The sequence below is a fragment of the Rattus norvegicus genome, chromosome 9 (genome assembly GCF_036323735.1).
Source record: "Rattus norvegicus strain BN/NHsdMcwi chromosome 9, GRCr8, whole genome shotgun sequence".
Classification (NCBI taxonomy): Eukaryota; Metazoa; Chordata; class Mammalia; order Rodentia; family Muridae; genus Rattus; species Rattus norvegicus.
The window spans coordinates 52,707,279-52,851,457 of NC_086027.1; the positions used below are offsets into that span (position 1 = coordinate 52,707,279).

The window sequence follows — 144,179 nt, forward strand, 5'->3', positions numbered from 1 at the left end:
CAAAGTCATCAAGAACTCAAATCTTTCTAGGTCAAAACTTTGTGCTCTACTACGGGAAGCTCACCATCCCCATGTCATCAACTAGGTCCCTTTCATTCTGTCTTCTGGATGAACTCATCTAATGGGGGCACCTTTAGGAGGGTAGAGGTCATCTACTCCACTGCTGTATCCCTTGGCTGAGTGTCCTGCCTGGCTGTCCTTAGCAGGAATGCTAGCGGTCTTCTCTCTTTGCCTCTTCATGTTTCCAAATGTGTCTTCCAAATTTCATGTGATGGGAACTTAATTTACATGTACAAGGTTTTTGGGGTGAGCCTTCAGGGAGTTTGGGCCATAAAGACGCTGGCTCCTTTCATAGCAATGGGTTATTGCAGAATGGCTTTGTTAGAGATGAGCTCTGTCACATCGTGTGATGTTTACTGCTGGGTTGCGACACGCATGAAGGCTTCATTAGATCTAACCAGAGGCCTGAACCATCCTGCAAGATGTCTCAGTCTCAGTACAACTGTAAGACATAACTGACATACATAACCATCCTGTCCGTGTAATGCAAGCTCCGGTCTTTTTCTATTCCTTTATAAAGTTACCTTTGAAGAGAAGGTCATTCTCTATCTCTGAAACCAAGGGGTAAAGGCAAGACTCCTCCTACTAAATTCTCATTTCATTGATACAGCAGCCCTAAGTATGGCTCCCAAACTGAGACCCAAATGGAGAGGCCCCTGAAAGAAGCTGCAACTACAGCTTATATTTCTCTTAAATTTCAATTCCCATTTTCTGTAGGGGGGAGGAGAGAGAGAGAGAGAGAGAGAGAGAGAGAGAGAGAGAGAGAGAGAGAACAGGAAAAAGACTCTGCAGTAAGCCCCCCTAGCAGATGCATGTTTGTTTCATGTGAGCAGAATGGTATGCTTGTTAATGGCCCTGGTTACAAAACATGCCGAGGGTCATTATTTATAATGGGCAGCAACAAAAGGCAGTAACAGTGCTGGCATGCGGCAATGGGCAGTGTAAAATTTTAATTGAGAGGCATTTTCTGGGTTTTGATTTTAAATGTCCTGGTGTTAAAAGGGAAAGAAAATTTCTAGAAGAAGAGCATAGGACAGAAGTGTGTCTGCTTGAGACACCAAAGAAAGAGATGCTTGTCAAATCCCTTCCCTCCAACACTTAAAGATTACATCACCATCAATGATAACACATTATTGATCACACGCACACACACACACACACAAAACACATTCACTACACACACACCTACCATACACACTATACATATACACACATACACACTACACACTTACTACACACAACACAACACATTCACCACACACACACCTACTGTACACACCACACATACACACACTACACACTACACACATTCACTACACACACACATACCTACCATACACACTACACACTTACACTACACACACACATACCTACCATACACACCACACATATACACACATACTACACACACTACACACAACACATTCACTACACACACACACACACACACACACACACACACACACACACACACACACACACACACTTTTTCCTTTAGGCTCTTCAAAATGGCACATAAGATGAACCACTTCAGAAACTATGTATAAAATATTTACTGCTTGCCTTTCAACTTGTACGTTTTGATCCATTAGCAGACTGTGAAATCAGCAGTAATATGCTTGGAAAAATAACCATCCAACAGACTAGAACGTGTCAGTGTGCAGTGTGTGTATCAGAGGCGTACTGTTTCATCAACCTCTGAATATGGCTTTACAGAGGTAGATGCTATGTGCCTGACTCACAATGTGTATTTCTTAGTAGGTGACAGTTCAAAGAAAAGTATAAAACTCTGACTTTAGGTGAACTCACTGTAAAAACACAGGGCCTCTTTAGCAAGTCCATTATGTGACTCTACTTTTGCCCAGATAGAACTCATCAAATGCTATGGTTGAGAAGCAGGAGCCGTCCCCACCCCCACCCCACCCCACCTCACCCCTGTGCTCCACCACCTGGTATATGATACTGTTAATAATGATCAACATTTATGGACAGTCCTTGCTCTAACTCCCCTAATAAGGAGATCACATTGTTTTATTTTATAAAATTATTTTATAATGTAGGCAAGAAGCCACCATTTTCCCAGCCCCGCGGAGCTGTACATGGTACAGTACTCTGATATTCATCAGGACCCCTACCTCCTACTTCAGCTTTTTCCCCATGGGGACTGGCTAGGACTGAACTTTGTGGTGTAAATTCCCCTTTGGCATATGTCTATATATAGTTCAGTATTCCTGTCATCTCTCACTTCAACTACTCCAGCTTCATGACATTTAAGCAATCTTACTTCACTGAGCTACACCGTCGGGGCATCAGAAATTTGGTCATGTTCTCAAGGGGGTGGCAGTTCTCTCTCTGACGCTTACAGTCTCACTTGGAAGCAATCAACTGGAGGGTACTTGAGGGTTGGGCATAGCAATCATCTGGAGACATCTTCATTCCCCATTTTGTGCCAAAGCTGAGACACCTGCAAGGCTGAAACTGTTGACCTCAGCACACCTTCATGAGTTCTTCATAAGTATGGCCTTGGCGCTGGGACTTCCTTTAGAGGGAACATGAGGGCCACCCCTTCCCAGTGGCCCTGATGGATTCCCTGCAATAACTAACCAGCCTCAGACTGTCACTTAGCAATACTTCTGTCATTTTCTCTTGGCTGGCAAGTCCACCCACTTCGCCTCTTGATAAAAACCACTCTCTGAGATTTTCTGTATTTTCTTAGTCTCCAACCAGTGTGTGCAAGCATCCTTGATTTGGGGACGACTGGATTTCCCTTGCTGTGGGAGAGTAAGTGGCTCAAATTCTTCATGATGCATAGGGCACTTTGTGGTTAATAATCTACTGTTCATTATAATGATCTGTAGTCCCTATAAGAGTAAATGAGCTGGAACCACAGATATATTTACTGCCTTAATTTAGTCGCTAGCATTAGGTTTATTTTAAAGTATTTTCCCTCCATTTGGATGGAATTTCTTTTATCTGAGCTTATCTTCAATGTCAATAAGTCTAGCACTCCCCAACAGCTGGAAGCCCAGATATTATACATCTCCCCTCCTATTAATCTTATGTAAGTTGATCTTTATAGCTATCGAGCCCATTCATCACTGAAAGCTGTCCGCTTACATTTGTACGGTCTTCCATTTAGCTAACTGAACTCTATTTCTTTATCTAGACTAAAGTTCTTTGTCATTTTAATAGTTTATAAAGTTCTCCCTGAGAGTGTCAGATTGCCCACAAAGAACAAATGGATGCTAATAAACGTCCCTCTTTCTGTTTCATCGTAACCCATTCCTGAGGCTCTCCGGCAAAGTTATCTCCGAGAATCACAAGACATTCCACATTCTGTAAGAACACTTAAAATCCGGCAGCTTTTCCATGAAGAGAACCAGACACCATGCTTCATGTATCTATCTCATCCTGTAAAACCAATACTTGACTTTATTTGCCTACATTTTCCTGAATTTGTATGAAAGGTTTTTAAACCCAGTGTGATGGGCTACTGTGACAAAGGGTTGGTGGGTCTAAGGAAAATGAAGGTCTGAGGGACACGAAACAGCAAAGACAGAGGAGGGGGGTGTTTGGTTCAGATCTTAAATGCCTACCAGAGGCCCACATGCCCAAGGATTGGTCTGCTGTAACTTAATGGAATTATTCCTGTCCTTGCTTTGCTTCCAAATAAATGAGACTCAGACTATGATTTATTTATTTAGCTTTTGCACAGTAACTGAGGGAGTATCCCAAATCTTATTTTTCTGATGGGTAGATGTGCTTCCCCAGATGTGTTCCCCAAGTACTTGCTGTTTGTGTCTTCCTGGGCTATTTCTATTCCACCACCTTGCCCTCAGGCTCCATTTTGCTCAGGCCCACGCTCCTGGTCCATCCTGGCTAACGGAGATCTCCTGTTCCCTCTGTCTTCCTCTTTCATTCTCTCTCCTTCTTCTTCCTCTATTCTTCTCATGGTCCTTACCCGTGACCACCAGCCAGACAATTGATAATCCACATCCTTCTTATCCCACCAGTCATTGGCTATGGCTACATTTATGTAACCAATAGTTTTCAATTGGGGTTGCGGGGGCGGGGATAAGGTTTGTACAATGAAAGCTAGTGTATGTGGGCATTCACTTGTCTTGGAGCAACCAGATCTTGGGGTACAGGATTTAGCATTTGAATGCACAGCAGCACCAGACCAACCCCCAACAGACTGCCCTATTCAGAGGTGACAGAGCCTGGTAAAGTGTGGGCTGTAATGGCAGAAAGGTAGGTTACTGGGGGTGTGCCCAAGAAGGACCATCTTCTATCTGCTTCCCAGACACCATGAGGTGAGCAGCTTTGCTTCATTGGGTCCCCACCATGATCTTCTGCCTCACTTCTTTGTTGCTCCAAAGCAACAGAAGTCAAGGGACCTCAGAGACCCTCCGAAACCTTTCTCTAAACTGGGTTTCTCTGGATCTCTTTCCACAGTGATGCAAAGATGACAGACCCAACACTGCTCTCATCAGAAAAGGTCAGTGAAGTCCTGAGCCCCATCAGGGCAGAAGGCTGTGCTTCTCCCTGCAGATGAGATCAGAAATCAACCAGGGGATGATCTATCCAAACCAGAAAGTCATTACCAAGGGGCTAGATACTCAGGGTCTAGGGCACACATGCTTTTCTAGGCCCTGCTCCACCTACCTCAGGTATGGGTGAGCACGTGGGCAATTTCAAGTCACCTGTGCCAGCTGCTGGGTTGACTAAGGATTGGAATTCACGGTCCAGGGCCAACCCTCTTGGCAGGACAGGTTTTGCTTGCTCATTCTAGAAGTAATTTGCACAGCATGGGGTTGGGCAAAGCTGAAACTATCACAAGGAACGCCAGGAGTGAGGGTAGACACCAGCTCAACCCATGCACAGTCTGGATGCCTGATGCTGCTACCACAAATGTGGGCTGGGGAGGCTGCTGGAGACAGCATACAGAATAAGGCTCTAGCAGGCAGACCAGGCATTTTCTAGTCACTGTGGCCAGAGTGGCTGAAAGTGTGGACAGAGAGTGGACATTCCCTTCAAAGACTGTGCCCTGGAGTCATGCTGTAAGAATCCAGGAGGGGTTCTGTAGAGGCCTGCTAGCAAGACTTGCACAAACCTCTGCAGGCCTCTGGGAAGAGAAGAGCGATCCTGCTCTCTGTACACTGAGCTTCTTCTGCAAAGGAAGTGAGGCTGGGCCTCTGTGCCCCTCTGAAAACAAGGCCACAAATTGTTCAGAACAGCAATCTCTCTGGACTCAAATCGTTCTGTGTTCCTATATGGAAGGTTAAGTGCTTACCACACCTTCTCAACTTTTCTAGGCCAAGCACTCTGCGAGCATAAATGCCTCTCAGCAGACCCAATAGACTCCATCCATACTCCTAGTTTCTCCCGTGAGAAAACAAGGCTCAGAGTTGTCAAGTTATTGGCCTGAGGGCACACAGCTAATAAAGAGGTGAAAGACCGAAAGCCAGATAGTCTGAGACCAGAGTCTTTCTCTTGATCTATTTACCTACCTACTGCATAGCACTGCTCCCCAAGACACTCACCAAAGGACACCCCTCTGCTTTGCCAACAGGAAGGATAAGGCACACTGTAAACCCTCGGATGGCTTGCCTGTCATTAGCATGTGCCTTCTGAGGAGCAGGCAGGAACCAATCCTCCATGGGTCTTATACTGTGTGTGGACCCCAGGGCTCCCACCAAACCATTGGGGAAGCAGCCCAGCTTCACCCTCAAGACTCCAAGAATCTGCAAGGAACACCTCAGCCTACCTCTATGGCTTGTAACCTGCACTTGGGCTCACTGAGGTAAGAACTGAAGCCCTTAGAATTTAAGTCGACATTCCGCTCATTTTTTTCTAGAGGGACAGGCTTCAGCCAGTCACATCTGGCAAGGAGTCTGGGACACAGCCAGGGCAGTTTGGCCCTTGCTGGATCAGTATTGATTAGCTCATGGTGTATCAGTTCCCACCTAAGCCAAGCAGCACAGGTGAAGCCTGGGGCCCAGGAAGCTGGGGGGGGGCACCATTAATTGGGATGACAATTAGGGATGGAATAGCCATATTTTCTACTAGAGAGGATAAAAGATTGGAAAATTCTGTCTTGTCTTGAACCTGAAGATGGTTTGTTTCACTATTCTCCTCCTCCTTTGACTTAACATAAAGAGAGAGAGAGAGAGAGAGAGAGAGAGAGAGAGAGAGAGAGAGAGAGAGAAGTTTTCAGAATATGAAAAAAAAATCAAAATCACTCTTGGCACCAAGATGCAAATGACTGAGTCAAGCCATGGAGTTACTTTTCCTAGAGAGACACCCATGGGAGACTCAAGATCTCACCCGCCCAATTGTCAACCTTAGTGGTCACCTAGGTGCTAGGGTCGGTGCTAGAGAGGAATAGGTGCCCCAACAAGGTGGTTCATAGAGGTCTCTGACCCTCCATCCCCCCTCAGATGGCTCTCCCTCACCAGAGCACTGGCACTTAACCTTCAGGTCTGTTCGCCTGTGGAGGTGGATAGGGTTGGCTGGTCTGGGGCAGAGGTGTGTCGGCACTGAGGGAGGTGGGCGCGGGCGGCTCGGAGCCAGGCAATTGAGGCGGAGAGTCTAGCAGGTTCCTAGGGTTGCGGGCCGACGCGGGGGTGGGTGGAGACGATCACGATTGAGGAGCAAGCAGCACACAGGCGCACTCACCGCCTTCCTCCTTCCCTTCCTCTTCCTCCTACCCCGCCCCCGGGGGGCGGTACCCTGGTCCCTTGCGGAGGTCTGCACCCCCCGAGGGTAGCGGCCAGGAAGGAGGGCTGGGGTTGGGACCGCTGCAGCGGTGGCGGACGCCGCGGGCCCCTCCCCCACGCTCCCTCGCTGCCTCCCCCTGCTCCCCGCCCCTCCTCCTCTCCATCCTCCCCATCTTCCTCCTAGTCCCCGGCAGCCGCAGCTAGGGGAGCAGCCGGCGGCACCCGGGCCGCTCAGCCTTTGTCTCGGGGCGCACCCCGGCCGCTCAACGCAGCGTAAGTGACGGGGGCTGGTGCCAGGCCACGGGGGGCTCGGTGGGGCGGGCCCTGGCGCGGTTGCAGCCTTGGGGGTGGAGTGCGGCGGAGGGGAGGCCGGGCCGGAGGAGCCTTGGTGGTGATGCTCGGGCGGCGCCGGCGCAGGGGCGCAGAGGGGCGCGTGGCCGACTCGCGGGGCGCCGCAGCCTCGCGCCCGCGGACGTAAGGCTTGGGTGCAAATCCTGTTTCTCTGGGCAGAGGCCACGCGGGGACGGCGGAGGCTGCGAGGACCTGCAGTCATGGAAAAACGGGAGAGGAGCCGGCCCAGCGTCACCACCGCCACTGTCACCAACTACCATCACCATCACCACCACCATCACTGACCGTCGCCCATCCCACTACCCCACCTCATCCCCCATCTCATCTCCTCGTGTACTGCCAACTTTGTCAGACCATTTCCTTTACATCGGGTAACACTTAGATCGAGAGTGAGTGCAGCTACTGCGGGACGTTCATCTAACAGGCCACTGAGCTGCCTCAGTTTTCCCCTTCAGAGAAAGGGGCCTATGACGCCTCCCCCATATAGCCACTGAGGTGGGCCAGGTGTCTGGCTGTTTAATCTGGGTGCTAGAAGGGACAGAGAGACATGTCACTTGTTAATGATGAAAGTGATATCAAAAAGTAATGTCTTCATCAGACCAGAGGTTCGCAGTTTAAGAGTTCAGCTCTTTTAAGTGTCGAAGTATTTGTAGCAAATGGAAACGTAAAGAAACGAAACTTTGACCGAACTATTCCGAAAAAGAAGCAGAAGCAAGTAATTTGTAGGAAAATCACTTCGGCTTGTTAAGGGCAGTTCATGTTGCTTAGAATGGACAGTGTCCTTTTTTTGCGCTGAGTTTCTGATGAAGCTCATTATTTTAGGGGCATATAGTATACCCCCAGTGCTTTCCACCACACCTGACGAGCGTCTTAATTCCTGGGTTTCAAAACAGCCTTTTGCCAACTCAGCCCAGAACACTGAGAATAAACACATTCCTAGACACATTCCTAAGTTCCACACATCTGCCTTCTGAAAGGACCCAGTAAGATCCTAAGCCCATTCTTTATTTCCCTGTTGTTCCTGGAAAATTGGGGTAGCCTCACCTGGGTTGCCAAATGTTTCCGGGAAGGCAGTAGAGATTCCTTTTAAGGATTCTTAGTCATTAATAAAGGAATTTAAGAATGGACTCAGAAGGAAACTCGAGGACAATTTTGAATTTATTTTATTTGAACCCCAGGGCAGGCCAGGTATAAATCCCAGCAGTTTCCAGGAGGGAAGATGGCAGAGGGGAAGGGACAGCTCCCGTATGTCGTGGACGTGGATACAAGTGAGTGTCATGGACAGCCTCAGAGAAAAAGCAAGAAAGTCCAGAACGTTCAGAGCAGCACACTCAAGCTTTTGGCAACTATCTGAAAAAATGGAAAAAGTTTTTTGTTTTTTTTAAAAAAAAGAACGGAAAAGGGAAAGTTATGTTTTTCTGGGTAATTTAGGAAATCGAGCACATGGTGGAAGAGGCACTCAGACAGGAGTTATGGGAAGGAAAGGTGCATTAGCTCAAGAAAGGGGTGATTATTTCCCCCATCTCTTTGGCATGACTTAAGGTGAATCTGCCTTTCTGAGGGCTGGCTCCTTTGTCCAGGAGACCAACGCGTTGGGCCTGCTGGATTAACTCTTTTGTGCTCTGGATATCTTGGAACCCTCAGTCTCTATCCAAGTCCAGAGGCAGATCCCATCTTTTGACCATGAGGAAACACGTTTTCCTTAGTGGCCTCAACAAATCTCTGACCCAGGCTTCTATAATAATCTGTCCTCTGAAGAGGTAGCCCTGTGTCCTGCATGGAGTAAGAAAAGCTGGGTTGTTAAAAATGATGTGCGAGTGAGCGTGGTCAGCATGCCTTGCGTGCGTCTGTGAAATTGTCCACGAACAGACTTTAACTCAAAAAGAAAAAAAAGAAAAATAATCTTAAATACAACATAATAACAATGATAAAGAAGACCTCACTAAGCAGTGCTTGTCATTACCATAGTCTGAAATATCTCAGATGCTGAAGTGTAGTTCCCTTTGTAGACTCATGTCTTCCCCAATTCATGAAATGGGGTTTCATGCAAATCTCCAAAAATTAGTAATTTTGTAGGGAAAACTTTGGAAACAATTTCTTTTCTTAAAAAATGTTTCAAGTCCCAAATTTATGTAAGGCATAGCCAGTCACACACAGTTACATTTCAGAGCAGAAACTAAAGAACTACCTGTGTTTTAAATTCTGAATCTTTGGGAAAGAATTCTCTATTTGCTTAACTTTGCCTTTGGTTGTACTTTAGCTGTTTCTGCTACAAATTAAAAATAACTCGTTTGTTTTATTTTGGAGTTTGGGGTACTGGGAATTGATCCCAAGATCTCATGTACACCAAACACACACTCTTATCACCGAGCTACAGCTCTGTCTTCTCACCTTTGGAAGTATTCACATACATAGACTGTGCAATCCCTCATATCACGTGTGCGTCTTTGCCTATGTAATCTTGCTTCGTGCCCCTTCTCAGGCAACCAATACTTGACTTTGACCAACACAGGAAAAACAATTCTTTAAAGAATAATTTCTAAACAAAAACTTACTCTGTTAAGTCTACTCGACCTACCACAGCCCTGGGCCCTGGAACCAGTGGTGTATAGACATGGGCCTTGCTTGGAGGGGTAATGTGGGCAACATCCACCAGATTGAGGATGTAGGACTGGGAGGGAGGCAGGCTCTAATCTAGTTTTGTTTGCAGAGGGAAATGGGAAGACTCCAGGAAGCTATGAACTTTTCAGTCGGAAACAGAGAAGTGAGCATTGATTAGCTATCACACACAGGAGGGAACGGAAGGCGTGTTCCATGAGGAGGGTGCACCTGAAGTCATTAGCTGGAAGAGCAGAGAGGCAGAGGACTGAAGTCAGTGGCAGACAGTTGGTATTTTGGGATTCTGGGACTATTAGGTGTTCAAAGGTCCACCCTTGGAGGCTTTCAGCACTGCTCCAAGGTCTGGGAACAATGGGAACGCCTGCACAGCAGGAAGAAAGCTGGAGGGGGGGTGGGGGGTGGGGGTGGGGGATTAAGACAACCTGGTGACTCTTGAGCTTCTGAGGTCTTGGGAAATGATTAAGTTTCTTTGTCAATGTACCAATGACAACAACAGTTACACACCTGCAAGGAGGGCTGTGTGCCTGCAATGATCAGTTACTTACTTACTAGATCCTGCAGTGAACAGTGACTTAGTTACTAGATCCTACAATGACCAGTTAGTAGATCCTGCAGTGATCATTTACTTACTAGATACAATTCCTTGTCGTTTCATTGTCTATAGCACTCCTGGTTCTTCATAAACACAAGGAGGGTACTTGGGCAGAATTCTACTCCTCTGTGCTGTATGACTACCCAGCTTCCCTTCCCCAATTCAGCCCCCAGCCCCCCCCTTTATTTTGGATACAGAGTGTTACTATGTAGTACCATTGGCTATCCTGAAACTCACTATATAAATAGACCTCATAAACCTGGAACTCAGAGATCCACCGCCTCAGCTTCTAAGTGCTAAAATCAAAGGCATGCACCACCGTACCCATCCCATGTTTGAGACAGTGTCTCACTTGTAATCTTGGCTGGCCTTGAACTCAGACCAAGCAAGCCTCTTGCCACAGTCTCACAAATACTGGGACTCCAGGCAAAAGCCATCATATCTGGCATTGACATCCCTTTCTGTGTGCATGTAGCTTTGACTGCCACTTAGCATGTAGTGCAGTTGGAAGTGATGTGTACTACCAAGCCCTCTGCAATGCAAAAGGATTGAACATATTCTCTTCTGGCTGGGCTCTGTCACTAGAGGGACGGGCAGGTAGGAGACACAGCTCTGGAACTACTGGGTACAAGTGATGAGTCACAGCCTTCCAGGGAAGCAGCAGCCCTTGGAGATGCCAGTGCAAGAGCAGCAGCGCCCTAAGGAAATCCGAGAAACTGCTCAGGGAGGAAAGAACTGTTAAAGCCTCATTTCTGTTTGAAAATTTCAAACATTTCACTTTCCTTGGCATGCTTGAGTTCTTTCCTTCTCTTTGGTATATGTCTTAACAATTGATTTCATGTTCTGTCTGCTGATTTTGGTGACTAACTGATGCCTTCCTTTATGGGGACTCGCTATCCTAAAGTACCCTCACCACTGCCACTGGTTCACTGCCTTCTGCCTGAAACTGAGGACTGAAAATCCCAAACAGAGCATGATCGTTCGGATTCATGGATCTTGGCTCTGAACTGCAACCTGAGAGAAAATGCCAGTTGCTTAAATGAGCAGATCCCAAAAGTTTGAAACTGTACTGGGGACGGATTTCTAAGTATCTGAACTTGTTTGTGTGGCACAGCTGGAAGTGTGCGTCCTTTGTGTCTCAAGTGCTCCAGTCCCGTAAGCGCGGTCACTATGGTTCTGAGAGACTTACCAAGGGAAGGGCTCTTAGAGGTGTCTGGGGTTTGTTTTCTTATCCTTTTGTCTTCCGTTTCCCAAGTTTCTTATCTCAGCTGTCAGAAAAAAGTAGAGCATATTTTCTTTGTTTTGCTGGGATCAGGGGAAATGCATAGTAACTGGGGAAAGACTTGCCAAGGCATCGTTCTTACTGCTATTTCTGCTCAAAAAAACGTAAGCTGCTTGTGAGGATGAAGTCTGTCAGGAAGGCCCAGGACCTTGGATGTGGAAAAGGCAATCAGATACTGAGTGGATGGATGGATTATGAGGGTAGGCAAGATGGATGGGTGAGTGAGTGGATGGGTGGTTGGTGGTGGTGGTGATGATGATGATGATGATGATAATGATGATGATGACGATGTGTGTGTGTGTGTGTGTGTGTGTGTGTGTGTGTGTGTGTGTGTGTGTACAAGTTCCCATGGACCTAAAGAAAGACAGTCAGACACATGCACAGAGTGGGGTGGGTAGATGTATAGACTGTCAGAAGTGGATGAATGAAAGGATTTGGATATAGGCATGCAGGACAGACAAATAGATAGGTGGATGGATAAATGGATGGATGGCCCAGGGGACAGACAGGCAGATGGGTGGATCAGCTAATGGATGGATATTCAGGCAAAGAACAAATAGAAAGATGGTGTGAGGGTTATGCCTAAGTAAGGGAAAACATATTTTCTTTAAAAATATAATACCCGGGGCTGGGGATTTAGCTCAGTGGTAGAGCGCTTACCTAGGAAGCGCAAGGCCCTGGGTTCGGTCCCCAGCTCCGAAAAAAAGAATCAAAAAAAAAAAAAATATAATACCCTTCCTCCAGAGCAGAGCTCAGTGAAGATGGGAAGTTGTAGAGACACCAAGCACTGTGCCTGCAGTGTTCTTGTGGGAATTCCCTCTTGTCCCGGGCTCCTCGTGGAAAATGACTGTATCACTTGCTGCTTCGCCTTTTGTTGGGACCATGCTGTCTACTGGCCATGGATGTGTTGAAACTGCGACTTGCTATAGGAACTCATGTTAAATGTGGTTAGGTGGTGAATTTTTGCTTGTGGTGGCCCTTAGCTCTCTCCTGACTGTACTTCTTCTCTACTGAGGAGCACCCCAGACACTCTGTGTATGTACAAGATACTGGCAGGCCCGTTTCTGAGGAAACGAACAACCCCTGTCTGCAGTAAGCAACTTGGTGGTCTTTGGCTTAATACTCCCGCATCAGTAGCGTGCGTAAGAAGCTCATCACCAGCATGTCAGACATGTCAAACCTGTGAATCATGGCAATATGAAGACTCACACAGAAATAACTTCCATTAGATACCAGGGGAGATATGATCAGTGTCACAGGTAAGATTCGGCTAGCTACGGCAGGAAACGCAAAGGTGGCGTGGCACATGAATGCTCAGCTCAGGGGAAACTCAAGCTTAATGTTCCTAAGTGTGGGGTGAAGAGAAGTGGTCTGAGGTTAAGAGTAACTCCTGAGTGAGTTGCTTTCTGGTTCCAGAGCCAGCCAGGGGCTCACTGGGACCTGCCTCTGCCGACATCTGCTGATGCTGACAGTGATTCCAGGCAAGCTTGTTTATCTGGTCACTGTTGGCAGTGCTGTTGCAGGTATGTTCTGCTTGTCCACATTCTGTTCGGTAGATTTTTGCTGTTGCTGCAACAGCAGATGGACAAGAAGCATGTTGAGATTCATTATGATTTACATGTGGTTTGTACTACAGGTCTCATGTGGCCCATCCCTGCCCTCTACCTGTGAGTCTTGCCATGGGTTGGTGAACTCTCTCTCTCTCTCTCTCTCTCTCTCTCTCTCTCCATCTCTTTCTGTCTCTTTCCATCTCTCTGTGTCTCTCTCTTTTGCTCACTCTCCCTCCCTCTCTCCCTCCCTCCTTGTAATGCCATTGGTCCTGAGTTCCTCACCAGAGTCAATCATAATCTCCTGACCATGAGTTATTTGAGCATTTCTTTTATTGTGGAAGCATCAGGCATTTTGTCATATCAACAGAAAAAGGGCTAACAGAAGACCACAGAGCCAAAACCAGCTCAGGCACACTGACAAGTCCAGCTTCCTCTTCACACGAGAACTCGGTGATGAAGGTTTTAGTAAAACGTACATCTTATCTCAGGGCTGTCAGCCTGCGAATCTTTCCTGCTTGCTTATTTGAAGAATCATCAAAAGAGCAGAAATAGGATCAGAGTGGGCACTTTGCCAGCAAATAGCACATAATGTACCCATTACCTCTGAGAAAGTCAGTGCTCGCTCTCTTCGCCAATCCTCACACTTTCTGTTGATCCTGACAGAAGCTTGGGGGCCTCCTACTCAAGCCTGAGTTGCATGTTTGCAACGCCAGTGTGAGCTATGACTGAGCCGGCACTCAGCCGTGTTCACAAGGTACTCTCGCATCAGGAACATCAAACATATAAAGGTGACTTTTAAGCAGAGAACGAGTGCACGGTCTCTGGGTGCGGTTTATCAGATACCTGTAAAACTGAGTCTTTAGAACAATCTGCAGGGGGACAATAGCTGCTGCATTCATTTCTAATAAATTCATCCTGTTCTTTTATAAGCATTTGTGATATGTCTGACATAATGCGAGGAGCCAAAGAGATAAAAACGTTTGTTTGCAATTATCTTTCGTTCCTCTGTGTCCACTTACCCTTTTACTCCCTCCCCTCCAAAAAAAAAAAAAAAAAAAAAAAAAACTGAGATGCAAATTATAAAGAAAAGTGATTTTTGAAATGGTAGTGTTTCTGGGAGCATCTTTTTTACTTTCATGTTAATTGCCAGCGCAGACTTGCAGAATTGCGTCTCTGCTCTGTGGACGTCTGTGAGATCTCAGTAATAACACACTAGTGCTCAAAGAGCCTGGTGCTCGGATTTGTCTAGGAAATGGCAAATCATTTCTATTCAAAATAGGTGACGATTCTCCCTAAAGGAGACATCCAGAGCAGGTGACTGGGGTGGGGGAGGGAAAGAGTGCCAGCATGCTAGAGAAATATGTTTATGAGTGGAAAGGGCTGGTTGACTCAGACTGAGATAGCTTCATCTTTCTTCATCTGCAAAATGGAGATTGTTTCCTATCTCAGCCATCTCCATGCTTAATTCCCCTGTGATTTGGGTTCTTCATGACTCTGGGAAGACAAAGGGAACTTTACACCATCGGATGGCAGGCTAGATATTCATGTTAAGCTTGGCTCTGGATGCCCTCTGAAGCGCCCGGCCCCTGGAGGGAGTCTTCACCTGTCGTGGACTGGTCTTAGCTCCATGCCTGAAGTTCGTATCCTTCACCTTCCGTTGCTGGAAGCTTAGAGTTAAGTTCTGACTGCATCCCAGATAAGGAGAGGAAAATTGGGCTGGGGAAGCCAAGGGCATGGAGGAGTGCTCTTCCTTATGGGACCGGTATCTCCATTTCTCTTTGACCTGCTATGTCTTGCCTAGTGACCACCTGTTGAGAGCTAGGCCTCATCAATCTTTGCAGACTGGCAGAAGTAGGTTCTGCCACGCGTGCCTTGGTCAGATTTGGATGGGTCTTCACAGTGAACAGGAAATGTGTTTTACTGACAGTTGTTGTCCAGAGTGAGTGGGAAGAGGAGGAGGAGGGGGCAGAGGAGCTGGAGTGAAGGAAAGAGGAAGGGCAGCTACATGACTTTGGCAGACTTTTGTTTAAGTTCAGCAGGTTAGGTTGAAAGTAGCATACCTCGATCTGGACTACACATTATGGGTGGAGTCTTGTTATGCGGTGAGGATACTGGCTCCTCTCCTCGGGGAGCCCTGTGGACCTTCATTCCGATGACCATCATCCATGCTATACAGAACCACAAACGTAAGCATTAGTAAGTTCTTTATCTGATGCTTTCAGTATCACTATAGAAATGAGAGGTATCAGACTTGAAGTTGGCTTTTTTTATTTGTAGGTACACAAATAGCTTAATGAACAGAAAACATTTTGTAATGCCAACTGTTCTCCTCTAGATATCACTGGCATGGAATGGCTGTGATGAAAAGTGTTTCTAGGGCTAAGGATGTAGCTCAGTGACAGAGCACTATCACACTTCCTGTGAGCCTCAGAGTCTAATCCTCAGTGGTGAAAATAATTCAAGCCTTTTGCAGATGACATTGGAGTGCTATGACTTGTATAGAAAGGCCCAACATCAGCTTGGGTTCAAAGATCCTGTGTTCTCTACTTAACCGATTTTGTAGACCAGCCAACTCAACATGCACAGAGCTTTCTAGAATATTCCGTCATAGGAAGTTTTCCAGAGGCAACATGGGAGGGTTGAAAGGAACACAGAGCAAGAAAGAGGGGCCTAGGTGCTGGCTTTGTGTGCGTGGCATCTACAAGTCACTTGCCCTGTCTGGGTCTTGGTGTCCTCTTTGGTGGAATGGGGCCTCTCAGCTTGGCCAGACTGACTTCCTGTGCTGTGTCCTTTCTTTTACATTCTGAGCTCTGAATCCATTAAGTGTGCACTGTCGGCCTAATTTCCCAATCACTGCGCACCACATGATGGAGGCGAAAAGTCATGACTATTTATATTAAGCTGTTTCATTATTTCAGAGGGAAGGCGGGAGAGAGCTGAACACATGAAGCTCTAATTACAGTAATACGGTACATTAGATTACAGCTCTCTTTTGCCTTATTTTATTGATGATCATAGTCCAAGAAAGCCAAGAGTTTTGTTCCTGTGCTTCCATTGCCCGTATTCCACAGATCCACCCAGAGCCCAGTACTCATGAATGAAAAGAACAAAACCAGACTGAGATCATGAGCCTTGCTCCATAGAGTATCAGTGAACAGCAGGACAGGGTCTTTCCCCACTTCAGACAGCACTCATCAGTTCATGTGCTAACCTGCTCACCCTTCCTCTGTGTTTGGGTTTCAATATCTATGGTGACTGCTCTACCCAAAAATCTAGGAATGTGTCACTAAGAGGCCCTACCATAGACCAAAGGAGCAAGGGAAAGCATCTTTATAGAGCAAAAATATTTCTTAAAGCCAGAGATTAAAAGAATTCCTAGTTCTCATAAAAGCTCAAGGACCTATATAAGTGATGGCCTACTTCCCGAAAACACTCTAGGGTATTACAGGGGGTAAATCTATATTTCTATTTCCCGCCTCTCTTTTTATGAAGCTGCAAGGATTGAATCTTGAGGCTCCACCCTGTTGACCTCATGCTAATCCTCATTACCTCAGGCCTTTCCTGTAAGCACCATGATTAAATGGAGCATCACCCTCCTAATAACACAATAGGGATTAAATTTCAGCCTCTGAAGCCTTGGGAGACTTATTCAGATGCCATAAACATAGGTTGCAGAGGTCTGCAGCACATTGAACAAGAAGATCCAAATACCAATCCCAACTGAAGGCTTCCTCTTCATAAAAGGGAGCAAAGAGCAAATAACACTGTGGTCTCTGCCAGTGCAGAGGATATAGATACAGTGCCACCATAGAACCCACTATGGTGCCACTAAACAGTGCTTCATTCACAGGAAAGGGGTGACATGTTGTAAGACCAGTATGGGTGGTTGGTGGGTGGCAGACTCTGATGGTCAAGTTTCTCCTGGCAGCTGGCACAAAGCATCACACAAAAAGAAAAATGAATGCATAGGAATTAAGAAAAACAAAGAAGAAACCCCGTGGGAGAGAGACCTCACCGCCTGATCAGGTGGGCACTCCTGAGGCTGCAGAGCAGAGGAGACCACCAACACTGCCCACCCCTGCCCACATCCCTGGCCCAAGAGGCAACTGTATAAGGCCTCTGGGTTCCCGTAGGGGAGGGCCCGGGAGCGGCAGGACCCCTGCGCCTGAGACACCGCCGGAACCTGAAGGAAACAGACCGGATAAACAGTTCTCTGCACCCAAATCCCGTGGGAGGGAGAGCTAAACCTTCAGAGAGGCGGACACGCCTGGGAAACCAGAAGAGACTGCACTCTGTGCACATCCAGACGCCAGAGGAAAACACCAAACGCCATCTGGAACCCTGGTGCATGGAGGCTCCCGGAAAGAGCGGCGCAGATCTTCCCGGTTGCTGCCACAGCGGAGCGGACTTAGGCAGTACCCCACGAGCAAACTTGAGCCTTGGAACCACAGGTAGGACCAACTTTTCCCCTGCAAGAAACCTGCCTGGTGAACTCAAGACACAGGCCCACAGGAACAGCTGAAGACCTGTACAGAGGAAAAACTACACGCCCGAAAGCAGAACACTCTGTCCCCATAACTGGCTGAAAGAAAACAGGAAAACAGGTCTACAGCACTCCTGACACACAGGCCTATAGGACGGTCTAGCCACTGTCAGAAATAGCAGAACAAAGTAACACTAGAGATAATCTGATGTCGAGAGGCAAGCGCAGGAACCCAAGCAACAGAAACCAAGACTACATGGCATCATCGGAGCCCAATTCTCCCACCAAAGCAAACACGGAATATCCAAACACACCAGAAAAGCAAGATCTAGTTTCAAAATCATATTTGATCATGATGCTGGAGGACTTGAAGAAAGACATAAAGAACTCCCTTAGAGAACAAGTAGAAGCCTACAGAGAGGAATCGCAAAAATCCCTGAAAGAATTCCAGGAAAACACAATCAAACAGTTGAAGGAATTAAAAATGGAAATAGAAGCAATCAAGAAAGAACACATGGAAACAACCCTGGACATAGAAAATCAAAAGAAAAGACAAGGAGCTGTAGATACAAGCTTCACCAACAGAATACAAGAGATGGAAGAGAGAATCTCGGGAGCAGAAGATTCCATAGAAATCATTGACTCAACTGTCAAAGATAATGTAAAGCAGAAAAAGCTACTGGTCCAAAACATACAGGAAATCCAGGACTCAATGAGAAGATCAAACCTAAGGATAATAGGTATAGAAGAGAGTGAAGACTCCCAGCTCAAAGGACCAGTAAATATCTTCAACAAAATCATAGAAGAAAACTTCCCTAACCTAAAAAAAGAGATATCCATAGGCATACAAGAAGCCTACAGAACTCCAAATAGATTGGACCAGAAAAGAAACACCTCCCGTCACATAATAGGCAAAACACCAAACGCACAAAATAAAGAAAGAATATTAAAAGCAGTAAGGGAAAAAGGTCAAGTAACATATAAAGGCAGACCTATCAGAATCACACCAGACTTTTCGCCAGAAACTATGAAGGCCAGAAGATCCTGGACAGATGTCATACAGACCCTAAGAGAACACAAATGCCAGCCCAGGTTACTGTATACTGCAAAACTCTCAATTAACATAGATGGAGAAACCAAGATATTCCATGACAAAACCAAATTTACACAATATCTGTCTACAAATCCAGCACTACAAAGGATAATAAAGGGTAAAGCCCAACATAAGGAGGCAAGCTATACCCTAGAAGAAGCAAGAAACTAATCGTCTTGGCAACAAAACAAAGAGAAGAAAAGCACACAAACATAACCTCACATCCAAATATGAATATAACAGGAAGCAATAATCACTATTCCTTAATATCTCTCAACATCAATGGCCTCAACTCCCCAATAAAAAGACATAGATTAACAAACTGGATACGCAATGAGGACCCTGTATTCTGCTGCCTACAGGAAACACACCTCAGAGACAAAGACAGACACTACCTCAGAGTGAAAGGCTGGAAAACAACTTTCCAAGCAAATGGTCAGAAGAAGCAAGCTGGAGTAGCCATTCTAATATCAAATAAAATCAATTTTCAATTAAAAGTCATCAAAAAAGATAAGGAAGGACACTTCATATTCATCAAAGGAAAAATCCACCAAGATGAACTCTCAATCCTCATCTTCGGTTGGTTTATATACAAGTGTGCAATTTCTAGGCTTGGAAGTAAAATGATGCTATCTGGTGCTGGATAGAGGAGCCTTATTTTTTATTATGGCAGCTTGCTATTTTTGTAACATGGTGATTTGGTTGAACACAATAGTACAATAGTAACTGAAAAAAAAAGTGGGGAAAATAATATCCATAGGAGGGAATATGGAAGCAAAGTTTAGAGCAGCTACTCAAGGAATGGCCATTCAGAGCCTGACCCACATGTGGCCCATATATATATACAGCCACCAAAACTAGATAAGATTGATGAAGCTAAAAAATGCATGCTGAAAGGGACCGGATATAGATCTCTCCTGAGAGACACATCCAGAGCATGTCAAATACAGAGGTCAATGCTAGAAGCAAACCACCGAACTGAGAACAGGACCCCCTTGGGGGGAATTAGAGGAAGTATTGAAAGAGTTGAAGGAGCTTGCAACCCCATAAAAACAACAATGCCAACCAACCAGAGCCTCCAGGGACTAAACCACTACCAAAAGACTATACATGGACTGACCCAGGGCTCCAACTGTATATGTAGTGAGGAGTAGCCTTGTTGGGGCACCAGTGGAAGGGGAAGCCCTTGGTCCTGCCAAGTTTGGAACCCCAGTGCAAGGGGTTGGGGATTTAGCTCAGTGGTAGAGCACTTGCCTAGCAAGCGCGAAGCCCTGGGTTCGGTCCTCAGCTCCCGGAAAAAAAAAAAGGAACCCCAGTGCAGGGGAATATGGGGTGGGGCAGTAAGGGGGATGCATGGGGGGAATACATGTGTGGGGGAGATGGAGGGGTTGGGATGGGGGCTTATGGACAGGAAACCAGGAAAGGGAATAACATTTGAAATGTAAGTAAAGAAATATATCTGATAAAATTTTTTTTTTAAAAAGGCAATTTACTGCAAACCAACAGCCAATATCAAATTAAATTGAGAGATACTTGAAGCAATCCCACTAAAATCATGGACAAGACAAGGATGCCCATTCTTCCGGTATCTATTCAATATAGGTTCTCTGCTTTTACATGGGCTCCATGATGCCAGGCTTGTGGTTCTAGATGCTTTGGGTGCTTTGACCTGCTGAGCCATCTCACCACCCCAACTGGTCTTGTTTCTGAAAACAAAACACCCAAATGCATAAAAATAAATGTTTTAAAAGAAAAATTTGGAATAATTTTCACCCATCTAACCCAAGAAACAACATAAGAAAAATCAGTGTTTTGAAAGACACATTATATCATAGGATAATATCACCAAAATGTCCACATTTGAGCAACTTCTGGGATCCCCCATACTTTGGTTTATATGTAATCTTAGCACAGAGTATAGCAGACATCCAAAGAACCAACTTTCAAATATAAGAAATGGGCTCATAATAGGTTAGCCTGTGCATATCAGTACTGGAAATAAAGAAGAAGCTGGCATAGTCCACTGCACCGAGGCTTACCCAGCCTCTGAGGGTATCAAGAATTCTCAGAAATGTTTTGAAAGTTGGAGATCAGGAGGGGTAAGTTCACTCAGTCTCTGAGCTCTTGGAAAGAATAGCTGAGCTTGCTCCACCACCCTTCGCTCACTTACAGAAGGACCTAGATGATAAATTGGTTTCTTTGCCTGCCATGAGGAGAAAATATCCCTCACTTATTGCTGGAACAGGAAGTTTCAGATAAAGCCACCTATTTGTCTCCTTTGAAATATTCACCTGACTCTGAGCTCTGGAGCAGCCAGGGCCTCTAGAACATTAGTAGAGGGGCATGGGGAATGAGCTGAGGTAACAGTGGCCTGTGTACAGGTGACTGGGAGTTAGTGGCTTTATGCAAACTGAGACAATTAATTTAATGAAGACAAGTACATTGCATATATTCATTATAATTTTATGCTCTCATTAATTTAATGGCACCTTGGGGCTAGATGTTCTAGCTGTGTATACCTAACACATTTTGCATATGTTGGGGAATGTGAAAAATCCAAATAAATGGTAAGATTCTTAAGTTTCAAAAAAAAAAGATACATGAGGGAAAAGTCTATTTTCAATAAAAAGGTAGGAAGGCATGTGTCATCGAAAAAAAAAAGAAAAACAAAGAAATAAAGAGAAAGAAAGCAGAAGAAAGGCTGATATGGTAGACTCCAGTCCCAATACCATTAAATGTAAATGACCTAAATATTGCAAATAAAAGATAGTTGACAGAATGGATTTTAAAACATCATTTAAGTATATGATGTCTATAGGAATTCTACTCCAAATATACTTATATAAAGTAAAATGATACAAAAATTGTACCATGCTAATATTGAATATAAAAGGAGAAATTAGTACAATTGCTAGTATCAAATGAAAGTAGCTCAGGTCAAACAAAATAAACAGATACAGAGATGGACATTACACCAAGAAGCATGTGCACATGCCAAAAATTGAGTGTACAATAATAAAAAAAAAGTAGACCTGAACAAAAACTTTTTTAAAACTTATATATCTATATGTGTGTCTGTGTTTGAGTTTTACACCTAAGTGCAGATACTCATGGAGTCCAGAAGAGACCACTGGATCTTCTAGACCTTGAGTGATAGGCATGCATGAGCTGCCTAAGGTGGGACTTGCCTACTCAGGTCCTCCACAAGAACTCCTAAAAAAGACATCTTCGTAGCCACCATAGTTGGAGACTTCAAAACTATCTCTTAGCAACAAAGTAAATAACTAGAGGAAAAACATATAAGAATGCAGGTCAGAGTAACAGCGCCCTGTCAATATTTATAAACTACTCTACCAACAGCAGAACACACATCCTGTTCAAGCACCCAGGGAACACGAGTAGAGATATGTTGTGCCTATGCCATAAACTAACCTCAGCAAACTTAAAAGAACAGAAAATGTAAATGTATTTCTTTGATTAAAAAAGGAGTCAAATTGAAAAGTTCATAATAAAATATTCAAAACCCTATAGGCCAAACCTCACACTTCTAAATAACTCCTGCATTAAAGAGGGTATCTCAATGGGAATAGAAATAAATTAAGATGAATCGAAATGAAAATATAGCACATCAAAATTTATGGAACAGAACCAAGTCAGTTCTGAAAGGGAAATTTGCACACAGACACCTCTCAAGTCAACATTCTAAATCTTTACCACAAGAAACTAAAGACAAACAAAACCTAAAGAACAGCCAAAGGAAGGAGGAAGAAGAAAACAATAAAGATACAATTAAAAATGTGTGGATTTCGGATGCTGGGCAGATGAGTCAGTGAATAAAACAATTGCTGCACAAGGATTGAAGCACATATCCCCAGGACCCAGGGGAAAACAAGAGTAGGTGTGGGAACCCACCAGTAACACAGCTGTTGGGAGACAGAAACTAGGGACATCATCTGCTGAATCATCTCTCCAATTCCTCCCCCAGACTTGCTTTAATTGTTTGAATTTGGAAGCAGGAAAAAAAATGAGAAAGACAATGAAATAAATTTTCAAACAAAACAATAAAAAGAAACTGACTGGTCAACCACAAGATAGACAAGGAAGGGTTGAAAATGCTAGTCTCATAGCAAAACAACATACTACGGCTTCTGCAAATGCCAAGTGAATAACAAGAGAATGTCAGGGGCTAACTAGTCAAGAAAAATGAAACCTAGATGAAGCAGACACGTTCATGAATGAAAAGAAAAGAAGAAAAAAAACAAAAAGAAAAAAGAAATATACAATCTACCACAACTCCCCTGTGCTGATTAGTTTTTGTCAACTTAAACTGTTGGGAACAACTTGTCCAAAGTACCACCATCTTGTTTTCAGACTATAATCATAGGGGGAACCTAAGTTCAAGGTCCCAGGCCCTAGGAGATCTGGGGACCTCCCAATAGCTGAACAGCTTCTGTTCTGTTATCTTCTATTTCAGAACATAATGGCTGTACCCATTTTTCATCTTTTGCTCCCCAAACCACAATGACTGCTCCTAACTACGAAAGAGCAAATGGATTTGACTGGTTGGACCGTACAAATCTACATTCTGTATCACTTCACATAGATAAACCACATAAGCAAAGTCCTTATCCCTAAATCCTGATAGGTTAAAAACATATAACAGTAACTTGGCACAGATGTTCGTGGTTTGCAAACTTAAATATTCTGGCTCAGGGTCACAGTTTATTTCCTGAGTGTGTTGTATGTCCCTGATTGATCAGTAGTGGCTTGATTACAATAGATTTTAAATCATCTGCAGGGACCTAGTGTTTGAGTTATGCTGGACCTAAGCAGGCTCCATAACAAAACAAACTACAGCCACCTGGGAAGAAGAAACCTCAATTGAGACATTCCAATCATCAAGTTGTCCTGTAGATGTTTCTTAATGATTGACGTGAGAGGGTCCATTCTACGATGGGCACTGCCACCTATGGATAGATGGCTCTGGTTTTATAAGAAAGCAAACTGGGCAAGCCATGAAAATTGTGCCAGCAAGCAGCTTTCCTCCACGATCCCTGTCTCTGTTTCTCCCTAACATCCTCCAGTAATGGACTGTAACCTGTAAGCCAAATAAATCCTTTTCTCCCCAGGTTGTTTTGGGGGTGGTGTTTCAGCACAGCAACAGAGAGTAACTAGAACCAAAATAATACAAATACTTCAAATAGCTCTGTGATTCTTATAATTGATTCCTAATTTAAGTCTATCAAGAAAGAAGTACCAAGTCAAGATGGTGTCATTGAAGAACACTGCTGAAATTTTAAAGGAAGATTGACACCAGTTCACTCAGTGACTTCCAGAAACTACAGGAAAGAACATTGTTATTTTTGTAACGGAGTCATTATTTCCTTGATACAAAAAACAGTCAAGAGAAATAAACAAGGAAAGCTAAATACCATTAAAACATGTCAACTACTGAATTCAGCTATATATGAAATCACACATCATGACTGACTGAATGAGGTTTATTCCAGGTTTGCAAGGCTGGTTCAATTTATTACATGTACATATACCACCATATTAATAGATAGAAAGGACTCATGTCACTTGATGAAGAAGAAAATGTCTGACACAACCCTCAATATCATTTTATATTTAAAATGATTAGAAAATAAGGAGTATAGCATGACTGTTCCCAACCAGTCCAGATATCCAGAGAGGCTTAGAAATAAAAAACACATTTCATGTTGAAAGACTAAATGATCACCCCTTGACCCAAGCTCTTTAGTTTTATGTCAACGTGACACAAACTAGAGTCATTTGGGAAGAGGAAACTTCAACTGAGAAAATACTGCCAGATTGGCCTGTGGGAAGCCCGTGGTGCATTCTTTTGGTTGATGATTGATGTGGAAGGACCCAGCTCACAGTAGGCAGAGCTGCCCTTGGGCTGGTAGTTCAGGGACCTACAAGAAGTCAAACTGAGCAAGCCACAAGGAACAAGCCAGTCACCCGCACTCCTCCACGGCCTCTGTATCAGTTTCTGTCTCCAGACTCCTACCTACTTTGAATTCCTACCTGACTTCCTTTGATAATGAACTGTGATGTGGAAATGCAAGGCAGAGAAACCCACTCCTCCCCAAGTTGCTTTGGTCATGGTGTTTTATCACTGCAATAGAAACCCTAACTAAGAGCCTCTAAGATCAGAAATAAGGAAGTATGTCCAACCTCCACTAAGGCATGTAATACAAGAAGTTCTTACCTCTGTACTAAGACAAGAAAATGAAATGCAAAGTTCAATAACCACAAAAAAGAATAAAAAGAATCCTTGTAGGTGGCATACCTGTATCAAAATGTTGTAAATATCTCAATAAAACTTTCCTAAAGATAGGAAATGACGTGAGACAAGATTAGTGCTGATGAGGTAGCATTTGCTGACAAGTCTGATGACTTGAGTTGGACTCACTTGGTGGAAGAAGAGAACTGACTCTTGGAGACATCACCATGACCTCCACATATATGCCCTAGTATTGATTTTCTCCAACATAAAAAAAGAAGAGCTTCCAGATACAAGATTAATGAAGAAAGATAACAAACACTTAGAAACTAAAATAAAAATGTAAAACCATTTGCTGTCATGTTAAACACTAAAATACTAGTTGTAATATTTTAAAACTGATATAAAATACTTCAGCAAACTACAGAACACCAGTGAGAGAAATCAAGGAAAACACACAAATCAGTGGAGACACTGTTTTCATAGATATGAATAATCAATATAGCAAAGCCATCAAGACTCAATATTATAAGTGTTTTAAAGTAGTTTCTACCATATTATCAAGATGGTCTTGTGAAAGAAGATAAGATTATGCTAAAATGAATCTAGAAAGGCAAAATAGAATATTTTAAACAAAGTGAATCTTGACTTAAATCTTCTATCTTGGACAAATGATTAACATGTGATCGATCACATGATACGTCACAATGTGATGTATAAACTTTTAGAAGAAAATGAAACAGAGATTGTTGGGACATGGGTTTCAGAACATGAGGGGCTTTTGTAGGATGAAGGGGAGAGTCTGTGAGGCAATGACCATGGTCTCCACACTCAGACAGTAGTCTTTCTCACCTATGAATGTGTCTTCTTTTTCTCTATGAGGAACATAACACTGGCTCCTACACCTAACCCCTTCCCCTGTTGCTCCTTAGCTAAAACCTAAAGAAATGCCCCTTCAGCAAATATGACTCAAGGTTCAGCAAAGAGGAAAGGAGAGAGCAAGACACCTGTTAGCTGAACTCGTTACAGTGCTTTATTGCACCCCGGGGTCCTGTATATCAATAAATATGGGGAAGTTGCATGGTTAGGGTTACTATTGCTGTGATGAATCACCATGACCAAAAGCAGCTTGGGAAGAAAAGGATTTATTTCACTCATATGTCCTTATCACAGTTTATCTTTGAAAGAAGTAGGACAGAAACTCAAGCAGCACCGGAACCTGGGAGCAGGAGTTGAAAAAGAAGGCCATTGAGGGGCTTATTGGCTTGCTCCTCCTGGTTTGCTCATCTTGTGTTCTTATAGAGCCCAGGACCATTGGCCTAAGGGTGGCACCACCCTAAGTGGGCTAGGCCCTATTGTTAGGGTTCTGAATCTTAGCCCGTGCTCAAACAGAACACACCAAACCACCATGGTTCCACGAGGAGAGGTTTAATGAGAGAGGAAGAGGAGAGGAGAGGAAAGGCTGGCCATGGGCAGGTGGAGGGGGGAGGGGATGGGAAGGGGGCAAGAGCAGAGAAGAACAAAGAATAAGATGGGGTAAGAGAGGAGGAAGAGGAAGAGGAGGGGGTAAGCAGCCCCTTATATACTCAGGCACAGCTGGCTGTTGCTAGGCAACAGGTAGCTGTGGGGGTGGAGCTTAGACAGAATACCAACACCTATCCCATCAATCATTAATTAAGAAAATTCCCTACAGGCCTGATCTTATGGAGGCATTTTCTCCTATGGTGCTCTTTCCTCTCTGTTGTTCTAGCCTGTGTCAAGTTGACATAATACCAGTCAGCATGGTAGTACAGGTATGTTTCTCATCTTTGCACCAGACCTAGTTATGGGGGATTATCTGTCACTAGCGAGATGGACTAGGTTTTTAAGTGTTACCTCTCTTCCATTATAGATTTTGCTTATATGGACTAACATGGTCTGCCTTCCCTTAACCATAATCTATTCAGCCCAGGAGACTGAGGTGGTGAGATGGACCAGAAGAATGCTGTGCAGTGCTGTGGAGCAACAACAACAACAACAAAGAACAAAAACAAACAAAAAACTGGTACCCTGGGTACTAGTTATTCTGTGGACTTAGGTGTGATGGGGTGGCAGGTCACCTGACAGCTTTGTCCCCATAACCGTGACGAAGTTAAGTAAGCGCAGTACCACCTATATATGGAATTCCAGTATTTGTTCTTTGGTGTTGGCTGGACTCACTTAGCATAATAAGGCCCTCAAGGTTCATCCATATTATACCATGTGATAATTTAAATCTAAATGCTTTTCCAAGACCATAGTTAAAGACATGGTTGTCAGGTGTGGTTCTATTGGGAGATCATAGAACATGTAGTAGTGTGGCTTAGGGGAAAGAATTACTGTCATCGTAAGGGTCAATGTGGTCAATATGACCTTGTAAAGAAGTATTGTCGCCCCTTGCCCAACTCTTTTTCTTCTGGCACTTCTGTGGTATTTTTCTCTGCTCCCTTCATGATGTTCTGCCCTCGCAATCATGGACAGAACCATGAGTCAAAATAAACTTTTCTTATAATGGATTTTCGCAGCTACTGCACCATGTCATAAGGGGCTGACACAGTCCAACGGTATAGAAGTTGATGTGACTATCGTAGATGATCAAGCCCAGAAGCTCTTGGAACTAGTTTGTGGGAGCAGTTTGGAAAAGTTGATATGATGGGTTAGAGAAAGCATGTTGCAAGTAGACTTTGGCCATTCTTGTAAGAACTCAAGCAGCCAGAAGGTTGTTGATAAGAATATGACAATAAAAGCTGTTCTGATGAAGAGTCCAATGGAAATGATAACTCTGTTCAGAACAGAGTAAGAGTCCCTGTATGTGCAAAGACCATGCATACACTTTGTCAGTACTCTGAAGCTTTATGGGCATGGACTATTAAGGTGATGGACTGCATTATCTGGTGAAAGAATTTGCTGCACCTGGTAGTGTGTGATTCAGTCAGTGGCATGGGATTTGTAGGGTGGTTCTAGCTAGATTTACATTGAGAATCAAGAGCAAACAGCAGAGCAGAAACATCCAAATCCATAGAGCGTGCTTTAAAGTTTTGCCCAAAGACTATATGGGGATTAACATTATTAAAAAGAAGGCAGCCATTCTTGACATAGTGGTGCATGTCTGTGATCCCAGCATTTGTGAGGCTTAGGTAGGAGGATTGCCATGAATTTGAGCTCATCCTGGAGTGCATAGCTAGTTTTAGTCCACTCAGTGCTACATAGCAAGACTCTGAAGCAACAAAACACAGGAAAACAAACCACAAACAAAGGCACTTTGTTTCAGAACAATGGGACAGATTCTTTTGAGGGCATCTTAGGAGATAGAGGACTGGGAAATGTAGAAACGTAAATTCATTTCAAAGACTGATTTGAGAAGAAAGAAGAGATGGGGACACCCAGTTCACAAATGGCAACCTAGGGAGATTTTCAACAAGATTTTTGTTGGCATTCAGCTACCCAGAAACTCTGAAGCTGTTCTGAGCAGGATTGACTACTTAGAGCTGGTGGCAGATTATCCACATAATGCTAGTTTCCAATCACATAGAGTATAAAAGTTGTAGGGCCATAGAGGCTTCCACTGAGATTTTGAAGGAGCAAGTCTGGAGGTCAGTAAGTATACAGTAGTTAGTTCTGACAGGGTGAAGAGAAAGCTTTTACTGCAACGGAGACCCCAGTAAAAAGCCAGTACTATGTAATAACTACAGAGGGAGCCAAAGGCAGTGAACGAACAGAGCTTGGGAGAGAACCATTTGATCTACGGCCAGCAGAAGGTTAGGGCTGTCCAAGCTTCCTAAGGTTTTAGAGCCCACCTCACACTGCCATGTGCTCTGACTGCTGGACACAGCACTACAGGATTTTATGTTCTATCATCAAAGCATTATTTCTAAACCTCTATTCTTCAGAATGAGAGAGTTTAGCCTCTTCTCACCATTGTATATGAGAGTCTATAATGTTTTCTTTGTTTCTTTCTTTGTTTTATTTTGTTTCATTTTTACCTAGGCCCAAGTTTTCCTTGAGTTCACAGAGTTTGGACTTGAACCTTTTAGCGGTGCAGGAATTTTTAAGGCTTTAGGAACACTAAGAGATGGATTAAATGCATGTTACTTTGAGACATGGAAGCAAATTTGGGGGACCAAGAAGTGAGCAGCTGTAGTGTGGATTTTAAATGTCTCCCAAAGACCACATGTTAAATGATTGGTTATGGCCTGTAGCTGTTGGAAGGAGGATAGAATCTTTAGGAGTTTGGGCTTAGTGGTAGGAAATTAGACTGTTGGAGGCATGCTCTTGAAGCATATATTAGACCCAGCCCCTTTCTTTTTCTCTCTGTGCTTCCTGGTTGACACGAGTGGGCAGATATGTTTCACTGCTTGCTCCCTGTGTAATGTTTTGCCTCAACTCAAGCCCAAAAGCAATGGCGCTAACCAACCACAGACTGTCAATAATCTTTCCTCCTCCCTTTTCTTCTTTTCTTGATTTGTTTGAGAAAGGGTATCTCTGTATATAGCCTTGGGTGTCCTACAATTCACTATGTTGACCAGGTTAGCTCAGAACTCACAGGTATCTGCTTGCTTCTGCGTCACATGTGCTGGAATTAAAACCATGTGCCACTACACATGGTTGTAATCTTTTCCCCTTGTATATTGATTTCCTCAGTTCAGTTATTTTGACAAAATACAAAGGTAAAAATGCAGCTCTTACCTCAAGACAATTAAGAGAGAATTTATTCTGTAGCCAAATATGAGTGCCCATAGCTAAGAACACGGAGTTTGGTCACTGTTAATCCCGAAGATTGGAGGAGAAAGACCACTGACCCAAATCATCATGGGCAAATTAATTAAATCAAGCAATTAATTAAAGCAAGAGCCTCCCGCTAAGGCAGGGTTTAAGATATCATCATTAGACACGGGGAAGACAAGGGTTTTATAACTCAGGGGGAGGGTGTTTCCAAATGGGGGATTTCCTAGGCAAAATAGGCAGCGTTACAGGAGTAGAATGCAAGCGTAACAAGTTATTCACAATGACCTCTTGAAACAAAGACACGGTTGCATAGTGGTTATAACAAGGTAGTTGGAACAATAGGTAACCATAACAACCTTTTGAAGCAAAGGTAGGGTTGCAAGATGGGTATAAGGAACTTTTTGAAACAAAGGCATGGTAGCTATTTTCTAGAACAGCCAGTACAGAACCATTTGTAGTTAAAATTATAGGCGGGGCATAACCCAATTTCTGAGAAAAAGATTTAGTCATAAACAGGAATAAGTCTAGTTAGTCTTTACTATAAGATGGTGGGATGGTTTATGCGACCCCAAATTCATTTTTAATGCGCAAGTAATTTCATGAAGGTTTTATTGTAACAAAACAAAGAAAGCCATAAATTTTATATATGTATGTGTGTGTGTGTGTGTGTGTGTGTGTGTGTGTGTGTTTCATTTGAAGGTAATCTTAGTGCTATTAAATTCACAAATGTTATTTTTTATTACTCAATCCTAATTATCTAAAACACACATCGCAAACCTACAAGTATCTATTCTCTCCACATCTCAGCGCCCGTTCGTCTTGGTTTTAGAAGTAGGAAGAACAGATTACCCTTAAACTGCAAGTCCTTAGGTGTTCTTTACAGTTAACTTTAGCAACATTCATACAAAATAGTGATTAGCAATGATCTTCTTTACTTGTTAGCTCACAGGGAAACACCTTCAAAACTGCATTTTGTTAAAGTTTCTGTACTAAAATGTAGAAAAACTGTAACTAACACAAAAATTGAAAAGTTAAAAATTCTTTAATCTTTTATTCCTTGAACCACTACCACAATTTACAGAGCAATATACCGGATGTAATGAAAAGAAAAAGACAAAGCTACAACAGGTAAAAGACCTCAGGAATGTGCATCTAATTGAACTACATTGCATTAATCGATAGCTGCACTTTTTGCAAACTGTGGCTGTGACAGTCCTGAACAAGAAGGGCTTCCTGTTTAAGCTGCAGTGACTTTTCTGACTATGGACCATCGTTCCTTCTGTGGCAGATTTTTACAGTTCCACTAATGCATTTAGGAGGACTGTCTCAAAATAACCTGCAGCTTTCCTGACAACTCCTTGCTCTCTCTCCTGCTAAGAAATGTAGCTGTTTGTTTCTGTTTTACTTTAAAACCTTCTGTCACCATGTCCACCACTTCCACCTCCAGATCCATAGCCAGCACCATAGGAACTGCCTGAGCTTCTTCCACCAAAACTGCCCCTTTCATGGGTCCATAATTAGATTGTTGCTGTCCACTATAACTTCCAAAGTCATTATAGTTCCCACCACCACCATAGTTACCTCCACCAAAATTTCCTCCTTCAGTGTAACCATCATATCCTCCTCCTCCTCCACCACCAGATCCACCACCTTGGTTTCCATATCCTGGCCCACCACCTCCGTAACCTCCTCTACTACTGTAACCAGGACCACCACCATAGTTGCCACCATCACCTCCAACTCCATTATATCCACCATCACCACCTCCAAAACTGCCTCTGCTGCCACCACCTCCACCACCATAGCCTCCTTTTCCACCAAAGTTTCCTCCACATCCCATAAAGTTGCCATATCCACCTCCACGACCTCTCTGTGATCCAGCAGAGTGCATCTCTAGTTTAGAAAGGGCCTTTTTCACTTCACAATTGTGCCCATTAATAGTGTGGTGTTTCTGAACAACAATTTTATCAACTGTTGTCATGATCACCAAAAATTGCAAAAGCAAATCCTCTCTCTCCCACTCTGCCTGTTTTCCATACCTTCTATGTTTCGATCTTGCCATACTTTTCAAAGTAGTCTTTCAGATTATACTCTTCTGTATCCTCTTTAATACCACCAACAAAAGTTTTCTTCACCATTAAATGGGCACCCAGCTTTACAGAATCCTCTCTAGAAACAGCTTTCTTTGGTTCCACCACACGTCCATCCACCTTGTGTAGCCAAGCACACATTGCAGCATCGACCTCTTCCACACAAGAGTAGGTCACAAAACCAAAGCCTCTGGAACATTTTGTTTGAGGATCTCTCATTACCACACAGTCTGTAAGTGTGCCCCGTTTCTTAAAATGTTCTCTTAAGCTATCATCTGCGGTTTCAAAGCTCAGACCACCAATAAACAGCTTCCTCAACTGCTCTGGTTCCTTTGGATCAGCCCCCCTTCCCGCCCCCTTCTCCCCTTCCAGCGGCGGTGACACCGATGGCCTGAGTCAGGCTGGGGTAACCCGGTGGCAGTTTTACCTCCATTTTGAGACCAGACTAACCTCTTCCAGCTCGAGTTCAATATTCATATATTATATTTTAAAAACATAACGGTATACACACATGGTATGCACTCATTGATAAGTGGCTATTAGTCCAAATGCTTGAATTGCCCTAGATGCACAGAACACATGAAACTCAAGAGGGATGACCAAAATGTGAATGCTTCACTCCTTCTTTAAAAGGGGAACAAGAATACCCTTGGGAGGGAATAGGGAGGCAAAGTTTAGAACAGAGACAAAAGGAACACCCATTCAGAGCCTGCCCCACATGTGGCCCATACATATACAGCCACCCAATTAGATAAGATGGATGAAGCAAAGAAGTGCAGGCCGACAGGAACCGGATGTAGATCGCTCCTGAGACACACAGACAGAATACAGCAAATACATAGGCGAATGCCAGCAGCAAACCACTGAACTGAGAATGGGATCCCCGTTAAAGGAGTCAGAGAAAGAACTGGAAGAGCTTGAAGGGTTCAAAACCACATATGAACAACAATGCCAAGAAACCAGAGCTTCCAGGGACAAAGCCACTACTCAAAGACTATACATGGACTAACCCTGAGCTCCAACTGCATAGGTGGCAATGAATAGCCTAGTAAGAGCACCAGTGGAAGGGGAAGCCCTTGGTCCTGCCAAGACTGAACCCCCAGTGAACGTGATTGTTGGGGGGCAGGCGGTAATGGGGGAGGATGGGGAGGGGAACACCTATATAGAAGCGGAGGGGAAGGGGTTAGGGGGATGTTGGCCCGGAAAACAGGAAAGGGAATAACAATAGAAATGTGAATAAGAAATACTCAAGTTAATAAAGATTAAAAAAAACTATATTGGTAGAAAAATCAGAGAGGTGAGTTACAGACAGGTGTAGAACACTCGGCTGTTGGTCTTAGATGCTGTCTGATACCATTCTTAAACTTTAGATTGGTAGAGAACAATAGGGTTTTATTTCAAATATTCCAAAGGCTTTTGTTCTCTTTGTCAGGATGTTAGGTCTGCTTCTATCTACTAGTTATAAAATATTAGATCCAACACAGGAGTAGATCAGCAGTGGCTTTTTAGGGGACTAATGATAGCCCAAGACTGATTGTCATTAGACTCAGGATCTGCAATAGTCCAACCTCTCCAAATTGCTGAAATTCTAATTGATCAGCCTTTGGAGAGACAGTATCTTTGCAGGAATATATATATATATATATATATATATATATATATATATATATATTTGAGAATTCTCAAGTCCCTTATATAAAACAGTACAGTATTTGCACAGAATCTATACTCATTTTCTTATATACTTTGAATCCTCTCTCCATTGATTAAAATACCCAAAACAATACAAATAAAGTCTAAATGTATTCGGTAGGGAAACAAGGCATTCAAGAATGCTTGCAGTCCGAGGTTCGGGATTTAGCTCAGTGGTAGAGCACTGGGTTCGGTCCCCAGCTCCGAAAAAAAGAAAAAAGAAAAAAAAAAAAAGAATGCTTGCAGTCTGTGATTGACCAGATGGCTGTGGAACCCAAGGATATAGAGGACTAACTGAATGTACAAATCTAGATTGTCTGTCCCCTCATTCATGAGCACATAGGTTGTATTAACCATTGTGACTATGTGAGATGGCCTATGAAATGTGAAAGCACAGATACTTGTTAGAAAGACATTCTTGCTTTTAATCCTTTTATGTTAATAGCCACAGTTGGATTTTTAGAACTACTTGATAATACTGCGTGGCTGTTTGAGGAACTTCCTATACTACTGACAGTGCACAACTTTGGGCACATCCTTGCCAACATTTTTGTTTTAAGGAATGATTTTCATGAGTGTGAAGTGGTGTCTCATGTGGTTTTGCCTTGCACGACCTAACGATCAGGGAAGTTGAGAGTCTCTCCATGTAAGCATTGGTCATTCGCACACATTTCTAAGCTTGAAATGCCTGAGTCCAATGGTCATTTTCTAACAGGAACGTGTTTGCTGTTGTTGAGTCTTGGAAATTCATCAAGTCTTGTAGATATTAATCCCTTGGTAGATATATACCTTGCAAACATTACTACAAATTTGTCTTCTTACTGTTTTGATAGTGTCCTTTGATGTTCAAAAGCTTTGAATTCTGATGAAGCATTCTCCATTCCTTTTTTCTGGTTGTGTCATACCTCGGTGATCTTTTGGGCATTGTGACAATGTAGATATTTAGTATCATTTCTCCCAAAGGCTCACAGTCCACTGTGGCTCCTATCCTACATCCTCTATGGGTCACACTTTAAATACAAATTCTCTTTAGCACTCTTGTGTCCCGAGAGACTGGCCACCTTATTACTCTGTTTATCCAGGAGCCTTGTAAATGCCTGGGAAGCAGAGAAGGGGGTTGTTTGTAGAAATGTGGGTAAGTTAGCAGAGGAGAGACTGAACAAAGATACCCGCAGGAAGAATTTGACCTCTCAGCAGGGCTATGCTGCCTCAAACCTGGCTGTTTACAGAGCTCTCTCTTCTTGTCTTTCTTTACTGTCCCAGGGGGTTGATTCTCAGTGGGACCCGGCTTTTATATAATTGTTTGCAACATAACAATTCTCTTCCATGGCTCTCAGGCAGTGACCTAATTTCACTCTTTCTTTAATGAAAGGGAGGTGTTTTCTGTGGGAAATCAGTGATCCACTGCATCATCCAGGACTGCTTCTGTTTCTCACAGATACCAGGATAGACAAGCTACTTATAAAGCAAAGAGACAACATGACCAGCTTCTTCTGAATAGGAAATTAATTTTAATCACCCCTGGTGTGCCCTGGCTAATCTAAAGGTGGGTTCACCTTGATGTTCTCTGATAGACAGACAGTCCACCTTAGGACACCCAGTCCCAAGCACTTTTAAAGTTGACCTTATATACGTGACTCCCTTGTGAGGCCCCAAGGCTCTCACTCGCAAGTGACATATGAAATCAACATTCGTAGCATTTATTTATTTATTTATTTATTTTTGGTTCTTTTTTTTCGGAGCTGGGGACCGAACCCAGGGCCTTGTGCTTCCTAGGTAAGCGCTCTACCACTGAGCTAAATCCCCAGCCCCCGTAGCATTTATTTTTAACACAAAAGCAGATGCACTGATTGGAGCATGGAAGGTTATTAATTATCCATCCCAAGTTTACAATTCATTTTTGGATGGCTGATTTTGATATCACTAACAGATAAGGGATTATATGCACCAAAGCTTAGGAAAAGTAAATAGGAGAAAAAGATAAAGTTCTTTCGATTAGCTTCTTGTACAAACTGGCAAAAAGCTATCATCAATCATTAACTTGAACTCCAGAATGTCCAAGTTAAACTTCCACTGCCTCATTCTAACCTGCTGAAAAAGATGAGAAGCTATGACGGTCTAGGAACAGAGGGCTTTGGATTCTGCCACACCCAGGCTCAGGTATGTACAGTGTCTCTCCTTTCCAGTTGGACCTTGCCCAAAGGTAGAACCTCTACTTGGTCATCTCAAAAGTCAGAGACTATGATGATCGCCTCACAGAATTGTTGCAAGAACATCTGTGAAGCATGCAGTCTGTGCTCAGTCAGAACAGCCCTACTACCTCTTCCACTTGGCTATGGACTCCGTAGCTACCTGAGATCTCATTACTGTTGTAGCTCTGGCTAGTCTGGAACTCACAGAGATCATCCTATCTCAGCTTCCTGTGTGCCGTAGCTAAAGGTGCCACCATGTCCAGCTTACCTCTCCATCAAACGTTCACATGGGTCTTGAGAACTAGACTGCTGGTAGTAAAGATTTTAAATCTGAGCCTGTCCCTGGAAGGTTGATCTACATTAAAGTTTCTTTTTCATCCATAATCGTTTCTAAATTTCCCTGGTCATTGGGTTGGTTTGGCACAACATGAAGGTTGCCTTGGTCAGTGTCTGGATTTTTCATATCAGGTAAGCTCCAAGGATGAGAACCATGGATATATCTCAGAGCAAACCAGTGAGAAAGAGACTTCAGTCACCACCATCAGCCACTGACCTTTGATATAGTTCATGTAATTTCACTTCTCCTTTCTTGAGATCCCACATCAGGAAGGAGGCTGAAGTAAGAAATGGACAGCAAGGCTACTACTAGGTGCCATTTCTGTGCGAAGAGCAGAAGAGATAGCTATGTATGCATAAAACCTGGTTGGTTCAAGATCTTTAAGGAGCCATAAATAGATGGCAGTCTAGTACCCCAGATAATCAAGGAGAGTTGGCTCCTGCTCACTGAGAAGCTACTGAATTGCTTCCCCCTATGTTATTACTAAGTTCTCCATTGTGGAGAAATCTGTCTCCATAGATGTCTGCAGTTCAGACTCCGTAAGGAAAGCAGTTCTAGTGTTGTGGCTTGGAAGCTTTCTTCTATAGACAGAAGAAGAGTGAGGTCTTGCCTTTCCACAGAGCTCAAGATAGGAAAGGCAGGCCAGTGAGACCTACCAGGGTTGGTTGTCAGTTTCTGCTTGGGGAAGACAAATTCTCAGCAGGGATATTTCTATCATCTGTTCTTTGAGATTGAGACAGGACTTATATATGTATTAGCTCATGAGGAGAAGTTTACTTTACTTGTGGGACCTAGAGGTAAAGGCTGACGTCAGGTGTCCCCGTTTTGGAAGTGCTCTAATGATAGTGTCACTGACTTCTGTTGTGACTTAACCGAGAAGCAGAATGAGACAGATTGGGTCCTGCCATCCCTTTCAATGATCAATGCTACTCAGAGGTCACAATATCTTCCCAAGGAATTTTTATATATATATGTATATATATGTGTGTGTGTATATATGTATATATGTATGTATATATGTATATGTATATATAATATGTACATATGTATATGTGTGTATGTATATGTATATGTTGTATATGTATATATAGAAATATGTATATATAGAGATGAAACTATATGTAGATATATATGAAGTTATATATGTATATAAATATCTATATATTGAACATATATAGATATGACTACATGTATGTGTGTGCATATATATATATATATATATATATATATATATATATATATATATATTGACCTCTCAGCAGGGCTATGGTGCCTCAAACCTGGCTGTTTACAGAGCTCTCTCTTGTCTTTCTTTACTGTCCCAGGGGGTTGATTCTCAGTGGGACCCAGCTTTTATATAATTGTTTGCAACATAACAATTCTCTTCCATGGCTCTCAGGCAGTGACCTAATTTCACTCTTTCTTTAATGAAAGGGAGGTGTTTTCTGTGGGAAATCGGTGGTCCATTGCATCATCCAGGACTGCTTCTGTTTCTCACAGATACCAGGATAGACAAGCTACATATATATATATATATATATATATATATATATATATATATATATATCACACATACATATGACTATCTACCACCAACATGAAGTCCAAGAGTCCAAGAATCCAGTAGTTGTTCAGTTCACGAGGCTGGATATCTCAGCTGGTCTTCAGTAAATGCTGGAATCATCAACCTTAGCATAGAAATACATATTCTTTCTTCAGGTCTTCATTTTCTTATGAAAGCTTCTGTGCTGTGAAATATTTGTTTTGAAGACATCATCATGCTTTTTCCCTCATGATCTGTCTTCTTTTACATTGGTATTAGCCATAAGCATAGCATAGGTGAAACAAAGATATTATTCTCTCCTGCAGTATTATGGGGTAGACATGTGTCAGGGAAAGGTGCACAGACCTGAAAAGGATCATGGGATAAACCTGCATGGGATCAGATGGGCAAAGAATATTCTGAGCAGATGTGAGGATGTCACAGAGTTCAGCACTGAAGGCAGTGCCTGACAGAGAAACAGAGTCAGGCCAGTCTGGAAATATATGTGGATAGAGAGGTGACAGCAGTTCTTGAGGGAGAAATCAGTGTGGGACATGGCGATGCATGATACCTCACTTGGAGGATCTGGTACTTGACCATGAAGGCAATGGGTTCGTTACACACTTGGGCAATGTTGTATTCTGCTTTGTTTTAAATTATACTATGGAAATGAGATAACATATACAAAAATAAGCTAGTATAACAAGTATCTTCTTACTTATTATCCAGATTCATTAATTATGAATGCTAACTTATTTCATTTAAATTTTTCCATTGCTTCCTTCTTACCTGTTGGATTATTTGAATTAAATCAGTCCTATCATTTAATTTGTCAGGGATTCAGGATGTATCTTTAAGAGAAAAACATGTTCTTTTTAAACGTATCACAATTTCATTCCTACATCTTCAAAATGTACAATTACTTCATAATGGGATCTGTTCTAGTTTCATTTCTGTTGTTGTCATTGAAGTGACCTGGACTAATAGTGCCATTCAGGGGGAAAGAGTTTGTTCAATTTATAATTGCAGATCCCAGTCCATTATTGCAGGAAGTCAAGGCAAGAACTTGAAGCAGCTACATCCATAGTCAAAAGCAACAATAAATGCATCCATGCTCTAAAGAAAATAAGGCAGAGAAGCAGACCGACTCAATCTCAAGAGGATGAAGCTGCTTTATTGGATCAGTGAGGAGCCCCAACCTTTCTTCAGGATGTAGGCTGAGCACCCTTAGAGGGGCTAGGATGGACACACATGCTAGTGTCTTGCCCGGCAGTCAGGTTCTGGGTGAAGGCAGCAAAAGATATGGCCTCCGTGATCAGGGCAAAAGTTGATGACTTCTGGCAATTAACTCCTTAAGAAACTTAGTTACTTGGGCTTTTTTTCTCTTAGATATAAGGACCTCTTGCTAGCCAGATGAGAGGCTCAGTGTTCATTAACTCTTCATGGGTCAGAAAGAAGAGAAAAGAAAAAAAAAAGAAAGTAAGAAAGAATCAAGCACACATAGACATATGCACACTGGATTAAGCAGAAAAACGCTACACTGCTACTTTGTTGTTATTAGTTTTTAAACCTTCTCAAGATTATTGATCACACTGTGTCTTAGTCAGGGTTTCTATTCTTGCACAAAACATCATAACAAAGAAGCAAGTTGTGGGGAAAGGGTTTATTCAGATTACACTTCCACATTGCTGTTCATCACCAGAGGGAGTTAGGACTGGAACTCAATCAGGTCAGGAAGCAGGAGCTGATGCAGAGGCCATGAAGGCTTGTTATTTACTGGCTTGTTAATCTTGCTCTCTTATACAACTCAGGACCACCAGCCTAGGGATGGCACTACCCACAATGGGCACTCCCACCTTTGATCACTAATTGAGAAAATGCCTTACAGCTGGATCTCATGGAGGCATTTCCTCAAGGGAGGCTCCTTTCTCTGTGATAACTCCTCCTTGTGTCAAGTTGACACAAAAACCAGCCAGTGTACACTATTTTCTAAGCAGTTTTACATTCCATAAGTTCATAGTAAGTTTGAGGCAATAGTTCATGTCATAGGTCGATAAAGCTTAAGGAGTTTCAGCAGAATTGTTTACATGTCTTTCCATTAAGACTAGTACCTGACTATGTGGTGGGCCTAATCTGTTTTCTAGCTCCTTAAGTTCATTATAAGTTTAAAACAATAATTTTTATGTCCTAAGTTAACACAGATTTATCAAGAGACAAATCAGCTGCCTTATGTCTTATTATTTTGAAATCTTGTATAGATAAACTAGACCATCATTTATTTTCTTTCCTTGCACCTACAATAAATTGCCCATTCCCAGTTTATGATCTTTAGTTACCAGGTAGTGGCCTCATTCCTAACCTAGAAGGAGTGTTTTCATTGATCATAAATTTGTTCCAAGCCTGTTCTCTTTTCTTCCTAGTACAATTAGCCTGTGACACATGAAGGTTTACAGAGCTCTATTTGCAGCTTTTATTCTATAGGTGGCTGAAGATTGCTTGTATCAATTTAGGAGTTCTATAAAATCATTATCAGGAATTATGAAATCATCAATTCATCTATACAACATAACTACATGAAAGTATATCTTCATATTGATTCTGCAGGAAATCTGCCTCACTGATCCAATAAAGCATCTCCAGCCTGTTGAAATTGGGACTGTCCGGTTCTTTGTCTTTTCTGGTTAGGTAAATACCCAGAAAACCATTAAACTATGTAATAGTGGCAGGAAAGGCATATCAGCAGTGAGAAACAATCCTGGGATGAAGTCTCTTAGGACTCCTCATCTCAGAACATATCTATAGAAGCCATTCAAAATGGTGGGCCATCTCCTGAAAACTCACTCTTGCTTGCCATCACCTTTCTGAGATGGCTACACACACACACACACACACACACACACACAGAGAGAGAGAGAGAGAGAGAGAGAGAGAGAGAGAGAGAGAGCTACCAGGAAGTTAAAGCTATTTTTGTGGTTTGAGTGAGAATAGCTGAGTTGTTTTCCATACCCAGGCATATTGTATCTGCAGGTGGAGCAGAACAATCAGGATGAGGCTATTTGATTCTTTATGACTTGGGCTATTGCCCAGTACAACCTGACTTAAGACATGCTGTCTGCTCACTCCTGCTCTCATCTAGTTTTACCATTTCTTACACTGTCTAGGGAGTGGTGCCTCCCACAATGGGCTGAGTCTCCCTATATAAATTAACAGTCAAGACAGTCCTTCACAGACATTCCCACAAGCCATACTGATCAAAATAAATCCTCAGCTGAAACTCTCTTTCCAGGTAATTCTATGTTGTGGAAAGTTGGTATTTAATTTACCACCTCAATATTTAATAATCAGCTGGGTTTTTAATTTTGCCACATGGCGCAGTAGTTTCATTTGGCAGTGGTGTCAAACAATGACATTAAACATTCCTTTAGCTGATAGGTCATTTAGTTCAAGGGAAATCAGTTACATACCTCAACCTTGTGCATGCCTATATGTTCTTAAAGAGACCATGTGATGGACTGGAGGAAGAACATGAGATAGATGAGAAGTTATCTAGCGATACCTTGCTTTAAGTTAGAAGCTGACTATGGGACAGGTTGGAAGCTGATTTGGGATGGATACAAGGAGGAGATGGACACTAGAAAATGAATGGATAAAGGAGTCTTCATCTCTTCAGAAAGATCATGCCATATAGCCCAGACTCATGACCCTCTTCTAGCTACCTCTTCCCAAGAGCTGGGGCTACAAGTATGCACTACCATGTTGTGCAAAACAGTACTGTATCAAAGGAAAGTTGAGAACAGCAAAACTAAAGGAAGTTTACCTGATAAAAATAAAGTTTCTAAAACTGGGTAGCAATCGCAAAAAGACAATGATTCCAAAGGTCCTGTGCTACCACAACTACAAGATGTATTTATGGTCAGAAAGATATTCCTTTATCATGCTAGTATAGTTTACCATGTATGGTGGTTGCTGAGGGTCATAACTTGTCAGCCAAGCATGGAGATTATTTCATTTTAGCAATTGTGATAGCCATGTGTTTATTTATACAAAGACTGAAAGAAAACCCACAGAAATACAATCTCAAAGTGACTCACATGAAAGACATGCTCATACTTGTTGATGTATATCCAATTTAGAACCAACATGGCTAACATGGTGCTTATTCATGCTGGCCCATTCTGCCTTCTGTGTCACTGGCACAAAAATCACTTCTTACTAGTTCAATGAGGCACCAGAGACAAGTGTACCACAACTCCTTCCCTTAAGATTGTGGGGATTTGGGGCTTTTCGTTTATCTTGTTTTCAGCACAAGAGATCAAACCCAGGACTTTCTACATGTTAGGCAAGAGCTCTATTCTACCTTATAAGAGTGACATCTCTAGCCCTATCTGAGGTCATGTCATGCAATTTGCTTATATCTGTTCTAGTAGAACTTAGATTCTGACCTGCAGGGAAAATGGCATATGCTATCTAGTGCTATGCTAAGATTCTGGGGGTGCTATTGTTAAAGGAAAGAAAGCAGGAAAAGAAGGAAGAGAGGGAGGGGAAATTGTGGGGAGAGGATGAAGACTTGAATGAATTTATTTTATTAATATGCTCACACCCATGTCAAGGACCACAGTGCCTTTGGCCCATGAATCGGGTCATATGAATGGCAAGGACTTACCCTTCTCCCAGTACTGATATTAACTAAAACCAGGATGCAGCTTCCTGGATTGGGATGTTGACACTGTATGCAAGGTTGCTTGAAGGAGTCAGGTGGGGAAGGGTAATTTTCTGGGAAAGGCACTGGAAGGAAATGCTGCCGTGAGGTTGAGAGGAGGCATAAGCCTTCTTCTGGCTTCCTGCTGCTGTGCTTTACCTAAGATTTATTAAGGAGCAAAAACAGTTCCACTGAGAAGGCCGCCCTGAGAAACGGGCAGCTACGCAGATCTGATCGCATTAGCAAGCAAGAAAACAGCCACAGGGAATGACTAATCTGAAGCCACAATACATATTTGTGTAGCTTTCCTCCAGATCTGCAGGGCAACTTCCAGATGCTTATCCATGAAGCTTCATGGGGAACAGCTCCTTAGTCTGAGTACTTGTTTGCAAAGACTTCCAAGTGTTTATGAACATAATAAATGACTCTCGTGACAGGGAAATGATCCTACAGCTCTTCTGAGAAGTAAGAAGGCAGAGCTGTGCACTCAGGTTTCCCTCAGCGATCCATCATTGTCAAGGCTTCTGCAGAGGCCCTGTCCTACTCCACAGCTGTGACTGCAAGTCACTCCTCAATCTGTCATGGAATAGAGCAGCAGGCCCCTTAGAGACAATGATTCAACATTTGTGTTTTCCAACTATCCTGATGGTGAACCTCCTTCCCCTGTGTATTATTAGGATGTGGGACCTTTGGAAACTGAGCAGGTTGCAAGCATGGAAGCCTCACAAATAGAATTAGAGTCCTTAATGGGGAATCACCAAGAACTTTTGCTGTGTGGTGACAGAAAAAGAGGTTTATGACCAGACGAGAACTCTCATCATGACTCAGCAATACCGGTACCCTGACCTCACGCTTCCTGGCCAAGAACTGTGAAGAATGGACTCCTGTTGTTTTAATTGGGTCAATCTACAGTATGTTGTCATATCAGACTAACCACTGAGGCATATGATCCAGCCACGTGGATCCATATGAAGATGAGGGCTTGTAGGCAGCTAGCAAATCAGAATACGACTTTTTTCCTGAGTACCTACTATGTGCTAGCTGCTCCCCACATGTCCTTTACTAAAGTCTCCTACATACTTTCTGTAGCTTATTGGAGACATTAATGTGTGCATTTTGCTCACTGGATGTCATACTGCCCAATTCCCTAAGCTAGCATTCGTTGAGATCTGACCAAACCCCCAAGTGCAGCCCACTGCACTGGTCATGAAGGCCCAGGTGATGCTGTTACGGCAGACGACACAGAGTGGCAATGATCATTTGTGGCATGCATTCCACGTTTGCCAAGGATTCTTTAAGAGTCTTTTCTTTCCATGGACTTCACACATTGGATATGTGCAATAAAGAGAAGACTACCGTACAAGCCAAGAAGTGAAGTCAGGGCAAGTCTCACTGCCCTTATGTACTTATAGCCCAGAAGCATATGCCTCAGAGCAATCAGCCAATCCTGACTCTGTCACATTCAACCTCAAGGAAGAGAGGACTGCCCTACAGCATGGCTAAAAGGCCCACAGAAAAGATCTCACAGACATCACATGGCCACTATGATGTCCTATCATTCATTGCCTCTGTGGCTACCAGAGGAGGGCAGAGTGGCCACTGCACTATAGAACCTCCCACCTCCCCCTGCCAGTCACTCTTGCTGTTTTCCTATGCTACGTTCAACTGACTGTCTCTAAACAACAAAATTTTAACTTTCCTTGTAAATCAAATGCAAATATGTGCCAGCAAATATTTACAGGCTCCAGACATAAAAAATGAAATAAAGAGAGAACTGAAGGAGTAGACATTTGTGTTTCCCCACACCCCATTTCTATTTTGTTTTGTTTATCTTTAGGGACAGAGACTTGTCATGAATGCCAAGGCAGCTACTGCACAGCCCGGGCTGGCTTTGAGTTGTCTTCCTCCTGCTTCGGCATCCTGGTTATGGGTACGCACCATCATTCTGGACTCCCCACACTCTATGCTGATGTTTATTTACTGTAAACTATTCAGGAAAGATAACCCTCTCCTCCAAAGTGACTGCAAAGGCTTTATGTTACTTTGATTTAAAGTAATTTAGAGAAGTAAAATAATTTTTTCCCAATTAGCCTTTTGTAGTGTGTGTGTGTGTGTGTGTGTGTGTGTGTGTGTGTGTGTCTTGGAAATATTAAACACACAGACTGTGATTACTTTAAAAGTGCATAGTGCATATGCTTTGACACGTACTTTTAGTTCATTCCCTGTGAACTGTAACAAAATACCCAAACACCAGAGAATTTACAAAAGAGTTTATTTGGATTACCATGTGGGGTGCTGGGGATTCTAAGTACATAGTTATAATATCTGTCTGATATCTAGTCAGGACCTCATGCTGTATCCCGCCATCGTGCATGACATCATATGGAAAGGCAGAGCAAGCACAGAACTAGGGTCTTCTACTTTTTACCAAACCCTTCATGCCATCACGGGAGCCCGTTCTCGTGTCTTTATTTCATCTCATTTGGCTCCAAAAACTCCACCCTGAAATACTATTAACATGAATTTGGGCATAAATCTCTGACACGTGAATTTGGAGCACAGATTCAAGTCATAGCCCACACCCCTGCAATAATAGTTTTTTTTTTTTTAATCTTTGTGACTGCCTCAATAAAAGAATGTGATGGAAATAGCAATGTGTGAGTCTGAGCAGGTATAGACAGTGTTATAGAATTCCGGCATGCTCCTTTATGAGCTGCTGTCAAGGCATGTTTCATACTGTCCCAGTGTTAAGTATCCGCTTCTCTTTACCGTTATTAATCTCCTTAACAACTAAAACCTTCTTGCTCTCCATGTTACGGGCTCATTTTATGGCCAAATCCAATTTTTTTTCATCTTCCTGTTCTGCCTTTAACTCCCAAGACTCACTGAAAAACCTGGAGGAAAGCAGCCAAAAATAATGCCACAGGCCAAATGCTATGCTACTTTAACATTTTCTCCACCAAATAAATTAGCCCCTTGCTTTTAGAGTCAGTCTCAATCAAAATTTAAAGACACTAGCAAAACCTATAAAAATCCTTTCCCAGAATATATCGTGAAAGGCTGCTAGCGCAGTTACCAATGCAGTTGTTCCCGTGTAAAGTCTTATGAGTCTTGCCCTACTGCCTACCTCTTCATTGCAGTCTAGTCTTAGAGATTCCACCCTCCTCCCAAAATGCCCATGTAGTTCTGCCTATAGCATGCCAGCATTCTAGGTCATGAAACCAACTCTTCAAAAGCTCGCAATTAAACCGGCACCCATGTGACAGTTCACAACAATCTGATACTTCAGTTCTAGGGGACTCAACACCCTCTTTTGGCCTCTTCATGCACAAGGCATGCCCTTGGTTCACAGATTTCCATGCAGACAATTTACCTATAGGCGATACAAAGAAAACAAAATACCAAACCAACCTAGGGGGGATAAGTCCATTTGACTCATGGATCCAGAGAATTTCATTGTACATCTGCTTGACTGGTCCTACGCACATGGTCAGGTCAGGATTTCATGGAGAAGAGAACATGTGGCAGACAAAAATCAGAGTGCAAGGAACCAGGAGCCAGATATCAATTTCAAAGGCCGGCTCTTATTAACCCATTTCTTCCAGCTAGATAGCACTTTCTGAAGATCACGTAGACTCCTAGAATACCACCGAATAGCTAAAGAACAAGGGTTCTAAGCCTGAGTCTCTGGGGGCCATTTAAGAGTGACACTGTAGAACATTGGTGTGAGGATTGGAGACAAACCTTAGTCTGTACCAGAGATCTGAAGCAAGAACCATCTTGCACAGCTCAATGAGTAGGTAGAGTTCTGGCAAGGCATGTTAAGATAAGTCTTCCTTTACATTTCTGTGGTACTGAATGAATGCCCAATTACGTATTCCTCACTTAGCTTCAATAATTATCAGTTCGTGATGGTATTGTTACGACTAAAGGGCTTCCTGATTGTCCCACCTCAAATTATCTTGAAGCAAGTCTCCTATTCCCAACATGTCATTTCATCTATGAATACTTTAAACATCCCAATATTTATCTAAAGTGTGTGTGTGTGTGTGTGTGTGTGTGTGTGTGTGTGTGTGTATGCATGCTTGTGGCATGTGTGTATGTAGAGAGTACATTTCTGGGTATGCGTGTGTGTACAGAAGTCATAGATCAATGTCATGTATCTTTCTAAATGGCTCTTCATGTTATTTCTAGGACCCAGACAAGAGAACTTAAATGTCAAAGATGTAGAAATGAAAGTTTTAATAAAGAAAGAAACATAGGTTTTGGCCTCAAGCAGACCAGAATTCTGTGTCAAAGGGGGCAGTATTAGCTAGAGTATGTGACTTTAGGGGACTTGCCTTTTTAGACTCCAAGACATTACTGTGGGAAGTAAATGGAATGGTGCCTGCAAATGCTGGCCCAAGGCCCAGCACATTGAGACCTTGATTCCAGTTTGAGTAACCAAAGTGGGCAGAGAGCGCCATTGCTGAGCCCCACAGCAGCAATTAACAAGTGTCCTTCAAGTGATGACAGGGCTTCCAAGTCTGCTCAGAAAGTAGGAGATGGCGCCAGCTTCTCAGAAATCAAGTTGAAAATATTTCAGCTGGAGTATCCTTGACAACAGTTCAAGGGCAGAATATGAAGAGTATAGTAATATTAAACTTTTAGGTTCTCTGTCTCTCTGTCTCTATTTCTGTGTCTCTGTCTCTCTGTTTCTGTCTCTGTCTCTGTCTCTGTCTCTCTGTCTCTCTTTCTCTCTCTCTCTCTCTCTCTCTCTCTCTCTCTCTCTGTGTGTGTGTGTGTGTGTGTGTGTGTGTGTGTGTGTGTGTGTTTAGCTTGTATACAATTAAGAACTTCTTTTATGTGTGGAATCAAACCCCTTTACAGAAATGCAATAAAAGCTGACAAAAATCTACACAAATGTTACAATGGAAGTTGACACAAATCTTTTATTTAGAAAATTATGTTAGTACTGTCTGTGGCTTGCTGGTAAACTAGGGCTATGCTAACTAATAATTTTCTGGAGAAATTTTTATGTAACACTTGCAAGGTAATGAGTTATAATCCTTCGGGCTGTCTTTGTCTTCTTGTCCTTCCTTTTAAAGTATAAATTACTTATAAAGAATAATGTTTCATTGAGACATTTCATCTGACAAGTTCATTTAGATCCAACCACGGGAGCATCCATGAGGGGCTATTAACAGGAGCATGGGCAACTTACCAGTAACTACACCACTGGAGAAAATGTCTCTCCATCCCCAGTAATCAATAACAGCCCACAGTTCCTCAGGTACAGGGTTAGAACCTCGTGCTTCTTTACTCAGTGATGAAGTATCAGTGAATCTATCCTTGCCCTGATCTTCTGCAGGTAATAGAATATAAATATAATATAAATACCATGACTATACCATGCTTACATTTTTTTCTGCCTCCTCATCTGAGATGGTTCCTGAGCCTGGGAGAGGCTGATATGAATGCTAAGTTTAGGGCTGAGCCCTAATGACTTTCCAATGGATCATTTTTGTATGGTACTTGCAAGCAGTAAATAGAGTTATCATCTACTGTATTTTTTCAATTTTCATTGTTCTTCCTTATTGTGAGCATATTATGCATAATACTGTATTTTGTTCCACATATATAATGTGTTGATCCCAATGAGTGTTTATTTCCCGTTATGAGTCTCTGTAGTACTCAACACCTGTGTCAAAAAGAAACTTTTCTTTCTTTCTCTCTTTCTTTTCCTCTTTCTCTCTCTCTCTCTCTCTCTCTCTCTCTCTCTCTCTCTCTCTCTCTGCTTGTTTTCATGGCTTCTCTATATATCTTTATTACTGGTTGATTCTCTACAACCTCTCTCTTCTCCACCTCTGCTTAAAAGTTTCACACCTAGCATTTCCTTTCCTTTTCCATTTTTTTTTTAGACTAATAAGCCAAGAGCTTTATTGATGCAGCAGGCACTTTACAATGGACCCAAGAGAGCCTGCCTTCTCTGAGAAGACAGGATGTCTGTACAAACTCTCATCAGGTTTTCTCCACTTCAGAACCCAAGCTCTCCTTTTCACCACAGCCCTTGGGTCTGCACCTGCCCAAATAGTCCCTCCCCATTCCAAACAGACAGTGCTCACAGGTACACCTCACATAATCTGGCCAGTCAGCCAGATAGTCAAGTGTTGGTTCTGTGTTACTCTGTAGACAAAGGCAGACACTCTGGTCCTGCAAAGAATTTAGGAATCAATAAGACAATTTCTCCCTCCACCTCAAAAGTAAAATACATTCCAGCAGATGTGTCCTGAAGTATTTAGTTGGGAGTTCTAGGAAGATGGTCCATTGTCAGTCCCTTCTTCACTAGCCTGGGCATCCAAAATTCTTCTCAAGGTAACAGGATTCTTTTTTTTTTAAACAGTCTTTCTTGCTGTAAGAACTCTTATAATGGAGCCTAGTCCTCCAACAGCTAAAGCCTTTTCATGCCACTGGAGTAACACTGCACTGCTATTTTCTGTGGGCTTCTCAAACCCTTTATAAATGTACTTCATTAGCAAGTCAATGCCATTCCTGTCCAGTGACTGCACAGCCTGCTCAATCTCGCTGCTCTTGAAGTTTGTGAGTACTTTCAGGACTATACCCTGGGCTCGTTCCTTCACAGCTTGATTCTTGGTGTTGATTGGAGAGTTCCGCAAGGCTGCATGGAATGCCCGAAGCATGTCCCCTTGCCGCAGGAGCCCGTCTACCTCGCAGGGGTCGGGGCCTGGCTCGCCCGACGCCGCCGCCGCCTCTTCGTGCTCGTCTACGAATTTGTTCTCGTCAAATTCGTCGATATCCACTCGGCGGAAGCGTGAGGACAGTGTGTTCCGGGCCATGGCGGGAGCGCGGCGGCCGCCCAGCCGCCTAGGCTTCGCTCCGTACCGGCTCCCTCCGCACCGGCTCCGCTCGGGGGCGGGAAGCGGCCGCCGGGCACCTCCTCCCCTCCTCCGCGCGCAGCCGCCGTCGCCCGCCCACTTCCAGGATCTCCTTTTCCATTTTCATATCATCTGCATTTTATTGCGTTTATCCATGCACTGAGGTCTCTTTCTTTCTTCCTTTCTTTCTCTCTTCCTTCCTTCCTTCCTTCCTTCCTTCCTTCCTTCCTTCCTTCCTTCCTTCCTTCCTCCCTCCCTCCCTCCCTCCCTCCCTCCCTCCCTCCCTTTCTTCTTTCTTTCTTTCTTTCTTTCTTTCTTTCTTTGGTACTTTTATTTACATTTCAAATGTTATCCCCATTCCTGATTTCCCATCCATAAACCCCCTCTCTCACCTCCCCTTCTTCTATGAGGGTGTTCTCCCACCCACCCACCTCCCCACCCTGACATTCCCCTACACCAAGGGATCCAGCCTTGGCAGGACTATGGGCTTCTCCTCCCATTGATGCTCAACAAGGCCATCCTCTGCTACATATGCATCTGGAGCCATGAGTCTGTCCATGTGTAGTCTTTGGGTGGTGGTTTAGTCCGTGAGGGCTCTGATTGGTTGGTATTGTTGGTCTTATGGGGTTGCATGCCCCTTCAGCTCCTTCAATCATTTTTCTAACTCTTCCAATGGGGACCCCATTCTCAGTTTGTTTGGCTGCTAACATTCGCCTCTGTATTTGTCACACTCTGGCTGAACCTCTCAGGAGACAGCTATATCAGGCTCCTGTCAGCATGCACTTCTTGGCTTCAGCAATATTGTCTAGGTTTGCTGACTGTATGTTTATGGGCTGGATCCCCAGGTGGGGCAGGCTCTGAATGACTGTTCCTTCAGTCTCTGCTCCAAACTTTGTCTCCATATCTTCTCCTATGAATATTTTTAAGAAGGACTGAAGCATCTGCACTTTGGTCATCCTTCTTGAGCTTCATGAGGCCTGTGGATTGTATCTTGGATAACTTGAGCTTTTGGACTGATATCGACTTATCAGTGAGTGCGTACCATGTGTGTTTTTTTTGTGATTGGGTTATCTCACTCAGGATGATATTTTCCAGTACCATCCATTTGCTTATGAATTCCATATGTGTACATGTGAATGTTGGAATCCAGGATCTGCAGATGAGAAAGAACATGGAGTTTGTCTTCCTGAGCCTAAGATACTAAAGTAGTATGTTTTCTAGTTATATCTGTTTTCTTATATCCCATGATTCTACACACACACACACACACACACACACACACACACAAACACAAACACACACACATACACACACACAAACACACACACTGTAGCTGTCTTCAAACACAACAGAAGAAGACATCAGGTCTCATTACAGATGGTTGTGAGCCACCAGGTGGTGCTGGGATTTGAACTCAGGACCCCTGGCAGAGCAGTCAGTGCTCCTAACCACTGAGCCGTCTCTCCAGCCCATGATTTCACTTCTTTATGGCTGAATAAAATCACATTACATATACAGTTTGCTATTTTTATTTTTCATTCATTACTTGATGGACATTTTGGCTGATTTTATTTCCTAGTTATTGTGAATACAACTTTAATAAAAACGTCTGTGTGTAGGCATGCCTGTGAGAAAACATTGGGTCTTCTGTGTGCATTCCTGAGTGGTATACCTGGGTTATATGGTAGTTCTATTTTTAATTTTTTTGAGAAGCCTTCACACTGATTTACTTAGTAGGACACTGGTTTAAACTCACTGATAATGAATAAGAGTTCCCCCTTTCCCACATCTTTCCTACCATTTGTCCTTCATCCATTCTGTCTTGGGTCAGTTGGAATCTCAGATTAATTTGTATTTTCCTGATGCCAAAGGAAATGCTGAAGACTCTAAAAATATTTATTTAAAATTTGTATATTTTCCTTACCTGTAAATATAGGGACAAATATACAGAATATAATTAGAGATTATGGTGGTTTAGTAAATTAGAGGTTGCAAGTTCTCTTCCAAGTCATGTGTAATTGGCTATATTTCTGGTATCAATTTATTTGTTTTCCGTCTTGTTGGGAGGGTCTTAAATCCAATTAGAGAGCTGTTGTTTACCACCAGGGTACGCATACCACTACTCACCTTTAGGGTTATTGTGCCACACCAGTGAAGGTGGGGGCTCATAGGTATCATCACCAGCCATGACTATTGGTTGCTTCCCTCCTCTGGAAGCTTGAACGGCACCTTCTAGTACCATAAGAGTTAGTCCTGGGGAAGAGGCTTTCAGATTAGTTCTGGCTCATGGGTCTCTTGGCCCTGTGTCTGCAGTGCATGATATCTTCATCAGTAGGGACTTACCTTCTACCCTTGAGGGACAAGGAAAGATAATAGAAATGGCCTGTAATGTTTCAAGAGTTTCTTGGACAACACTGACCAAAACTCAAATTGGGCTTCTCATATCCACTGCTGTTTTTGTTTGTTTGTTTTTGTTTTGTTTGTTTGCTTGGTTTTTGTTAATGCTTGGCTCTTGGAGGGAACATTGTCATCCCAGGGGGGAAATTTTTCACTTAAATTTCAAATCTATGTTTATACACCAACTTACATGTATTATAGGTAGATAGTTAATAGTATGATTCCTCATGACTTTCAGATATCCTCACTGTTATTTTATCCCTCCTTCTTCTGTATTTATCTTCTTCCTCTTCCTCATTAGACTCACCTCCTTTTCCCATTTCCCCAGTCACATCCCTTGTACCCAGCCATTCCACTCTACATTGCTTTCCTCTCTGCAATGACCTATGTTTCCTTTCCTGGTTTCTGCAATTATTACAGGATAAGAGCTTACATCTGAAGATTTATAGCTATGAGTCTCAGATGAAGAGAACGTGAAGCAATTGTCTTTCATGCTCTAAGTTATCCCCTTATATGATATCTCCACTTCCATCCATTTAGCTACAAAGTTCATGATTTTTATTTTTCTTTACAGCTGAAGAGCATTCCATGTGTATATGTCTCAACTTTTCATTATGCATTCGCTGGTTGAAGATATTTAGGTTACTTCCATTTCTTAATTGTTGTCATAGAGTGTCAATAAACATAGCTCATCAAATACAGTGGAGTCAAATGTCCAGTCCTTTGGGTATGTGCTAAGGAATGGTACAGCTGGGTCATATCGTAGCTTTATTTGTAGCTCTTTGAGGATTTCCCATAGTGATGTCCACAGTAGCTGGACTGGTTTGTAATTCCAACAATGGTGAATGAGGGGCCTCTTTCCCTACACCCTCTTCAGCATTTGTTGTGGGTAGTTTTAAGCATCTTTGTCAGGCTAGGGTAAGATGAAATATATAATGTCATATTGATTTACATGACTGTAATTGCTAAGGATGGTGAACATTTTTGAGATATGTCTTAGAGACCTCTATTTTGTTTTCTTGTCATTTAATATACTTTAGTTCCTTGTGTGTTAAGGATATTAGTCTTCTGTTAGATGTCTAGGTAACAAAGAGTTTCATCCATGGTACAGGTGATCTTCTCACTCAGCTCTTTGTTTTGTTTTTAAAAGCATTTTGGTTTCATGAAGTATACTTTATCAATGGACAGCCTTATTTTCTGAGCAGCTAAAATCGTATTGATAAAGTCTTGGCCTATACTTACATTTTGAAGTACTTTTCTTACATGGTTCTCTAAGAGGACCTTACAATACTAGGAATCATGCTATTAACTATCTACAGTTTGTGCTCTTACCTTAAAGCCTTGATCCATTTAGAGTTGATTTTTGTGTAGGATGAGGGATAGAGACCTGATTTCATTCTTGTATGTGTGGGTATCCAGTTTTTCTAGCACCACTTTTTTGATAGGTTACCTTCTTGAGGGTGTATTTTTGGCATCCATATCAATAATCAGATGGTTGTAGTTGTCTATTACCTATACGATAGCTTTCATGCCATTACAATACACTGCTAGACCTGTGCTCTGCAATTCCCACACAAGTATGAAATCACTTGAGGACACATTTCTCAGAACACATCTCCATCCTTGTTAATTGACACATGAATATCTTTAGATCACAGTGTGCTTTAACCTATTTGAGTCTGCTTCCAAACGTAAAAGAAGGAGTTAGAGAGAAACTAGAGATTGGCAGTCTAGGACCAGGGTTTCCTACAGGGATGGGAGACTATGGTACCACCATCTTTGTGAAAATGCAGATGGTCCTGCATCTTACGTTACACAAAGGGCTTAGACTTTATCTCTAGTTTGGCTTTGACAGGGTCTTCCTCCACAGGCCATAACTGTGCCAGCTATGAGCCAAGTTGCTCATACCTCAGTCATACATCAAAAAGTTCTTCCTCTCCAGCACTGTGCTAAGGAAGAAGGGAATGAATGTGTGACTGGATTTTTGCTTCTTTATTTCTACCCAGTATAGAATAATTCCTCTTCTATGGGGTCTTCCAGAAGAAGCACCTGCTACATCATAGTCTCAGTAGTAAAAGTCTCCTCCTTTCCTTCCAGCTATTTCTATTTGGTTCTGTGTCTTCCCACTGGGGAAGTCAACTGGACATTTCCCTTTATAACCTTTTTCATTCTCGTTGATTTAGCTATCATTGAACCATTTTTATTTCTTCCTAAACTATTCAGACTTAATTACATGTTTTTCTTCTGCCTTTGGCTCAAGAGTGCTAATTATGTAGTATTTAGTCTGTCTCAAGTTTATTATTAGACTTTTCATTGTCCTTCCATTTGCTAAATTGTCGCGAATTTATATTTTTAGGGTTCTTTCTTTTCATGGTGCCATTGTTTGAAGAAGCCAAAGAAAGCCTATTTAAAAGTAGGCCTGACTCAACATTTTCAATCCCAGGTATAAAGTTCTGCGTACCAAACCAAGATTTGTTAATTGTGTTGTTGTTCAGCTTGTGAGAACCACTTTAATAAGGTTGGCAAGATTCTAGAGTTTTCTCTTACCACAAGTGGTTTATAAAGCCATGGGTCATGGGATTTTACTGTATTGTAGCTTTCACCTTCAGTGTGGCTTCCTACGTCATCAAGGGAGACCCACTTGCAACTTCTGGCCTTTTCCTCCTCTCCCCTCCCCTCTACAGCTCACAACTTCTTAGAAGCTGCACCACAAAGCTCTTAGGTCTTGGTTACAGTTATTGGTGTTCTTCTTTGGCTCATTTGCTCATTCAGTCAGTCAACAGACGCCTGCTGAAGGCTGTCCTCTAGATACCAAGGACAAAACTGTTACATCATATTCTTCATAGTTAATGCCCTGACCTTTCCTTCCAGATCTTTCTGTTTGGTCCTGTGTCTTCCTACTGGGAAAAGTCAAACTATTTGTTGTAAGAGAAAGCCCCAGAATCTTGCCAACTTCACTAAAGTGATGCTCACAGGCCGAACGACAACAGAATTAACCAACCTCAGTTTGGTACACAGAGTGAATAATATCCCTACTCTTCCGGAGTCTACACGACAGTGGCAGGAAACGTGCTCTGGATAAAAACAGATGCTGTACAGCGAAAGGTACAGCGTTCTTGCTTTCCTATCTGAGTCTTCAGAGCTTCTCACCATGCTTTCCCTTGAGACCCGTCATCCTTCCATTATAAGCAGTTCAGCCTGTTGCTGGACTTGGCTGTGTAATTCCCTTCAACCTATGGAATATTGAAGAGCGCCATTTAAGGGAGGCTTGCAATATGTTCTTCTGGCATTGCCATGAAAATATGCCCCAGAAGTCCATCCCAGAATAATAAAACACCCACAAGATGCAACACACAGGCTAGAAATGAGTCCAGCAGAGCCGAAGTCAGAGCAGAGTTCATTCAGCAGAGCCCAGGCTGGCCTAAAAGCAGGACTAGAGATAATAAGAATAAAGGCTAGAGATTTTGAGGTATGATTTGTTACAAAGCCTTTACTCAGGGATTGCTAAGTGGTGAAGTGGTGCTTGGTGCTAAAATAAAAAGGGAATTGTAGAGGACAGTGAATGCTTTCCCTCAGAGAGAGAGAGAGAGATGTAGGTTCATAGGGATAATATAAGAGAAGAAATTTCTAGCACTCACTGGTTAAAGCAGTTACCGTGTCAAGTTCTGTGCAGCTAATTTGTTTTCAGTACACTACATAAGCTAAGGAGTTGCTAACAGCATTCCTAAGGAAATGGAGTCACAGAGAGAGTTTTGTGTTTAGTTTTTTTTCAGCCAAATATATTATTAAAGGAAAGCTTGGGGCTTGTCTTACTCTTTTTTCCTGTTGCTAAAGTGATAAATAAAATACTCTAGCTAAAGCAACTTAAGGGAGAATGGGTTCATTTTGGTTTACAGTTCCGGGGGCATAAAGTATCAGGCTCTAGAGCCTCTAAACCCACCCCCAGTGAAACACTTCCTCCATTAAGTCTCCACTTCCTAGACATTCTAGAACTTTCCTAAACAGTGCCATCAGCTGGCAGCCACGTGTTCAAACACATGGGCCCATGGGTGACATGTCTCATTCAAACCACAGCAGAACTCTATTCTCCTTGGGAGACAGATCCCGCATGCTAGAGGGCACTCTCCCTAATTAGTACTGCATATATATACATATATATGTATATATATATGTGTGTGTGTGTGTGTGTGTGTGTATAAGGCATATGCATAGACAATACATATTCCTAAGTATACATATGCATATACACATATATATTCCTAAGTATAACCCCTCCGTATAATGCTACTTATATGTACGTTTTCAGGGATGACCATTTGGCACTGGACAACCAACCTGTCCACTTTGGCATGCCCACTGGTGTCATTCTTGCTCAGCTCATATTTGGCTGCAATGTTTGTGAGACTTTATGAGTGTAGTTTCTGATATTGTTAGGAGACACAGTCTCACAGCAACCTCCCTGACCCATGGGCTCTTACACTCTTTCTGCCCCATCTTCCCCATCTTCCCTGAACCTTAGATACAGGAGTGTATTTTTTAGATGAATCCATTGGAACTGGACTCCACAGCATGGAATTTTGACTGGTTGTGGTTTTCTGTGCTAGTCTCCATCTGTTTCAAAGAGAATTTTCCTAGATAAAGACTGAAAATTATACTTACATGTGAGTGTAAGAACCAAAGTCTAGAGACTGTTGTTATGGACTATATATTTCGTTCCCTGTTAATTGTGGTCAATAGGTTTGCTTAGTATTGTTGTCTTGGCTGACATCTATGGTCTCTCAGAGTTTGTAGAATTATCTGCACCAGCTCTTCTGGCTTCCAGAGTCTCTGTTGAGAAGTCAGGTGTTATTCTAATAGGCCTGTCTCCATGTTACACATGTTATTTTCCCTTAAGCTTTTAATATTCCTTCTTTGTTCTATATGTTTAGTTATTTGAATATCATGTGCTGTCTTAGTTAGGGTTTTACTGCTGTGAACAGACACCATGACCAAGGCAATTCTCTCTCTGTCTCTTCTCTCTTCTCTTCTCTTCTCTTCTCTTCTCTTCTCTTCTCTTCTCTTCTCTCTCTCTTTTAGTTTATGAACAGCAGAGAGATTTATTTTGTGTCATGGCTCTGGAGCTCAGTGGCATAGCAACAGCAGCTGTCAAGAACACCAGAACATGGTAAAAAGTGAAAGACAAGTAAGGCAACTCTTTTAAGGACAACATTTAATTGAGGCTGGCTTACGGGTTCAGAGGTTCAGTCCATTATCATCAAGGCCAGATCACAGCAGTATCCAGGCAGGCATGGAGCAGGAGGAGCTGAGAGTTCTACTTCTTCATCTGAAGGCTGCTAGGACAAGACTGACTTTCTGGCAGCTAGGACTAGAGTCTTAAAGCCCACACTCCCAGTGACACACTTCCTCCACACCTTCTTGGGCCAAGCATATATAAATCATCTCATGGGCTGTGGGTAATTTCTTTTCTAGTCCAGTCTATTTTGTGTATTGTATGTTTCTAATACTTTGATAGGCATCTCCTTTTTTAGATTGAGGAAATTTTCTTTTATGATTTTGTTAAAAATACTTTCTGTGGTTTTTTTTTACCTGGGTCTCTTTTTCTCCTCTATTTCTGTTATTTGGATATTTGGTAATAGTGTTCAGATTTCCTGGATGTTTTGTGTCTGGATTTTTTTTTTTGGTAAGATTTAAATTTTCCTTGGTCTGAGATGTCCATCTCTTCTACCTTGTCTTCGCTGTCTGAGTTATTCTCATCCATGTCTTGCAACCTGTTGGCGAGGCTTATCCCTTAGATTTTGTTTGCCTTCTTACAATTTTCATTTCCAGTTTTATTTCAGTTTGGATTTTCACTAATGATTCAGTTTCCTTGTTAAATTCTTCTGTCATATCTTGGATCGTTTTCATTATTTCATTCAATGTTCTGTGTTCTCACAGACTTCACCAAAGAATCGTATCATCTTTGTTCATATCATCTGCAAGGTGCTTGAACATATATACATGGTTGTTATCTTAAGGTCATTGCCTTGGGCCTCACCTACATCACATTTCTCAGGGCCTACTGTAGCGGGGTTACTAGGTTCTAATGGAAGCATATTGTTCTTGGTTGTTAATGTTGTGCTGATGTCTTAGGCATCTTGAGTTACGATGGTTGAGATGATTCTAGGTCTTTTCTTTGTTGTTAGGTGTTCTATTCTTTGATTACTGCAGATATCTCTGGATCTTAGGAAAGTGTAGTAGTTGAAGGTTACCTGCTAGGAGGTATGTCTGCAGATTAGTGAGTGGCAGATGGGAATAGAAATGAGGTAGGAGACAAGGAGAAGAGGATATGGGAGAAAGCTAGTAGAATCAGGCCCACACAAAGAGGCAGGACTCCCAGGAAGTTGGAGATGTAAGGCTCCTGCAAGTAGGCTGTAGTAATACAATGAATATGTCTAGAGAGAAAAGAATAAAAGATCTAAAGGGACTTGGGTCTGCACCAAGTAGTGGAATCTCCCATGAGTGAAAATGTAGGAGGAGGGGAACCTGTGAGTGGGCAGATAAAGGGCTGGGTCAGGGAATAGGGCTGGAGAGATTGTCGTGGAGGACAAGGAAGGACATGAAAATCTCCTACCCGAATCCCCTCCTAGTGTGGCCCCTGGGTTCTCTTGTAGAAAGTGTTTCTAGGTGTCAGCTTCTGACATATAAGAATGGAAATGGGGTAGAAGGGATTATTGAGATGGTCTTCAGGAAGGAGCTTAGCTTAGCTTCAGGTTTTTTTTACTAGAGTTCAATATATTCACATGGTTGCCTAGAGTTTTTTTTTTCAATATATTCACATGGTTGGTTGTTAGTTATGCGGCTGAACTTAATCCCTAGTCCCATCTTCTCCATGGAGGTAAGGTAGCTGAAAGTACAATCCTCCCTATTCTGAAGGACCCAGGGCTCAGTGGACGATTTTATTAGTAAGGCAGTCATGCCTCTATCATGAATTCCAAGGCCCTTTTAAAGCTCTGAGCTGGGAAAGTGGAAATGAAAATGCAGCAATAAAAGTTCCCTGAACAGATTGAACGGCAGAATAGATGCAGTGAAAAGAAACCCTAAGGAGATCACCCAGAATACATAGGGAAAGATAATGAAGTGTAAAAGAAGAGAGTGTTGAAGATACTAAGAATGTCCCCTGACCAGAGGTACCTAGAGAAGGAAATCCTGATGACTTCATGGCCATGAATGTTTGGAGATAATGGGGAAGCTATAGACTTCTCACTTCTAGAAGCCTAACTTGAATCAAACTGGAATACACACACACACACACACACACACACACACACACACACACACACACTTCACATTTGAGTTAATATAAACATTTTTACTAAAAATGAACATCTTCAAATTGTCCAAAGAGGGAAACAAGTGTAGGTTACACACAAGGAACCAAGGGCAAAGAGACAGTAGACTGGTAACCAGCAAAGGACTAAAACAGTCAACTTAAAGACTGGAACAAGAAAGAAATTGATTGACACTATTAGAAGAAGGTGGCAATATAAGCCCAAAGGGGAAATTCTAAAAAGAAATTGGCTGGCATTGTCACCAGCCAGACTCGTGGGTTGCAGAGCAGACACAGCTTTCAATCAGAGCTCCAAGGGTTTCATGGGGATTTCCTCAGCTTTATGTCACCATAAATTGGTACTTGAGGAAGACTGAAAGATAATAATGGCTAGTTCATATTCTTAATGGATACGACCTAGCATCAACCAGGAAGAGAGTTTCTGTAAGGGATTGCCTAGACTCGGTTAGTCTGTGGGGGATTGTATTGATTGTCATAATTGATGTTAAAAGACACAGCATGAAAGTGAGTGGTACTATCTCCTGGGTTTGAGCCCTAGATTCTATAAGAGCAGAGAAGAAAAGAAGAGCAGAGGGAAGGAGAGGGGGTGGCGGAGGAAAGGAAGGAGGGAGAAAATAGGAACTGAGCACTAAGCATGCACTCATTTATACTATATTCAACTGTAGTTGAGAGCATGTTTCTAAAATAGGGTTTATTCAGTAAATAGTGGTCAGACAAACAAGTGTATAAATGACACAGCTCTAAACAGGATCAAGAGCTAAATAAAAATGGGTAAGCTCAGAGGAAAACGTGGCCACTTAGGCATCATGGTGAGGATGTGGCAGATATGAGACATCCCTGGCTCCAAGTTTATAGAGTTGTGTTAGCATCCCTAAATGAACATCAAGAATGAAGGGAGAGAAAGAAAATGTGGGCATAAACCAACTGGCAACAGAGATCAAAGTATGAGTCACAGGAAGGTTTTACTGTTGAGCCCACTAGGTTGTACCAGAAGCCGAGGAAGCCATACCTACCTTGTCAGAGCCCACAACTACGCTGTTTCAAGTTCTTGCTTTGATTTCCACACAACGATGAACTATAACCTGGAATAATGAGCTAAAAATATCCTTTTCCCCCTGTTTTAGTCAGGGTTTCTATTCTTGCACAAAATCATGATCAAGAAGCAAGTTAGGGAGTAAAGGTTCTATTTCTCTTACACTTCCACATTGCTGTTTATCACCAAAGGAAGTCAGGACAGGACCTCATACAGAACAGGAACCTGGAGATAGGAGCTGATGCAGAGGCCATGGAGGGGTGCTGCTTACTGGATTGCTTCACCTGGCTTGCTTAGCTTGCCTTCATATGGAACCCAGGACCACCAGCCCAGGGATGGCACTACCCACAATGGTCTGGGCCCTCCCCCTTGATCACTAATTGAGAAAATGACTTACAGCTGGATCTCATGGAGGTATTTCCTCAAGGGAGGCTCCTTTCTCCATGATAACTCCAGCTTGTGTCAAGTTGACACACAAAACCAGCCGGTACATCCCCTAAGTTGCTTTTTGTCAAGATATTTTATCACAGTAGCAGAAACCAAACCAGGATGAAGATTGCGTTGACATTATTGCTACTGTTGCTTCTCAAAAATGTAAAACGAAACCCATGGAACCCACACAAGAGTTCGTTTTAATAACTAGTTTTCAGCAGACTGAAATAGTTCATAGTTTCTAACAGAGTGGTACATCTATGGACAAAATTTTTAAGCCTCAAAATATGCCCGGAGAAAACTTTTGCCACAGTGACTAAAGGGTTAAAGCTCCGTGGTCCTTGACTTTGAGCACCTTGGGTCCCAGTACCAGCAGAACACTCAGGCAAGCCTTTAAACTGTGGGAGAGGTCTGCATGCTGATTAATTTCTGATGGTTGGCTGAACGTTTGTTTAATCTTTGGTTGAGGCTTTTGCACTCTGGGCAGAGGGGGGAGAGCATGAAATGATGCTCTCAGCACTTTGCCCTCACACTCTTTGCAGGCTGCAGAAAACCAGGATAGACAAGGCAAGTGTAGGCATGAATGTATTAACCTCGTTTCCTTGGGAACCACAGAGTCGAAGGGAGCATGTCAGTCACATCCAGCAGCCTGCTCTGTGTAAGGCAATTAGTTCCAGGATTTGTCAGACGACAGTTCTATTTTTGAGCCCTTTCTAATCAATTAGAAGAAGAATACCTGACGTGCAGAGATTTCTCAGCAGTCTGTGCCACAGTGTAGTTTAGAAGCAACATGAAGGGGAGCTCACACTGCCTCCTACAAAAATGGTTCTAATTTGTTCCCTCAGAAGAATATCTTGATGGATTGGCTCAGAGTTGAATACAAGCAAGGGAGAGAGGCTGCTTAGCTCACTCTCTTCTGTTGGAAACAGATTCTAAGGTGGCACACATAGTTCTCCCAGGAGCTCACCCTGGAAATTAGCAGCAGTGCAGATCATTAAGTTGTTTTTGTGTGGAATCATATGGATTTGATGGAAGGTAGAACAAGAATAATACATCATGTGCATCACTGATAATACACCAGACTGTGTGACACACATGGATATATGCATGCACTATGTCATCAGCTCTGCCCACAAGGCTGAGGACAGAGTAGAGTGGCCTCTGAGAATGGTATGGCAAAATGATGTGTATAGGTGCCATGGAGATGGCTCAGTGGGTAAAGTGCCTACAACCATGATGACTTAAGTTCATGTCCCTAACACCCAAGTAAAAAGCCAGATGTGACAATATATACCAGCTATCCTACCCTCAGGGAGGCAGAGAAAGGATTCTCTGAAGCTTGCTGGCCATCCAGTCTAGTTAAATTGATTGAGTGAGAGATCCTAGCTCAATAAAACAAGGTAAGAGCGACTGAAGAAGACAGCATCTATGTGAACATTCACCACATACTCATTGGTGCACCTGTACCTACATGTGCAACACATATAAATATGTACACACATACAACTCCATAAAAGTTATAGAGAACTCTTAATCTAAAGGTTGTATGGATCTGGAAGCACAGATTTGCAATATACATTTATGCTTGCTTCAAGTTAAGACTTGGCCTTATGCATCTTCACACCAGAGAGGTATCGAAGGACAAGCAAAACTTGAACTGGATCGCAAGCCATTCTCAGTCTCTGTCACGGACCTGCCCAGAGAGTGACTGAAGTCCATTTGCTAAAATCTGGTTTTCCTGTAGCATGTGACTGTTTCCCTGCATAAACAGCTCCTCCCAGCACTTGCACATCTGCATGCTCATTTACCCGAGAACCAGAAGGAACATGGTTGATGCCATCTGGACCTTCAGAGGTCACCTAGAAGTCCTCAGCCCATTTCCATAGCACCTGCCTTGCAGATAGCCTCATGGGCCTCTGTTCCTTTGATGTCTTTTGCTTGGGCCCCATCACAGCCTGCTCCACTCCCAAACATCCCACCCATCCTGCCACCTAAACTCAAACTATCTAGGCTCCTCTGCCAGCTCCCACCATGCTTTCCCTTGAAGCAGATCTATTTCATGCTTCGCTTCCCATGAGCTTATTGACAGTTGGGACATTAATGGTTTTGCTCATGGCTGTAGCCATGTTTCTAAAATAAAGTCTATTCAATAAACAGTAGGCAAACAAACAAGTGTATAAATAACACGGAGCCTAAATGGGAGCAAGAGCTAAATACAAGCAGATAAGCTCAAGACTTGAAATGCTGCCACCCAAGCATCATGGTCAGGATGGGGCAGACATGGGACATCCCTGACTCCAAGTTCACAGAGTTGTGTTAGCATCTCTAAGCGAATGCCAAGGATGATGGGAGGGAAAGAGAGTGTGGGCATAAATCAACTGGCTACAGAGATCAAAAGGTGAGTCACAGGAAGGTTTCTGCTGTTGAGCCCTCTAGGTTGTACCAGAAGCTGAGGAAGCCACATCTTCCTTGTCAGACCCCACAAACTTCTTCTAGCCAGACAAAAGTAGACAGATATTACTTGTTCTCCTGAGACAAGTTAGGGCATGTCCCTCCAAAAGTCTCCCTTAGTCTTTGGAGGTATGCTGAAGGAACAAGGGCTCCTGGTCCGAAAGGGCATGGAGACATGGAAGCATTGCTTTGACCAAGATGGTGGTCCTCCTTATACAATGTCTCAACTGTAATCTGTCAACATGAAGATAGTTGGCTCTGTGATTGTGTGTACAGAGACATAGAGGCAGAGGAGAGGTGGGCGGGAGGAGTCAGGCATCATGGTAATCAGAGTGGTATGGAATATAGCTTGACTCTAAGGCTCTATGGCTGGTGCCATGGGTAGGTAGTTGAGTCACTTGCTGGGAGAGACACTGGGATGCATGAGCACCACATGCAATGCCTGAGGAGGTCAAAAAAGAATGTCGGATACCCCGGACTGCGATTACAGAGGTCCCAAGCCACCATATGGGTTCCAGGGACCAAACTCAAGTGTTCTGCAAGAACAAGTTCTCCTAACCTCTTTACCATCTTAGCATCTTTACCTCAATGCATCTCTTTACCTCTTTAACATCTCTGCTGCCCCTCTTATTGCATCTCAAAGGATTCAGTATAGATGCTGAAATTTCTTCTGAGCGACAGGGAGAACAAAGAGAACTATCCTCCATTATAAAGATCATTCTGGCTACCAGCAGAGGGCCAGGTGTGGTGGTGGAGGGCTGCTGCCATAGTCCAACCATAGCACAATGTGGTTACAATAAGGGTGGAGTAGGTAAGAATCAGACAGGGTTGTTGATGTGTGTCGAAAGTAAAGTGCACAGAATCTGCTGCGTTGACTTATGCTTAAAAGAAAAGGAAACAAGAGCTTATTGCACAGATTTTTGTTAAGCATTGAATGTGGGGAAGATCTGAGATGGAGCAAAGTGAAAGCAGCTCATGAAGAAGAGAGATCATATCAAGAAAGCTCAGTGCCTGGCTGGGCATGATGGCACCTGCCTTTAATCCTGGCACTTGAAAGGCAGAGTTTCTGTGAGTTCAAAGCCAACCTGGTCTACATAGAGTTTCAGGCCAGCAGGGCTGCATACAGAGACCTTGTCTCAAGAGAGAGACGGGGAGGGAGAGAGAGAGAGAGAGAGGGAAAGAGAGAGAATCAGAAACAGAAATGGAGAGAGGGAGGGAGGGAAGGAAGGAAGGAAGGAAGGAAGGAAGGAAGGAAGGAAGGAAGGAAGGAAGGAAGAGTAGGAAGATCAGAGTCTGCGTTCTAACCAGTGACTTGGGAAGGAGGCAGATCAGCACCTGTGGAATTGGCATTATGGAGCGTTGGGGGAAGAAGTTCCTTAGGGAAAAAGGGGCTGTGTTGTCCATAGAGGATTTAAAAGCAACAATTAACTAAAAACAAGAGTATATTCTATTTTAATTGTAGGTAATTGTGGGCAATTCCAAACAATGTCACTGAAAAAAGTCTTAAGTTAGTCTAAGCTCTAAATCTTGACACAAATGTTACCAAGGTATAATATTGCCTGTGAAGGCTTTGGATGAGCAAGGTACATTATTTCTCTTAACAAATGCAGCACCCTCCAGAGATGTGCCATTTGTCAGGCCAGCCCCTGCACCTGCATTCTCCACTGCTGCTGAGTCCCCCCAGAACCCTCACACCGAGTTATTTGAACACATGAAGTTCATGAGTTCTATCCAGTTCTATCTAGTCTGTATATTAACCTCTTATCAAATCCAAGAGCTTTGAACTTCTACCACATTCATTAGGTTACCCTTTCACTGTGTAGTTAGTGTCACTTGGCGTAAACAGTTGAGCTACTTTGGCTCTTGGTGTGTGTACCATAGCTAAACAGTTACTGCCAAATCTAGCATCAACAAGGGGGCCCCCATGCAATCATCTAAGAGTTCTGTAGATCTCACACTTAAGTCTTTAGGTAGTAGTTATTGCTAATACCCCTTCGGTATTATTTCTGTTCTTCTGAACTCCCCAAGGCTGCTGTTAATATGGACATTGAAGGGCTCTCAACAGTGCATTTGAATCTGATAAACTCTTCTGTGTTCATTCACATATAAACCTATCTGTTAATCTTGATGGCAGGAACATAAAAGTAGAGATGTGAAATCCTTTCCCACAAATAATTTGTCATCAGCAAGTCATCACTTTATTCGTGTGTGGCCAGTATGGCCCCTCTGTTTTGCACAGTTCTGCTGTCCTGGGATGATTGTCCTTCACTCTTCTCTAAGGTGTTAGAGAGCCTCCGCTTATTTCTAGATGGGTCTCCTATTGCCGCTCCAGAGTTCAAATGATGCTATAGGGTCAATTTCTAAATGCCCTGAGCCTCTTGGTATTTCATGGGACATTGTGACCTCCACTGAACTGGAAGTTTTAGGTTTTTAAAAACATTTTTCTTATTTTTTAATTAGTTCTTTATTTAAAAATTAAACTTTATTATATAAAAGCTTGCAAATAGATAAAAACATCATATGCCAAAATTAACAGGGCCATAGTCTATACAGAGCAGTGAATTCTAAACAGTTGGAATAGAAGTGGAAGCTGTGGTGTTTCCACTAAGTCTGACACTGTGTATCAAACATATTATGTTCTTATCTACCACCACAGTTAAAAAAATCCTTGACAGAACTCAAAAACAATTCACTTTATATTATCTTTCATAACTCATGTCCACTCCCTGGCACACTTGAATCTTATCTTTATTATTTCTTTGAGATTTTAGTACTATGTGTTTTAATCATATTCATCCCTCTCTCAGGTCTATCCCTACTTCCCAACCGACCCAACTGTTGACCTTCCAGTAAAAGTTACACATCCTAGAGTGTATGGACTGCACAAATTGGACTTGATAGGCATCTTAGGGCTTTCTTGCTTTGAAGAGACACCATGGCCACTGAAACTCTTATAAAGAAAATCATTTAATGGGATTGGCTTACAGAGTAAGAGGTTTAATCCATTATCATTGTGGTGGGAAGTATAATGTCATGCAGGCAGATAGTACTGGAGAGGTAGCTGAGAGTTCTAAATCTGGATCTGCAGGCATAGGAAGAACAAGTAAGCCACCCGGCCTGTCTTGAGCTTCTAAAACCTCAAAACCCAACCCCTGTGACAAACTTCCCCCAACAAGGCCACACCTCCATAGTACCACTCCCTATGGGCCTATAGGGTCATTTTCATCCAAACCACCACAATAGGTTACAACAAGAGAGCTAACTGGAATTCTGTTTGCCCAGTTATGGACAGTGTCCTCAAGAGGCTGTTAGAGGCTGTTCATACCTTGAGTTCAGGGTTATACTTCCCAGTTGCCCTTCCACATTAAGTGCTCTAAAGGTCCTCAAAAGAAGCAGTCTTTTATATTCTGTTCTTCACTGGCTTCCTCAAATGTTTCCTCCATAAATGTTCCTCAATGCTAATTTGCTTTTTCTTGCCTTAAGAATGCTGTCCTGGTTTTGCATGCTGCCCAATGCCCACAGATATCCTATGAGTGAGGGAGGGTTAGTGAATGAATGACTAGAGGGCATGGTGGGAGCCTGCCTTGCCAACCTGCTGTCCCTAGCTTGGTGGGGATCCATGAACACTTGAAACTCACATTTTTGCCACCAACACATACCCTGGGATAATCAGAAAAGTCCCTGCTCTCTTCATTTCTACCTGGCAACAGTGGGCTGCTCACCCCTGATCAGTGCATGCGCTGTTGAGTTCTGTTGTTCTGGAGAAACCTAATGACACAGGACTGAACATTCCACAGTCACCAAAAGTGAGAAAAAGCACACAGATACACAGCTCTTGGCAGATATATAGTATATAGACTTCTAGATCTCTGGATGTATGTGGATATAAAGATATGGATTTATTTTGTGACTGGCTCATGAAATAGTTGAGTCTATAAGTCATCAAGTCTTCAGTCTGCAAAAGATGCTAGCAGGCTGGGGGCTGAGTAATGGATTGATATCAGCCTGGAACGGGTTATATGTAACCAACCTCACTCATTCAACTCCTTCTATATAACTCACCCCAAACATTCAACTCCTTCCATATACCTCATCCCGACCATGAAGCTCCAACAGGTATAGCAGACCATCTTTGCCCACTTCTCAGCCAAAGGTAGGAAGAGCTAAATTTCTTATGGATCACACACACACACACACACACACACACACACACACACACACACACACACACACACAGTTGGAGCCCTAGACCTTCTCTGAGAACACAAACCACCTTTTCTTCAAAGCTCCAATGAATTTTTTTGTGCATGTTTTACATTAAATGTTTAGAGAAATGAAAAAACAGCCTCGCATGGTTTCTATTAGTTTCCTCAAAAGTATGGGTTCGAGTTATCGTGAACAAAGACTCTGGGTATTGGGTTTCCCTGATCCTGCTGGCCTGGTCTGCCCTTCATTTCCTGCCATCTCCCAGCACATCAGGAAACAGAGAACACCCCACCCTGGGGCTCTGGGCTCACTCACATCAGATAAGTAGATGACTTTAAGGCCATCGGGAAATAATAAGGTGTGCCTTGTCCACTTCTGTAATTATTTCCTCACAGTGACTGGGCCTAAAGACAGACTCTACTCAGCTGACTTGTTTATTAGACTCAGAAACTTGAATCATATGGAAAGGAGAAAAATACAATGAAACAAATGCAAAAGCACATTTCTCAGGATGCTTATAAGAGACGTCCACACCCTTTATCACAGCCAATCGGACTTTGCACTCTTATAACCAGTACTATGACCTATTCTGTGGCCTGCAGTTTGTGATAGTTGCCCAGATCTTGCTTCTACCCATGGCTAGGTAAAGAATGACTTACCTGTCATACACAGCAGTGTTCCTTGAATCCTAGCCACTATGAGATGTCCCCAGGTGTTCTCATAGCCACAGGTACCCTGTATTGAGAACCTACCCAAGATGTAGACTCCCATTTCATTGTTTTCATCCTCCCAACAAGGCCAGGCACCCTGACAAAGGCTCCTGACAGCAACTCAGAGAGACTGACCCCAAAGTCCTGAGACAGAAGTGAGAATTATCTTGCATTTCATTTTTCTTTCTTCTGTCCCAAAACTCCTAGTTTCAGAGACCCATTCCCTCTCCTTCTGGCCAGCATAATTTTATTTTTAGAAAGGATTCATGGTGAGATGTCTGCCCTATGTTTCTCTCCTGCGTGAGGGACTCAGCAAGGCTAAGGTTAACCCATAGGTTGACCCCTTGTCACTGAGTGAAAGCAATAAAGTCCTGAGTAAACCAAGGAAGAACTATCTAGCAAGGAAATTAAGGTAAAAATGTGGACATGGGAAGTTTTATCTGGTTTGTATTTAGGGTACAAGAGAGAACCCCCAACTCCACTAGGATATGCCAACTACAACATGCTCTCTTTGTAGACTGCAGAAATCAGGGGCCTATTCTCTCTGAAGTCATGGTTTGGCCTATCAGGAACCCAAGAGAATCTTTGCCAGTGAGCTCATCTGTTTGCTCATCACAGAACCTACAGAACCTACACATTGAATCCTCTGACCGGTGATGAGGATCCAGAGTTGGGAAAGCCCAGGCCTAACTCCCATTCTCTGAAACCAGCAGCAGGAAAGCAGATACAAACTGGTAAACTGCAGGATAATGAACATATGGCTGGTGACCGGTGACCTGTTTCTCCATGTGGGTGAGGAAAGGCTGGGGTTTGATGGTGCAGGGCAAGGGTAGAGCTTCAAGGAAAGAACAACACATTTAAGGGAAGAGGTAACAAATTGCTGTGTGCTTGAGACATACCATGTAGCTGGAGAACTGCACATGGGGAGGTGTGAACCTGGGCACCGGGCAGAGAGCAGTGTTCCATAAAGTTGTCATCACTGCACCCTGTTCTTCCTTCCCTGCAGTAAGACGTTCATGTTACATTAAACATGGGGAGCACAGAGGTATGAAACCACAGTTATAGACACTGCTCTGCGGTGCACAGAGGAAACTATATCCATTCTATTTTATTTTGGGGGAACTGTAGTTTGTTTTTATTGCTTGGTGGGTTTTCTTCCGGTACTGGAGGTGGACCCAGCGCCTCAAGGATGTTAGCCACACTGCTGAGCTATATCCCCAACACTGCTTGTTCTAGGACAGCATCTCACTGTGTAGAGCAGGTTGGCCTGGAGCTGCCATACTCCACTTCAGCCACAGGAGTGCTGGAATTACGGCATGCACTCACTATCTCGCCCAGCCTTTATTCTGGTATTCAAATGTTGGTTATTGTGGATAAGCCAACCTCCTCCTCTTCTAATGCATCTCTAGTCTTCTCTGTTTAGAGTCTGAACTTGATCCTGTGGTTACTAGGGAGACACTAATGTAGAAATGACCTGACTCCTTTTCTTTCACAGAATGTTTGATGCTCCAGCTGATGCACAGTGAATAGCAGTGGTTGTCAACCTTCCTAATGCCGTGACCCTTTAATCCATTTCCTCATGCTGTGGTGACCCCTAACCATAAATCATTTATGTCGCTACTTCATAACTGTAATTTTGCTACTGTTATGAACTGTAAGGTAAACATCTAATGTACAGGATATCTGACATGTGATCCTTAAAGGAGTCACTGACTTAGAGGGTCACCTGGGGCTAGGGCTGGATGACCATAATCCAATTGAGAAATGAGCATACCCCAAACATGAGCATTGGCAACTTATACGGAATAAAGCAAATTACTGTTTTAGCTTCTTAAGAATAGAAGAGATGATTGGCGGGAGATGAAGCAAGGAGGCAGATCGAGGTTGACTGTAGGATTCTGCTATAGTAATTTTGGTTTCAACCAAATCGGGATGTCCACTGGGGTGAACGTGAGGTTCTGTTCATGAACTAATGGGGGCTGGGTGGGGCTGACAGAACTAAGCGTGAGCAACGTTCTGGAACACTGGAATAGAAGTCACCTGGAAGACTATAAGAGAAATGCAGGCACAGCCTGGAAGTCTCCTCCTTTCTCTGGAATAATCTTTGCATCCAAGCAAGTGTAAGGCCATTATTGCTACATACCATCACCCAATGCCTCTTAGAAGAGGCTAACACAGAGCAGGTGCGTATTTGAGTTAATTGCCAAACATTGTCTCCAGTGACCACGATGGCAAAGGACCCTCTCCTGGCTGGATTGGGAGTGGTTTACCCTGTGGCTTGGCTGTGGACTTCAGATGTTTCCATCTTGGCTCTTTTTGAACTAAATATGTTCCTCATGCTAAGGAGGTACATGTTTGATGTTGTTAGAAGCCCGGACAATTAAAACATGTTGGGAATTATTAGGAATCGAAGCAGCTGGTGTTGGAATATTCTAGCCCTAGGTTTAAATTAGTAAGTTGCCTTTCTTGATAAGAAGTGGTATTAGATTTCAGGCCCTGATTTCGCAATGAATTTGGCTGCTGCCCAGAACAGTCCGACACAGCAGGTCACTCGCTGTCCCCTAACCTCCCCCTTTACTTTAGCTATCACTGTTTTCCACTCTTACCCATCACATTTAAGAAACACAAAATCCAAACAGACAAAGTGTTACTTGTTTTGTTTTACTCGGCTGCTTTTTTTTTTCCTTAGTAAAATATATTTTATTGGGAGAAAAGTAAAATAATGTATCCACTCAGTAAATATTTACTGATTGGCTACTAAGTTTCAGAAACTGCTAGATGTGCCCTGGAATGCAACATATACCGTAAGTGCCAAGAAGCAGTGTGAACTGGTGGGGGGCAGGGGGTCGCTTATGTCTGCTGCGAATTCTGCCTTAGAGCTTGCTGTGATCCAGCAGGATCACATGAAGTAGCTGTGGCTTAAGTTCATCATATGCAGATTCTGTAGTACTCCACCCAACACCAACATAATCCCAGGACTCTCATGGTGCCCATTTCTAGATGAGAAAACAACACCAACAAAAGCCAGAACAAACAAACAAACAAACAAACAAAACAAAACAAAGGCTTGTCAGTGCCCAGGTCACTATTCAAGGCTCCAAGCTCTGTTCCTCAGAGCTTTGCTGTCCCCGAGTTTAGATGGGCTTACAACACTCCTCTGGGGAAGCGGCTCTGTGTGTCTGGTTTTTCTATAGTAGATGCCTACAGTGGGCTTTCCAAGTTATTCTTTTACTATAGCGATGAAATGATATTTTTTAGCAAATTAAGAAACTACAAATGAGGGGCTGGGGATTTAGCTCAGTTGTAGAGCGCTTGCCTAGCAAGCGCAAGGCCCTGGGTTCGGTCCCCAGCTCTGGAAAAAAAAAAAAAAAAACTACAAATGAACTTCTAGATGCTTAAGAGAGTATCCCATAGTGATGTCAATCAATTTTTTAGCATCTATTTTTTATTAGATATTTTTTATTTACATGTCAAATTTTATCCCCTTTCCTGGTTTCCCATCCATAAACCCCCTATCCCACACCCCTGCCCCTTCTTCTATGAGGGTATTCCCCCAACTGAGGAGGTGGTGGCGAGCCTTGGCAGAACCAAGGGCTTCTCCTCCCATTGGTGCCCAACAAGGCTGTCCTCTGCTACATACGTCTGGGGCCATGGGTCTGTCCATCTGTACTCTTTGGATGGTGGATTAGTCCCTGGGAGCTCTGGTTGGTTGCTATTGTTGTTCTTATGGGGTTGCAAACCCCTTCAGCTCCTTCAATCCTTTCTGTAACTCCTCCAATGGGGACCTCATTCTCAGTTCAATGGTTGGCTGCTAGCATTTGCCTCTGTATTTCTCATGCTCTGGTTAAGCCTCTCAGGTGACAGCTATATCAGGTTCCTGTCAGCATGCACTTCTCGGCATCATCAGTATTGTCTTGGTTTGGTGACTGTAAAAGCAGTAATTGCCATTGGTCTGGTGGGATATCTTTGAAGTGAAACACCCCTCCTCATATGGTGTTTTCTAAAGAAGAGTTTGACTCAACATTAGTAGACCTCTAGAACGGCTTTTGGCTACATGCGCCCAGGAGAAGGTCGGTAGCAGCTCCCTACAGTGGATGCTACAGCGTGCTCGCCCATCAGAGTCAAGCAGACTGTCCAGCAGCTGTGCTATAGCATGACCTAATTTTGGAAAGAACGAGGAATGCTTTCCCCTAGAAGTCCACCATCCCAAAAATAAAAGAACAAAGAGATTGGAGCTGCTCTCAGAGACCCTTCCTGAGCTGTGCCTCTACTTCGGACATGCAAGTTACACATTCTCTAAATAGAAATAACCCCTCACTCTGAATGAGTGAGAAAATTAAATCAGATGGAAAAATTATGTGAGGATTTGTCCCAGGTGTGGTTGTTAGGAATGACAGTACCATCACCAGCTTCATTTAGGTTTACAACCTTGAACCACCCATCGTTCCCTCCTTCTAGGCCTTTGGCACCAGAGTGCAATCAGGCATCATCTACAATCAGTACTTACTCTGAGAAACGCAGCAACATTGCATGCTATGTCAACATTATGGAGTGTGTTCACACAACGTTAGGTGTTGCTGCACACTGCCCACTGGCTGGCTGGTGCATCTCATTCCTCCGAAGCACAGGCCTGAACATTGCAGGTAATTGTGAATACTTGTGGATTTAAACATGCAGAAGCATAGAAAACACAAAATAAAAACAAGGATAGAAGATTAGCAATAGTGACTGGCACAGGGGACTTTCAGTGGCTGGAACTGGAAGGACTGAGCATTGCTCTGGGTGAATCACCAAGGGAGGGATGAGTGAATGTGAAGGCTGAGACTGTGAAGACCGTAAGTAAGCTAATGTATTGTTTATAAAACAAACATACTCTACAAACCCACTGTAAAATAAGCCCATGGTGTTCACAGACCGAAGGAGCATGCCTGTACTGTGAAACACAGCCTCCATCTTCATGGGCATTGAGGCCTCCATATCCACCCTCATCTTTAGTCAGTTACATCATCTGAAGGAGGGCGTGCAGTGTGTGGCCACAAGGTTCTAGTGCAATGGTCCTCAACCTTCTGAATGCTGTGACCCTTTAATACAGTTCCTCATGTTGTGGTGAACCCCAATCACAAAATTATTTTCGTTGCTACTTCTTAACCGTAAGTTTGCCACTGTTATGAATCATAGTGTAAATATCTGATATGTGGGAGACATGATGTGCAACCTTGTGAAATGGTCAAGACCTTGACCAGAGAGGTCAAGACCCATAGGTTGAGAACCACTGCTCTAGTGACCTCCCTGTGCACCACTTCTTCATTAAAAGAATCTGTTTTTCCCTTGGAAACAAACTTTCCAGAATCCCCCTCCTCGTGTTTGGCTTCCACTCCCATCACTGTGCTGCTCCTTCTGAGAACTGAAGTGTCTGGTCCCCAGCAGCACAGGCTACAGGTTCCCCTGGGCAGAAGGAAATGTGGCCATAATACAGGCCGAGGGTTCTCTGTCATCAGAACACTTGGAAACTGTGTCAGCCAGCCTTCTATGGGACAACGGATAGTTGCAACAACTGCCCTATAGAGAGGAGCGTTTGGCACTGGCCCTGGGTCTTGGAGATGTCAGACCACAGATGATCGTTTCTGTTGCTTTTAGGCCTATGGTGAAGCAACATGCTCTAGCAGGAGTGTGGGAACAGAACCACTCACCTCATGCATGGTAAGCAAAATAAGGAAGAAACAGAAACAAGCACTCAACGATCCGCTTCCAAAGCACACACCAAGAAACTCAAGACCTTCCCCACTACATCCTGCCTCTCAAGGGTTCTTCCAACTCCCAAGTGCACCACCCTGGGGGTCATGTAACACAGGGCCTTCAGCAGATGGGAAAAACTACACAAGAATCACTTGGGTTGGACCTGGAAGTACAGCCCCTTAGTGCTTACCCTCAAATCGGGAATGACGTGAAGCTACTCTTCTACAGTCACCCCAGCCCCGTCCTTCACCTCGCTCCCTGCTTTCTTCCTGTGAATCAAACGGCCACAGAAATTAACAATTTCTTTAAAACATAGTAAAACAAACAAACAACAAACAACAAAAACATAGCAGTAGTAGAATACATCCTTTTTTAAAAAGATTTATTTATTTATTATATATAAGCACACTGTAGCTGTCTTCAGACACACCAGAAGAGGGCATCAGATCCCATTACAGATGGTTGTGAGCCACCATGTGGTTGCTGGGATTTGAACTTAGGACCTCTGGAAAAGCAGCCAGTGCTCTTAACCACTGAGCCATCCCTCCAGCCCTCAAGGTACATCCTTAAGAACGATTCGGTTTTTTTTTTTCAGTGCTGGGGTTCAAAGTCAGGGTCCCCACACACTAGGCAAGCGCTTTACCCCTGAGTTACACCATTAGCACCAAGATGAATTCATTTCTAAATATTCCTCTTTTGTACCTTTTATAAAAATGTCTTTCAATATTTCTTTGAACTACTGTATCTGTTGATCTTTTCCTCCCTACTACACAGTGCCTGGTAGAAGTGACTTAGTACAGGGAGGATTTATTTTGGCTCATGGTTCTGGCTTCAGGGGATTTCAGTTGGGAAACTTGGGAAAGAAAGCTTGACAAAGTGGCTGAGCTTAGGGTAGAAGGATTGTGTGGTACGGTTGCTCACGTCTCAACAGATCAGGAAACACAATCTGAGGTGAACAAAGTTCTCCTCTAGCTGGAAGGTATCTGGATGGTTGATGAGGGCAGAAATCTCAGCGCTAATTCGCCAGTTCTGCCATTAGCAGGCACAGGACTATTACCTCCTCCTTCAGACTAGCATGAGCACTTTCTACTCAAGATGTGAAATGGAAATTTGGGGGACCCTGGGCTACTGCTTTAAGTATTCACTTTATGAACTTAAAGATGCTTTAAGAATTTAGGTCTTAAAAAAAATGATGGGACCACAAATGAACTAGGCACGCAGATAAGTCTCGGCGCACGTGAGACATGCGACACCACGCCCCACACCGCCTCCCACCCCCTTACTCATGGACAACCACAGATGTGACAGCTTTAGCCTACATCACATTTTGTCAGGGCTTTGGCACAAATTTTCACCGGAAAAAAATTCCCCTGGCAGTATGAGGCAGCTTTTCTACTGTTTAGTAGATCCTGGCCTGTCTTTCCATTCTGAAATGGTTTATCACCACCCACTGCTGGCCTCAATGTTGGAGACACCAAGAATCCCCTGTGAGTAAACTCTTCCCCCAACCCCCACTGGGACAATCTTCATGAGTCTCGTGGAGTCCCCATAGTGGTTACTTTTCTGTTGCTGCAGTAAAACACCATCGCCCTGGCAACCTGTGGGAGAAAGAGCTTCCGGTTACAGAAGGTTAGAGCCCATAATGGCGGGGAGCACATGGCTCCAAGTGGCTGGAAGAGGAAATCAGGAGCTCACATGCTCTACCGCAAGCACAAAGCAGAGAGAGCAAGCTGGAAGCGGTGGGCAGGCAGATTTTTATGGAAAAGCCCTCCCCAGTGACATACTCCTAACACCCAAACCTTCCCAGTGACACCAGCAGAGAACTAAGTATTCAGATGCCTGAGATTATGAGGAACATTCTCATTCAGACCACCATAGACCCCGCCATTTATTTTTCCTTCTTAAGACAAGGTCTCACTATGGTACCCGGCCTGGGACTCATTATGCAAACCAGGCTGGCCTCAAACCCACGGAGACCCATTGGTCTCTAGGATTGAAGGCATGCGCTGCTACCTTGTCCTGTTTCCCTGTGGTCTTTATACAGCTCATCTCCAGACTACATTCAAAGAAACGCACACAAGATTATAAACCCCTAAAAGAGCGCATCAAGGTCCCTGGGCCTGCTCACGACCACTGCCCAGGAACTGTTGGTTAAACAATAAGTTAATAGGTTGGGGATTTAGCCCAGTGGTAGAGCCCTTGCCTAGGAAGCGCAAGGCCCTGGGTTCGGTCCCCAGCTCCAAAAAAAGAACCAAAAAAAAAAAATAAGTTAATAAATTAAATTCTCATTTAGAATCTAAGAAACTTAGAACTTTAATCTAAGTTTCTTTCTTCCTTTCTAAAAGTAGTGAAACGCCGGGCACAGGAGGGACTCGTCCTCTGTTAGAGGAGAGCCACAGAAGTCCACCCCGGAGACCGTGAAGGATGACCCAGGTGAAGAGGTCCAGTTGCAGTGTGCAAGGCTGTTTGTCTGCCGAGGGCTTAGGTGCCAAAGGTGATGAGAGCAATGGGATAATTAGCTTCCCTGAGGGATCAAACACCTTCCTTGACATCAGACTCTGTAAGGAGCACAGTGCCCCAGAAAAGTGTATGACCCATCCCCCATCCCCAAACAACCACATACCAGCAGCTAGGTCAGATTTACCACATCCCCAGCATATCCATCAGATCTGGAACATCTGTCCTGGTGAAGACCCTTCTTTGTATAGTGCTTCATGCCTTGTAGAGGGCTTTTCCAAACATATGTACATGTGTATGTATATGTGTGTGTGTGTGTGTGTATGTATATATGTATGTATATGGTAGGTACTCCAACCAGTTCTACAAAAGGAGGAAGAAACTGAGGCTGAACAGACGGGAGTTCCTTCTAGATTATAGGTGGAGAAGCAGAGCCAGGACCTTGGTAGTTACCTTATTCCCAAGTCCTCATTGACTCCTGTATTTCATCTACTCATTGGTGGTTGGTATTATGGTGACTTCAAGTGAGGAAAAAAATTTAACCTTGCCTTGCTGCCTGTCCTACAAAACCTACCATCTCTGGATTGTGAATACCAACACAGGACACAAGCCTCATATGACTTCAGTGAGAATAGCCCTTTGTCAGTTCAGTTCTGTGTATCCCAAGTGTGATGGTTTGTATATGCTTGTCCCAGGGAGTGGCACTATTATATGGTGTGACCCTGTTAGATTAGGTGTGGCCTTGTTGGAGTAGGTGTGTTACTGTGGGTATGGGCTTTAAGACCCTCATCCTTGCTGCCTTGAAGCCAGTATTCTGCTAGCAGCCTTCAGATGAAGATGTAGAACTCTCAGCTCTTCCTGCACCATGCCTGCCTGGATGCTGCCATGTTCCCACCTTGATGATACTGAACTGAACCTCTCAACCTGTAAGCCAGTCCCAATTCAATGTTATCCTTATGAGAGTTGCCTTGGGCCTGATGCCTGTTCACAGCAGTGAAGCCCTAACTAAGACACCAAGCACAGGAACGGATATTCAGGATGGGTAGAGAGTAGCTAGGATGACCAGGCCCACCATCAGAATTGCTAAGTTCCTAGGTTGTAGCAATACCTCTCTGTTTTGGAAATCAGTTGAAAGCACCATTAAGAACTAAATCTGTGGTTGCAAAGAGGCATAAGGAATCTTTTCTGGGATAGGAGGAATGTTCTTGATCACAGTGACTGGCACGTTTCAAGTGGGCACAAAGCACCAATTTATAAACGTACAACGGGAGAACGCTTCATGTACATCATGTGTACAAAGAGCCGAGTATGTCTCCTTCCTCATATTACAAATGAAAAAAAAAACACTTTAAAAAAATTAGACGTAGGTAGATATTTCAGTCTGGTTTTCTTTTCTCCAGAATTATGGGATAAAATGTTAGGAAACTCACAGAGGCAGAAAAAAGAGTTTAAAATTAGTTTCTGAGAAAACCAGGTAAGAGAAGAAGGGTGCTGCAGGTGTGATTCTGGAGGAAAAAAAATTTTTTTTTTCACAAAGCAGCTCTGAGAAGTTTGAGGTGTCAGTATCTGGTTTTTCTCCAGCGCCAGCTTCAGCTGTCCTCTGAGCCCCTGGGCCAGGCTGCTTGGGATGTCACGTGGTCTAGCTGGAGAAACTCAACATTGGCAGACCTTAATTTTTTTTAGCATCTTGAAAATGTGCTAATTGTCTCAGATTTTGTTAAAATATCAAGCTACATCCATTTTTAAACTGGTACCATATGCTTTGTGCCTACAGCAGGAACTTCATCCCTGGTTTGTGGACTTAAAAACCCCTTCTTAGCGAGAAGGCCTCGAAGGGAGTTGAGACAGGAGTTGTTGGCTTTTAATCACGGAATTCATAGAAAAAAAAATTCTCAGAGCTCCACTTGAAAGCTGATAACCCTTAGGGAATCATGCGCTGGCTTCCCCCAAAGAAAGGTGGTAACCAGAAGATGCAGAAAATAGATATTGTGTGAATATCCTCCAGGTTAGTTTGGACTTTTTAGAATACTTAAAGAACTAGTGGTTCTTTCTCAGATCTAGAGCAATATGGCCCTCGCTTGGTTGATTGCTCACCAGCTGGACCTGTAGGGACATAGTTGTCCACTGAAGAAACACATTTTACACTGAGTGAGCATTGTGACTGCGGTGTCCACAGTAAAACGGTTATGTGAAGTCAGTCATGTGGCAAACGACTGTAATCCCAGTACTCTGGGGGCTAAGGCAGGAGGATCATGAGTTCAAGGCCAGCCTGGGCTACAAAGTAAGACACCCATCTCAACAAACAAAGATGTAACTTGATTTCTCTACCCTCCACAACTATCACCTTTTTAAGAAGCTCATTGTATTGATCAGGCTCCTTATGTTTAAATGAGGATACCAAAACAGCAGGCCACCTGTGTCTGCAGATTCTACCTCTCGGAGGCAACTAAATGTGAACTGAAAGTATCCTGCCTACAGGGACTGTTAGTAAGTTGCTGCTGGAAGCCTCTCTTGGTGCATGCAAGATGTTAGTCCCCAGCACTGGCAAAGACATACCATTAAAAGAAAAATTAACCATACATTTTTCTTGAAACTATTCCTTAAACAATACTGTATCACACTTACCTTGCATCCAATATCCTAAGTCATTTGAGTGTATGGGGGACACATGCAGGCTCTTTGCAAAGATGATGGTGCCATTTTAAGAGGACACTTGAATGTTCGCAGATTCTGAAATGATTGAAGCAGTGTCAGTGGGCCCCAAGCGATAGCTGTACATCATCAGGGGCAACAGGAAAGAGGCAAGAATGCATTTTGGAAAACTCCGTCTATTTGAAAGTCTTATACCAATGTGAGATGTCACTGCTGCTTCTTTGGTCATTAACTGTGTGTGAGTGGAGACTTGACAAGTGATTTCAGCTCATTGTTGGGATGAGTCGGTGTCTTAGTTAGGGTTTCCATGCTGAAAAGAGACACCATGACCAAGGCAACTCTTATAAGGGACAATAGTCAATTGGGGCTGGCTTATAGGTTCAGAGGTTCAGTCCACTCTCTTGATGGCAGGAAGCATGACAGCGTCTAGGCAGACACAGTGCTTGAGGAGCCGAGAGTTCTACATTTTGATCCGACTGCAGGCAGGAGAGGGACTGGCATCCTCAGGCAGCTAGGAGGAAGCTCTCTCAAAGCGCACTTCCACAGTGACACATTGTCTCCAACAAGGCCACATCCATTCCAACAAGGTCCTACCTCCTAGTAGTGCTGCTCCCTGGACCAGGGTCCCTTAAAGCAAGCGTCACAGTCACATCATCTATGGCGCTGGAGCCACACATGCGTTATTGCTATGCCTGAGGCACCAATCCTATCAGCCATGGCAACGTTCTGACAGCCCCTGTGGTCAGTGACTCTGTGATGCTGGACAATATTATCTGGCCCTTATCCAGAGAAAGTGGAGACACACCAAGGGCTGGACAGAGATATGGGATGGCGGTGAATCCCTGTTCCATCCTATGTCTCCCATGGATCCAGCTCAAATCATAAGGGCTTTCTTTGTTCTTGTTGTTCCCTTTTTATGGCTAGCAGTTTCGCTGTAGTTCAGCTCTTAAATATCTCTCTAAGACCCACATGGTGATGTTTTAGCCATAAACTCATGCTGCTTTGGAGAGGTGGTGGAAAATGTCAGAGTTGAGGCCTGGTGGGAGGAAGTTAGGTCTTTGGGAGTGTATCCTTGAGGGGGACATTGTGACTGGAACTCTTTCCTCTGAGTTGCTTTTCTATTGCTTATCATAGCAATACCACATGCAAAAGTACTTTAAGGAAGAAAGTTTATTTTGGCTTATGGTTCCAGAGGGGTGAAGGTGACTCATGGCAGGGAGGTGGCAGGCATGATGGCGGAAGCAGGAAGCTAAGACCTCATATCCTGAAACACAAGCAGGAAGCATGGAGAACACAAGAGGCAAGAGGCTTTAACACTCAAAGTCTGTTCCCGGTGATTTATGTCCCCCAGCAAAGATCTACTTTCCAAAGGTTCCCCAATCTCCCCAGAGAGTGACACCAACTGGGGACCAAGTGTTTAAACATCTGTCCCTATTGGGGACGTTCTCGTTCAAACCACCACCTTACACTCCCCGGCTACCGTAGACTCACGTTCACATCATAAAGCAAAATGCATTTAGTCAAACTTCAAAAGTTTCCCTGGTCTTTTTCACAGTCTCAACACTGTTTGAAAGTCCAAAAGTCTTTTCTGAGACTCAAGACAATCTCTTAATTATAATCCCCTGCAATGGAGACATAGTGAGGAAATACTGGACCAAAACAAGACCAAAAACTAACAGGGCGAACTTTAAATCCTGTAGCAATGGCTCCACCCTTCCAGCCTTTTAGATTGCCTCTCTCTCTCTCTCTCTCTCTCTCTCTCTCTCTCTCTCTCTCTCTCTCTCTCTCCTCCTCTGCTTCCATTCCTGATGGACAGCACTGCTCATTAGATATTCCATGGTTCTGGCATCTCCATCATCTAGGGGGGCGGGGCTTCAGTTTTACAGTTTCACAAAATGGCCTCTTAGAGCCTTCTCACCAGCTCCCCTGCCTGCCTTCGGCAGCTCTCTAAAGCTATGGAGGGAGAATCCATGCTCCCTTCACTCTCAAATTTTTCACACCTCGAAAATCAGCTTGATGTGGATAATACTGCCAATCTTGGCTTCCAGATTGGGATGGAGCCTGACCTCGTTGAAAGAATCAGAGTTGTTCTTTTACTCAGCTTATTGCTAGGGGCAGAAAATCTCTTAAACTCTATTTTACAAGTTGGAAAATTAGCTGGGGAGAGTCTTTCCCTGGCAGCTCCCTTCCCTTTATTCCAGTGCTGTACAGGCCTTTCCTTCTTGGCACTAACTATTACAGATTCTTTTCCAGAACATACATTGACTGTAACATAATTCTCCTAACGGTCTTTATCTCTACAAATTATACACTCATTTTTCTCCTCTTCACCTTTCTCTCCCTTTCTTTTTTTCTATTGTAGATCTGTGCAAGCAGTATTAGTAACAGTCATGCCTCAGATTCAACATTTCATTGTCTTGAAATTTCCCACACCAAACAGAATAGTTTGTTATGTTTCTAGTTTAACCTCAGGCAAGTTCTCAAGGCAGGAGCAGAAGTCAGCCAGGATTCTTTGCCAGAATACCACAGGAAAGGCTTCTAAAGTTCTTGCTGACTTTTTTTTTTAAACATTTATTTATTTAATGTATATGGGTATGTTGTCATTGACACACCAGAAGAGGGCTTCAGATCCCATTACAGATGGCTGTGAGCCACCATGTGGTTGCTGGGAATCGAACTCAGGACCTCTGGAAGAGCAGTCAGTGCTCTTAACCACTGAGCCATCTCTCCAGCGCCCTTGCTGACTTTTAAGACCTCTTGAGCCACGATTCCATAATCCATATTGCTCTCCACAGGCTGATTCTAGTATGGCATTTTAAGTCCCGCTTACAGATTAAATCTCTTTCAGCCAAGGTTCCTAAACCCCCCACATTCCTCAAAAGATCAACAGGGCCAGGTTCATCATAGAAATAAGCAACACTCAAGTGACAACTTCGATCTTACTTACTTTTGTTTGCTGTAAAGGGAGTTTGTTTGGACATACAGTTCCAAGGGGCTGAGTGCATTACGACGTCGGGAAGTGGGGTAGAAAGCAGCAGGCGTGGAAGCAGGAGCAGGAAAACGAACTCTCACAAGTAAACTGCTAGTGAGGAGCAGAGAACACACTGGAAGTGGAGTACAAGTTTGATTCCTCAAGGCCTGCCTTCACTGGTACTTCCTCTGGCAAGGCTCAGCTACTTCCCAAACAGCATCACCAACTGGGGACCGAGTATTGAAATATCTGAGCCTGTGGGGGACATTCTCATCAAAACCGCCCTGACTCCTCTTTGTGTTTGCCCCTCAGCTGCTATGATATTGAGCCGGTACCTCTTCAAGCTCCCTGACTTGATTTTGCTGCTTCACCAGGGACATAAAACACCAAAGCCAACTGACCAGGAATCTAAGACTCCAAAATTACGAGCCAAAATAAACCTTTCCTCTTTCTAAGTTGAACGTCTAATGTTCATTGTTATAGTGATGAAAAGGGAACAGATGCAGGTCTAATCCACAGTTCAGGAGTCTTCTCCATCTATTTTATGGGGAATGAACCAGGCTGTGATAAGCCTGGTGGTCCAGGGCCTGCCTATCACACCATGTTTCCAACATGTTCCCACAGAGTCCCAAAGCACTTCCTTATTTCTATATTTGAATATTCCTATATGAAAGACATGGCTGTGGCTCCAAATTGGTGATTCACTTCTCATGTAAAATATAGTGTGATTTCCCAATGTATGATTATTTAAATGGCCTCTACGGAGCTCAGGCATTAAGATCCTGGGTCTTGGGGTCAAGACCATTTGGTTTTGGTGCTGAAGTCCACAGCACTCATCCACCAGCATCCACTTGGGAAAGGATTCAAGATACTCCTCCCCTTGGGTAGAAGCCTCAGTCTCTTATGTAGAAGGCAAAGCTATCCCATGTACTGCATATCATTGCTAGGAGACTTGTGGTATTGTAAGCACTGTTACTGTGTATCACTCACAGGGAAAAAAGTCTGACCATGCTTAGTACAGATACAATTTTTACCTTAAATGTCCTCAATCTGCAGTTGATTGAATCAATGAATTCAGAAGATCTTGACACGGAAGTGTCCCCTGTACTAAAAGTAATCAGTAAAAATGAGTTAATATGAAAAGGAGTTAGTGTGAGAGTTAAACAAGTGAAATTATGTCAGACATTTCCTTAGAGTTCTCACTGACAACAGCCAACCTCCTAGAGGGCTTTTTGGAGGCTACCTGGTGCCTCACACAGAGTCTCTGATCTAGTCGGGGACCCTGAAGATATAACAAGTGTCTAGGTGGTGTGGATACCAATGCTGCCAATCCAGGGCCAACCTCCAGAACTTCCTAACTATATAAAGGCCTTCACCTAGCATGGAAAATGCCCAAAGGGAAGTTTAACCATGGCTGAAAAGAATAAGCAGTAAAAATTTGCTTCACTAAGAACATTGCCAATTCTGCTCTCAGTGAAAATCATGCCCTCTTGCCCCAGAGCCTTGCCTGAGTTGAGGACTAAAAAAATAACATGCTCCTTTCAGCTTACCTTTCTCAAAAGTTGAGACTCATGGCCCAACACCTGTTTCTAAACACAGCTACTTGATGTATTACTTTTGGCAGCCCTGGCGTATTTTTTTAATTGCCGATAAAGTTATTGAGATTGGAACATACCATCTGTTTGAGTTTATATGGAAGAGGCAGGTGACAAGGTTGCAGGTAATGATAGAGTCAAGCTGTTTCCACAGCAAGGGCTGTTCCTTGCTTTTCCATCTGCCAAAATTGACTTCATTTCCAGATTTGGCATTTGGGAAACAATATGTTCTTCTGGAGAAGGCACTGAGAACCCCAGTCTTCCAAGCATCAATGGGTTACATGAAGCAATATTAAATGCTTATCAATTTTCCCTCCACTAAGCTGAAATAGGGCTAGAAGGAAGAAAACAAATTCTATTGGATGTGTGTGTGTGTGTGTGTGTGTGTGTGTGTGTGTGTGTGTGTGTGTACTTACATGTCCAGTGTGTCTGACTTTTCTCCAGTTTCTGAAAAATGGTTCCAAAAGGTTACAAACACTGGGCTGGTGATATGGCTCAGTGGGTAAAGGTACTTGCCAAGCATGATGAGTTCAGTTTGATCCTGGAATCCACATAGTGGAGAAAAAGCTGACTCTGGCAGATTGTCCTCTGGTCTTTGCAAGTAGGCCACGCACAAGCATGGGTGTGCACATCCATGCATGCATGTGTACACACACACACACACACACACACACACACACACACACACACACACACTACACATTTTAAAGCAAACACATACACCAAGATGCTGGACATGCAAATGGTTAGCTCTCTATACTGTTTTTGTCAATGCACAAGACTGCTAAGATGCAAAGAATTCTTCCTGAAGTTCACAACTGGGAGAAGAGGCTAACAGAACATCAGAACCAAGCCAGAAACCCGACTGTAGCAGCTGACACCATTGGCCAGAGTACAGTCCTGTTCTCCACTGGGCCTGACCCAAGCAGGGTAGTGTAAGGAAGTCCAGCAAAGACTGTCAGGGCTGGAGAGATTCACAGTGGCATGGCTCAAATGTGAGACAGCCAAGTGGCTCATGGGAAGTGATTTTGAGTTATGGAAGAGTCAGTGGGGTGATGTCTCCTATCCATGCCTTGGTACCCAACAGTGCTCTTTGGATAAAACAACTGTTGTGAATGAGAGATGAGATAATTTCATTGGATTGATTCGTATGGATATAAGATCCTTTATCTCATTGTTGGACTCTGTCAATTCTTTTTTTTTTTTTTAGTATCTCCTCAGCCATCTGTGGTGGTCTGAATGGCCCAGAGGCTCATAAGGAGTGGTACTAACAGGAAGTGTGGCCTTATTGGAGTAAGTGTAGCCTTGTGAAGGAAGTATGTCATTGGGGGTGAGCTTTGAGATTTCAGAAGCTAAAGCCAGGCCTGATAGCTCACTCTCTCTTCCTGATACCTGTGGATCCTCTCAGCCTTTCTCCAGCATCGTGTCTGCCCAAATGTTGCCATGCTCCCCACCATGATGATAATGGACTGCACTTCTGAAACATAAGCTTGCCCCAATTAAATGTTTTTCTTTACAAGAGTTTCTGTGGTCATGGTGTCTGATCCCAGCAATAAAACCGTAACTGAGAAACAACCCAAGATCAGTTGGTACTGGCTTGAAGCAGGCTTCAGTGAGCCTTCAGGAATCCTGTCCACTCTTTGTAAAAGGCCTCATTTGTATAGGGCTATCCATTGAGAGCCACATAGATTAAACTGGTAGAACTGTAAAGATCATCCTAAAGGAATACAAAAGGGCACTCCCAAGAGCACCGAGGATGTTGGGTTAAAATCTTAGGCCACATATGTGATTCCCACTATGAGTTGTTCCTTAGAGGCCACTGAAACCCCATAAACCCTAAGGTTATTGCCATTGTAGGTAATTGCATTCCAGAACTAGAGATCAGGACTTTATTTCTAGACGCCCTATGTTTTAGCTTTCAAACACGAAGAAATCAAACTGGGGCTCAGCTAGAAGCTCCTTCCCTGAGGGTCACCTTTCACAGTGCTAGAAAGTTATCATACAGGCAGCTGGGGGAAAGTGGCACCAATAGTCTGCCTTGGTTACAGACCTGGCATTCTACCACAGCAGTATACCAAAGAAGATGTATTCACTGGTGAAACAGCAGTGTGACTATTGGGATATGACCAGCTGATTTATTATTTTATCTAAGGCTATTCCATAGGAAAGAACTCCCATCTGGTAAGCCAGGGCAAATTCCTAAGGCTGGGAAGTTCATAGGTCCCAATGGTAAGGTACCTGCTATTAGATTCTTTTTAATGTATGTGATATGTGTGTGTGAAATCACCTTGTAAACATTAGTGTTTATGACCATAGATCACTGGCTCTGTTGAGTAGGTTGGCCATGAGTGGAAACTTCTTCATTACACTAAGCGATACACTGCAGAGACTCATACCCAGGCATATTCCTGAGAATGGGTGACAGTTATTTATTCTCAGTCACAGATAGAACAAATTAGATATTTTTTATCACCCCCTCTAGGGCTCATCAGAGAAGAAGGGCCTGAGAGAAATCTAAAAGCCAGAGGAAAGGGTGGGGTGCTATGTAGCTGGTTATTCTGAATTGAAATGTCTCTGGAGGAAGAAGGGATACTCAGTAAAAAATAGACAAAATTCGGAAATCTCAGGGAATATTTACACTTTGAAGGCTCAGAAAGCTGCTGGAGCCTCTAGGATTCACAAGGTCTTCAGTACATCGCTACTCCTGTGGAAAAACACCATCACGAAGGCAACTTCATGGAAGAAAGTGTTCAATTTTATGATTTCAGACAGAGGTTAGTTGACTCTATTGGTCTTCTTGTGGAATTCCTATCCCCTCTAGGCCCACAGTCCTTCCTCCCATTCTTCCACAAAAGTCCCCAAGCTCCATCCACTGTTAGGCTGTGGATGAGTCAGTAGGTGGGTGGAGCTTCTCAAAGGACACCCATGCTAGACTCCCGTCTGTAAGCACACCAGAGTATCATTAATGGTGTCAGGGATTGGTGCTTGCCCATGGGATGGGTCTCAAGTTGGACTGGATATTGCTTCACTGTTCCCTCTGTCTCTGCTCCATCTCCAATCCCTACATTTTTTTAGACAAAATAAATTTGGGGTTGAAAGTTTGGTGAGTGAGTTAGTGTCCCTATCACTCCACCAGGACTTCTGCTTGGTCACAGGCTTCATGTATTTTATGACTAATATCCACTTATAAGTGAGTACATACCATGCATGTCCTTTGGGGACTGGGTTATCTCACTCAGGATGATATCCTCAAGTTCCATCCCTTTGACTGCAAAATTCATGATGTCTTCATTTTTTATAGCTAAGTAGTATTCCATTGTGTAGATGTACCACATTTTCTTTATCCGTTCTACAGGTGAGAGACATCTAGGTTGTTTCCAGTTTCTTGTAATCACAAATAAAGTTGCTATGAGCATAATTCAGCAAGTGTATTTGTGGGATGTTGGAGTATCTTTTGGGTATAGGTCCAGGAGTGGTATAGCTAGGTCTTGAGGTACAACTATTCCAAGTTTTCTGAGAAACTGCCAAATAGATTTCCAGCGTGGTTGTTCAGGTTTGCATTCCTATCTACAATGGAGGAGTTTTGGGGGAAGAGTTTTTAATGTAAAAGAAAATTAAAGCTTGAAAATTGGGCCTAGCATTCAAACCAGTGTGTTTTCTACCACATGGGAAGGCAATACACAGCCTACAAAGGAGTTGACTGCATGTACCTTTGGATTTAAATGACTCAGTGTGTATCCCACCTAGTAGAAAATGACCCAGATGTAAACCTTTCACCAACATTTCCATAAAAATATTAATAAAACTTCAAGAGAAAATGACCTGCCATCAATGAAGAAAAACAATGGAATCTACTTTAAACCTCTCATCTGCAATGCTCGTTGCTGAAGGGGCAAAGCCTCTTTTTTGGGTAGTAAATTCTTTCTGCCTCACTAGTCAGTCAAAGTACATCCATCTGTAAGAAGGTAGAAGAAAAATACTGTTTTTTTTTTTCAAAGTTGCAAAGGCTTAGAATGCTTTCGCAGCTTGCCACTTTCCCTGGAACCTTTTCTTATCAGGTAGATTACAGACGTTTTCCAGAAAAGAGACAGCAATGGATTTAGGAACAAATGAGTCATAAGCAGCAATGGTACTGACCCAGTGGACAGAGCTGGGACCTGGAGCAGAGGCAAACATTCAGGAGGGATAGCAAGCAAGATTGAAAATACAAGACCAAAGCACGACATGTTGGGGTTAAAACACAGGTGATGAGAAACTCAAGGAAAACACAAACATCTGAGCACAACAGCCAGATATGAAATATATGAAATAAACTCTAGATGTAATTCTTTTAGCATCAAAGTCTAGATAAGTTGCAAAATATGTACACTCAATTTGACCTTTATATTAACAATGTACTTCTGGTATGTCTGGTCTCTGTATTTCATAATGTTGAACCAGTCAGAAATATGTGATTCTAACAGATAAAAACTCAAATCTGAAAAATATCACTCTGTCATAAGAATATAAATAGCCTTCCTGGGAGTTAATTGTTTTTAAAGATTTATTTATTTTATATATGTGGGTACACTGTTGGTGTCCTCAGACACACCAGAAGAGGATGTCAGATCCCATTTCAGATGGTTGTGAGCTACCATGAGTTTTCTGGGAATTGAACTCAGGACCTCTGGAAGAGCAGTAAGTGCTCTTAACCACTGAGCCATCTCTCTAGCCATGGGAATTAAATACTTAAATTAACTAGGCAAAAGGAGATATAAAAGATTGTGAGAATGTGGGTAAAGATAAGAGGTACTTAAGTAGAGACAAAATGAATACTCCATCCTCAGCAGAGTATTGTGCAGAGATTTGATTACCTTCCTATAATTACAATGTTACTCAGATGACTTCATCAATCATTCGGAAGTTAATAGTGTTTCAGTTAGGGTTTTATTGTTGTGAAGAGATACTATGACCACTACAACTCTTACAAAGAAGAACATTTAATTAGGGCTGGTTTACTATTTCAGAGGTTTAGTCCATAATTATCATGGTGCAAGGCATGGCAGCATGCGATGCTGGAGAAGGAGCTGGAGCTTCTACATCTAGTCAGCAGGCAGGGGAGAGAGAGAGAGAGAGAGAGAGAGAGAGAGAGAGAGAGAGAGAGAGAGAGAGAGAACCACTGGACCAGGCTTAAGCTTTGGAAACATCAAAGCTTACCATTAGAGACACTCTTCTAACAAAATCACACCTACTCCAACAGGGCCACGCCTCCTAATGGCGCCACCTCCTGTGAGTCTATGGGAGCTGTTTTCATTCAAACCACCACAGTGAGGCGATAGAACAAGCTCAACCTTGGCTTACAGTAGTGAGAGAACAATAGCATTTAAAATGAGTAAGTCAAGAACTAAGACGCAAGCTTGTCCTCCATCACTGTGTGAGCACCAGCTGCATAACTCAAGCTAGAAACTGCTAGAAGCAGCTATCTGTGGGGAGATGGCAAAGATGTAGATAAGGGATCAGTTTAAAAAAAAAAGCTAAATCATCCATTAAACACAGGGAAAGGAGTAAATACTTAAAGGATACTTATAAAAATGTGACAGAACACGCGTACACACATAGCCTCTGCCCACTCTAACCACTCACTCCTTCCTTTCTGTTTCCTTGTAACTTCTGTTTGGATGCCCTCTGGCATGGTGCTGAAAATAGATACATGCAGAGTTCTCAGTAGAGTGTGAGTGAAGAAACTCAATAGAGAGTTTCTCACTGAAGGTGAGATAAGATAAGGGAGGTGATGGAGAACTGCAAGGAGACAGGAAACCAATGGAGAGCCTGAGGAGAGGGCCAGGTTGTAGGGCACAGCCGTCCCCAGCAGCTAGGGCTTTGCAACCAGCCAGAAGGAAGCTGGGGCAGAATAGACCTTATTCCTCCCACCTCTTCATGGACGAGGGTCCATCCTTCTAAGTAAGGTCTGGATTGAGAGGGCAGGGAGACTGGAGGGGACAAGAGAGCCTCCAGCACACTTATGGCCTTGTCCACATACTACTTTGTCATCTCTCTCAGCAGTTGGAGCTGCTGCAAACTCCTAGTTCCTATTTCCAGCAAAGCCCCTGGAGTCTGCTTTGTCATGCTCAGGCTCTAGAGTAGACTTCCCAAGGCTACCATCTTGGAACAGTCAGCAGTAGCAGTCTTGATGGGACTTCAATACATGCTGCTATTAGGTCTTGTTTCACAGGAAAATGTGTGATCATGATTATACTGTCTATGTGAAACAGTAGTCATTGTAACAGTGTGATTGGCTTATACATGAAACAGTAGTCATTGTAACAATAGAATTGGCTTATACATGAAACAGTAGTCATTGTAACAATAGAATTGGCTTATACATGAAACAGTAGTCATTGTAACAATGTGGTTGGCTTATACATGAAACAGTAGTCATTGTAACAATGGAATTGGCTTGCCTGGGCTTAAATGGCAACAGTGCTGCTTCCAGTAAGCCTTCCACCACATGATACACACATTGCTACTCTGTACCTGGGCCTGATATGTTCTAGATGAGGAAGTCTGAAAGGGATTAGTGAATGAGACTATTTAGAGAATGGATACACAGGGGAGGATCCATTTCACTCAGCAGAGACAACAGATTCGAGACCTTGGCTCCTGGATGCCATTCCTGGACACAAAATCCCTGAGAAAAAGCAATAAAAATTGACACTGTTTTTAAGAACTGGTCCTCTCCCCTCCTTCTCAGTGTTTCCTAAGAAGAATCTTACAGCATCTACACACTTGTCAGAAGTGTTGCTGCCAGAGAAACCAGGCAGAGGATATACACAAGGTCACTGTTTTCTCATAACATTCTCCATATGAATGTGAATTTGACTTGTCTCAAAATTAATCAAACATACTTAAAATTTTTTTAGTAAAAGCATATTAAAAGCTTTTTCTCAGAGGATAGATCTCAGCACAGAGGGTAGAAGGCCAACTTTCAGGTTGATGACTATGTTTATGGCCTTGATGGTAGTGACAGTTTTGAGGTATACACTTGTCCCAGTCACTATTGAGATATAAATGTGTACACCTGTTCAAATGCCATTTACACCTCCAGAAGGTCACCTCAAAACATGAGACTTTGAGTTGGGTTAGTTTTGCTATGTGTTTGTTTTTTAATCTCCACTTTTAATTCTTCAGATAAAAATAACTCAATAAATGATAGTCATAATCTTCTCTTTAGAAAGAAAACGTAAATCAGTGGTAAGGTGACAGAATACAAAAACTACTCGTCTCTTCATCAAGGAACCAGGTGCTGTCCTAGGTGCTGGGGACAAACAGACTAAAACAGGCAAGATCCCTGTCCTCCTGGAACTGGCATTCCAAAGCAGGTGGTTTGCTCAAAGCCTCATTGCTTTTCATAAAATCCAAGCCAAACTATATAAATAGTAGTTCCAAAGTACCCACAAGGCAGCGCTTCCAGATGCCCAGAGGAGAGCTAACTGCTTGAGTTTCCTAAGCTGCTTGACAAGACTCAACATTTGTAAATACCAACCTTTATCCTGAGTCAGAAACAAATGAGTCATTTTTCTGGATGCTCTCCTGTCCATGGGAATTCACCAAGAAATGGTTTCAACATCCCCTTACAGATTAATACCTTGGGTTCTCAAGTCTCCTGCAGAAGATTTGTGAGGGGTTGGCATATGACACTTTAACTCATCCCCAGATTATGGATGACGAGCTATGATGTAAATGGTATGCAAATAGTCGCATTGTTTAGAAAACAGTGAGGAGGGAGAGCCTGTATGTTCAGTACAGACTCCACTGGAGTTTTCTGAATATTTCCTGGGCTGGATGCATAGGCGTGAAAACCTCACACAAGTTAGACCACTGATACCTGCAAAAACTAGATAATGCTTCATCCCATCGGCTTTCCGATATCTGATTCTTCTCTCTGCTTGCTTTAGGGTGTAGCGTCCTAGGGAGCTGTGCAAGCACATGGCTGCTGCAGAGACAAGAATGTGACTGACACATCACAAAACCCAGGTAGCACCTCCAAAGAAAGCTTTCGCCCAACGATTTAAGGGCCCTCGAGAACCTTGCAACATCAAATGAGAAGATGAAGCCAGCAGACAGAAAATGAAAGCCACCGGAGTGCTGGAGGGTTCCCTTGAAGTCACGTCTATCCAGCTTCCGAGTTCCTCTTCAGGATGGCCTGTAACAGCACGCCCATCGGGACGTACCAACATCTGCTGCTGAACGCGAGCAACACTCTGGACCCTGGGGCCACCCCACTGTCCGCACCGCTCAGGATTTCGCTGGCAATAATGATGCTGCTGATGATTGTGGTAGGATTCCTCGGCAACACGGTGGTCTGCATCATCGTGTACCAGAGGCCAGCCATGCGATCAGCCATCAACTTACTGCTGGCCACCCTGGCCTTCTCCGACATCATGCTGTCCTTATGCTGCATGCCTTTCACCGCCATCACCCTCGTCACTGTTCGATGGCACTTCGGGGACCACTTTTGTCGGCTTTCAGCTACTCTCTATTGGTTTTTTGTCCTGGAGGGCGTGGCCATCCTGCTTATCATTAGTGTGGACCGATTTCTCATCATCGTGCAGCGTCAGGACAAGCTGAACCCACGCAGAGCTAAGGTGATCATCGCGGCCTCCTGGGTGCTGTCTTTCTGCATCTCTGCGCCCTCATTCACTGGCTGGACGTTCATGGAGGTGCCTGCTCGGGCCCCACAGTGCGTGCTGGGCTACACTGAGTTCCCAGCTGAACGTGCCTATGTGGTGACACTGGTGGTGGCAGTTTTCTTTGCGCCTTTCGGCGTCATGCTGTGCTCCTATCTGTGCATCCTCAATACGGTGCGGAAGAATGCTGTCCGTGTGCACAACCAGTCGGACAGCCTGGACCTCAGACATCTGTCGGGGGCTGGCCTGAGACGTCTTCGGCGGCAGCAGCAGCAGGCCAGCCTGGACCTGAGCTTCAAAACCAAGGCCTTCACCACCATCCTCATCCTCTTCGTGGGCTTTTCGCTCTGCTGGCTGCCGCATTCGGTCTACAGCCTGCTGTCTGCGTTCAGCCGGCGGTTCTATTACAGCGCCTCCTTCTACACCACCAGCACGTGCGTCCTGTGGCTCAGTTACCTCAAGTCTGTCTTCAACCCCATCGTCTACTGCTGGAGGATCAAAAAATTCCGCGAGGCCTGCATAGAGTTGCTTCCCCAAACCTTCCAAATCCTCCCTAAAGTGCCTGAGCGGATCCAGAGGAAAATCCAGCCAAGCACCGTCTATGTGTGCAACGAAAACCAATCCACTGTCTAGGGAGCTTGCCAATTAGCAGGCCAATAGACCACTCAAAAGGTCCGGGCCCAGACTCTGCTCCCTAGCCTTTAGTTGTCTGCGTTTTGTGGTGACTACACAAGCACAAAGGTACTCATTTGTTACCAGGTGATCTGTGGCTTTCAATTTTCCAATTTCCATAAGACGAATTATTATTTTTTTCTCAGAAAAACCATATATAGCTCTCATGGGAATAGGGGCTTGCAGAAGTCGGCTGGAAAGTGAGAAGGGATGGGTGGGGGAAGCAAAAAAACAAAACTGGCTGAGGGTGGGGCAAGAAGAGGATCTATCGATAGAACATATCACTTTTATCCAAGCCCCCACTCCACATGCTCAGGAGAAGCCCCTGGTGGCAGATTATGGTGGCCACTGTTCACTTTGACGCCAGCATCCTTCAGAGTTGTATCTGCAGGGCCTGGGTACGGTGCAAAGGTCTTCATAATATTCAACTCTGTTTCTGCTCACATAAAATTATCCTGTCTAGAAAGAAATCACGTTGAGATTGGGATGTTCTTGAGGTCCCCAGTGGCAGGTGGTGGTGGCGTTAGTGGCCCAAAGTTCAAAAATGTGCTTTGTGATAGCTTAACTAAAATGAGAAGTCCACCTAGACACTCAGGCACCAGATGTGTGCCCACCCCTCATACATCTGGCTAGCCGAACAGTTCCTGTTCATCTGTTCCTGTCCCCTCTTTGGTCCCTTTGTTTTTATCCTTTCCAGTGTGCTAAGAACATACCTAGTGTCCCTCGTCCAGTGGGCAAATGTTTGTAGTGACTCGCTCTCAGAAGCAGAAGCAGCCAGTGGTCCTGGCTTTGTTTACACATCTCTGGATAACCCAGAGCCTCGTGAGGCACCAAATCCACATTAGCGCCAGAATTGCTATAGGGACAGAACAGACACCCCTCCCCAAAGTGGGGCTTATACCCATCCACCTCTGTTCCTCCTACCTCACTCATGTCCACTGCTGCTGTCAAATCCTCTTGCCCAGGACCTGATCCTGGGAGTGAAGTTACTTAGAGGGGACGCTTTGCTTGTACCCTACACTTGGCCACTATGCTTGTGGCCACCCAGTATGACAGCTTCCAGTGAAGGAAGGCGAGTCCTACAAATCTGGGGCACAGCAGTGGGTCCATTGAGCTCTCTATACAAAGTCAGATCTGAAGAGAGGGAGAAATTGAGAAAATCTGATTCCAGGTCTGACTCTTATCAGGGACCAGTCAGTAATCTTGTTCATTTCATCCTTCTGTCAGCCTCAGTTTACCCATTTGTTAAAGGAGGAAACAGGTCTACATAGCTCCAGTCCCCTTCATTCTACCCTTATCTTAGCCAAAAGGCTAAGAAGCGATAAGTCCCCTAGATTCCCGACTGGATGGTTCCTACCTGGGATCACCAGGACCTGTACATTCATGTATTCACCCATATATGGGCATTTATTAAGTGCCTGCTGGATGAAATGCACTGTGCAAGTAATAATGGTGGGAAAAGGCTGGACTGCACCCAAACCTAATTGATTTATCTCAGGAGTGTGAGAACTCAGCCCACTTGGCTCATTTCTTAACTCTCTCCAGGTCATACTCAGACGCCAGCTCCCTGCTCTCCCACTCTCTGTGGTGATGGAGACAGTGAAGGAAGCTGGGCTGTGATGAGAACATAACTTACGTTAGGTTCAGCCCAGGGAAGCATGTCTGTCAAGGAAATGACTGACCCATTTCTATCAGAAAAGAGGGAAAGAAAGAGAAGATGGGACTGGTGCGTGGTGTATCAAAGTTGATGCCACCAATCCTGTGCCTGTCTCGGCACCCCAGGATAAAGTTAGCCTCAGTTTCCATGGGTTGAGTTCACAGGGCCCGATGGTGCCTGAGAGGATTGCTGGACCACTGTGGGGGTCAAGCCTGTGGGCATCTCTCCTCCAGTGGTATTATAGAGAAATTTTTCAGGAACCTTGAACAAAGAGAAATCACAAAACTGAATGAAGGTACCAAAATTTACATCAATGTGTGTTATATGATATATGTTGGATAGTAATATATATGTTTCAAAGTAATAATTTTGTATATATTTTAAATAAAGTATTATGGCTCTTTCAGTGTATAAAATCCATGTTTTTGCCATTTTTTGTACCAAAACTACTATGATAAGCCTGGAATCCTGTGCCCGATACCTATTTATTTTAGGCTAAACCCTTGACCCTTGCATTGCAAGCTACGCAAATACAGGTTTTATAGCTCTAGAATCTGGGAACTCTAAGACCGAGAACCCGATTGACTTAGTGTCTGGAAAAGAACAGTTTCTTGACTCACAGGAGGTGCCTTGGTCCTGTGTCTTCATATGGTGGAAGTAAGAAGTGGGGTTCATAGTGTGTGTGTATGTGTGTGTGTGTGCGTGTGTGTCGGTGCGTGCCCGCATGCTCGCACGCACATGTATGCACTTAGGTATGCATGTGAGGGCCAGAGGCTGACATTGGGTGCCTTTCTCTATTGTTTTTCACATTAAAAAAATAAATGATTAAAAGATGCTAACCCTATCAGGAGGGTGGAGACCTCATGACCAAATCACCTCCCCATAAGCCCACCTCTTAACACTATTACACTAGTGTAAGTCACAATCTCAGAATTTAGCAAAACAGCTTTGTAACTATAGCAATTTAGGGTCTACACAGCCTGTACATAGCCAGCACGCCCAAAGCAGGCTGTGACACTGAGAAGACAGAGACTGTTGGAGAGGAAGGTGTCTCGGTGTCGAGGCTGCTGCTGACAGACATCCGGATGGTTCTGCGGGATCAAGCAGCTTGTCTCGGCTCTGACCGAAGCTGGCCACCGTGCGCTCAGAACCACCCACACTTTTCGGAACTTCCGTCTCCTGACATTTGTCGTAAATGCTGTCACTAAGTCTCCATCACTGAGACTTGCAGGGCAAGTGCCGTTTTGGTTTCAGTCACTGATCTGTTTCTCATTCTCTTTGGTCCAGGATTTAACCAGGTCCTGGGATTTCTGGGATCCGTGACATCAGAGGGGCTACATACATGATATTTTTTTTCTGTCAATGCCCAAGGAAGAGAAAGAAACCTCTTAGCCATAGGAATAATTAATTCCCATCCTATGTAGATACTTGAGCCACGTGAAACAGCCACAACATTTGAGACACAAAGTCATATCCTGAAAGGGCCCTGGGATGAATTACCTACGGGTGCCCACATTTAGGGCTGGTGAGTTGCAGCGTTCACAGAACCAATCCACGCACTGCTGGATACTTGGAGGCATTTGTAGACGACTCAAAGCCAGGTGATGCTCATACTGCACAAATGCACAGCACCCTGCACTCTTTTCAAGGAACCACAGGGGAAATCTGTACATATTTAGTACAAAGGATTGTTTTCAAATATGTAGAACCCAAGGGTGTTGTTCTAATTATAATGAATCAAAAAAATTCCATCATCTTTTCGGTTCAATCTTTTTTTGCATTTATTTGTGTATATGTATGTATGTACACACACATATACATATATATATATATACACACACAGATATACATTCACATGTTCATATATATGAGACAGAGAGAGAATGCGTGTGTGTGTCCACGCACAGCATGTGTGTGGAAGTCAGAGGACAATTTCTGAGGATCCAGGTCATCGAATCAAACTTGAGTTGTCAGGCTTGGTAACAAGCACCTTTACCCACTGAGCTGTCTCAAAGATGGGGTCTGGTGAGACCCCATCTTCTCATCTTCAATTTTGGTTTTCACAGCTGAAGTAAAATGAAAGCGAAGGTTGTGGGGCTGGAGAGATGGCTCAGCTGGTAAGAACACTTATTCTTCTTGCAAGGAACCCAGCTCTGGTTTCGAGCGTCCACGTGGTGACTTACCTGCGTCCTTAACTCCAGTTCCAGGAGCCCCTGTGCCCTCGTCCGGTCTCCTCAGGCATCAGGCACGCACATGCAATGTACTTACCTATAGGCGAGAAACTCATGCACATTAATAAGCATCTATAAATCTTTTTTAAAAGCCAGCAAGGTTGTTGTGAGCGTGGAAATGAGCAATGGATATCTAGATCCGTTTCTGCTGTTTTTGAACCACTTACGTGCTTTCCTCTGCACAGCTCACAGGACAGGCTGTTTGGGACTCAGTGTAGGACCAGCAGCACTGTTCAGACTGTAAGCACCCTCAGCTTCCACCTCTGAAGTCGAGAGGGGGCTTGGTATCTGACACTCAGGCCTGAGTCCCATAGACAACAAAAAGCCTTTAGTAATGTGGAGGAAGTGCTCCAGATGCAGACAGGCTGTCTGTGTCCTCGGGCTTCTTGCTCTCTGAATCATTCTGAATAAGCCAGAGAGCATCCTGACCCCACGGCCCTCATCTTAGAAATAAAGTGACTCTTACCGGGCAGAAAAGAAAGAGCAAGAGGTGAGGTGCGTCTGGTAGAATCATCATTGTCTAGCATTCTCAATTCCCATAACATAAAGAAGCAAACAAAAACTACATATTTACAGGATAGAGACCAAGGAAAGCCTGGCCCATGGTAGGCACTGGGAATTAGAAGCCATAATTTTTTCAGATGAACTGGGGCACCTGTTCTGTATCAATTTGTCCTGTTTATGGGCTAGGGCAGAAGATGGTTAGAGAAACAGGCTGTTGGATTTTTCTGAGCTAAAATAAAACAGAAGCAGCTCTCCAATTAGAGTAGCATCTGGTTTGATTCAGTTTGGTACTGTCTACCTGGAGGCAACATCAGATTCCACAGGTTGGGGGCTCAGTTTCTAAGACTAGACAAGCCCCCTCCACACACTTCAGGTAACAGCACAAATAGTAGGCTGTCAGCTGAAGTGCATAATGGACTATAAGCCAGAGTTCCCAAAATGCCATGCTAGGTGTGGTTAATTTGGTACAGCTGCTCACAGAACCCAGGGAGCCATTTTGCTTCCTCCACTTATCCTGTTATTATAGAGGAAACTGCAAAGGGAACAGGTGGGCAGGTAGGTGGAAAAACTGAGTAGGTTTGAGGCTTGCGGGAGGAGCATTGTGCTTCCCGCCCTCTCCAAGGTATAACTCCAGCAAAACTTGACCAGGCTGCTCCTGAAGCCTGTATACACACATTCTCTGGTTTCTATGGAGGCTTCATGACAGCCTTGATCAATGAAACCACGGGCCATCTGTGATAATTCTCCTCACAGCAAGGTTTGGAGTAGGATTGAAACACTCCTTTTCTCTAGACTGCATCGACTTCCCTGGTGATCTATGTCACTGCGAAGCAACCTGGAGGCCCTAGCCACACGTAGGAGCTTACAAAAGAAGGGATGGATCCGAGAGTCCTAGAGTTTTTATGCCAGAACCAGGGGCAGACCCCACAATGTCTTTCTTATGTTACATCATAGTTCTTGCCCTCACGCAGCCCAAGATTTCAAAGCATTGGTGGACGTCAAAGAGAAAAGTCTGCCCTGTGGCCTCCACTGCACTCCTTCACTCCGTATACCTCTCTACTTGGGCTGATGGGAAGATGGCACAGTATTCCTCCATCTGGAGAAAGCAGCTGCGTGTAACACCAGCTCTGAGGCCCACAGAACACATGGGAGCCTGTAGAAGCAGTGGTAAGATGGGAGCCATCATCTAGGGGAAAGGTAGGACTGACATAGCAAAGACAGCCAGCATTACAATGTCCTTTGGAAGCAGACATCAATTATAATTAAAGGGTTGGGTACACTGGTAATCATTCAGGCTGCTCCTTGCACCTCATTTCCCACATTTATGGTCTGTGGTGGTTTGACTCTGCCTGGCCCGGGGAGTGGCACTATTCGGAGGTATGGCCTTGTTGGAGGAAGTCACTGTTGAGTTGGCTTTAGGACACTCCTTCTAGCTGCCTAAGGATGCTCAGTCCACTCCTGGCTTCCTAGCCTGGAAGCCAGTCTTCTGCTAGCAGCCTTCAGATGAAGATGTAGAACTCTCAGCTCCTCCAGTGCCCATGTCGGCCTGCCCTGCCATACTTCCTACTGTTATGGTAACAATGGACTGACCCTCTGAACCAGTTCACCAGCCCCAATTAAATGTCCTTTTTAAGAGTTGTCTTGGTCATGGTATCTCTTTAAAAATAGAAACCCTAACTAAGACAGTCCTCATGGTGTGAGCTAGTCAGGGCTGCAAACACTTTGTGCTCTAGAATATGAGAGTGGGACAGGTATGGAGAAGCATGTATGATGAATCAGTTCTCCACATAACCTGCCCTCCATGGTTACACAGACATGGGTGACTCACTAAAAGGCTAGGACTGGATGGCTTTGCTATGGGGCTATATGGCTAAGGTTATATGTTACCCCTGGAATAAAAGGGAGATTTAGTAGACTCCCCACAGTATCTGCCAATGAACCCCACAATGTAAATGTAAACAAGAGATCACAGAACACATAGGGATTTTAAAGTCCTAAGCAAAATTTCATACATGAGCCTTTGTTCTCGAAAAATAAGCGTATCTCCATTACATCAATTGAGAAGGTGGGTTCTCTTCACCCAAAACCTTCAAAAGACACAGTCTTATGTGTAATGGCCTAAACTGCATGCATATGTACCTGCAGTGAGGAGAATAAGAGTGAAAGTGAAATCTTGACACCACATAAGGATAAATGAACTTCACTAACATAAAGAAAAAAAAACAATAAATACAAAACTGATTGACAGAACTCTAAGGATCTGACCATGTTAGAAGAAAGGTTACATTCAATGCTCCAGCTGCTGTGTGGTAGAGACTGGATGTTACCGACAGAGTGCTTGGCTGACTGACCAGATCACCACAGTAGTTTAAACATCTAAGGAAAGGAAAGGCTTGGGGATCCTTGCTTGTGTCTCAGTGACTGGATTTTATGCTAAAAAAATGCAGTGTGCATGAAAATGCATGAGGGGTGTGTGTCATTCTGAGCAAGTGGCCCAGGTTGCTATACTAGAGTCCCAGATTCCCTCATGTTCCCTGCCCTTCATCCCAGGAGAGATAAGGGCAAGACTTTGGAAAGAGGAGAGGTGCCAGAGAAAGCCATGGTCAAAGACGGGGCACTCGAGGAGCAAGGCACAGCTCCATCAACCTTCACGAGTCTCATAGGAACAGAAAGGGGGTTTTACTTTTTGTGAGTAGACCTCAAATAGGATGTCAGCTGCAATGGTTAATCTTCATTGTCAACTGGGACAGATTCAGAATCACCTGGGAGACACCTGAGGCAGGAGGACTCTCTCTGATTGGGGATGGCTTAACCTGCAGGCCGGGCCCAGGACTCATTAAAAAGGAGAGACAGCTTAGGGGACACATCTGTCCTGATCCACCCAGCAGAGGTCACTCCCATCACCATGCCTTCCCCACCATGATGGACTATACCCTCAATCTAGGAGCCAAAATAGAACATTTGTCTCTTCTTGTTAGGTATTTGGTCAAAGCAGAGAAGTAGCTAATACAACCCTGATACTCTAGTTAAGCCTTCCTCAGTGTGTAAACACACACCTGCAGATCCTCATGGCCAGTTAGGAAAAACAAATTACTTCCCCATAGCTTCACCTTCCATCTCCAGCCCGCTTCCGGCTGCCTCCAGCATCCACTGTCCATTTGCCAAACACTCCCGGGGGGGGGGGGGGGCAACCCAAGCCTGTTTTGCATTTTTATCTGAAAGGCTCGATGTTCCTTACGCACAGTCCTTGGGGGGATATATTTCCAGCTTCCTCCCTCATTGAAATGCTGCTCCCATAGCTCTCCATTTCAGGACTTTGCCATGGTATCGGGGAGCCTTTGAATGGTTTATTACACCATGAAGGGAGGTCACTGCTCACCATGAAAGACAGGCAAACTGAACGTTTTAGAAAATGCACAAGGAAAAGTAGAAAGCTTTAAAAAAAAAAAGAAAGAAAGAAAAAATGCTTTCAACGGTGAACAGAATAAGGGAGAAACATTATCTGAAACTCAAAGCTTTTCTCCCTTAAAGCTTTTGAATTGCCTCTGGGATTTGATGGCCCTCTATAAAAGCAGCCAGCCTAGGCTACTGAGAAAGCACCCCTGTCCCCCCAACACATGCACACACAGACCTTAGGGTTTCTTCTTAAGACTTGGTCAGGGGATTTTGGTCACTACCCGGTCTCTTCCCACCAGGCAAACAGAAGTGCTCCTGGCTGTCTTGAACATTCTCCATATGGGGGTATACCCCATAATTTCTAAATCAGTCACACTTCATTTGAAACTTTTGTTTGTCACTCCGTTTCTCGATGTCTTAATATCTGTTGCTATAACCCTTCCCTAGTCTGTACAATTTCTAAGGAAAGAGATGTAGTAATGCTTGTGGGTCTGAAGACTGGCAAGGCTAAAGGCATTGTTATAAGCGTGGATCTGCATCCCAGAGGACACCTGCTGGAGTTCCTTGGGGGTCGAGGTGCCTTCCAAGACAAATAATTGCACCAGAGACACACATTTAGAAACAGAAATAGAGACAGAAAAGGAAAAACCCTCCCTAGAATGGGTTTATGAAGTGGGAAAGGCACACACACACTCAGGATCACTGAACCATGAAGCTCCTGACCCTTTATTGGCCATTCACAGGGTATTCACATTGTTTGTATATTGTGGGATTCTAGTATTAACCAATACTTAATCACCTACCCCTCGCCACACACATATAGTAGCTTTATTGGTGTTGTCTCCCTGAGTAACATAGTAAGCACCCTGGCAAGACCACAATGGGCTGGGGACAGCTGACCTCTTCCATCCATTGTTTATGAAGCAGCTCATTCCCCAGTATTTATGTAAACAGAAAATATCTGAGGACGACAACAGCGGGAGCAAATTAAGCTCACACAGGACAGACAGTGCCCTGCCTGCTTCTTGTGTTCACTTGCGTGAAATTACAGTGACGGGGCAGAGATAATGATGAGCTTACAGGATGCTCTCACATTCGGCGTGCCCAGCCTCTATAATTAGATAACCTTTGCTTCTGTCTATTCCACTGAGATTACCCAGGACGCAACTGCAAAGCAGGTGTGCAAACATTCCAGGAAATCTGCAGTTTCAGGCTCCCCATGGCGGTAGAAGAAGGAAACAGACTGACTTTAATTTCCTCAGATACTGTTCCTCAGCTCATACCCACAGGGAAATGGTACATTAGTCTTTCCCATCCCATCCCATCCCAGACCCCAGACCCTCAATTTGTACTCTTCAAAATGTCATCTTTCTCTCCCAACAAAATGAGGCAGAGAAATTCCCCTACCCCTGTCAAGCTCTCAGCACCCCTAGATGTCAGTGCCATGGAGTGGTGGTGATCCACTCAAAGGCAAAAATTGAGGGGTCCTGGTAGCGTCAGGTATTCCTCAAGGAGGGACACGACTAAGGATCTGGAAATGGGGCAATGTCTCCCCTACCTGCAAGACTGGATGGTTGTACACAGAGAGAGGTTGAGGAAAATTAAGGGAAACATAACATTCATTAGAAGGTCTGCTTTGAAACACAACCATGCCTGTTTGATCATACACCAGGCCTACAGGCACCCATCCCTATTCTTCTTCCCTATAGGTTAGTCTGGCTTTTGTTCCTGAATAGGCTTTGTAGGTAGGCAAGTGTCACACCAGAGATTGCTAGTGGGGAGTCCTTGTTATCAAACATCTGGTGCTGAGTTTAAACCTATTTTGAAGGGCGTACACCAGACCACACACCAGAGACAATACTTTATTCAGACAATAGATGGATGACTTTTAGACAGGTTGATAGAAAGCTTTATTTACATGCTTTTCTGGAAATAGAAAATAGAAATTCTAATACAATCTAATGATTTCTAATATAATAAATTCTAATTAAGATACGTACATATAAATATGTACTCTCTCTCTCTCTCTCTCTCTCTCTCTCTCTCTCTCTCTCTCTCTCTGTTGGTAACACACTGTTTATCTTAGTTATGTTTTTCTATTGTTGTGATGAAACACCATGACCAAAAGAGCAAGTTTGGGAGAAAGTTTATTCAGATTCTATTTCCGCATTGCTGTTCAACATCAAAGGAAGTCAGGACAGGAACTCACACAGGGCTGGAACCTAGAGGCAGGAGCTGATGCAGAAGCCATGGAGGGGTGTTGCTTACTGGCTTGCTCTCCATGGTTTGCTCAGCCTGCTTTCTTATAGAACCCAGGACCATCATCCCAGGGATGGCACCACCCACAATAGACTGGGCCTTCTCCTATTGGTCACTAATTAAGAAGATGTCTTATAGCTGGATCTCATGGAGATATTTTCTCAACTGAGGAGGCTCCTTTCTCTCCGGTGACTTTAGTTTGTGTATAATTGATACATGACACCAGCCAATACACTATTTAAAAATCATGAAATGGACTGTCAATTTACTTTTTAAAAAAATTTAAAAACAGGTCAAGTAAATTCAGTCATGGAAGGGAACTGTACGCTTTGACTTCTGTGCTGTCAGAATCACAGAAACAGTAAGGACAGTGTGGTTGCCTGGTCTAGGGAAAGTGAAATGGGAAGCTATTGTACTTCACTGAACAGAGAATCTCAGTGCCACCTTACAAGTGGCTGCAGGGGCTGGAGAAACAGGTCACATGTGAAGAGCACTGGCTGCTCTTCCAGAGAACCCAGGTTTAATTTGTAGCACCACATGGCAGCTCATAAGCATCTGTAACTCCCATCCCAGGGGTTCTAACACTGTCTTCTTGCCTCTGTGTGCACTGCATGGATATGGTGCTCAGACGATATATGTAGACAAAATACTCAGACACATAAAGTAAAAGTAAAGTGGAAGAAGAAAGTGGTTGGAAGGTTGGTACAATAGCTCAGTGGTTGAAAGTGATCGCTGCCAAGCATGATGGTCTGATAGTCCAGGAACTATTTGATGGAAGGAGAACTGACTCCCTTGACTTGTCCTCTGATTTCCAGACGTGTGTGGTTGCAAACCCTGCCCTGCTCCATAAAAAAAAAAATGTAGTAACATTGGTAGTAACAGTTATAGCTTTTCTTTAGGGCACAATATTGATTTCTTGACATGGTTTATTCATATAAAATAAATATACTCTGGTAAATTATTTGAAGTCAAAAGAAACTGTTTTGGGAGGTGCACATTATTATGCAAACAACCAAAAAATGCTTTCTTGTCCTCTAATTCCCAAGAAAGCAAAAGTTTAGCATTTGGTTATACATATTTATAAGCTTCAGTCAATGGTGGTCTGTAACTCAGCAATGTATTGATACAATTTAGAACGGGTTTGGAGGCTTTCCTGTAACATCCTGACTACAGAGGTGGGAGGGAAGGACACTGGGCAGCCTGCCCCCAACTCCCAATTCTATCATGAGCATCGACTGATCCAGGTAAATCAAATGTTTGTGTGGACCACTGAGGGCAAATCAGCTTAACTGTAGGCAATGAAGACCAGGTCATTCTAGCTCATATTCCTGAGATTAGGCTGGGATTTGTCTGCTGAGCTTAGAAGAACACCAATAGAATCTGAAGGGAAAAAATTACTATCTCAAGTAAGTAACAGAAAAGCCTTCCATAGAGAAAGGCAACTGTGGTGGTGAAGGACTCAAAGAAGCCAGAGACAAAGCAAAATGCTCCTTAGCCCAGTCTGGAGGACAGGAGCAACTGAACAGCAGACAGCAGAGCTAGGACCCATGTGGGTGGCTATGGGGTCACTTTCCTGGACAGAGAGCATGCAGTAAGGTGTGAGTCCTGACATCCCATAGAAACAGACACACCATAGCCACACTGCTGAGCAGGATGTATGTGATAGGTGCTCCCAGGGCTCCCTCAGCCCTGAGGGCAACACTACCTTACCCTGATTCCTTTGCTCGGAAAGTTAACACTTGAAGGGACCCAGCTCTACCCCATGATCATGGATGAGACCGACCCCAAGGTCCAGGTGGAATGTCAGAGCCAGCATCTTTTTGATAGTCACACTTGTCCCACTAGCTGTGTGTGTTGCTTTCTAATTCTTTCTTGCCATGTGATCTCATTTAGCTAATTTACAACTCTAGGCTGCAGACTGAATTATAGCTATTTGTTTCCCTTCCCTGGTTGCAAGCTAAAGAAAAGCAGGCGTCATTAATTCAGTGCTTTTCTCCAAACGGCATGTTAACAAGCTTTTAGATGGTGCTCTAGCCACTGAGCTTTTCCGAGAAGGTGAAAAGGTCTCTGATCCATATGGTCTAGATTCTTGTAGGTTTTCATTTCAGACGCTAAGGTTGACAGATCCGCTAGGAGCAAATGGGGTGTTAGTTAATATCTAATTACTCCTAACACAAGTCACAGCCCATTTAACTGAGGCAGACGCCAGTCTTTTGCCTCCACAAGACTCATTTAGAACAATTTACATTTTCTCTGCCTTGTCTCCTGTCTTTGTAGTAGTTCCACAATTTGGTGTGAATGCTGGTCTTTTTCCCAGTCCAGCCTCTATCCAGTTTGGCTTCCACCATATCTTGTTTTCTTACTACCTAATATGCTAATACACACTAGGATACCAGTGTGTACATCATTAAAATTAAAAAAAAAAAACAAAAAAAAACAAAACCAGATGTGACCTCACTTCTCTGAACACACCACCTGTGATAGTCCAAGTGACCCCAGGTTTGTTTTTGGGTCTCTTTGCTTGGCAAAGTGCCAGCAGGAGAATCTGCAGGTGGGGACCATCCTGCTGACCCGGCACCAAAGTAAAATCACAGCCTTGCTCAAAGACCTGCTGTGATCATTTCAGGGGGTGGGGGTGGGGGCTTGAAAAAAAAAAATCCATGCACTCATGTGTTAGGAGTGCATAGGGCAAGAGGGTGCTCCCAGGTGTCCAGCTCTATGACTTTCCCTCTTTATTCCCTTGAAGACAGAATCTCTCACCCAACCTGCAGCAATGTTGTCTCTGTCCTCCATATCTCTGGGCTTCCAAGCCAACTTCTGGTTTTCAACATGGGTTCCAGGATTGCAAATCAGGTTCTCATGCTGTGCGGTAAGCACTTACCCAGGGAAGCATCTCTTCACCCCAAGAAAGTAGAAAGGTTTATCTTTCTGGAATGTGCTCAGGATTAGGAATGCAGGAGCATAGGGCTTAAGACCATCTGGCTCCAAGGAGAATGAGTCAGGTCACCCAGAATCTTGGTTCACAACTCCCCAGTGCACTGTTCATCTGGAGGCACTGCATATGCAGGAGTGCCCTAAGAATAAGCAGGAGATAAATGCTGAGGTAGAGATTAAAATCCAGCCAAGTCATAGCAGAGCCTGAGGGACAGCTGCAGTTGCTGCGGGCACTTCCATGAGCACAGGAAAAGTCAATATTCTAGAACTCCTTATGGTTGAGTGGCATCTGTGGAAACCAGCACTTCATCAAGGTGGCTTTTATTTTTAAAAATGACCCAAGAAAAGAACAAAGAATTAGAAGAATTTTAATAAAATCATCAAGTTTACATTTGTACATCTTGTGGGTTTGGGACCCATTAAGAGGCAAAGGAAGCTATGATGACAGATTCCTGTGGGAGAGCAAGCAGGAAGCAAGGGTTGCCCTAGTTGTGCAACAGGCGCCCCATGACAGTGTGACCCATTTCTCTGTGCTCCAGGGCTGTCGACCACGGCTCACAGAGCCTCTCTAAACTCTGTGCTCAGACCTGGTGCCCACAGCGTAGGTGACAGGCCTGGTAGGCAGAAGCAGATAAACAGTCAAACTGAACATTCCTGCTCCCCTCCAGATGCCAATGTGACCTGAGCTCAGCCTGTGCAGTTCCAGCTAGCATGGCTACAGAGCCCGAGGAAGGAGCTGAGCGCCAGCTGTTGTGCTACCCAGGGACAGTCACGAGAGAGCAGGGCTGTGACAAAACTATGCTGTGTTCATTTTAAAAATGGGATTTGTGAAATGGCCCCTGGGAGAGTTTGAGGAAGGTAAGGAAATAAGAGTTTGTAACATGTGAGGTGGCTCTCCACCTTGTAGAACTGTCTGCTTTAAAGGATTTGGTGGGGGCGGGGGCTGGGCTGCTCGACTTCATCGATCAATACTCAGAGAAGAGACAGGGGTCCCTCACGTTAGCAGTGAGCAATCACAAGCCCTTTCTGAGACTGCACCCACGCTGTTCGTGGGAAACGGTGCTTGCAGGTTTGACAGTGCTCAGGTTAAACCACCAGTTCGTAGGTTGTAATGACACACAGTGAGAAGAGCATTCTCAGTCATCCTTGACGCGGTGGAGCTGCAAGGAGACGTCATCATTTATTCTCAGACATTCAACTCACGTAGGGAAAAGGGTGCCAGTCCCCTGGTCACTCACGGGTGCTTTTACTTCCCGGCTTACTTGGAATCCCAAAGGGAAAAGAAATATATGGATTATTGTTAAGTGCAGAGATCATTTTGTCAAGAATGGACAGCTGGGGTGGGGTGTGTCCTGTGGCCATCCCCTCAGCCTAGGAGATGCTCTTTTCCAAGCATCCTGGTAGAGATGCGCGATCTGCCCTGAGGTTCTCAGAGTCACCATCCCAGGGATGACTTCAGAGAGCAGGGGAATGGCAAGAGCTGCAGTTTGTCTGTGATGTGACAGAGACACCAAGTCCATTGGTCACAGATGAGACCTTTCCTTTGAGGGTTCAGGAAAGCTCCAGACAGGCATGGAAAGTGCTGGCAGATAAGGTGGCCTAGCCTAGGATCCTGCAGAAACGCCTGTGGGCACAGCATCGGAAAGCAGCCCTGACAGCTGCCCGCCAGGGAGGAGGCCAGCCTGAGCCTCTCCTGGAAGGCTCACTGGCTTACTGGTCACATTTCCCTTTGAATTTCCCAAGTGTTCAGTAGAAGGTACATTTTAACGAGGAAAGAGCTATCTGCAGTGAATACAGCTGGAGAAATTCCAAATGAAACTATGAAGATGATATGAATTCAAATAGACATGTGAGTTGTGCATGTCCATCGAGGTGTTTGCAGTTGCAAGTGGATGAGAAGGAACCTACTTTGGGCCCTCACACACCTGGGTCTCCTTTCTGTTGCAGTCTTCAGGATGGGCAAAGGATCTTTCCACTTAGACCTCTCCTCTTTTCCCCACCATATGTGTGTGTGTGTGTGTGTGTGTGTGTGTGTGTGTGTGTGTGTGTGTGCCCGCGCGCACACGTGTGCATGCACTCGAGCGCGTGTTCTCTCCCTCCTCATGTAGGCTCTGTGGATTGATTTCAGGTTGTCAGGCTTGGTGGCAAGTGCCGTTGCTCCCTGAATCATTTCACCATCCCGTCTGCTTCAAGCTTTATGTCTTTCTAGATAGATTTCCGTGTGCTAGGCAGCCAGAAGCATAGGACTTCACACCAAGTAAGTGCTTAGCTAACCGAGGCGGAGGGTTTCAGAGGGTGACAGATGGATGGGAAGAACAGAAACTACGTGCACTTCAGGGCAGATGTGGAGCCTATATGAAGAGTACACCTCCTTAAAGGCAAGGTGCCCAGCTCAGGCCTCTGTACCCTGGACACTTGCCTGGGCCAGGCAGACCCTGTTTCCAGGCCCCGCCTATGTCTGGATCACCCAGGCTACACCGCCTGCCTTTCAAAGTTGGCTTGTGCTTTGGATGACTGTAACCACCTGGACTGTCACTGTCCTGGGGTGGGGTGGGGGAGGGGAGGGGGTCAGGCCCTTCCATTGACATTCACACAAAGAACAATGAGCAGTGAAGTGCCCTGTTTCCCAGGGACAGCACCTCCCTGGTGCCCACACCTTCCCTTTGTTCCAGCTCACACAAATGAACAGGTTTGGAAAGGAACTTGGAATCCCTTTGCAGCCTGGAACCAGGCTTTTCAAGTCCGAGTGCCAGGGCTGGGCGAGCTGGGGTTTGTGTGTCTGCTGGCGGCACAGTGGGTGTGCACAAGCCCTCCATTTGGGTATCTGACAAACACAGGTTCACCAAAAGGGTTCTGGCAGAGCTGGCAAAGCTTTTTTTCTGAGAGCCAGATGGCACTTCCCTTCAGCTTCATCTGCAAACAGAAAGCGACAGTGAACAGTGGGCCGAGTCAGGGTGGGCAACATTCTGCTGTGGACTATGGCTGCTGACAGGACTGCTCCCTATCAACTTCTGGGCATCAGGCATGAGAAATGGAAATACACTGAACGTTCTTAATGGGCAGACAGAGGAAGTGACAGAGTTGCTTTCCTTTTAAAGATCTATGTGTGTGTGTGTGTGTGTGTGTGTGTGTGTGTGTACACTGTGTGTCTGCTTTAGTTTATGGGCACCAGATGCCTGCAGAGGCAAGAAAAGGTCGTCAGACCCCTGAAACTAGAGTTGTGAGCCACCAGTGGAGTGCTGGGAACTGAACCCAGGTCGCACAAAGGTAGTAAGCAGTCTTAACCTCTGAGACACCTCTCCAGCCCAGGAGTCGGTCTTCTTAAAGCAACCCTCGTGTGTCTGGGAATTTCTATATAAACTCCTCCCTTCAGCACTCTCAAAGCATTGACTATTTTAATCCCAAGACTGTCACAGAGTCATGGCTATCAGATCAAGGAAGAACCTCATTTGCAAATAAAAAGCAGGACCCAGATCGGGGATTTGGTCAAAGTTACTCAGTTAGTTAGTGGCAAATTCCCAGCATCACAATTTCCTTTTTTGGAAGTCGTAAGGAACAGCACTATGGGCCCTAGTCCAAGACTTAGAACTTGAATTGCAAAAGTTGAGGCTTCTCTATACGCTCTCTGTCAGTCCGGACAAGTCAGTCACTGGCAGGAGCAAGCAGCAACCACCAAATTCTCCTGCATGAACTAATAACCTCAGCCAGCAGGCCAGGTGAGTCAGTACTAGGGAAATGTAAGAGAGGACAGAAGCAAAAGGCCTTAAAGCTTAAGGCTCTGAGGTAGAAAACAAGATGAAACAAAACAGGCAGGCTAAATGCTGACTGGGTGTTCACAGAGAAAAAGGTAATATACTCCTGGGGGGCTGGGGGAAGGGGTCAGCATGTGCCAAGGACAGGAGGTAGGACAGCATGCTGTGTGGCCAGGCAGGCAAGGCCAGATACAAACTGGGAAGCAGCAGGGAAGTGACAAGAAGTGAGGGAGACTGCATGTTCCAGGCCACAGGGGCTTAAGGGAGGCTTATTTGTAGAAGAGCATGATTCCCATGATTCTCCCTCTTCTAGACAGCCATGTGGGGCAGAAATGGAATTCTGCGGGTTTCTGAACCGGCCTGGGAGGTACTTCTGGGCTCTTCCTTGTGACTGTCACAAGCCTCAGTTCACACTCTGTGCAAAGGACTTGTCATTGGCAGACCACACACTATGCTATTAAGTACTCAAACAATACATCAGGGGTGTGTCCACTCCAACATGGCTCACCGCTCTCCACTGGTTTTGTTTGTCTCAGACAGGGTCTTGCACTGAAGCCCTGGCTGGTCTGAAACTTACTGTGCCTCTCTGTTGACCTTCAGTTCCTGACCATTTTCCTGCCCCAGCCTCCCAAGTGTTGGGATTATAGTGGTGACTACACTCAGCTTCTACACAGTGTCCTGATTATCAGTGTCCAAAGGGGAAAACGCCTCACCAATGCTACCCATACAGACCTCTGCATCTTGGTGGGAACAATCAAATTTGGAGAGTGGGAATAAAAACTGGCCAAGACCATCTTTTCATAGTTTAAAAACTTACCTCCCATGCCACATGGGCTGGCGGAGGAGCAAGCTGACATGAAGGCTAGGCACTCACCTTATCATACATGTAAATCAGGTTTTCTGATTTGGCCAGGCCAAGAGCCACCTGTGTGGTCCTCCTGGCGTGGATGCTGTCCCTCATAGCCCCTGTGAGGAAGGGGCAGAGAAGCTGCACCGACCAGGTGTCAGGCAGCAGCTGTAGAACCTGGGTGGCATCAAATTCCCTGGCATGATGGTTCAGCAAGTCCACAGCAGCCACGGTCAGGTCATGAGCAGAGGGGCCTGCACGGAGGTACATGGCAAGCAGCGTGTGGAAGAGGCGCTGACGGCAGGCTGCATCCTGACCCTCGGAGCTCCATAGGCAGTAGTCCTCAGCTGCAGAGAAGTCCCCCATCTCGTGCACCAGGATGTGCAGGGCCTTCTCATGCTCACCCAGCTTCCCGTGGAGGATGGCGCTTTCCATGGGCAGGCCAGCACCCTGGATTTTCTCTATCAGACAAAATTGGCACTCAGTTGTAGACTGGGCTGGCGGGCTAGGCTCCCCTGCATGCTCCTGCAGCCTCGGCAGAAGCAGGCTCTCTAGCTACCTAGACATTGCTAAATAGTGCCACCTAGATGATCAAGGGAGGTGACTCCTTAGAATTTCCCCTGGTGACTCAGGAAAACTGAAGATAGCTTTCACTGTTAATCTTCAGGAAATAGGTGAGTCTGGTCCCAAAAGAGGCCTAAAGCATCACCAAAGCCTTGGCTCTTGTCTGCAGTTACAATGCTCCACCTTCCCACTATAGAATCTTATGACTAACACGCAGGGGAATGACTGTCTCTCCATGTCTTCAGGAGGACCAGAATGAAGACCCTCCTGGAAAGGCCCCCAAATCCCTTGCAGTATTTTTGAGTAACACTATACACTTGACATCACCTCTGATGACTTAGGATACAGTGAAGTATGGTTAACATAATATGATATGTAAGTCACAGTTGGTTGGATATGCAGATGCAGAATCTATGAAAAAATTCAAATATCCGCTTTACTGTAAAAGCTATGCTCAACCCCTTTATTCCAACTTAAAACATGCTTCATTGAAAGGAATGTGGGTTCAAGGTATTTAAAAGAATCCTATCTGTATTATCTAACAAGTTTCTGGAACAGAAATAAAAACTTTTCTTTTGTTCCCCCTGTAGTTAGGCTTCCAGAATATGGCACAGCCTAGGGGCAGTGTCAGACCTGATCAAGGCTCGCCCTTAGCGGGCTGATGGGCTGAGTCTTACTGACCAGGTCACTTTGCTCTCCTGTGGGCTGCGAAATAGAGGACAACACGAGTTCTTACCCTCTGCAATGGATATTCCCAGGACAACTCTCAGTTCAGTGCCAAGGTTAATACAAAGTGATAGGCACTGGTATCTGACCTAATGCCCGAGGCAGATATCGCCAGCCTGGGGGTGAGGGAGTAAAGGGCTGGCTGTATCGCCTGTGTCAAGTACAGACACAGGCACAGATGCCACAGCACACAGGCTCCACCCCTGTCCTACAGTAAATTAAATGTCAGCAAATAATTGCTAAGAGGTTGCCATATTAGGGCACAGACAGAGGTAAAATGGAGATGGGAGCTGCAGATTCTATGCTTGGACTATGACATTTCTCTTAAGGGGCTGGAACACAGCAGATCTGGGGGCCTATGGGGTGCAGGTGCCACCCCAGGGATACAGAGTGAGGAAGGTACCAAAGCCAGTAGAAGGTGAATCATAAATGATGTGTTTTACAGCTCAGTCCAAAACCCATCAGGACAGCTCTGAGGAAAGGGGCTCAAGGAATCACCCTATGGAACCCAAACACTGCACTCTGGGACAAAGGCTCGCTCGGTCCCACAGAAGTCTCTCACTGGGATGCCAAGTTTATCCTCACCTTTCAACAAGTGGACACGGTACAAGTCAGACTTCTGGAGCAGCCTGCGGAGTTTGGCCTGTGTCTCGGTGGCTTCTACATCCTTGCCTCCAGTGGGTGCCCTCTGCCGAAGCACTTCCTCCAGGTAGAGGAGGGCAAGGTGGGTGTGGTACTCTTCTTTCTGTGGGAATCAGGGATGCACCAGACAGTGTTTACATGAGGGAGGCAGATTCTCGAATACAGTGGACAGGATACCCTCAGGGACTGGAGACCTCCCAGGAACCCCAACACAGAGGGATATTATAGTCTGTACTGCTATAGCTCGGATGCTAAATGTGTTCCCAAAGCCCATGTGTTCAAAGTCCCCATGGGACAGCTACTGGGGGTGGGGGTGGAGCCTGGGAGGGATGTGGTCAATGGGAAGGAGGGGGACCCTACCCTGCCCTCTTGACTTTCTGGATACAACACTGCCTTTTTCTGCTAAGAAACCTAATAAAAAAGAATGGGACAATCTGTCACAGACTGAAAAACTGTGGGGTAAACTCCTCTGCTCTTCACAAGTTAATTGCCTCGGATATTTTGTCACAATGATGGAAAGATGATTAACGCATGTCAGGGACACCCGGGAGAAAAAGGCTTTAGGTATTCTGTAAATGACACAGCTTCTCCCATTCCCTGTGGGGACAATAACAAAGCGAGGAGGAAGGCGGAGTAGAGATGAGTCTTGAGGTAGAGCATCTACTTCTGCTCCCTCCGGGTCTCTGTCACTAAGGCTCACACGGCCTCGAATAATCAACAGGCAGACTGAGTGACCAGGGAGTGAGACCTGCCCCAAAAGTGACAGTCAGGTTCCCTCTCCTAGGCTGTCAGTGACACCGCAGCCACAGACCTTCTGTTAGGCTGTGTGCTCACCTGCAATCTCCTGTCGATAACGAGATGTTCCAGATACTTAACCAGGGCTTTAGGGTATTTCTTAAGGCAACTAATAATGTCGTCTGGATTAAAACTAGTTTGCTGCTGCTCGTCCAAAGGTCTCTTGGTGAAAACCTGAACTCCAACCTGCAGAAAGAGCAGCAATTCAGTTTCTTGGTCTTTCTTTTGGCCACTTAACAGTCATGTTTTGGCTACAACCATCATGCAGGATGCACTGATAAGCAGGTACAACTTCTCATATGTCACACTTATCTCAAAAACATGGAGGAAAAAATGGTCCAGCAAGAAAGACCAAACAAAGCGTATGCCACGGACAGGAAAGAGGCACTAAGCAACCCTCCCCACACACTGCCGGGATTTCTTTTAAGATGGCTGGACACTAACAAGTGGAGCAGTCACTGGTAACAGACTTTGACAGCCATGCAACAAACGCTGGCACTATTAAGATGATCCCAAATAGAGGCTGTTTCTTGCAAAGATCAAGTGAGAAAATCCAGAAAGTATGAAAACTCACAGTGTGCTCTCGGCTCTCTGAATGCTGTCTGACTAGTAGATTATTTACTGTGCTGGGCTAATCTGCCTTCTGAGCGTGTAGTCCCTGACAGCTTCCAGGTTGCCTTCTGATCGATGCCTGCCATGCGGAGCCCCCGGATCAGTTGTGCTATTACACCTTGTTGGGTTCTCCCTGCACTGACATGTGTACTGTTGCTTGCTCACATGTGTGTATGCACACATGCTCACATACCCTGTGAACCCCAAACATGAGACCCGTAACACAGCTACAGGTTGGACTGTTTCTTGGTTCTGCTTGCCTACATGACCTTGAAAGAATCTGTTAACCCCATCTGTGAACCACGACCTCCAAGAGATGACAGAGGTCACGTGGAGGGTGACACACAGAATAATTCTGTGTGTTTGGCTGAGATAACTCTGTAAATGGAAAGGACCCAAACCTTTCAATGACACTGTATCTGCACTGTAGGAACATGTGCAGGTACATTCTGTAGGTATATGCCCAGACATAAAAGATGAATGCAAGGGCCAGGGAGCAGGCTTAGGAGGCAAAGTCCTTCCTGCTAACTTGACTATTTGAGTTCAATCCCTGAGATACATGCAGTGGAAAGTGAGAACCTTAACTGTCTTCTGACTGCCACACATACAGTATGGCATATGTATATACATGTATGTGCACAAACACACACAAATAAATACATAAATGCAGTTTTAAATGTTTCAGTATGAGAGGAATAGGGACTCTGACCTAGCTTAGGAAGTGGGATGGATAACAGGAGTCCGCCCTGCTCTGTCCTACCCTGCATCAGGGTCTGATCTTATCTCTACCAAGGAAGCCAAGGAAATGGATCTGCTATGCCTGCTGCCTTAGTCCTGGTAACTTGTGGAGCCTCCTTAAGGTCTCTGTCCCTCTGTCCTGAGCATGCTGCCTGGCTCTAGAGCAAGGGTTCTCAACCTGTAGTTCGGGACCCCTTTGGGAGTTGCCTATCAGATATCATGGATATCTGATATTTAATATTATGATTCATAACAGTAGCAAAGTTACAGTTGGGAAGTAGCAATGTAATAATTTTATGGTTGGGGGTCAACCACAACATGAAGAACTGTATTAAAGGATCACAGCATTAGGAAAGTTGAGAACCGCTGCTGTAGAGCCAAGAGCCCACAGCGGCTTTTACTGTTGTCCTCTCTCAGCCTCCAAGATGAGCCAGGTCATGTTCATGACACTTGACACCTCCATGTCCACAGCCTCTCAGAAGCAGAAGAGGACGGTGTGGCCCAGATCTGAGCCACCTCTTGCAAAAGGCCAGTCTGTGTAGAGTAAGAACCTGTACCCATCCCAGAGAACAAAATGCAGACTTCTGTTCCCTGGCAAGTGAAGGGGGAACTGCAGGAGTGTTCTCAGAATACCAGGGGCATGAGAGCGCTCTGCAGGGAGAGGCTTCTGCAGAAACCTCAGCACAGCAGACTACATTTTGCTTATGCTCAAAGGAAGGCAATAAAAGGGGCACAGAGTAAAACAGGGGGAGACCGAATGCAGCTTTTTTCTCTTCCACCTAAAGCTGGGGGGAGCTTTGGTGTCAGATTTCTAGCAGCCATTCCTAAGAGATCCATTTATGAAACACGAACCTCCTGGCTTTTCTGCAACAGCCAGTCAGCATGGGTCCACACCAGCTCTTGGTCTAGGCAGTAGGTAAGAAAATCAACGATGTATTCATACAGGTCTGAGCGTGTGGAGTCCTGGATGTCCCCATTCACAATGTTCACCCACAACTGAAAGGAAATAAAACAAAACCAAGCGTAGAGCTAGAATATTATGTATCTTGCAGAATTCGCTTAGAAAATGCTTGTTTTCTTACTTGATTTCTCATAATTTTCAGAACACACAGGATGAACTGTCCCCACATGAAAATCTATAATTTGAGCATTCACAAGCATGTTGACAGTACAACCTGGATTTTGGGCTTTCAACTGGACAGCTGACTGGGGAGGCTCTAGCTTCCTATGCTACTTCAAAATCTGAAAAACTCTAAAATCTAAAACAATTCGGGCCCTGAGCATTTTGAATAAAGAATGATATAGTACAGAAAGCTATAAATTCTATAATTTTTTGAGAAATAAATCTGAAAACCCAAATGTGCCAAATCTGAATTTTCAAAATTTGAGATGATGCTAAATGTGGAAAATTCCAAACTATCCAACTTGATTTTGAGCACAGACTTATAAAAATTATTTTCATGCTATTTGTGCAAGACAAATTTAGCTTATGCTTGGGTCTTATGTCCAAGACATCTCCCTTTGTACATGCAAATACTTCAAAATCTAAATCTTCAATGCTGTGGCGACCCCCAACTAAAGCTAACAAGGATGCTCAGTGCGGTCCTGCTTTCTTCAGAACGGAATTCACCAGCTACATAATCGAATCAAAGTCCACCGAAAAGTTTTAATGGAGTTTGCACCACTTGCCCCATGTTATTCAAGTATGCGAATCTTTCTCCATAGCTGTGCTAATAGTATTATAACACACACACACACACACACACACACACACACACACACACACACACACACAGTCATTCTAAAGATGCCACTGCTATGTCTTAAAAAATAGACATTTTGTTTGCAATATCCGCGTCTGCTCTTGGCCTTGAGGCTTGTGTTGATGGAAGCTCATTTTCCTGCTTTCTTCACTCTTTATGCCCTTGTGATGCTTTAGCAAAGAGGCTGCAGACTAAACTCACAAAGGCATGGCCAAAGTCAGGGAGGAGCTGGTATTACACAAAAGGCTTACAAGAAAGCTAGCACCCAATGAAGTCTGAGAGGTAACAGGGCCAAGGGGAGCCCCATCCCCCCAGGGTGTGAGAAGGCACGAAGATCAATAGGAAGCTGTGAGGTGCAGGCCAAGAGACAAGGCTATAAATCAATGCCATTCAATGCAGGCCCAGCATCCCTGCTGGCCTTCACATCAGCTGCTCCAGTAGGGCAGGCAGGAGCATGAACTTGATCAGCATTGGCTCTTCCTGGTGCTGGAGGGGAGGCAACTGCCCAGCTTACTAGCCACAGTTGCTGTTATTAACAGTAGAAATTATAACGCAATTGTTACCTGCTGCCCTGAGTTTCTAAGGTGACATCACATGCCTGCTGGCTCAGCAAAAATATCACATTCAAGCTAATTCAAGCTAATTTCATGAAAGTAGAGAAAAGAAGTGGATGTTAGCACTTAAAAAGGGTGGTAGGGAGTCGGGGGCAGAGGGAAGCTAGATGTAGGTTACTAAAATACAGTTAGAGAATTAATCCCTAGTGTTCTGTGGCTCACTGGGGTGAATAAAAGCACTAAAACAGATGAGCTCTAAGCTCCCCAGGACAGAGAGACAGTGAACATCTAAGATCACTTTCTACTGTACACATGTGTCAAATGGTACGCTGAGTCCAAGAAAAGTGTACAGTTACTATGTGACAGCTGATTTTCTAAATATATGCTTATGTGTATGTATGCACCCATGTGTGCATATGCTATATGTGCCCATGAGGGCCAGAAGAGGGGGCCAATCCCTAGAATCATAACCTGAAGTTATGAGGTTGTGAGTCACCCAATACCGGTGGAGGAATGGACTGGAGTAGAGCAGCAACCGCTCTTAGCTCCAGGCCCCCTTTTAATTCTTTAAAATGAAATCAACCTTGTTTTCATTTCTTCAATTTTCCCAAACTCAATCTTGATAATGTTATTTAAAGAGAATTAAAGACATCACTTCTTGGTCTTTTTGTCAAGAACAAGTATGGGGACTTAAAGTGAACACTCCCCATAGAGTTCACCTTTGAAAACTATTATTTTTGTTCTCTGCAGAAAAGACCAGATCAGGCAAAAGTGGTTTCTATGGATTAATGGGTTTTTAAAAAGCAACACAAAAATTATAGTTTATTGGCCCTAAATATGTTAAACATGGGAGCCTGTATGCCTCGGTATACATGTGGCGCCTGAGAACAACTTTCAAAAGTTGGTTACAAGGCTCGGGGGCAGGGTGTCGAGCCTCGCACAGCTGCCGCTTTCACGGCCCGAGTGGCGAGCATCCTTTGGACTCACCTGAACTGCAGAGGCGTCTTGTTTATTGTAATGATAGAGCAGCCCCAGTGCAAAGTACCTGCAGGAGAGCGGGGTGGAGATGATGAACAAGGACGCAGTGCACGTCGGGGACACGCACAGCTCGTGCTCTGCCCAGGGTCTTCCTCCAACTCAGGAGGTGGCCCTGGGAGAGACCAGGCCTCCTTACAGAGACACATCTCAAAATATTTAAGTGCTAGCTGGAACCTTCTCCCTTAAATTTCTGGGAACATTTCACAACTTTTTATAAATACAGTATCCTGAGTCACTACCATCAGGTGTCGGTGTACACTGGATTTGAAACCAAACAGGCTGAGCATCCCTAATCTGAAACCTGGAATCTGAAATCTACCGAAATGCAGTGTTCTAAGTGAGCTTGATCAACAAGATCAAGAAGGCTCAACTATTTAGACACCAGTCACTTTGGCTGTGAGTGACTCTAATGCACTATTATTACCAAGGAGCATTATCTAAGGTTGAGTCCTGGTCTGACAGCAGGGTGTTTTGAATTGCTGGACTTACTAACAAAGCTCACAGTAATTCACATTGTGCTTTCCAACATGAAGAACAAGGATAAGAGTCAATTTCTCTGAGGCCCTTTAGATCAGGAGGACATCATCATCTGAGGACCGTTTGGTACCTATTGTCACAAGAACTTCTTGTGATCTTGATTTCTCATCCAAACCCAATGCTGGCTGAGTCAGTCTCAAGGGGCCTCATGGAGTGCAAGCAGGCTAGAGTGAAAGCCTCACCACATGGGGCTAAGAACACTCACTCACTTTTTGTGCTTCTCCAGCCAGGCAGCACTGTCGGTCAGCAAGCAGGAGTTCTCAGTGACCAAGAGGTCCAGTAGGCTGTCATGGTCAGCCTCTGCATACAGCTTGAGCAAGGCCGTGTCGATGTCTTCCTTGTAGCCATTTGCTACCTCTGTGCTGCGGATTTCATTTAGGTAGCTCATGAGGAAGCGCTTGCACTTGGCCATCTTCTCCTGGTCACCTTGGGTCAGTTGGTTCAGGTCTGCGTACTCATGAAGAGGAGGGTGAGACCGGGTGAAGGAGGAGGAGGTGGGCAACAGGAAGGGGTAGAGAGAGATCAGCTCCCGAACATCCAGCTGGCTGCTTCTGCAATTACAGTGTCAAACTAAATGAAGCAAAAAGAGAGAGAGAGTACACATAGGCACACTAACAACACTGGAGGGCACACATCAATGGGTGTGAATGTGTCCAAGCCATCATCCTAATTTTCTAGTACCAACAAAACACTACCAAACACGATTCCAAAAGGAGCAGAGGAGACAAGGGTGAGGAACATGTACAGATGACTGGCGGGTGCGACATCAAGACACCTGCACTATGAGGAAAACCCAGTGAGCCCTGGAATTCCTCAGGAAAGAACAAACTATGCCAAGAACAACGTGGCATCAATCTGTGGCATCAATCTGAGCCAGGACCAACAGCATTTTCCTGATGCTGAATTCCAAATAGATGGTTCAGTGGTGCTTGAATAAGGGACTTTACCCTAGCCTGGACCATGCTATTACTAACATTTGGCAGACAGAATCTACGGATGAAGGCCCTACAATGTGCCAGACAGCCCTGCCCCAACACACTCACAGTAAAGAACCATCAGGCCTAAGAGTCAAGTGCCAAGGTCAAGTCAAGACACTGGGGACACCAGGAGGGTTCCCGATACAGGAAACTTCTGCTCACTGCTTAAGATGCAGGGGGAACCTGTTGAAGGAAGATTCCTTTTCTGGCCAGGAGAGGCCCACACTGATGGGAGAGGTCCCTTCCAAGCTTCTGTGGCTCTTCAGCAGCACAGGCTCTCTGCTGTCCTTCAGATCCTCATTCTACTACTTAAAGGCCAAGTTTGTTAAATGGTATGAAGACAGACTGAGGACCTCCAGAAGACAGCTTTGGTCCCATACATGAACAGCGTGTGGGTTTTCTCACAGGTGCCAACCATGATGATCGAGGAGTATGGCCTCTGGCACAGTTATGGGGTGGGATCTAAGGTCAGGGCCAGTACAGGAACAAGGTCAAAGTCAATCACTGCTGTCTGAGAAGTTTCTTACCCAGACGTCTGTTCTCAGTGACACTGGGACAGAGCGGACAGTCACTGGTGTAATGCTGTGCTGCTGAGAGACTTATAACGGAGGCATAAGAGCCTCGTCCTAACGACAGACAGGCCAGCTTCAGCTCTCACTACAGTGGGGGACTTTTCCAGGCATGAACTCATGGACATTCGCCTGGTATCTTAGGCTGACCAGAGCATGTGCTGGCAGCACCTATGCTGTGAGGGTCAAGGCCATGACACTGTCAGGACAAAACTGGATTTGCGGAGGTGCGAATGAGCAAGGGGTCTACTTAAACTGAGGACTGACCGTCTTTATAGGACCAGACAGTGGCAGCACCTGGACTGGCATAGATAAAAGTATTGCTGGGAGCCACTCCTCAGGAAATGGTTTCTTCCCTCGGAGACCTGTTCCCTATTCCCCATTTTTGTGAAAGAGGAGGACGTTAAACCTACTGGGTATTTCAGCACATTCTTGATCATCATCCTCAATCATTCAGCAATCATTCTCAAGGAAGGGCAGAGGAAGCCTACCAGAGAGCATCCCCTGGGATGTACAGGGTCTGCACAGAGCTTCCTATATGTGTTGTTTGTTAGGAAGCTTGAGACCACAGAATGCTCTAGTGGGGCACTGCTCTTTAAAGACAAAGATCCTATTAGGTGCAAACTCATTTCCCCAGAAGATGCTGAGCAGGTCTACGAGTAACCATGGTGAGGAACACGCTGGTGAGAGTGAAGAGCAGACAGGGTAAATGTGACGCTGAAGGTGTGACAGAGATGGGTAAGGAAAACCAAGAGTGAGAGACACTGTGAGAATGCAGATGAGCAAGAGAAAAGGAGAGCCAACAGAGAAAAGGGAGGCCTGTGATGGCCCACAGGAGAATCAGCCAGAATGGCAGGTGTGTCTTCCTAAAGACAGACTCACTTCCTGAGTGTGCCAACCGGGCACATACCACCTTTAAAATCTATATATGATTCAAAGTTTTTATAGGTCTTCCCAAAAGTCAATGCTTTCTGTAAACTTGGCTTCCAGTGAAATCTCTGGAAAGAAGGTAGCAAGAATAAATATTCCTCAGAATCCACACATAACCATCCCACTTAGGAACACTACTGTCCAGGCTTGGCAGCCTTGCCACCTTCAAGGACTCTCCTCAGCCTGTCAACTCAGGAGTTGGGACAGTGGGCAGACCAGGAACTATCTTGAAAGGTGTGAACTACCACAAGCAGCCCTTATCATTCCTACCCGTATCTCCATCTAGCCGTGCCATAATTCTCCCTTGAAACTGCACAGATGACGGAGGTTCCCAGGAGGGAGGACACTGAGTGACATCCTGCTACCAACATTTCAAATTACCTGAAGAGCTCTTTTGCTTCCAGGAACTGGAGTTGCGCAAACTGTATAAAGCCTGCCTGCTGCAGAATCCTCCTGTACATTACCTGCAAGGAAATAAGAATCACTCATCTCCTGGAGACACGTTAAGCCATCACCAGATGTCATCCACATTCCAACTTACAGCATTCCACAGAGATAAGAAGTTACTTGTTAAAAAATACCTTTATCCTTCAGTATGCAGTTATCCCTCAGAAGTGGGAAGGCACTAGTTCCAGGGACCCACAGATTTCAACATAGGCCAAAGTCCTTTATATAAAATAGCATTTGTATCCCTTAGAATCTATGCACATCATCCTACATGCTTTAAGTCAAATCTAGATTACCCGTAATATCTAGCAGTATGTAAGTCTAATATAAACAGTTCTTATATTGTGTCGTTTATGGAATAATGTCCAAGAAAACAGTCTATATACTTTCAGCACAAATGCAATCTTCTTGTGGTATTTGAGGTGGAGCCCAGAACCTCATGCATGCAGAGAAGTGCTCTACTGAGTAGAGGAACTGAACACACACACACACACACACACACACACACACACACACACATGTATGTGCATATGCACATAAAATATACATATGCACACACATGTATATGTCCACACATATGTATGTGCACATACACATATACACATACAATATACATATGCACACACATACATGCATCACATGTATATGTCCATACACACACAGAGCTTCATAGGTTTGACATGAACCCTTGATGTATTGCTTTGCCCCTGTGCTCAATCCACCAGGCTTCTGTGACTGCTTCAGCCTCTCGTTGCTCAGGTGGAGATCAATGACCTCAGGGGCTGTGGCTTGTTCCTCTACTCCTCTGAAAGTGACTTTGCAGGAATATTCTCAGAACATCCCTCACACACAAAGCTGGTCGAACATAAGTACTACATAGGTGCATGGGCCTCCCTTACACACAAAGCTGGTCAAACGTAAGTATTATACAGATATATGGACTTCTTAGCCAAAGCTAAGGTAGTACTGTGTGCCCTATCTCCTGGAGACACTTGCTCACATTAATAACAGACTGTCTAAAGTTCTTAGAGTAAATTGCCACCTAGCCTGTACATGGACCACAGAAATCCAACTTCACTTGTCTGCAGGATTCTTCCATTCTTGTAACATCCAACAATAACAACACATATACACACTTGGTCTGGAGAGATGGCTCAGTGGTTAAGAGTATTGGCTGCTCTTCCAGAGGTCCTGGTTTCAATTCCTGGCACCAACATGACAGCTTACAATTGTCTGTAACTCCAGTTCCAGGGGATCTGACACCTCACACAGACACACATGCAGGCAGAAAAACAATGTACATTAAAAAAAATTGGGGGAAAGAAAGGCTAGGTGGTGGTGGTGCACACCTTTAATCTCAGAAATCAGGGGCAGAGGTAGGCACATCTGGTTCAAAGCCAGACTGGTCTACAAAGTTCCAGGAGAGCTAGGGTTACACAGAGAAAACCTGTCTCAAAAAAGGACACTTCAGGAAAGTCTGCTCTTTCCTCCCATTGGCTACTGCCCATTTCTGAGCTCTGGTAAGGTTTGTCTGAAATGATTTCTGGACACATCTTATTGCTTGTTTTCACATATGGTAACACCATCACCCTGCCACCCTGTTTTCCAACTGAAGATGATTTGTACTGCTTTTCAGTGTGTGTGTGTGTGTGTGAATTCATTTGGATTGCTGGGCATCAAACAGAAGTTCTTGTGTACGCGAGGCAAGTGTTCTGCTACTGAGCTATGCCCTGGTTCACAGTGGTTTTAAGGCTCTGTCCAAGCATAGCAGCAGTTCCTCAGGGCACTGACTTCAGCACTGTTTAAACTGCTTATCTGCCTCTTCTTTATCTGCCTCTATCTTTCGTCTCTAAAAACTGCCATCTGACACAACGACTGGACTTACTACACCACCTTGAAACAATAAGCAGAACGTGGAACCCTTCTGCCCAATATACAGTTCTATTTCTAGAAGTAGAAATAATATGGACCAAGTTTGTGGCAGAAAGATTAAAAGGATCTGTCAATCATAAGGAAATTCTTAGGTATATCCAGGACGGTACAGAGAAATCAGTGACAGCAGCATCTTTATGAGGCTACCAGACTCAAATGCCACCCTTGTGTCACCCTGTCTCCCCCACACTCCTCTCCAACCCCAGAGGGAGGCAGAACCACCACCTTCACAAGTCTCCATTAATCTACAAAGTTACTCCCAAATTCATGTTAACAGAATTTGGAGGTGCAGTGTGTGGGATGCAGTTAGGGCTGGTCATGAAGGCAGGGTCCCTAGGATGATGGCACTGGTAGCCCTCTTGACAGAAGATGAGACCAGAGCCAGCACACTTACACTCACTGTATGTGATGGCTTGGGCTTGACAGGTATGAGCTGGATACAGGCTTTACAGGGGAAACCTGAGCTGTAGAAGATGTGTCCAGAAAAGAGGATGGGACCAGTCAATGAAGCACTTCACCTGGGCAATGATGCATCTTTTGAAATCTTGGCATGTGCATGAGTCTGCACACACACACACACACACACACACACACACACACACACACACACACACGGCTGTTTGTATAGCTCAAGGAAAATAACGCCCACATAACAAGAGAGTTGAATTTGCAGCATGACAGGAGAAGGCAAGGATCAAATGCAAAGGAATAGACCTCCACCGCACCCCGCAGGAGGAGCCGGAGGCTGGACAGCAAGGGAATTCATGTGATTTCATCAAGGACTGGCTATGACGTCTGCTCTTGTCAAACAGAGCAGAGGTGGGAAAAAGCAAACTAAGAAAATGCTGAATAGCTTGAGTGCTGTGCACTTGGTGCTTGTAGAAGGACAGGGTACCCCTTTAGCAGCAACTGACGCAATGCCATGGCTGCCCACTGCCCAGGCAGCTCCTCTGCACTCGGCCTGCACTCTGTGGACAAGGGAGGTGATGAAAGCGCCTGCCAGCACTCAGGAGCTTTGTGCCTTTGAGTTTGCTGCCCCCTGCTGCATGCTCATAGGTCAGTATCACTTCAGCAACTAAGAACTCTGTTTACAGAGACCTCTCCTTCCAAATCCCCAAACTGCGGAGGACGCACGCGCTAATCATTCACCTGCAGAAGTGACTGACTACTGTTTGCTCTACGAGGCAACTTGCATCCAAACATATCTTTCCAGCCATAGCAATGAATCATGGGTAAAATCTGACTGCTTGGTTCAGATGATACTAGAAATGGCTACATACCACCATCCTTTTAGTTGTTTGTTGTTCTTTTTGCAGCACTAGGGACTGGACCTCACCCACGCTAGGCAAGGGCATGTCACGTTTTACTTTGAGACAGGGGTATCCTAAATCCCCAGGTTGGCATTGAATCCACTCTGTACCTCAAGTAGGCCTTACCTCAGGCTTCAGAGTAAATAGCTTTACAGGTCTCGGCCTCCAGGTTCCGCTAACATGTTTTAACACTCTCAAATAGGTAGTGCCCTTAATGACACCTGATCAAATAAGAATTTTAGAAATGTAACTGATATTGGTTGATTGCATTTACTATATAAATAATGTTTAAAGTTAACATTTCTCCTGTGCGCTGTGTGTTTTCTCCTGGCCAGGTACAGTGGTCTGTGCCTGTGGTTCCTGTACTTGGCAGACGGAGTCTGCAAGGGAATGAGGTGGCTGGGCTGCTGCAGTGAGAGGTACTTCATCTGCGCCGTGGGCAAAGCACTGCCTGCAGATGACTTAAGGCTGGGCTGCTGCAGTGAGAGGTACTTCATCTGCGCTGTGGGCAAAGCACTGCCTGCAGATGACTTAAAAACAACGGGTGTATTTGGGGGCAGCCTTTTGACACTCTGACATGGTAACGTGTGGTCTACACGTTTGGATTTATACAAAATGGATTTATAAATGTTCATTTATAGCTATCCTGGATGCAAGCGGCCCCTGCTGTCTACGGAGAGGACATGCATCCAAACTAATTTAACCCCACCTCAACAAACACATACTCTAAAATTAGAGACCAGTTGGCCTGACCTAACTGCTGTTTATTAAGAACCATGTTCATAGCTATTCTGAGGTGGTAACTGAAGAAGGGAGTTGATTTCAAATAGAGCCTAGAGTACCAAGGGAGGAACGAACAAGTTGACCTTCCCAGAGTTAGCTGTGCAATCTTAGTTGAGGCATTTGGTTGTTCTGAAATTTGCTTCCTTACATACAGAACATGAGATATGTTGAAAATCATTACAGGATGGGCACAAAAGTCCTGCACACGGTCTTCTGTAGAGGGAGCCCAGTGAGTGTGGCTAAACCTGAATGCCTGTGTTTACAGGCATGCTTTCTTGGGACCAGTAATTACCAACCTGAAACTTCTCTTTTGGAATGTTCCTTCGGGCTCCTTTTGCCAAGACTAAAGCCTCTTCCACTCTCCGGTTTGCTAATAGATCCTGTATTTGTTTTTCCAGAGGTAATGGAACCAAGATGTAAACTCCTTTACTTGTGGCAACAATCACTCTTCCTGAGGGAAGAAAAGAAAAAACATTAACCTTGTTGGAAGGGAAAAGCATTGCCTCCCTCACTGCACGACTGCTTTCCTCACACTGGGCCCTTATCTGATCTGCTAATCACTCCCACGGGCTTTTCCAATACCATTCCAAACAAGATTATGGTATGATGCCTCCCTTTCCTTCTGCCCACATGACAACTGTTGGGAAGGGTAAACTTTAATATCACATTGCGAGAGGATAAAATGTGCTCTTTACCCCTTTTCTATGTGACACTCCCCACTGATTTAGAAACCCGTGAAGAGACATGCGACGCAGAGTGCAATGAAGTTACAGAGCTCCATCATGGCACGTCATCAAAACCTCACTGAATCTTTTCCTTCTTAAGTTGGTCTGCATAAAGATTTTAATGGACTACGATATAGTATTTCTCGTTTCCCTTCCATCCATATACCACCTAGGCTGCCCACTTACTGGTTTCCCTACCATCCTGCCAGCTGTCCTTGTCCACTACTGTAGTCCTTGTATCCAAGCCTTAACAGCAGCAGTTCTCAACCTGTGGGCTGACCCCTTTGGGGGTTGAACGACCCTTTCATGGGGTTGCCTAAGACCATCAGAAAACAGATACTTACGTCACAATTTACAACGGTAGCAAAATTACAGATATGAAGTAGTAACGAAAATAATTTTATGGTTGAGGTGTCACCACAACTTGAAACTGTATGTATTACAGGGTCACGGCATAGGAAGGTGGAGAACCACCGCTCTACAGAAGTCAGTCTGTGAAAGGGTCAGGACTGCAGTCCACACGAGCTCTTCCACTGAGCTTTTGAATTAAACACCGATCCCTCTCTTAACTCAGCAGTCCCTCTTCACAGGAAGTAGTAACTTATTTCTTCTATCTCCTGCATCCCAGTGAAAGTTGTTTCCCTTGTTTTCTGTCAGTGTCTGGCCTCTGCTTGAAGTTACTCTTCCAAGGAGTCTCTGCTCTCACATAAGATAGGTCTCCTCCAGGTCTACAACCCCACACTAGTCTGAACCACTCAATTTTCAAAGTCTTGTAGCCTGAATACACAGTCACCCCCACTATGTCTGCAGATTACATGCCTGCAGATTACATGCCTGCAGATTACATGTCTGCAGATTACATGTCTGCAGCTTCTGAATCTGTAGGTTCAACCCACCAGGAACCAAGACTATCTGGGAAAGAGATGACTGTGTCTGTAACTGCACATGAGATTATTTTCATTGTCATAGTTCTCCAAACAATAAATGAAGTAACAAATACTCAAATAGTTTGCATGTGGCTTTAAGTAACTTAGAGATGATTTAAAACCAACCAGAACATGTTTGTAGATTCTAAGCTAATACTAAGCCAAGTCATAAAAGGGAAATCCATGTACTTTACTATTCAAGAGGGATAATGCAACCTGTTCGTGTGTGTACCAATGGACGACTATAATTCACATGTCAGCACCTAACTGGATCTGACCCACGTCATTGTCGGTTCTACCTTTCTTACTAAGGTTATATATACCCCCAGCATCTCAGATACCAGGAAGGCACTGTTCAGAGAACAAAGGGATCCTTAAATGGCAAGTACAAGGTATTATTTAGATTTATAAAATACTCAAAGCCACTCTTTGGACAAGTTGGGGACATGAGTATTGGCCAGTATGGTGGTAAGAAAATGGCCTCCATAGGCTCATAGGGAGTTGTGCTATTAGGAGGTGAGGCCTTGTTGGGGGAAGTGCGTCTGTCCCTGAGGGGTGCGCTCTGAGGTCTCAGAAGCTCAAAGCAATGTCTCAGTATCCCTTCCTGCTGCCTGCTGATTCAGATGTAGAGCTCTCAGCTCCTTCTCTAGTACCATGTCTGCCTGCACGCTGTCATACTTTCTGCCATGACCATAATTGACTGAACCTCTGAAACCACAGCCCAGCTTCAATTAAATGCTTTTCTTTATAAAAGTTGCCGTGGTCACGGCATTTCTTTAACTAAGGCAGTGGGCTAGCAGACGGTGCTAAAGAACAAACATTAACATTCTCAGCTATGAATGTTCTTAGGAGATTTGTGTTCAAACAGGTCAGTATCAGTGATACAATGCCCACCATTTATCTATGAACCATGCTGCAAACACACCAAGGCTTTCGATCTGGATGAAGGGAATGTGTGGTTCATTCTGTCTCTCATTCGATTTCTCTGAACATTTGAAAATGTTCAAAATGGAATAGAGAGGAAGTGGAATTTGTGCATATTACACTTAGGCTACTTGTCAACTGTGCCTAATCACACTGCAGCCTCAATGCCTCCACCTTCCACACACACCAAGGACCTGCCTGTGGGACCTCTTGCTCAGAAACACCCTTTTCCCTGCTAGAAGGCTCTGCATACACCTGCTTGGCTGACTCCTATCCATCCTTAAATGGCACCCCTAGGACACCCTCCGATATGTCCAGCCAAGTCCTAAACCACTGTGGTTCTTTACTGAAATGCCTATTACACCCTTAACCTCGCTGTCCCTGAAGCATAGAAACTGCACTACACGGATTATTTTTTCCTTTTCAAAGGTTTATTTCTCTTATTTTTGTGTGTGAGTGTTTTTGTGTGCTCGTGCGTGCATTTGTGCATGTGTGGGGTGCACATACACAGCTGTGAGCACCCTGGTACTGGGAATCGAACCCGGGTCCTCTGCAAGAGCAGTGAGGGCACTTAACAACACTAAGCCATTTCTCCAGCTCTTTAATGCATCTTCTCTCAGCATAAGGCCCAGCTCCTAATGGGTCCCCAATAACATTTACTGTAGAAAGATCACAGAAGGTTTGGAATGAAAATGTTAAGATTTCTATTTCAACAGGTACCTTCAAAGTCCTGCAGGATGTGACCCTCCTTAAAAGGCAGGGTCTGTTTCTGCTGCTGATCCAGCATGCTGTGAACTGTGATGAATTCGTCATCAAGCGCTATGACATAGGGGAAGCAAACAGCTGCCCCGATTACATTTTCTGACCAGTGCACAGGGGCACGCTGGGAGATCCCGGCCACGGTGGCAAACATGCCTAGAAAATAAAAAGGAGGTGTCTTCAAGTAACTGTCAGATATTTTTTGCCATCGAAGTGAATGGGTGAAAAGTAACTCTCTTTCAATCTCCTGCAGGCTTGCAGTGTAGAATGGACAGAATATATTCCTGTACAAAGACCCACCCATGACTTTATCACGGGAGAGAACTACCGTATTCAGAGTGCATATAGCATATCTGCTTCTAATTACGAACGATATTTTAAGATGTTTCCTTTGAACTTACATGCCCGTTTATAAATGACATGTCCCCACACAGGAGAAAGAAAGCAGCTAAGGAAGCCTGACACACTTTCTTTCATATCCACTCCTCCACGAGCTTGCCTCTGTGCTTCAGCTCTTCCTTTTTCACACCTTTGGTCGACATATTTACTGAGCACCTGCCATGTACCAGACACTCTACTATGTGAAGCTGGCTAAGCTTAGAGTTGAGGTCTGAGCATTAATTATTGGTCTTCCCACTTTATCACTGAGAACATGTATAAAGTATAAGAATACATATGCTATAATACAGAAAACTGGTTTCCTGATTCAAGACAGATAACTGCTATGAAGCCTTTGTCCGTAATAAGCTTGTGACGGTTATGCACACTGTACATAAGGCACTGATATTAGGGAATACTGAGATGAATATTTTGACTCAGAAGTGTCAATCCATTTTAACTTTAACCTTTGAAAGCATCACACTGTTGTTTCCAAATGATTGGCTATCACTGAAGCAATCAATGGCTTCTGTTATAATGCAGGGTGGGAGGGGAGGTAGGTATAAGATGAGGGACCAAGAGCCCCATTGCTTTGGGTCTCTGCCTGGGTAGCACGCCCTAGCAGGAGCAGGAAGCAGGACCATGTTATCTGCCTCATGAACCAGGAAGCAAACCCACTGAAATGGGGAGGGAGGAACCTAACCTTTGTCAAGACCCACCCTAAGGACTTCTCTCCAGATTCCACCTGCCTAGAGCAGCGGTTCTCAACTTGTGGGTTGCTGAAGGACCATTAGAATGGGCCAAAGACCCCTGGAAAACAGATATTTACATTATGACTCATAACAGCAGCAAACTTAGAGTTATGAAGTAGCAACAAGATAATTTTATGGTTGGGGTTCTTCACGACATGAGGATCTAAATTAAGGGTCACAGCATTAGAAAGGCTGAGAGCCACTGTACTAGGCTGAGAGCCACCATTTTCCAGTGGCCACCCTAGAGACTAAGACTCTAACACAGGGACCCTCTTAAGGACAGGCATCCTGATCACAGCAAATAGTAACACCAAGTATACAAAACAGCATTGAAAACACTGAGGAAGTGAAGCACAGCTGTGAATGGAGAAGCTGGGGAGGTGAGTACTACCAACAGAAGTCAGCCAGAGAGGCCAAAAGGGAGAAGAAGGCTGAATGTGATGCTGCCTCCACCACGCCGTGAGATAAATACAAATGGGCAAGGGATGAGCATGGAGCCACCCCAGGAATTCTGCTGAATTCTGGGTCAAACAGCTATGCTCCGAGCAACGCGGCCCCGTGATAGCATGGAGACCCTCAACACTGTAAGTCAGAATCACTTCACTTACCTCCTCAAGAGAATCACACAGTACTGAGGCTCTGGCTAATGGTTCTGACATAAAGAGGGCAGAAACCAGGTGTCACAGACCACGGCTTCTGCAGTTTCACTGGAATGAAGAACTAGAGCCCTAACTGCCAAATGAGGTCAAGTCACGCTAGGGAAAAAAAAAACCCTAGGAAGAGGGGCACAAGATTGATTGTTGCTAAGGTGTCCCAGCTAGCTCTCTTCTTTCAGGAAGCGATGAAGTCTGTTGCTTTTACACTACTGAAGGAGCCTAAATGTGGTCAGCATGCAACCTAAGAGATTGGAAAGGGCACACCAACTTTTAAGACCACTCTTTTTTGGGTCACATCCCTTCTAGGTTCAGGCCCACTTGTGATCTAAGCCCAGATAACATGAAAAGCAACTGCATAATTTTCCTTGTCTGAGAAACACCATCAAGGGAGACAATCAAAAGTAGTATAAAAAACTTCCTTACGAAAGGTCATGCATGATCTCTTATGACAAGAGTGGTCCACAAGCAACATGCAGAGAGAAAGGCAGAATCAAAAATAAAATAGGGGGGCTGGAGAGATGGCTCAGTGGTTAAGAGCACTAACTGCTCTTCCAGAGGTCCTGAGTTCAAATCCCAGCAACCACATGGTGGCTCACAACCATCTGTAATGAGATCTGATGCCCTCTTCTGGTGTGTCTAAAGACAGCTACAGTGTATATATAATAAATCTTAAAAAAATAAAAATAAAAATAAAATAAAATAGGTGTTGTGCTGAAATGTGCACTTATCTTGATAGTAATTTGTTTAAACTTAATTTCTGGAGCCATGTAATGATGCTATTTATAGAACCTATATCTACATACGGTATACATAAGAGACCTCACACTATTCTATTTGCTTATAACTGTATTCATTACAAGCAAAATGACTCTTAGGTAGGTTGGTTCAATACATATGATATCATACAGTTGAGACGTAGTAAACTTGGGGGTAAACACACCCAAAATATGACTGTGCTTTCCCTTTAATATAACACCATGACCAAGAGAGGAACATGGGTCTCCAATGGTGTCCCTGTGAAGCCTTCATAACCAGAGCAGCTAGGGCTGCACTAGAGGACGGGTGGCATGAAATGGGAATTCCAGACACAGATCCAGTGTATCATAAAGTTAGTGTCTATCAAAGGCTGCCACCAAAAGCAGCAACGAGAAGGGTTCTGCCAACAGTTTGTGGCCATAGTAGACAGTCATATAAAAAAATAGCAATTAAAATTAGTTCTTTATGTGGTAAGACAGGAGACCACATAGGTAACATCAGAAAATACAAATAACTTTGTCTGTAACCTGGTAGACAGGGAAGTCTCCTAATTACAACTCAGAATCATAAAGTAAAAACTCAAAAAGAGTAGATACATTGGATTACATGGGACTTTATAAGAGGAGATTCTACAAGGCAAAAACTAGGAAGAACTACTGGAAAGGCAGATATGTCCGTGTCTCAAGTATACAAAGGACACTAGGCAAGGTTAGTGATGACAGAGGCTTGGGGAGGGGAGAGGGAATTCAGTGAATGATAGAACATGTGCTTGGCAGAAATGAAGCCAAGTTCAATCATTGGCACGATAAATAAACAAAAAATAAGCCACCCACCCAACCAGCCTGAAAGCATACAGAATAGGTGAGCCCAGTAGCCTAAACAGGCACAAGGACTCCTACACATAAGGAAGTCTCAGCCTGCCCCAAAGAATGTGCTACACTGCCAAGGACCAAGTCTGGGGGGAAAGCACTGGCCATTTGTCTCAGAGGAATATAAATAACCCTACCAAGAGAGACATGGAAATACCCGGCACATATGCATATATGCTTTCCATAGGAAAGAAAACATTTAGGGCAAAGGACGTTGGAACCAAGCATTTTCTTCTTCTATCAAGCCATGAACAGACATGAAAGAGTCTTGAATACATAGTCAGGTAAAAGCAACCACACTGAAAAGCTACATGTTATATGATTCCAATACATTCCAAGACCAACTATGAAGACAGTACAAGGTTAGTGGCTGCCAGGAGATGGGATGGGGGTTCATGGTGACTAGGTCAAGCCTAGGGACTTTTAAAGCAGTGAAAGCACTCTGTATGCATGGTAGTGGTTACAAGTTACTGTACACTTGGGCAAACCTGTCAAATGGTCATCACCAAGAATGAGCCCTAATGTGAATCCTGACTCTCTTTATTAATGAGGTGTTAATCAAGTTCACTGACTATATCTGAAAAACCACTCTGGTAGAAAATGGTGACCCCACAGTCACAATGGGATTTTAGCACACATTGGTCATGAAGACATATTATGCCATAGCCACTCATTTCCAATGCTGCCAGGCACTCATGATTACAGCCATGTGCCATATATCATTTGGTCTACAGCAAAGGCATGTGAATGCCATGTCCCCTAGTGAGACTGTCATATTAACTGACCAACAGATACTCCAATGATTGTACAATGACAGAAGCACCTAATGGTATATTTCTTAGGACCATGTCAGTAAGTGACATATGTCACTGTGGAACCCACACCCTCCCACTGCAAAAGGCCTAAAACAGCAGGCAGAATGCAGGTGCCATGAGCAGCAACTCCCCAGATGTCCTTACCCAAGCCTCCTGGGCCAGCCAGCAAGAACTCCTGTCTGCCTATCCTCTTGACGATGGGTGGCTTCTCCTCACTGCAGTAGGGAAACAGGTCCTGGGAAAAGCCTGTGCTGTAGTTCAGGATGATGTATTGTGTGGTCAAGGCCAGGCACAAGAAGTAGCCATCCACAGCCACAGCAAGAGGCTGCTCTGTGGTGGACACCTCCTTGACAATCTGTACTCGGTCCTCGTACACCAGAAACATTTGGACGGTCCTACGCTTCACAGAGATGATGCACACCTCCACACAGAAAGGGTCCCCATTCACAGGGTTCTCGTTCACTGCAAATGTTGTAGCCCCTTTGATGCGGGCTCCTGAGGGGACTGGCTCCAGGTTCAGCATGTTAACCAGGGTTATAGAGTTGTCACAGAGCACCAGCAGCCTATTAAGAGCTGAGGCTGCACACAGCTCGTTCACAGGTTTCTTGAAGCCCAGGTGTCTATGTAGCTGTTTGGTGGCAATGAATGTAGCTGTCCCTGTAGGCATGGCCTTCTCCTCCAGCAGGAAGTGGTAAATGAAGCAGTCGTTGGTGCCAACATAGAGATTCCTGCCACAGCACTCCACACACTCAATGCTGATGTGGTCTCTGTCACCCATCAGCAGCTCCCGTTCCACTGCAGAGACCAAGGTGAAGGCCTTGATGTTCATCATGTCTACTGCGTAATCTGTGGGAAGATAGGTAGAGAGTTTCAATCTTACAGGAAGAGGGAAGAAACTGAAACAAGAAGCTGTGAGAGATACACTGATTCCCCATCCATCATTTCAACTGAAGAATCTGACACTGTTAGAAAACAGAAAGAACAGAGTTCCCATGACCAGCTGTGCTGGGAAAGAGTACACATGTGTGCTTAGGATGACTTGACCCTCCACCCATTCCCAACAGAGCTGAAAGTCCCAAAGAATTTTCTCCATGTTCCTGGGAGACATCACACACACACACACACACACACACACACACACACACACACACACACACACACGCACGCACGCACGCACACACACACACGCACACACACGCACACACACACACGCGCACACGCGCACACGCGCACACGCGCACACGCGCGCGCACACACACACACACACACACACGCACGCGCACACAATGTGAGGGATACACTTCTGAAAGAGGCAGTAGGAGCCTCATCAAGCTTCTTTAGTGTCTACATCTGCTTGTATGTGTGTTCAAGAGAGTGGTGGAAACTATGCTCTGAACCCCTCTGTGCGCCTCTCTATGAGGCATGCTCTGGCGTCACACTTGTCTCTAGAATAAGCACATTCACACTGAGTAGCAAAGATCCGCCTCAGTCTCTGATCTTCCAGGTGGTGAGATGAACTAACTGTTCAGTGGATTTGTGAGTAAGTCACCGGTGTGGCAGTCACTGGATAGCCTCACTGGAAGAAAAGCACCCTGGGCTTCCTAAGGTCTCCTCTGACAAGGACTCTGGTTTCACAGTCTACAGATGCAGAAGCCTGTAGAAGGCTTCTCAGGGGTAGAAAGGCAGCTTTCAAGCACAACTTCTAACTCCTGTGAGGGGCAGGAGATCAGCAGATTTAGAGGGAATGTAAAGGCTAATAGATGTGACAGAGACCATACACAGGCCAACACAAGAGAGCTGCCTTCATCACTTTTCGCTACCCAGAGATAGAATGGGATCTCTTTATGAGAAATTAATTCCAGTTTTTTGATACATTACTCTGAAGGTTGAAAGTTAGTTCCTTCAGGGAAAGTGAGGAGTTGAGTTCCAAAATATCTCTAATGTCTTTCCATTCAAAGATTCTATGTCAGTTTTGTGCACCCCCTCCTCTACTAAGTCAATGGCATGTATTTTGCATCAGACTGTGACTCCTTTCCCTGAGCCCAAAAGCCCAAAAGGGAGAACTGTGTGGGGGAATACCTACCAATTGATTTCTATCATGCAAACTCAAGTTGGAATGTCTCTCCCCAGGTCATGAGTTCAAGCTTCATCTTCCTTGGTGTGGTAATGAAAGGTAAAATGACCTTGAGACCAAGGCTTGAGTGTAAGGACCCTAGGTATGGGCTTAGTGCCCTTCACAAAGAGGGCCAAGAGCTGTGTGTCCCTCGTAATGAAGTAGCACAAGGAACCTCTAGGAAGACAGACTCTAACCAGAACGTGTGAGCAATACAGCCCCATTGCTTACACATCACCCAGGCTACAGCACTATGCTGTAGAAAGACAAAAACACTTAGCTTTTCCAGTCTGCATATCTATAAAGTAAATGTAGAAACAGCAGCCCCTATTTCACAAAACTGAGGGAAATTAAATCTGCAGGTATAGTGTTTACTACCTAGCACGTAGCTCTGAAGCTCTTCATTTCACCGAGATGACTAACTCCTTCCTTTGTGATGAGCTCTGCTGCTCTCAGCCACTCAATCTGCTTTACTTCCTAACCAGGGCTCCAAGAAAGGCAATGCTACCATGCTCTGCTCTCAGACATGGCTATCTCACCAACCTGCACTGAAGGACAGAGGAAAACAAACAAGAATTGCTGGTGTGATAACACTCCGAAGGGCAGAAGTGGACTACCACAAGTTCAGTGCCAGCCAGGGCTACACAGTACGACCTTGTCTCATAAAATAAAATACAAGAGTAGGGGAGGGTAAAGGGAAAGAAAGAGGTGAGGCTTCTTACTTCTGGCCCCGATGCAGGCCAGCAATCCCAGCTGCTGGGATAAGGAGGGAAGGTCACACACCAAGGCTGCCTACCTGTCTCTAAACCACAGGACTTCCCAGAGCCCCAGGACAGCTAGAACCCATACGGACCTCTGCAAGTAATTTCTGGGAACACAACTTTCTCTCTTCTTTAAAACAGCACCATCTATTTGTGAAGACCAAACAGAATCACCAGAACCACCTAGACAACCTTCCCACTTAAATGCTAATGAGTAAACCAGAGATACTGAAATGTAGGCTTGGAGACACCTAAGCCTGCAATAACACAAAATAACACAAAATATGTCTTTTTTCATTGGTTGATCAATCAGGGCCGTCTTTTGAGATGGCAGGATAGAATGATTCTGCCATTTAAAATATGAGTTGTATCTCATGCCTTTTGGAAAGGAGAGAGAAACAAGCTTTGGGCACCTACCATCACACTCCTCTTATTTAATGTCATAAAGCAAGTTCTATATAATTCTAGTCTCCGTCTTCCCTCAGCATAGAGATAAACTATACACATTTGTGGTGAAGAATATCATACGTCAAATGCTTCCTGTTTAGTGAAGGGGGTGAGTAAAGAAGAGAGGAGGGAGACAGAACTGTACGGCAAGAACATGTCTATTTAAAAAAAAAAACAAAAACAAAAACTTAATTCTATGGCACTTAAAAACAAATGCAGTACTGTCTCATGATCTGCCAGCTCAAGTCTTGCTGATGACATGTTTTCTAGTCAATATCTTTATTTTTTTTAAAGATTTATTTATTTTATTTATATGAGTGCACTGTAGCTGTTTTCAGACACACCAGAAGAGGGCATCAGATCTCATTACAGATGGTTGTGAGCCACCATGTGCTTGGTGGGATTTGAACTCAGGACCTCTGGAAGAGCAGTCAGTGCTCTTAACCACTGAGCCATCTCTCCAGCCCTAGTCGATATCTTTAAATTAAAAAAAAAAAAATTCAGAGGGCTGGAGAGGTGGTTAAGAGCACTGGCTGCTCCTCCAGAGGAGCCGGGTTCAATTCTCAGCACCCTCACGGCAGCTCACAACCATCTACAGCTCTAGATCCAGGGAGTCGGATGCCTTCTGGGTTTTCTGAGCAACAGGCCTCACATGGTAATAGACATATAGCAAAATAATACTAATAAGTGTTTTTCAATTAAAAACCTGCTCTTTTCTCTCCGTGCTGCAGTTTGAGACAGGGTCTCTCACAGCACAGGTTAGTCTTAACCCCAAGCCACCTCCTTCATTCCCAAGTACTGTGAATATTAGGCATATGTCACCACAGCTGCTAAGTGCCTTCTCTTTTAATTAAGCAATGGTAAATACATGGGAACTAGAAAAATATTGCCTAAAGGCTAAAATAAAGGTCTTTGTATTTGCTTTTTACATCACTTTTTTAAAACTAGTTTTTCGAGAACTTCATACACTGTGTTCTCTACCCACTGAGTTAACTTTGGGTCCTTATTTATTTATTTTACCCATCGAGTAAAATTTGTGCTACCCATATAGTCTTGGATGTGTGTGGCCTTCCAGTGGCCTGTGGCCTACTTACCACTGTAAAAACTCAAACACACACACACACACACACACACACACACTGACCTAGCCTATAAGGAGGCAACAATGCTGCTATTAGACACCAACGGGCTAACACACACATTTATATATAAACATATATAAATGTTTATATATATTTGAGCTATAGAACATGAAGGTATCTAGCTGGTATTGACCAGGAAGCTTCATTCCTATTGGCTGGCTTTCATAGTGTTACTTTAATGCAATGTAACAATCTTAATCACTATTCTCTACCAACTTGAGATTATGCATCTTGTCTTTGAAAGATATTGGCACTAATGATTAAATGTGTCCTCGAAAATGTCCATGTAGGATCAGAGGAATGATCACAAAGTAAAGTTGCTTGTTGTCAAGCCCAGGGACCCGAGTTGGATCCCCAGACCTGACATGGTGGAAGGAGAAAATCAGCTCCCTCAAGCTGTCCTCTGATCTCTACATGCACACTGCAGCAGCATGGCCTTCTCCATAAACATAAGATTTTAAAAAGAAAAGCTAACGTCTTCTTGACTTGGAGACAACAGTTGTGTGGGTTTCTCAGGCCTTGCTTCTCTCTCCTCATGGCCTACAGCCAAGATTGGCAGCTCAGATATGAGGTAGGTTATGAACTACAGAGCACTGGCTATGCTTTGATTTCACGGACACTGCTTCCCAAAGCAAGCACAGGGTTCTCTATGTAAATTCTGTTAAACATTTAAGAATCACATAATACAAATTCTGTGTAAAAAAATTATTCTGAGAATTAATTTTATGAAGCCGATATAAAGCACATCTCTAATGCTATAGCCCACTAGTGCTTTCCTCCAAAAGGGAAATTAGGTCATTCTTTCAAAAAAGCTAAGCATGCCCTTTAGCACCTGAGTCAACCAATCGACAAACACTTAAATTAACATGTGGCTACGTTAGAGTACTCTATTGGCAGTCTGTTTACAGGAAGGTCCACAAGATAGTAATATCTGTTGATTTAACTTTCCACGCCTACAAACTAAAAAAGAAAAATGTCTTTAATAGATGCATAAAATATCAATTGAAATTCAATATTTATGTATTTCAAAAGCTTGCAGAATACTATTCTACTACCTAAAACAAAAAAAAACCCAATAGCCTAAGTTTTAAAACATGTATTTTATTTGTTAATTATATGTGCATCTCTCTCTCTCTCTCTCTCTCTCTCTCTCTCTCTCTCTCTCTCTGTCTTTCTCTCTCTCTCTGTGTGTGTGTGTGTGTGTGTGTGTGTGTGTGTGTGTGTGTGTGTGTGCTGTTACTCACAGAGACCAGGGTGCACAGGATCCACTGGAGCTGGAGTTATAGACACAGGTGATAGGAACCAGACTCAGATCCTTTGTAGGAACACTATGTTCTCTTAACCACTGAGCCATCTCTCCAGACCTAAATAGCAAAACTTTACAATTATTTTCTTTAAAATAACAAAGATGACTGTTATTAGCATCTGTGGTAGGATAAGTGGAGTCCTACTCAAAATGCTGAAGTTCTAGGCTGTGGCACCTTTGTCTCCTAGGCACTGGGATTAAAGGTGTGGTCTACCAAGCCTGGATTTAAGTTGTTCTCTGCCAAGAACTTGGCCTTGAATCTGTTTGTCTTCGCCTCCTGGTGTTAAAGGCTTGTACTACCAAGCCTAGACCTAAACTTGGCTGGGTGGGATCTTGCCCCAAGGTCACTACTCCCTTAATTCAATTTAATATCCCTGAACACAGGATTCAGCTCCATTTCACTTCCTCCAGCCCCTCCCTTTAAAATTCAAACCATGTGGTTTATATTTTTCCTTTCTCAAGCTTGCTACATTTGTTTAAAATGTTCTTTATGAGACTTAACCAGAGAACAAAGTCTATGATGGGCATTTCAGAAACTTCTTTTGTGAATGCAAAATCTGTGTCTCTTTACCTTAGCCTCAGGCAGACTCTTCAGACAAGCGCAAAAAGTAGCCACATTCTTTACCAAAATACCACAAAAACAGTCTCTAGGCCACATATTATAATTCTCTACTAAAACCTCTTGGGGCAGGTCTGCACAATTCAAATCACTCTCAGTAACAAAGTTTTCCATATTCCTACTAGGATAGCCCATTAAGCCCCATATAAAGCATTCTACTGCTTTCCAAATCCACATTATTCAAACTAAAGCATGGTCAGGCCTATCATAATACCCCAGTCCCCAGTACCAACTTCTGTCTTAGTTAGGGTTTTACTGTTATGAACAGATACCAAGACTAAGGCAACTCTTATAAGGACAAAATTTAATTGGGCCTGACTTAGAGGTTCAGAGGTTCAAATGTCCATTATCATCAAGGCAAGAGCATGGCAGTGACCAGACTGGTATGGTGCAGGAGTAGCTGAGAGTTCTACACCTTCATCTGAAGTCTGCTAGCAGAATACTTGCTTCCAGGCACCATGGATGAGGGTCCAATAAGGCCACACCTTCTAATAGTGCCACTGCCTGGGCCAAGCATATACAAACCATCACAGTTATAGCACTCCTTGCATGCTGATTCACTTTGTCTATTTTAAATTGCACTGGGAGTCTGTCAGTATAAAACTAGAAACCTAAACCAACAAACAATATACAAGAAATTATGAAGAATTGACATCAAAGACATACAGCTACTAATATTCAAATGTCTACATGGCATGTCTACAGGGAGATTTACAAAGATTCTATTAAAATTAGTAAGGATTGAGATATTTAATTAAAATTATATCAAAGTAATCTACATTTCTATACATGACAATCATAAATTTTAACTTTAAAATGTGTTCAGTATAATGTATGAATCACCTAACAAGAATGTACAAGATCTCTAAATAAAATCCTTTCCTATACATTAAAGACCTAAATTATAATCTCAGTAGTTTTTTTCTGCAGAAACTGATGAACTACTTTTAAATTTTTAAATGGAAATCCAAGGACCTTGAATTGCTCAAACAATCTTGAAATGGAAGAAAGAAATAGGATGTAGACTTCAGATTTCAGAAACAGCTGTCAAACTACAGTATGTAATTAAAACATAAGGCTAGCCAGGTACTACGATGCCTGACTATAGTCCCACTTATGGTTAGGCAGGAAGATCATTTGTTTTCTAGAAGCTAGAGGCTAGGGGCAACATAATTCATCTCAAAGAGGTAAAGAAAAGAAAGGAAGGAAGGGACAGAAAAACATAAAAGAGTATAAAACAAGTAGGTCAAGCCCATATTGGGAGGAAAAACTGCAATTCATACATCTGGCAATTCACATAAAACACGCATAAGCCAACAGAAAAAAAAAAGAATAACTTATTTTCCACATGAGTAAAAAAAAAAATCAGTAGGACACTTCATAAAACAAGGTACATCGATGAGCAAAAAGAACACAAAAACACAGTCACCATTATTAGACACCAGAAAAACTTCCATTATGCTTCACGAGATTCACGCATGTATTCATACCTACTAGAATAACTACCTTTAAAAAGACTGACACCAAGCTGAACACGCTCACACGTGCCTCCAATTTCAGCATTTGGGAGACAGGGGCAGGTAGATCTCTTGAGTTTGAGGCTAGCCTGGTCTACATAGCAAGTTCCAGGTCAGCCAGAAACTCTGTCTCAGAAAGAAAAAAAGGAAGGAAGGAAGGAAGGAAGGAAGGAAGGAAGGAAGGAAGGAAGGAAGGAAGGAAGGAAGGAAGGAAGGAAGGAAAGAAAGAAAGGGAGAAAGGAAAGGAAAGAAGAGAAAGGAAAAGAGAAGGATTGACATTAAGGTTAAGACTACAGCTCAGTAATAGAACATTTTTTTAAGAGGCCCTGGGTTCAGAACCTGATACTGTTTAAACAAAAGAAAAACAAACAAGAAAGCAAAGGTGGACTCCAAGTGTCAATAGGGACACAGAACAAAGGGAAAGCTCAGGCTTGCTAGGAATAGTTTAAGGTGGCATAATCCCCTTGAAGAGTCTATTCTCTAGTTTCTCTTTTTAACAAAGATAAACATGTAGTATCTGACTACCTCATACATTTTCTTTTTTGTTTTTTGTTTTATTTGTTTGTTTTGTTTAAATAGGTCCTCATATTCATTAAACTGAAGATGCCCTTGAAAGTCTGCAAGTGCCAGGATTACAGGCATGGACCATTCTTAATGTTTCTATATGACTATGCAAGATACACACCATGGTCCTGTTCTTAATAGTCAGAAAACAGAAAACAGATGAGATTAAGAACTCAGGGAATGGGGTTGGGGATTTAGCTCAGTGGTAGAGCGCTTGCCTAGCAAGCGCAAGGCCCTGGGTTCGGTCCCCAGGTCCGAAAAAAAGAAAAAAAAAGAAAAAAAAAAAAAAAAAGAACTCAGGGAACACATCTGAGCTAAGCACTTATTGTCAGAGCTGTCTTCCCAGCCTAGTCATTTGTGACACATTTATAGTAGAATGCTAGGTTAGGAAGACATGGGTAAAAACAATACATTGGGTAGATGTCAAAAACACTGTGGGAGACAGTTCAGCAGGTAAAAACATTTACCACTGGGTCTTGGGTGGTGAAGGAAATACACAACTCCTACAAGTTTTCTTTTGACTTCCACACACATGGTGCCCTGGCATGCATGTGCCCTCACATATGTAAACACAAAAATAAAATAATAAAACGCTGTGTATTCTATACATTTCCACGTACATAAATTTCAAAAGTAGACAGCACGGATTTGTGTTGCTCTCACTCGAAAAGTACTTACTTTAGGGGTAGGGTGACTAAATGGCGAATGACAAAAGCGACTCTCTGGGGTTCAGGAAGAGTCTGTATCTTGTTTAAGGTGTCTGGTGTCACAGTATGGAGATTTGCTGTCTTAGATTCTTTTCTATTGCTGTGACCAAACACCATGACCAAGGCAACTTGCAAAAGAGTTTATTTAAAGCTCACAGTTTCAGAGGGTTAGAGATCACGACCACTGTGGTGAGATGCAAAGCATGAGGGAAGGGAAGGAAAGAAGGGGTGGGTGTGTTGGGGGAGAGAAGGTGTTAACTGGGATTCGCATGGGCTTTTAAAACCCCAAAACCCACTTCCAGGAATACACCCCCTAATCCTTCCCACTAGAGACCAAACATTCAAATATATGAGTCTATGGAGATCATTCTCATTCACACAAGCACACTGGTCAAAGTTCATTAACCTACGCGGTGACATGTGTCCTTCATTAGGCAGGCATACCTGCATACCTAACATACATGGTGGGGAGTTCCAGGTCAGCCTAACCTACATGAGAAGACTGCCTCTTGAAACAAGAAGGGACTCCCATTTTTGACCGAAGATATCTGGCTGTAATGGGAAACTAGTAAAATGCCATTATAGGCCAAGCACACACACAGGTTTTCCCACCCCTGAGAAGGTGAGTTGCCGTAATAATCAGGAATTATATTCTGCAGATTATCCCTGAAAGAAAGGGATCTGATTTTATGCCCCTGAATAAACAGAGAACATGGAAATTGCATGTGGATGTAAAAACACGGGCACAGTGAAAACTGTAATGTCAGTGGAGGTTCCAAACTGCTAAACCTGTTCTAGCATTTTCTGTGGAGCTCTTGATGTGTCTGGGTAAGCTGATGGCTCTCCCCACGGAATTCATTTTATGTTGACAAAGAGACAAGCAAGAAGGGAACACTGATCCTGTCTGGGGTGAGAGAGAACTGGAAATACCCCAGCTTTCCTCCACAAGACACAGTGTAACAAGAAAATGATCTATAGGTACAAAACAAGGTTGAATCCACTCATGGGGAGTTTCATGGGAAGAAATAAATCCAGGGGTGATGGGGCTGGGAACAGGCAGGTGATAGATTTCTGAGGTATCAGAAAGTTTAGTTTCCTGAACTGAATGTTGCTCTCATTATTCACTACATCTTTACAGATTACAGGTATTTTTCTGTTATTAAGCATTAATTTTAAAGCTTTTAATATATATTAATCATATAATTGGTTCTATTTTGTTTTAAAATCTTTTTATGTATATATGGGTATGTGTATGTGTAACTCACACATATGCATTTCATGTGTGAGCACAAGTATGTTCGGGCCAAGACACACACGTGGAGGTGAGAGGACAACCTCAGATGTTGGTCTCTGCCTTCCACCTTGAAGGCACCTCGTAAGCTAGCTAACCCATGTGTATTAGTTAGGATTCTCCAGAGTCACAGAACTTATGGAATATCTGTCTATATTGAGGAGATTATTATGATGACGTACAGTCACCTCTCCAACAATGGGCAGCTGTGAATGGCAGTCCAAGGATCTAGTAGTTTCTCAGTCCCACAAGGCTAGTTGTTACAGCTGCTCTTCTGTAGAAGTAGGTTCCAACAGATGTGCTGGCAAGTAAATGCAAGCCGTGAAGAAGAGTGAATCTTCCTTCTTCCAATGTCCTTATGTAGGTCTGCAGTAGAAGGTCTGTACCACCACGCCTGGATCTGGGACTTGTTTTGTCCCAGGCTGACCTTGAACTCAGAGATCTCCTGGCCTTAGTCTCCTGGGATTAAAGATGTGTACCACCTTGCTTAGGCCTAAGCTTTTCATGGCCACTTTGCCTCAAGATCTGGATCCCAGGTGAGCCCTCCAAGTCTGGATGGCAGTTCATTCCAGATATAGTCAGGTTGACAGCCAGGAATAACCATTGCACCTCGCATCCTCCTGTCTCTAGCTCCCATTTTGTCATGGGTGTACTGGGATTACAGACGTACACTACTATGCCTGGTTTTATGTGGATCCTGCAGATTTGAACTCAGATCCTCGTGTTTGTGTGGCAAGCGCTTTGGCTCACTGAGCCATCTCCCCAGTCCTCGTTGTAACATTTACATAAGAATATGATGTATTTTGACTGGTCAATAGTGATATCACTGTTGTGGGGGTAACCATCCATTTTCTAATTAGATTTAATCATTAATTTTTATAATACATATTTATAAAATATTTACTTTCCCAAACTAGTTTAATGTTACGAATTAAAAAAAAAAAAGAATCCATTCAGTAAACTTACTAGATTTCACAACTTGCACGATTTTCATTTAAAATTTCATTTCATGCAAGCATATAATTATCACATATATAACTGACTCACAATTTCTGTTCATCTAAATCCAGTACTTTGTTTGCATTAAATCCACTTTTAAGGGCCATTTCTCAAATACCAAAAAGTCATTTTGGTATTTTCTCATTCCATGGTAAGTTTTGTTTTATTTTGTTCTAGTTTT

At 43.9% G+C, this 144,179-nt stretch overlaps 2 protein-coding genes and 2 pseudogenes across 10 annotated transcripts in view; 1 reads left to right on the forward strand and 3 right to left on the reverse strand.

The window, feature by feature from the left end:
- Window positions 1-6,546: 6,546 nt before the first annotated feature.
- Window positions 6,547-94,548, forward strand: Gpr45 (G protein-coupled receptor 45). Of its 3 annotated transcripts, none has more exons than XR_005488869.2 (2): window positions 6,547-7,052; window positions 7,290-9,029. XR_005488869.2 is itself a non-coding variant. In XM_039083259.2 (2 exons), the coding sequence occupies exon 2, from the start codon at window positions 91,315-91,317 to the stop codon at window positions 92,434-92,436; it is 1,122 nt and encodes a 373-aa protein (XP_038939187.1). In that variant the 5' UTR covers window positions 6,583-7,052; window positions 91,072-91,314; the 3' UTR covers window positions 92,437-94,548. The 3 variants fall into 3 exon arrangements, 2 of the variants coding, with proteins under 2 accessions (XP_038939187.1, NP_001100376.1); XM_039083259.2 differs by lacking the exon at window positions 7,290-9,029 and adding an exon at window positions 91,072-94,548 and having other exon boundaries at window positions 6,583-7,052; NM_001106906.1 differs by lacking the exons at window positions 6,547-7,052; window positions 7,290-9,029 and adding an exon at window positions 91,072-94,541.
- Hnrnpa1-ps34 (heterogeneous nuclear ribonucleoprotein A1, pseudogene 34) lies at window positions 31,149-32,265 on the reverse strand (annotated as a pseudogene).
- Window positions 48,193-49,190, reverse strand: Arpc5l-ps1 (actin related protein 2/3 complex, subunit 5-like, pseudogene 1; annotated as a pseudogene).
- An 11,260-nt stretch (window positions 94,549-105,808) lies between the features above and the next one.
- Tgfbrap1 (transforming growth factor, beta receptor associated protein 1) overlaps window positions 105,809-144,179 on the reverse strand; it is a 50,355-nt gene continuing 11,984 nt past the window's right edge. For 5 of the 7 annotated variants that reach the window (NM_001106907.2, XM_039083260.2, XM_006244792.5 and 2 more), the window contains 11 exons: window positions 132,677-133,378; window positions 128,268-128,462; window positions 125,269-125,423; window positions 120,882-120,964; window positions 118,234-118,575; window positions 117,437-117,494; window positions 114,985-115,128; window positions 112,822-112,968; window positions 111,931-112,090; window positions 110,083-110,516; window positions 105,809-108,369 (listed from right to left, as the gene is read on the reverse strand). In NM_001106907.2, coding sequence (NP_001100377.2) covers window positions 108,193-108,369; window positions 110,083-110,516; window positions 111,931-112,090; window positions 112,822-112,968; window positions 114,985-115,128; window positions 117,437-117,494; window positions 118,234-118,575; window positions 120,882-120,964; window positions 125,269-125,423; window positions 128,268-128,462; window positions 132,677-133,378 — 2,597 coding nt within the window. In that variant the 3' untranslated portion in view covers window positions 105,809-108,192. Of the gene's footprint in view, window positions 108,370-110,082; window positions 110,517-111,930; window positions 112,091-112,821; window positions 112,969-114,984; window positions 115,129-117,436; window positions 117,495-118,233; window positions 118,576-120,881; window positions 120,965-125,268; window positions 125,424-128,267; window positions 128,463-132,676; window positions 133,379-138,239; window positions 138,360-144,179 lie in introns of all 7 variants that reach the window. The other 2 variants (XM_039083262.2, XM_006244791.5) reach the window with 1 other exon arrangement.

What these genes read in the sequence shown, in the direction of transcription:
- Gpr45 (XM_039083259.2), top strand. Translation starts at nt 91,315, where the DNA reads ATGGCCTGTAACAGCACGCCCATCGGGACGTACCAACATCTGCTGCTG.